This window comes from Dendropsophus ebraccatus, chromosome 12 (assembly GCF_027789765.1).
Source record: "Dendropsophus ebraccatus isolate aDenEbr1 chromosome 12, aDenEbr1.pat, whole genome shotgun sequence".
NCBI classification, from domain to species: Eukaryota; Metazoa; Chordata; class Amphibia; order Anura; family Hylidae; genus Dendropsophus; species Dendropsophus ebraccatus.
Genome location: NC_091465.1, coordinates 9,965,266 through 10,089,767, shown reverse-complemented (window position 1 = coordinate 10,089,767; position 124,502 = coordinate 9,965,266). Strand labels below are relative to the sequence as shown.

At 46.1% G+C, this 124,502-nt stretch overlaps 4 protein-coding genes and 1 long non-coding RNA gene across 14 annotated transcripts; 2 read left to right on the top strand and 3 right to left on the bottom strand.

Moving 5' to 3' along the window:
• Nucleotides 1-11,643: 11,643 nt before the first annotated feature.
• Nucleotides 11,644-60,755, bottom strand: UBE4B (ubiquitination factor E4B). Of its 3 annotated transcripts, XM_069948288.1 has the most exons (29): nucleotides 60,316-60,755; nucleotides 48,612-48,798; nucleotides 35,132-35,267; nucleotides 34,823-34,910; nucleotides 34,046-34,190; nucleotides 33,549-33,774; nucleotides 31,329-31,682; nucleotides 28,478-28,591; nucleotides 25,440-25,566; nucleotides 25,163-25,263; nucleotides 24,542-24,656; nucleotides 24,328-24,411; nucleotides 23,640-23,696; nucleotides 23,405-23,521; nucleotides 23,225-23,323; nucleotides 22,786-22,899; nucleotides 22,502-22,700; nucleotides 22,222-22,360; nucleotides 21,729-21,828; nucleotides 21,436-21,563; nucleotides 20,556-20,654; nucleotides 20,203-20,438; nucleotides 19,461-19,587; nucleotides 18,311-18,455; nucleotides 18,011-18,145; nucleotides 17,728-17,919; nucleotides 16,738-16,912; nucleotides 16,332-16,478; nucleotides 11,644-12,913 (listed from the first exon to the last, which is right to left on the bottom strand). In XM_069948288.1, exons 1-29 carry the CDS (start codon nucleotides 60,337-60,339, stop codon nucleotides 12,852-12,854), a joined length of 3,972 nt encoding a protein of 1,323 aa, XP_069804389.1. In that variant the 5' UTR covers nucleotides 60,340-60,755; the 3' UTR covers nucleotides 11,644-12,851. The 3 variants fall into 3 exon arrangements, with proteins under 3 accessions (XP_069804389.1, XP_069804390.1, XP_069804391.1); XM_069948289.1 differs by lacking the exon at nucleotides 31,329-31,682 and having other exon boundaries at nucleotides 60,316-60,722; XM_069948290.1 differs by lacking the exons at nucleotides 28,478-28,591; nucleotides 31,329-31,682 and having other exon boundaries at nucleotides 60,316-60,716.
• LOC138769683 (uncharacterized) lies at nucleotides 35,149-85,239 on the top strand. The gene is made up of 3 exons (XR_011359282.1): nucleotides 35,149-35,283; nucleotides 66,083-66,257; nucleotides 84,695-85,239. It is a non-coding gene; the product is annotated as an uncharacterized lncRNA (long non-coding RNA).
• RBP7 (retinol binding protein 7) lies at nucleotides 75,854-80,592 on the bottom strand. The gene is made up of 4 exons (XM_069948293.1): nucleotides 80,451-80,592; nucleotides 77,775-77,953; nucleotides 76,795-76,896; nucleotides 75,854-76,080 (listed from the first exon to the last, which is right to left on the bottom strand). Exons 1-4 carry the CDS (start codon nucleotides 80,524-80,526, stop codon nucleotides 76,018-76,020), a joined length of 420 nt encoding a protein of 139 aa, XP_069804394.1. The 5' UTR covers nucleotides 80,527-80,592; the 3' UTR covers nucleotides 75,854-76,017.
• A 1,875-nt stretch (nucleotides 85,240-87,114) lies between the features above and the next one.
• Nucleotides 87,115-110,727, bottom strand: NMNAT1 (nicotinamide nucleotide adenylyltransferase 1). 2 transcript variants are annotated; one of them, XM_069948291.1, is made up of 6 exons: nucleotides 110,661-110,721; nucleotides 94,322-94,487; nucleotides 91,351-91,524; nucleotides 91,079-91,262; nucleotides 89,483-89,619; nucleotides 87,115-88,771 (listed from the first exon to the last, which is right to left on the bottom strand). In XM_069948291.1, exons 1-6 carry the CDS (start codon nucleotides 110,667-110,669, stop codon nucleotides 88,371-88,373), a joined length of 1,071 nt encoding a protein of 356 aa, XP_069804392.1. In that variant the 5' UTR covers nucleotides 110,670-110,721; the 3' UTR covers nucleotides 87,115-88,370. The 2 variants fall into 2 exon arrangements, with proteins under 2 accessions (XP_069804392.1, XP_069804393.1); XM_069948292.1 differs by lacking the exon at nucleotides 94,322-94,487 and having other exon boundaries at nucleotides 110,661-110,727.
• Nucleotides 110,728-110,767: 40 nt separating this feature from the next.
• Nucleotides 110,768-118,855, top strand: LZIC (leucine zipper and CTNNBIP1 domain containing). Of its 7 annotated transcripts, none has more exons than XM_069946553.1 (7): nucleotides 110,768-110,810; nucleotides 113,684-113,791; nucleotides 114,493-114,628; nucleotides 116,320-116,418; nucleotides 116,898-116,993; nucleotides 117,554-117,635; nucleotides 118,502-118,855. In XM_069946553.1, the coding sequence occupies exons 2-7, from the start codon at nucleotides 113,691-113,693 to the stop codon at nucleotides 118,558-118,560; spliced, it is 573 nt and encodes a 190-aa protein (XP_069802654.1). In that variant the 5' UTR covers nucleotides 110,768-110,810; nucleotides 113,684-113,690; the 3' UTR covers nucleotides 118,561-118,855. The 7 variants fall into 7 exon arrangements, with proteins under 7 accessions (XP_069802654.1, XP_069802658.1, XP_069802655.1 ...); XM_069946557.1 differs by lacking the exon at nucleotides 110,768-110,810 and adding an exon at nucleotides 110,817-111,045; XM_069946554.1 differs by lacking the exon at nucleotides 110,768-110,810 and adding an exon at nucleotides 110,817-111,074.
• Nucleotides 118,856-124,502: the final 5,647 nt, after the last annotated feature.

Genomic DNA, 124,502 nt, shown 5'->3' with positions numbered 1-124,502 from the left:
ACAGACACAACAGGAAGTCTCAGCTTAGTTTTAGCCCCAGTGGTGAGAATGAGAACTGCAAGATCTCAGGATTATTATATAATATAGATAGAAAGATGGAAAATTAGAAAAAAAAAGTCACCAAAAATTCTTAAAAAATTATGTTTAACATACAAAAATCTAAACAATAAGTCATTTTCTGATGACACATTCCCTTTAACATCACCCTAAGATCAGGATCCTTTGACTTCAAGGACAATTACAGGACTGATATTGCACCTAAATCATACAGGAATGCCTGGGTTGAAGGTTTCAGGATATTGGAGCAACCCAGGGCCAGACAATAAGCAAATCAGAGACCATTATCTGGTCCGCACAAGATCCCAGGACCACCATAGTCCTGGCAGGTGTCATCCAAGAAAGCATTGGCCACTGCCTCAGGGAATTCTGCAACATGGATGACTACCAGACAGGGAGCAGCTCTAGATGACCCGGCCAAGATGTGTCTTGTTCAGTTCACACTGTGCAAATATGGAGGAATCCCATCTGCTTCAGTGTGACACCGTTTCTTTATGGGAGGACTCGCGCGCCTCTGCATTTGCAGTACAGATATCTGCCTTGTGGTAAAACTGGGGCCGTTCAAGCTGTTGCAAAACTCATCATGCTTGGACAGTTAAAGGGAAACTCCTGCAAAAATCTTTTTCCTTCAAATGAACTGGTTGCAGAAAGTTATACAGATTTGTAACTTACGTCTGTTTACAAATCTCTAGTCTTCCAGTACTTATCAGCTGATGTATGTCCTGCAGGAAGTAGTGTATTCTCTCCAGTCTGGAGTGCTCTCTGCTGCCACCTCTGTCTATGTCAGGAACTGTTTAGAACAGCAACAAATCCCCATAGAAAACCTCTTCTTTTCAAACTGGAAAGAATACACCACTTCCTGCAGGACATACAGCAGCTGATAAGTACAGGAAGACTGGAGATTTTTAAATAGAAGTAAATTACAAATCTATATAACTTTCTGAAACCAGCTTAATAGAATATATTTTAGTTACATCCAGTGGTTGGTCATTGGTTGGGAGTTGTATAGAGTAAGACATGTTGGAGGTTGTAGTTCTCCATGTAAAGAGTATAATACAATTGTATTATGATCATTCTTAGTGGTTAGACATGTTGGGAGTTGTAGTGCTCTATAGAGTATGACTATAATGGTCTCATCCAGTCTGAGCAGCCACCTATAATCTGCAGTGTTGTATCAGCCCACATAGACGATTTGCTGGATATACCGTATGAGACATTAGAATATGAAGCTCCGATCACACATGATCATAGTGAATGATCTGTGGAGATCAGCATAGTGTCTCTGGTGCCGGCTGATGGCAGTGACTCATTTTGTGAATCTATTGGATGTACGCACAGGATAAATGGGAGAAAATTATTTTTAGATATGATATTGTTACATAAAGTAATATTTTTAGATGGCCAATTCAAAATACAGCTCATTGTATTCAATTTATGTGCTTACAAACTGGAGTCAAGCAGAGATGCAGTATAAAGCATGGCGAATGGATAAAGCAGCGGCTATTCCATAGAAAAAGAGTGTGAATCGGGATCTGGTGGCACAATTAATCTCTTTTTTTTTTTTTTTTTTTTTTTTTTTTACTTGGGTCTGAAATACTTGTGTCCTGGGTGATAAAACAGCAAAAATGGCAACACACATGAGTACAATAATCCCTAATGCAGAAATAGCCCCCACTCAACCTGAAAATACTCAAAAATATCTTATTAGACCTTATGTTTGGTTTGATAAGAGCCATGTAAAAAAAAATCAAGATTGTTGGGAAGTATGCAGCACAAAGGGAGAGAAGGCAAGTTAAAACATACTATAATACTGGCCTTTATGTACAACTACTATAATACTGCTCCTATATACAAGAATGTAGCTACTATAATACTGCTCCTATATACAGGAATATAACTACTATAATACTGCTCCTATATACAGGAATATAACTACTATAATACTGCTCCTATATACAAGAATATAACTACTATAACACTGCTCCCTATATACAAGAATATAACTACTATAATACTGCTCCTATATACAATAATATAACTACTATAATACTGCTCCTATATACAGGAATATAACTACTATAATACTGCCCCTATATACAAGAATATAACTACTATAATACTGCCCCTATATACAGGAATATAACTACTATAATACTGCTCCTATATACAAGAATATAACTACTATAATACTGCTCCTATATACAGGAATATAACTACTATAATACTGCCCCTATATACAGGAATATAACTACTATAATAATGCTCCTATATACAAGAATGTAGCTACTATAATACTGCCCCCTATATACAGGAATATAACTACTATAATACTGCTCCTATATACAGGAATATAACTACTATAATACTGCTCCTATATACAGGAATATAACTACTATAATACTGCTCCTATATACAAGAATATAACTACTATAACACTGCTCCCTATATACAAGAATATAACTACTATAATACTGCTCCTATATACAATAATATAACTACTATAATACTGCTCCTATATACAGGAATATAACTACTATAATACTGCCCCTATATACAAGAATATAACTACTATAATACTGCCCCTATATACAGGAATATAACTACTATAATACTGCTCCTATATACAAGAATATAACTACTATAATACTGCTCCTATATACAAGAATATAACTACTATAATACTGCTCCTATATACAAGAATATAACTATTATATTCCTGTATATATGAGCAGTATTACAGTAGTTATATTCCTGTATATAGGAGCAGTATTATAGTAGTTATATTCCTGTATATAGGAGCAGTATTATAGTAGTTATATTATTGTATATAGGAGCAGTATTATAGTAGTTATATTCTTGTATATAGGGAGCAGTGTTATAGTAGTTATATTCTTGTATATAGGAGCAGTATTATAGTAGTTATATTCCTGTATATAGGAGCAGTATTATAGTAGTTATATTCCTGTATATAGGAGCAGTATTATAGTAGTTATATTCTTGTATATAGGAGCAGTATTATAACTACTATAATACTGCTCCTATATACAAGAATATAACTACTATAATACTGCTCCTATATACAGGAATATAACTACTATAATACTGCTCCTATATACAGGAATATAACTACTATAATACTGCTCCTATATACAGGAATATAACTACTACTACGTTTTCTGGGGGTATAAACATAGTGTTACCTGTAAATTATACCAGATAGATCTATTTGTAGATTCGTTCCAGATCTGTAGACTTGGGTGAGTGGATTTTGTCCTGCCGAGTTAATGGGACACTTGCCCAGAAGAATATAATAGTTACATATTAGTAATAAAATCCTTTCAAAGGCAATGTCATAAGTTGCCATAAGTGCTGTATGTGGCGGTGTATTCGGCTGCTATCGGGTTACCAGGGAGACTGGCTACACAATACAGAGCTCTATACTACTCATTCATCCCTTCCGGTTATCTGCTCTTATTATTTCATACCGTTCTTATTGTGATGGATTCCATATAAACCCGACATTTCCTGGGGTGACCAGACGCCAATCTATCAGAAGTGTAACAGTACTATTCATCTCCTATGAGGCTGGCTGTTACAGTGCGGTATTATGATGGCTGAATAAAATAGTTTGTTTCCATTACCCCACAGTCCTATAACATAGCTGCCAGCACAGCCCCTGTAACCCGTCATATAGCGCTGATTTTCTCACTTTCTAGATAATTTGCCGCCCCTGCCACTATCAAATAATGCTGACATTTTGGGCAATTTTTTCCAGAATTTTCCCCCTCTTCCCCCCAAGTCCTGTATTTAACTGTAAGCGCTCATCAGGAGTTAAAAGGGCCAGGAAGCCATCTGCAGCACTGGGGAAGCCCGCTCAGCCACCGAGTTCTTCTGGTTATATTACTCTACTTCCCTACAGTACTGGGCGGTAGTTTCACTGTGCTGACCTTGCGGTGCTGCTAGGCAGCGGCGCTGTTAGCTTTTTTTTATGGAAAATTTTGAATTATACAGCAAGGGCAGCCCATGCAGACTGGCAATCTAGGCGGCCCACCAAGCATTAGTCTGGTCTCCCAGGTTGTCAGTCCAGGCCTGGGCATTACACATTGCAGATACATATCAGTAGGTTGTCTGTGCAACCCAAGACAGGACAGGTCCGGTCCTCCTTACAGAGATGCTCTTTGTAACCAACCTACACTCTGGCAATAGGGATCCATAACAAAATGCCCTCCTTCTAATAACTCAAAGTAGGGACACTTGTACACCAGTCTTAAATTAGGCCCCTTCTCCCCTGATCAAATTCACTGAAAATGGCAGATTTCACTTTTTGTACCATGCAATATACAATCTACTAAACTGATCACTATTGTAAACTATTACTGTTGAGCCAAATCTTATGCGCCATGAAAAGATTGATAGAAAAGTGCCCACTGCGTCAGATATTGGTCACATTATCCTCAAGTGCCAGATATACATGGCAGATCCCATCAGTCACTTGTATGGAACGGCACCAGTTGGCACAGAACATGGCCCTCAGCTGCCGGCTGTCTGATGGGTTGCCCAGCGTCTCCCCTGCACCCATATGTCACCCCTCTATGCAGGCTTGGATGTCAGATGGCTCTGGGTGGTATCCAGTTACTATACGTAAAATATTAACATGAACAAAGAAATTAATCTTCATAATATAAGGAAGTTGGAGAGAACTAATATTCACCCTTTTTCTGATCATAGCCGGGACACAATGCTCACAAACCTGGAAAAAATTATCATACTAAACCCCTGTACCCTGGCATATTGTCCGAACGCCACTCAGCACTTTAAACACACTGGCACCCTCATGCAAGTTTGTAGTAAAATGGAATTTATTTATTTTTTATTTTTTTAAAAGGGGGGGGGGGGATAAAAATTTGTCAACTAAAAAAAAAAAAAAAAAAAAAAAGTTAACTTACCCTCGCTCTACATGCTCATACCTGTATACATTCACTAGATTTGGAGAGGTTAATTTATAGTTATCCTTTATCCAAGGGATTAGGAATAACTATCTGACTGGTGGAGGGTCTGACTCCTGATAATGAGAACAGAGGTCGATTGTCCCCCATATAAACAGAGCGGCAGCTTACAGGCAGGGTCAGCGCACCATTTACTACCTATGGGGCAGATGACAAATCCTCCTCCTCTCCCTGCAGGATACCTGCTCACCCCCACTGCCCCGTCCCCTCTGCTCTTCACAAAGGACAAAGTGGGAGCAGCAGGTGAACGCGTCTCCCACTTCAGGCTCCCCCACCTAAGAGATCATGGATGGAAGTTAGGGTACGTGCACACTGCGGAATAGCGATTGATAACCAGTTGCGCATTCTGCAGCTCGCACCCGCCGGCGGACTTATGCGGGCGCACGCGTCTCCACCCGTGTCATAGACTCCATTCTATGCAAGGGCAGATTCCGCCGTCCGTCCAAAGAACACGTGCATAGAATGGAGTCTATGACACGGGCGGAGACGCGCGGGCCTGCATCAGTCCGCCGGCAGGTGCGAGCTTCAGAATGCGCTACGGGTTATCAATCGCCATTCCGCAGTGTGCATGTAACCTTAAAGTGGTTGCCCAGGGAAAATTTTTTTTATTTCAAATAAACTAGTGTCAGAAAGTTATATAGATTTGTAATTAACTTCAATTTAAAAATCTCCAGTCTTACAGTACTTATCAGCTGCTGAATGTCCTGCAGGAAGTGGTGTATTCTCTCCAGTCTGTCACCGTGCTCTCTGCTGCCACCTCTGTACATGTCAGGAACTGTCCAGAGCAGCAATAAATCCACGGAGCAACGGCAGCAGATCGCTGCTATCATTGTTGTCGTGTTGAAAGACAAATGAGCGCAATGATCAGCCAACATCGTTCATGTCGACTGATCCTTGCCTTCTACTACACGTTCCGTTTAATAGGGCCTTTAGTCTATGGAAAAACAAGTGTCTGTAAAACAAGTGTTATCTTTAAAAAATACAATTGTTCCCACAAAAAACAAGCACTCATGTGGCTCTATATATGGAAAAATACTACATCTACACTTTTTTCATTGGCTTTTTGTTTTAACTTGGGGTGCAATTTTTGGGATGGTTTTCAAAACCACAGCATGCTCTAGGTTTCCTTTTTTGGTTTGTTTTTCACACAATCACATTTTCCTCCATATACTTGGGAGTTTTTTGTTTTGTTGGCGTTTCAAACACTGTTTCAGAGAATCCTTTACCTGAATCACATGACTTGCAATGGGAAACACTCAATGGAAAAATAATTACTAGGCTATGTTCGCATGACTTTTTTTTTCAACATGACAGTACCAAATAATATCAGAATTTTGGCAATGACAGCTGTTGATACATCATTCTAGGTCAGACCCTCTTGGGTTATGTTCTTTTTTTTTTTTTTTGTCCATTAAATTTAGAAGTGAAGACTGTTAAAGGGTTGGTAAAAAAAAAAAAAAAAGTAAAACTAAAATTAACATGTGGGCAAACATCATCTATCATTCAATACATGATGTGCATCAAGCGGACATCATTCCATTGACCTCCATTATAACAGTAATAATGGAAATTATTTAAGGGGGAAAAAAAAGCGGACACCTTCTCTCTTTACATTTTTTTTTTTAAACCGAGGGTTTTAAGGGGGTTATAAAGCGATGACGTATAACAAAGAGCATTGTGTAATGTCTTCTTTCACCTGTGGTGGCGCTGCAGGGGATATGAAAGCATACGGCCAGGTTTTCTTCATGAATCACACTAGATATCTGATGGTCCCTGCTGCATTAGGACATTTTGACAGTTGCCTATTGTATAGAAACCCCTGTAATAAAGGATTGTGCAAAATAAAGAGCCCCTTGAAAAGGCACACTTTCTTTCACAAATAGCACCACTCTTGTCCTCAGTTTGGGTGTAGATTTTGCAGCTCAGTTCCACTGAAGTGAATGGAACTGAATTGTAATACCACACACAACCTGAGGGACAGGGGTGGCGCTGTTTTTGCAAGAAAGTGGCTGCGCTTTTCCTAATCCTGGATAACCCCTTTAAATACAGCCCTAATGGTGTCAGGATTATCTCCTCGGCCCACATCCAGTCACTTCTGTCCCAGAAGACTCATCTTGAACCCTAAATAGAATGAAGGTGCGGACTCTTCCTGGAGTCTCCTGTAGCGAGTTGGACAGCGGAGCGTTATTAGTCTGCTCACCACGTCAGATTCTGCCAGAATCAGCCTCCCTGGTGACCCTTTTACAGTCAGGATGAGATCAGCGCAGACACTGGGCTGCCATTCTGTAGAGGGGACGCTGAATGAGTCGCATGCAAGCCGATAAGCTTTTATATTGCAGCCACAAGCCACTAAACAGGGATTACACTCCCCACGGTGTGGCGGGAACGGTTAATTGCTTCTTATAGAGGGGGATTTGTGTTTGTGCTGCCATGTAATAATATAAGCCTGTATGATCTCCTGCCTTATCGCTCTCTGCTTCCTTGTCCACATACGGACACACTATAAACCAATCATTCTAGAATGGGGACATCACATATTGGTTCTCTCATTAAAGAGGTACACCGGCGAAAACCTTTTTCTTTTAAATCAAATGGTGTCAGAATTATATATAGATTTGTAATTTACTTCTATTTAAAACTCTCCAGTCTTCCAGTACTTATCAGCTACTGTATGTACTGCAGGACGTGGTGTATTTTTTCTAGTGTGACACAGTGCTCTCTGCTGCCACCTCTGTCCATGTCAGGAACTGTCCAGAGCAGCAGCAAATCCCCATAGAAAACCTCTCCTGCTCTGGACAGAGGTGGCAGCAGAGAGCACTGTGTCCAACTGGAAAAGAAAACACCACTTCCTACAGGACATACAGCAGCTGATAAGTACTGGAAGACTGGAGATTATTAAATAGAAGTAAATTACGAATCTATATAACTTTTTTGAAAGCAGTTGATTATGTGAAAGAAAGTACCCTGGAATACCTTTTTAAAACAGAACTAACTGCATATTCACAGTCTCTGGACTATCAAAGTTTCGGCTGAAGCTTTTGGCCACGTCACATTGTGCAGGATTCATCATAGCGCCATAAATCATGTCCATAAATCCTAGAATATGACGGCAGTTTGTGTCACTTTTTTTGGTGTCCTTCCTTGAGTAGTGCCTTGCTCTCCTTACAGCCTTTAGAAAAGCAGCGATTAAGTGAGGGAAAGATCCTGTGGTGAAATGCTCTGCAGGACTATCAGCCCCTGTGGACAGGATCACTTCTCACTGCACATCAGGCCAGGTCAGGACCTCTGGGGACTGTGAGGGCAGAGGACACTAAACTAAAACCAAACCATGACTATACAATGATAGTGGAAGGTGCATTGTCCTGCTGACAGTCTCCTTCTGCCATATGGGAAACAGCATAAACATTCAGCCACAATGCTTAGGTAAACCCTACCGTTCAAATTACTACCCGCAGGTATCGGCTAGTCTCTACTCTATTACACTGCATCATGCTGCCTAATCCGCTCACAACAGATAGGGGGCGCTCATCAATTCTGCTACTGTCAAAGGCGAAAATGGACTCACTGCTGCCAAGTTTCCCTATAGATTAAAGCCAATTGTATAGAGGACACTCTGTGATATACTTATGGTCAAAAAATGCTGTTAAAGAGTAGGAAATAGGAGAAACCATTTAAAGGGAATATGTCACCTAAATTTTCATTTACTGATTAGAGTCAGATACTAAAACGTGTTCTTTTATTCTAATCTGTTTCTATTTTCTGACTGTAATTTTTTTTATTTCACCATTTATACATTGTTATGGGGCGGCTGTATTGCCTGAGGTTTTTTTTTTTCTTTAACAGCATTTAGTGACATGCTTTACAGCAAGACTCATGGATATATAAGACAATAGACAGAGTCTGTCCCTTTGGGATGAATGTGAAACATTACTGAGCGTGCTCTGCGACCTGTAATAAGGTAATTCCACAGGGAGCTGCTACTGTCTTCTTTATCTACACTATGACACTGTACAGATTACTTTACAGCAGCCTCCTCTTATCAGCACAGACACAACAGGAAGTCTCAGCTTAAGCCCCAATTACACGGTGCCTGTCACGCTGTCGCTGTCAGTGCCCGCTTGTTGCCTGCTTGGCAGCAGTGAGCGAGTAAGTGCAGGGGGGCTGCCCAGGTGATCAGTAAATCGCCTGGGCAGCCCATAGCAGATAGCAGCTGTCTGGAGTCACCGCTCCTATTCCACGGTGCGATGACAGCAGATCGCTGCTATCAAAGTCATTTGTCTTTCAACATGTTGAAAGACAAACGACAGCAACAATCAGCCGACATCGTTCATGTCGGCTGATCGTTGCCTTCTATTACACGGGACGATCATCAGCCTTAAGGCTTATATCGACCGATAATCGTTCTGTGTAATAGGGCCTTTAGTTTCAGCCCCAGTGGTGAGAATGAAAATTGCAAGAACTCAGGATTATTTAAAAAAAAAAATAGATAGAAAAATGGAAAATTTTCATTTAAAATATAGGTAGAAAAATGCAAAATTGTCATTTTTTTGATGACACATTCCCTTATTTTAAAAAAACACAACAAAAAAAAACAAAGAAACACCTTTTCCATACAAAACAGATCTGGAAATCTTTCCTATAATGCTGCATATAGAATATTACCCAATAATCCAGATACCAATGCCATTCAAGATAGTGTGACAATCCTTAATTATAATAAGGGGGAGGGGGGATAGGTATAAGATCACTTACCTTACTTCCTCTACTCACTTATCTGTTCCTCTTCCCACAGATATAATAAAAGTTCAGTGATCCCTCTGATACTCGGCGTGCGTCCTCAGCTCCCCAGCCAGACGTACAGGGTTATGAATCAGTGGCCGATGAAACACTAAACACTTAGCTATTAATAGCGGGGCTGATGAAGGCTGCGCGTCTTATAAAAAGGTCTCGCTGATGGATTTACAGCTCACAAAACAATTAAGGGGGTTGTTCAGCAAAAATCTTTTTCTTTCAAATCAACTGGTGTCAGAAAGTTATATAGTTTGTAACTTACTTCTATTAAAAAAAATCTCAAGTCTTCCCATACTTATCAGCTACTATATGTTGTGCAGGAAGTGTTGTTTTATTTTCAGTCTGACAGTGCTCTCTGCTGCCACCTCTGTCCATGTCAGGAACTGTCCAGTGCAGGAGAGGTTTTCTATGGGGATTTGCTGCTGCTCTGGACAGTTCCTGACATGGACATAGGTGGCAGCAGACAGCACTGTGTCAGGCCCCATTCACACGTCCGTGTCAGTTTTTACTGTCAGGAAATCCTGATCAGGAAACCTCAAATGTCATCAGGAAAGTATCAGGATTTCCTGACAGTAATCTGTTTTTACCTTCAGGAAACCATCAGGAAAAACCTTCAGGATTTCCTGATGAGAAGAAAAAAATAGGACATGATGGGAGATGCAAACTGGATGGTCACAGCTTGCAGAACTACAACTCCCATCATGCCCGGCTGACAGGTCATGATGGGAATTGTACTTCTGTAGTCTGTGGCCACCCAGGTTGCAGGGCATGATGGGAGTTGTACTTCTGCAACCTGCATGGCCACAGGCTGCACACGTACAACTCCCATCATGACCTGCTGCCAGGTTATGATGGGAGTCATGATGGCCATCTCACCTGTCCGGGCCTGATGTAGAGATCGTCGTCGGCGGCGCTGCTCCGGTCGGGGGGGAAATCGGCGCTGAAGGTCCGGGGGGCCGGAATTGGTGATCCCTGGCGCTGCTCCAGTCCGGAGGAGGGACGGTGGCGCTGATGGCCGGAGACAGAGGCGGACGATGGCGGAGCCGGTGAGTTGCCGAGATGGTCCGGCGGCGGGGGCGGCTCGCGGGATGATCGGGCGGCTGGCAGCCCTGTCCCGATGTCCGTGCTGGGGGTCGGGGGTTGGGGTCGGGCGGCGGCGGCTGATGTACGGTCGGGGGGGCGGGGGTCATCGCGGCTTGGTGATCGGGCGGTGGTGGGGAGGGGGGGGGGGTGGTCTTACGGCAGGCTCTCAGTCATCCGGAATCACAGGCACTTTCCTGATGTACATCAGGAAAGTGCCCGTGATTCTGGCGCTCCCATAGACTTCTATGGGGGCGTCCGGGCCGGAATTCCGGACAAAAATAGGACATGTCCTATTTTTTCCGGATCTATTTTCTGGAACGGACACCCTTCCGGAAAAATCTGGAAGGGTGTCCGTGACCAATTAGAGTCTATGGGTCCGGAAATCCGTCCGGATTTCCTGATAGGAAATCCGGATGGTTTTTCCGGACGTGTGAAGGGGGCCTCAGACTGGAGAGAATACACCACGACCTGCAGGGCATACAGCAGCTGATAAGTATGGGAAGAATGGAGATTTTTTTAAAAGAAGTAAATTACAAATCTATAAAACTTTCTGAAAACAGTTTATTTGAAAGAAAAAGATATACGCTGGATTATCCTTTTAAGAGTCGGAGCGCACAATTCATGCACTGTGGCCGACCCGGTGTAAAATGCAATGTCACCTATCAGTGCAACAATAAAATAAAATAAACACTCAGCACACCATCTGCAATGTTGTCATCATTTATTATTTTTTTAAATTTTTTTATATTTTTTTTCTTAGACTCCATAACTCAATGGGAAGGAGTGAGTAAATTTTGCAGGAAAACTGAAAAATATAAGGAGGAGGGGAAACACACATCTTTTTTTTTCCATTAAATTTTTTTTGCTTTTTTAACAGGTTTCATTTTAAAAGTTTCCTGCCTTTCCACATGGAGAGAGTACGGGAATTCAAGTATGTCGTGGAGGGCAGTAATACAAAAAGGTTTCTTAAAAAACAAAGCAAAAGAAAAAGAGAACAAAAAAAAAAACATAACAAAAAAAAACAAAAAACCTTTGCACATGCCAGTCCCCCTGGCACCAATCACTTTGGTAAGGCTAAACAATAGGTGCAAACCGAGATTTTACAAACGGGGCATTATCCTCTCACACATGATAAGGAGGAAGGGGGTGCAAAGCAGGGACGGGGTGTAACCTGGCAGACTGTTACCTCCCCGAATATCAAGAAAGCCAGCAATAAAAACTATTCCCAGTGCTGCTCTCACAAAAAAAATGTTTTTTTGCACATGAATGCATAAAGAAATAAGGAGAAAAATAAAGCATCTAAAGCCTGTGATAAAACATTTGCAGTCGCTAAGCTTAAAACAAATATACTCATAATATATAAATATATATTCATGATATATATCATATATTATACAGATACGGATCATAAAAGGGCGCTCCACAAATCAGACTTTGCTTCAGGTCCCAGATTAGCGCATCTCGGAAAGGATGGGGGGGGGGTACAAACATGGGAGGCGAGATAGATCTCGGCCCAATATGGATTTTCCTATATCTTTTTTTTTTTAATATTGGAATCCTGGCAGGAAGGAAAGAATGGGAGGGAAAAAAGAAAAGGAAGAGGAGGTATCATAGCAGCAGAAAAAAAATAAAAAAAAAACAAAAAACTGATACATTGTTGCAGTCAGCTTGTGGCCAGCTTGTAGTGAAACCTTGATGTTTGCTGTCCGCCTGCTCTTAGACACGGATGAGCGGAAGGTCTTTGCCTTCTGGACTGTAATGGTTGGCCTTGGTTAAGAAAATAGAATCCCCTTTATTCCTCATTGAGTGAGCTTGTCAATACGTGTGATATTATTTAAATATATGTACAGGATTTCATCTGCTGTGGTGTGGCGGCCTCCAGAATGACAAACCTCTCCGCAACTCGCTGCCGTGTCATTGGTCGGCACTTTGCTTCTCTCTCATCCACGCGTGGATCCTCTCCTTAAGTTCTGGCACTGAAATAGAACGGGCAAATGATTTTACACTTCTGGAGCCAAACATGGACGGCTTAAAGGGGCACAGTCAATAAAAAAAAATAATAAAAAAATAAAATCACCTGATCTGAGACATGTCAAACCATCAGACAACAAGTGATCAGGAGAATGAGCTGGAACACAGGAGTCAAACTCAGGCCCTCTAGCCTGAGTTTGACACCCCTGAGCTAGAAGAAGTGTCCATTTTCCGTGTTCTCTCCCAGCGCTGTCTCATGTGACAAAGACAGACACAAAATAAAAGTCTATGGGGCCATCTCACTCACAGCGACACAAAGTAGGCAAAGGGGTGTGTTATTCTCTCTACCATGACTGACAAAAACTTTTGATGTGTCAATGTTTTTCTTTGGGACAGGTATACTTTAAGGCAGTAGCGAAATTTGGTGGGGGCAAGGGGGGCGGTCGCTCCCGGGCCAACTCAGACATGGGCCCACTGAGGTCTCAGACAGCATTAACACGTCAGTAGTGGCCGGAACTGTATGCGCTCACACTTCTAATGAGCGCATACAGTTCAGACTGGGCCAGGATGTGATTGACACAGCATCAGGAGCCATTGGCTTCTGGCTGTGTCAATCATTCTTGTGGCCGGAGGCAACGTTAGGCCTCCAGCCACAAGAGGCTGTGCTCCGCATCAGCGCACGCCCCCCGAACTGCAGCGCCCACCCCCTCCTTTATGCCTCTCTTGCGACCGCAAGCATGGTCTTGCTTGCGGCCGCAAGAGGCAATCTTGCCCCCATCTGATGCGTCGCTCCCTGGGGGATTCCCAGGGAGCGCACGTATCAGGAACCTTAGTGCGCGTCGCTGGGATTTCCTGTACCGGAAGTCCCAGCCCAGGCGCACACTCAGCTTCCGGATGTGTGCGCTGCCCGGGAATCCCCCAGGGAGCGACGCATCATCCGGGGGCAGAAGAGAGGACAGCAGCGACGGGGGAGTGCTTGTTAGGTGAGTTGTGTGTTTGTTTTTTTTAATCTGCTGTGCAGGGGGCAATCTATAAGTGGGGAATACAGGGGAGGGGAGCCATCTATAAGGGGGAATACAGGGGAGGGGAGCCATCTATAATGGGGGGGAAACAGGGGGGGGGGGAGCCATCTATAATGGGGGGGAAACAGGGGGGGGGGAGCCATCTATAAGGGGGAGATACAGGGGGGGGGGAGCCATCTATAAGGGGGAATACAGGGGAGGGGAGCCATCTATAAGGGGGAATACAGGGGAGGGAAGCCATCTATAAGGGGGGAATACAGGGGAGGGGAGCCATCTATTAGGGGGGATACAGGGGGGAACCATCTATAAGGGGGGGGGAGCCATCTATAAGGGGGAATACAGGGGAGGGGAGCCATCTATAAGGGGGAATACAGGGGAGGGAAGCCATCTATAAGGGGGGAATACAGGGGAGGGGAGCCATCTATTAGGGGGGATACAGGGGGGAACCATCTATAAGGGGGGGATACAGGGGGGAGCCATCTATAAGGGGGGAATACAGGGGAGGGAAGCCATCTATAAGGGGAGGATACAGGAAGGGAGCCATCTATTGGGGGGGATACAGGGGGGGGGAGCCATCTATAAGGGGGGAATACAGGGGAGGGGAGCCATCTATAAGGAGGGGAAACAGGGGGGGGAGCCATCTACAAGGGGGAATACAGGGGAGGGAAGCCATCTATAAGGGGGGAATACAGGGGAGGGAAGCCATCTATAAGGGGGGGGAATACAGGGGAGGGGAGCCATCTATAAGGGGGGGGAATACAGGGGAGGGGAGCCATCTATAAGGGGGAATACAGGAGAGGGGAGCCATCAATAAGGGGGGAATACAGGGGAGGGAAGCCATCTATAAGGGGGAATACAGGAGAGGGGAGCCATCTATAAGCGGGAATACAGGGGAGGGGAGCCATCTATAAGGGGGAATACAGGGGGGGGGGGGGGACATCTATAAAAGGGGCAATACAGGGGGGAGCCATCTATAAGAGTCAGCCTACCCACTAAACAAGGGTGTAAAGCAGCCAATACAGATGTGCAGTGTGTAGATAGAGGAGGATGGTGACAGAGTGTGGAGCCTAATATGTCTGTCTGGCAGATTCTGTGGATTTGTGGCTCGGAGAAGTCCTCATAATGGCCCAGGACAGATGGAGAAGAAGATGAAAAGGGAAGAACTCCGATCAGAGAAGACGTCCCCTGTGAGTCACTAAATATATCTGCACTGTAATGTATATGGTGTATAGAACCTGTGTAGAGCTGGGGCTACTGCTAAATGACTGATGTGACTTTTAGCCAGAGAGGCTCTTGCTCTGTCCTATCATTTATAGGGGCTTTCCCATTATCGACTGTCTACAGGATATGTGCTGTGTGCCTGATCGGTAGATCCAACTGCTTAGCAGTAAGAATCATATATACATATCACACCTGTCTAGGGAGAACATATAGTTTACCTGTCCGGTAAGATGTTTAATTGCAATATCCACCCCATAGAGTCAGTCTGTAAAGTAACACGATAATAAGGCATCTGAAGCCAAATAAAACTGTAATATATCAGGTGTGCTAGGGAGACATGACATTAATGGTTTTATGTAACACCTTAAAGTGACAATTTATAGAGACATGGAAGTCAGGATAAAGATTAAAGAGCAGAACAATGATTGTGTCACTGACAAGAAGGCTGGGTTCACACTAAGTTTTTGCAATTTTTTTTTTTTTTCCATACATTTTATATTTTATGCAAAAAAAAACAAACATTCATTTATGTGCATCTGTTCTTCCATTGGCTTCCATTATTTAATAAAAAAAAAAACAGATCAAAAACTAATGTGTTTTATAAAAAAAAAAAAAAAAAAAGTATGCATTTGTTCAGTTTTTTTTTTCTTATAATAGAAAGTCAATGGAAAAACAGATGCATCTGTTTTTTTTTTTCATCCGGCGTTTTTTTTTTTTTACACAGACTGGATGAAAAAAAAAAAAAAAAAAAAAAAAGGACTGCAAAAATGCAGATCTCCTAGATCTCTATAGCACACTCTTTAGGCACCAGCCTATATAAAGCAATACTGAACAGTGTAAACTAGGGTGATGTCCGTGCACTGATTGGGTGATGAGGAGCAAGGGGAGCCGGGAGCTACACACAGCCGAGACGCCAAGCAGGTAATGTATGCTCCGGGCCGCTGCTGCGGGTGGCAGAAAGATAAAGGGGCCGAGTCACATGTCCGCAGCGGAATAGAACTTCACTATACCAGGATCTGCAGCGGATTTAGCAGCGATCCGGTACGTGTGAAGGCACCCTTAAGGTGGATTTTTAGCATTTTTTTACATTCATCTAGTTTATGCAGTTTGTTGAAAGTGTAGCATTTATTAAAGAGGCTTATGAATATTTACTACCTGTAGGGGGCAGTGTGTATTTTACCTGGTTCAAGCATGTTTTCTGTGAGCGTTTGTCTATTAAAGGGATCTGTTGATGAATTAAGGAGGTGCCTCAGAATGATCGACCTGTCCATGATGGTTCCAGATGGCAGTCTCACTGGCTCCGACATTAAAGTGTCCATCAGTGGATCTAGATGTGATGAAGACAAAATGTTACTTGACTATATGCATATTCTTGCTATACTGTGTGCCAGTAGAAACCATATCTGTTTATACATTTAACCCTGAAGTATGGATGGAGTCTCATTTGGTTACCACTACTGTAACACGACAACCATTGAAATGAATAGCCATGTAATACTAGTCAGGCAAGCCCACTAAAATAAGAAGGTGGTGGACAGGAGAAAACATGGAGACTGGACAAGTAATAGGATAAAGGAGTACTCTACCTCTGAACTCATCTGGGGCATCACTATAATCGATCTCCGCCCGAGCGTTCCTTGCCACAATCTCCTCCACCTTCTCTGCCAAGAGCTTGAACTTCTCAATGGCAATAGTAGACTTAATTCCAGCTTTTTTCATCTTGGATATGACCTCTTCAAAAAGATCTTTGCCATAGGATCTCTGAGCACAGGGAGCACAAATAAGAATGTTATAGATGGCCGAATGGACGCTGATGGCTGCAGAAGGCCATAACACATTAAATGTTCTTTACTTGTGTATGATGTATGATAATCACTAGAGATGAGCAAACCTGAATGTGACATTTCATTAGCAGTCGCTGAAAAAGTTGGATGCAGCAGGTCTCATTACACGGGCCGATCATTCCAGTGAATGTAGATCTGGTAGATTGGCGCTTTTTTACTGGACCTATTAGACGGCCTAATAATCTGGCTGTAAGGGCTGCATGGACAGCAGAAATGTCCATGCAGCCCTTGCTTACACCTGATATACCCTACCTCCCCCGCTCCCGGTCCTTTCTCCTGTGTTCTGCAGCTTTCTGGTGGCTGAAGCAGTGTCTGAGCGTCCCGTCAGCTGACAGGCTGCTCAGTCAATCACAGGCCGCAGCGGTGCCAGCCTGTGATTGGCAGAGTGGCCTGCCAGCTGACGGGACGCTCAAGACACTGCAGCCACCGGGACCGGAAAGCTGCAGAGCACAGGAGAGAATACCAGGAGCAGGGAGAGGTAAGGTATATCAGGTGTTTGGGCAACTGCCAGCCATGCATCACTGTTACACCTAAACCAACGATAAGCAGATGATGGCTGTCTCTATTACACGGAGCACTAATCAGCCCAATTCGACCAATTATCACTCCGTATAATAGGGCCCTTAGGCTTGCATCCAACATCTTCTGCCACCAGTAATCAATAGCAGATGAGCACGAGCATGCTTGAGTTTCGCTCATCTCTAATAACAATGGCACATTTGCTATACAGACCTGGTCATCTGCTATGGCCTTTGCAAATCGGGCACAGTCTAAATGTAGGTAGATATCAGTTAGTTGATCCAGAAGTTTCTTTGGTTCAAACCCATACTTCTCTGGGTTTTCCACCTTCAGGTCTCGACACTTCGGTCCGCATAACTGCTGCAGGTTAAAATTTAGCATGGCCGCTAACCGGGGTCCTAGCTCCTGCAGAAGAAGGATGCAGATATATAATAGTAAAGATGGTGGATATCAACTATGGGAACAATGAACTAAAATCCAGAGGGTCAGCACTTACAGGTCTGAGGAACGGCTTCTGTACTTGCTTGGTGAGAATGTGGAACATGTCTACAGTCTCGGTGGCTAAAGCAAGATATGAGCGGGAGACGCGTTCATCCTGTGCTAGCTGGGATTGACGGGTTTGCTGCTGATCCTGATAAGAAAATATCAGTGCAATTGTGTTAGAAATGGCTGCAACATAACAAACAGGAAGACTATAAAGTGACAGCTCAGGGCAGACAGGAGCAGGGCTGGGAATTGAAGGGACTTGTTATCACTGAACTGCACCCTCCCCGGCTCTGACAGCTCTGTGACTAACCCGTGGCAGCTGATCCCAGTGTTCCTTGTTCCTCATCTCCTCTTGCATTTCATGGATTCGCTTCAGGGACTCCAAGCTCTCATCCAGCAGGAAGGTGGTGTCATTTATCAGCATGTTTATGTAGCGCACAAACTGCTTCCCCGAGCTGCAGATAGAAGAACACCTCTATATCAATGCTACCACTGGAACACAACGCTGATCAGCAGCAGCACTGCCAAACAGGTCAAAACCGAACAAGAAAAAGGAGATATTATAGCTATGCACATATAAAAAATGTATAAGGGACCCTCTCCATTAATAGTTCATCAAAAAATGTTTTCTAGAAAGTGCCAGAAATCTGTAATTTACTTCTATTAAAAAAAAAAAAAAGTCTTCTAGTACTTATCAGCTGCAGTATGTCCTACAGGAAGTTTTTTTTCTAGTCTGAAGTGCAGGAAAGGTTTTCTATGGAAATTTGCTGCTGCTCTAGACAGTTCCTGACATGGACAGAGGTGGCAGCAGAGAACACCGTGTCAGACTGGAAAGACTACACCACTTCTTGCAGGACATACAGCAGCTGATAAGTACTGGAAGACTGGAGATTTTCTAATAGAAGTAAATTACAAATCTCTAGCACTTGCTGGAACCACTTGATGATTAAAAAGAAAATATTTGGGTAAACAACTAGGTTTCTGCTGTCAATAATTTGGCTTCGTCCAGGCATGATGGGAAGTGTAGTTTTGAGACAGCTGGGAGGGCCACAGGTTTTCACCCTTCCCCATTTATGTTTTAGGGCACGCCATAACTATTGCGGCTGCAGTCGCTTTGCTTCTGACCACCTGCTATGCTGTGGTAGGGCAGATAGTCCCATTCATGTAAATGGGACAGCATGTCAGGTGGCTGGGATGTGCTTTGCAGTGTTGCTCTATTCAAGTGATTGGGACTGGATACAGTTTGCCATCATGGCAGGTTATCAAAAGGGAAAAATATAGAGAGAGCCACAGCATGACATCAGCACTGAGGCCTTTTCACAATTACAGGATCATGGGGGACCCTAGAGGTCCGTCCCCAAGTGATCATAAAAGGCATATACTAGTAATATAAGATGTGAATAAGCCTTTAATAAGTTAAATAAAATATATGCGTATTATATGTGCACTGAGCCACTCACTTGAACTCTTCCATAAAAGTGCCGTGATGAGCCGGATTCTGCCAGAGGCTTTTAAAGATGGTGCTGATGTGGTAGCGTATAGTGAACTTATCATAGAACTCGCTGGTGGCCCCAGTGTGCTCGACATCTGGCGAGAGAAGAAGAAACTTTCACTTAGCTGATGACCAAGCCAAAGAGTGAACAGTTCATGAAACAGAACGTCACTTCACAGAAACACACTGGTCCCCTAGAGCTGCGGATGAGCTAGAGGCCAAGAGAGAACCAGAGAAAATCTGATTCTGCAAGTCGGTATAGCGGAACTAATGGAAGGAATCACTCTTGCAGAAGACATGAAAGAACCGTCCGAACACACACAAGGTCATTGCATGCGAGGCACGAACATTTCCCACATTCCTGCCCATTAGCTACTGAGGGAACGGCTCGGCGGTTCTGTATTCATCATCTTCTCTTTATTAGATTTATAGGGCTTCTTGACTATTAAGTCTCTGTTATATGGTAAACTAATCCTTAACTTCGCAATGCAGATCGACAGAGACCTGTAGAAGTATTTATAATAAATAAATATATATATATATATATATATATATATATATATATATATATATATATATATATATATATATACATACATACATACACACTGGAAGTGTCTGGGTGCAATCCCATTACATCATCTCATAACAGAACAACGGAGGACTACATGTAGGTAGAGACAGCAGCGAACTACTACAATGTCACTTACCTGTGTAAAACTTCATCAGAGAGGGCACGAGAAGTTTGACTGACAAGGGGTGACCTTCGATCATCTCGAAGAACTTCTGAGTCCGATGCTGGATAGCTGGATTAGTCACAAACATAACCTCCACCAGCTTGGCCACTAGGTACGGGTTTCGGATATAATTCTGGTTGCATAGCAGCACCACCAGGAACGTCGCAACATCCTGTGTACAGGACTCAAAAAGAACCTGAGGAGCATATCTGGAGGAAAACCCAAGAAACTCAATGAGCAAAATCAGAAAAGCTAAACAAGAATCACAAGCAAAGAGGACAAGGGTTTACAGGAGCGGGGTACAAAAGGAGACCAGAGATACTTACTGCACAATAAAAAACAAAAATTCAGCTACATCTTCTACATAAAACTCAGGCAGTGCAGCAAATATCTTGGGAATGTCTGGGCTTAAAGGCAGCGTTATACTGGAAATGAAGAAAAAAAAGAAACCATTTACTAAAGTCCCTAACATGTATAACAAATGCAGAATAAATAGCGGACTGGACGGTACTGTGTGGCACTGCGGCTCAAACGGGTGCTCAACCTCTAGTAGTCGGACTACGGAGCACCCTAGTTGTACAACAAATTCCAGAAGAGGCAGCACTCCAATATTCAGTGAATTAAGTGATTTATCCACACATCAATGTGCGACGTTTCAAACTCCCAATGAGATCTTTTCCAACAAATGCAGAGAACTAAAACTTTGGACAAGTTGCAGAGACGCATCAAAAGTTTTAAATGGTTGAGAGTTCAGATTGTGACCGATCAAGAGGACCACCGGGAGACGACAAGACTGCTGCAAGCTCCTCTCACCACTCAGTGTCTAAGTGAGTGAAACGGCTCTATAGACTTGCATTATGCGTTCGTCCACATCACGTGGCGGCCGGGAGTCTCAATTGTTGCTTTGATCGGTAATGGACTGAACACTGAGACCCCGACTGATCAAAACTTTTGACACGTCTGTGACATGTCAAAACCGTTTTTTTCTAGGTACGCTTCAAAACAATATGTAAAGCAAGATGGAAATTGGCCATATACATTGGATCAGCGTTGGTCAAACCCATTTAGCACCACGTACAGTACATGTATGGTGGTTGTGAGCTAGATGTTTAGTAATCTAATCGGATTCAAAATAATGACACACCAGTGAATTCCCACCAGGTACCTTCGTAACGGGCAGTCACCACTTCCTATGGAAAAACAAACCTTGGGTAAGCAGGATCCACCATGCGTAATAAGAGTTGTATAACCATTCCATAGAAATTCAGGCATCTTCTGAGAAAGTTTTCATCCAGTAAGCCAGCATCGGCACAGGCCTTACAACGTACTAGTTTCTGCAGTACAAATAGATGGAAGGATGTTTTAGTTTTCAATGCACTGATTTCACCGGGTGATACAGACAAGAGAAATGTATACAAGAATTCACGTTCTTAGTGAATAGCAATAACCAGTGGACACCACTGATCATGCCTTATTAAATATTTGTCAAGTGGACGAACCTTAAGCTGAGTTTTACATCGTTTCAGCATCTCTCTGTGTCTGGCAGCGAGCGGGGAATCTTTCCATTGACTCTCATTGTTCTTCAGTTCTTCCACTGTCCTAGGGTTGGGTAATAAAAAAAAGGCTGAATAAGAAGAGGTTCGCTCAAATATTAAGAAGACGTTCGCTCAAATACATGAACTGTGACTAAATATATGAATGCATATTACATTTTGTGACTATGGTTCTGGTAGTATGGACGAAGCAGCTCCCACTTCAGGGACACCGAAGAGATCAATTCCATTAAAGTGCTAGATCATCATTAGTTTTCTCAGCATTTAAAGGGGTTAAATAGTCTTACAAAACTGTCAGCCTTTTAATATTGTATCGACTCTCAAGCAGATACCAATCAGCTTTACGATGTTCTTATGTTATAAAATATAGAACAGAAAATAAAAAGACTTTCCAAAAGGGCAAAAGCCAGAGCAAACAACAAACGCGTTCATCACTAACCTGTTCAGTTCCCGGATGGCCCTTAATCGACGGATATAACGTCGGCAGCTAGGCAGGATGGCGAGGTGATGGGCGTGCAAGGTGAGAAAGAAGCACTCTGTAGGAAACTTGGGCTCCGAAAATGAAGAAGCATCTTGATCTATGAAGAATTAAAAAAAAAAAATGCAATACTCTCCAATAGTGTTGTTTATACAGTATTTTCTGTGGCATCTTATTTTATGTGTAACAATACTGTAGACAGGGAAAAAACTCACAGCAACCAAACAGGTAAGACACTTACTCAGCTCTGCCATCCAGCTGGTGACCTCCTCCATTGATGCTTTGATACGGGTCTCATCACTGGGCAGTGTTATGCGGCATTTTGGATGAAAAATATACATGGGATCCACAGTCTCCAGCTTAATCTTGGTGCTGAGCTGCTGCAGCACCCACAGGAAGTTCAGCATAAATCCATCAGTAGACACCAGCCTGTCATCAGTCTATGGTGCACAAAGAATCAGAACTGGTAACACTTGTCCTGTCTTAAAAGGAGGTGGGGGAGGGGGACGGTGGAAATAAACGTACCTGCATCTGTGCCTTTTTCATATTGCCATTCACTATGGCAGCCATATAATTCAGAGCAGATTCCCTGGTTTCACCGTTTAGCAAAATACTGTGCAGAATCTTGAACAACTCTTGCTGGAAACCGAAATAAAGCGCTTTATCATTACTGTGGTCTTTTATACTGTGTTTGAGAATTGTGTTGACAGTGGAACGGCGCCCTCATGTGGTCAAATGATTAAACAAGTCAGTCTGATCACCCACGGTCAATGTCTTACATACATAATAAATGGTCACCATGTGATACTAAATGTCACCTGCACTGGCAGAGAAGGGTATATCACACTGCAACCCTATTCTGTGGTAAGATAGATGACCCTCAGGGGACTTAATATTAGGAAAATCTTTCTGAATCTGGAGACTATAGACATTAGCCACTACAGCAGTCGGAAAAACTACTTACCCGTGCCGACTCCATGTAATGCTGAAGGGACTGGCTGACCACTCGTGTGTTTTCCAGAGTGATCGCAGGACCAGAGAAGTATTTCTCAACCACTTTATTCTGTAGGCAAATAAAAGTTAAGTTTAAAGATCAGGTGTAAACATGAACTAACATTTTACCAGCAAACCAAAAGAAACCTACATCATCCTCAGCAAAGACGGAGAGGCTGAAGAATGAACCAAGGTAAGACAGGCGCTGCAGCTCCCGGCCACTCGCGGGGCTCAGAGACTTGGGTAACCAAAGGGGCAGAGAGGCCATCTGCAATGTAAAGGAGCGGGGCAGGATATCACACACAATTCCAGGGGTCCTGTTATGTATCTGAGAGGCAACAATACAAAAGGCAAAGCATAAAATGAACATTACAATCATCACTTACCAAGCAGCAGACGGGGTGAGTTTTTCCAAACTTAATCTCACACAGTTCACCTAAAGCCTGCAAAGACAAGTGATCAGATAAATTAACAAGTATTAAAATATAGCACTAATATTCACCAGAAACCATTCCCGGTAACAGCATCTTGAACACAGCACAGTCCTGTCTTATCAGGGTTATGTACAGGAGAGATGCTGTATTCTCTTGCTGCAGACCGGATACAGGGGGGAGGCTCCTGCTGTAGCTATGTGTCTTACAGTCAGACAGCAGTGAGGAAGGAAGGCAAAGCTGAGAAGATTCCTTTATATGGCTTTCATTTTAGCAAAAAAAGATTTAACTGTAGAATGAAACAACATTGGACTAAAGGAAGGTAGCAGACTTAAGGTGACCATAAACCTTTATTAAAGGACAGCCAAAAGACCATTCGGCCATCAGTCCTCTCTCCCGTCTGGCCCCTGCCCTCCACAGAGAATGGAGCGCGGGTAGTGTATGCGTGAGCATGCACCATTCATTCTGGGGTCCATTCTGTCTACCAGATCGGTGAAAGTCCCAGTGATCAAACCCACCCAACCAGACGTTACCCAATATTCTAAATAATGTACTGCTCTATAAGAAATGCAATACCCCGCTACTCCTTAATATGGCTGAAAAAGGTTTTATCCACATTCTGCGGCTGGCGCAGGGTACTTACCATCAGGGGGTATTTAAAGTTGTCACTATCCAAAGAACAATCTTTAGCTGCCAGAGCCAATCCTTGTAGAATAGGAATGAAGATCTAGCACAGGAGAAAAGAAATACAGATCTCTGTTACGTTGGCACTACAGGTATTAACCTTAATAAAACTAAGTCCCTGTCCCAAGTGACCAGTCACACTGAGCAGTAAGGGGGTTGGAGACTTATTTTACCTGTTTGAACACCTCCTCATCCTGATATGTTGTCCTTACAAGTTCTTGAATGAAACCAAATGGCAGGTTTCTACAGAGCATATATGGCACCAGGAGAGACTGCTGCTGTACAGACCTGAAAGAGGAATTATATTACAGAAGATGAGTGACACCATGTGACACTGAGACTGCCAAGATGAAGTGAAGCATCTTATACGCTAACCCAGTCATCTCTAATCTGTGCAAAACTACAACTCCCAGCATTCCTTAAAATACAGGTGTCAAACTCAGGTCTTCCAGCTGTAGCAGCTTTAGCTGACCGGGCACGTTATAAGTTGTAGTTTTGCAACAGCTGGATTGCCTAAGTTTGACATCCCTTAATGGGTTAGGGAGCTGCTGCTTTCTTCTTTCTTACCAGACACTGTGCCATACATTTGGTGGTGGCTCTACTTGGTATTGCATCTTGGTCTAGTCAATTCCAATAGCCACCACCACGTGCACGACACTGTACCTGGTAGCTGATCGATGAGGGAGCCAAGAGTCAGATCCGCAAGAATAAAAACCTTGATGCATTTCTAAGCAACAAAAATAACTACATATCCATTATAGTGTAACTACAAGAAATCAAGGAGTGCTACCTACCTTGGCTGGGTGAGAGCTCCCTGTAACACCAGAGCAGCATGGCAGATACACTGTGATCGAATGTTGCTTAGGAGCTGGCTCACATCTGGCTGACTGCACATCTTAATAGAGAAAAATAAAAGGGTGGGCGTGGGGGGGGGGGGGGGGGGGTGGGGGGTATTACGAAATCAGATTTTAATCAACCACAGTATTAGGTAAGACAGTACAGAGAACAACGCTGCCGCCTAGTGTCCAGTTGAAGCAATTACAGCTCACTTCCATATCTCAGGATTTTTACCTTTGGTGCTTTCCTCTCCTCTATTCCCACTCTGTCAAAGCACTCAATGAGGTAGTTGAGCATCTCAGTTTCTTTACAAGCTTCTATAGTGAAGTGATCGCCGCAGGACTCCGTACTACTAGCCGCACTGCAGGAGAGAGCAGAAACACTACGTCAATCTAGTCATCACCAGCGCAAGCAACGTCTCCTAAAATCTGTAACCTCCATAATCCGGGATTATCCAGTGCACAAGGTCTCACACTCAGAGTTAACAGAATCAGCTATTCACAAGGAGGAAAGAAAAAACACAGCGTACGGTTAGTGAGCAAGCGCCAAAAGGCAAGAAGTATAAAACACCAGGATGGTTAGGGTTTAGTATTCAGGTATCTCAAGGATGAGGAGTAAAACAAGGGACATCACACTCAACAGGGTGACGTCATGAACTGCCATGTCCTAGACCTTTACTTTGAATACCAAGGGCTGAGAGATGAGAAGAGTCATGATACAGGAGACTGTGACCATAGGAGAGGCACTATGAACTTTATTATAGCAGAGACTATATAGGTCCATGACGCCTCAAGTGAGCAAAGGGTCCAAGACAGAAAGCGACAGGAATCATCCCTGTAGTTAGTAATCATGGTTACATCTGTCCGGACCTAATATGAAGGGTTATACCTTGGAGACCAGTCATGCTACAGTGCCCAAGAGGCGGGTCCATCATGTCCAGTCTCAGCTCTAAATGACAGTTCTAGCGTCCAATCAGAAGACCAGTATAGCTGTCAGTCACAGCTGAGAGAAGGAGCTGGGGAAGAACTCAATGCAGAAATCAGGACACAATGTGAAAGTCCTTCCTCCTCCAGGGCACTTGCTGTAGTGGCGGCCAGGACATTATAACGAGTGTTTCTTGGTCACATAGGTAGCACGGCAGGGACCTCAGGTATCATCACATTCTCCGTCCTCTAGTGTTTCTATATAACATGCTGAAGCTAGAGATATATAGAGCTCTGCGCTCCCATCGCACAGGGCATAATTAATGTTTGGTTTCCCAGGAAGAGATGGAAAATATTTAAAGGTGAATGTCCAAATCTAACGACCATATGAGAAAGGATAAAACACTGATGTATGACAAGTCCGTTCATACCTAGAAACTATCAAAAAGCAGGTGAGGAGCTAGAACAACCCCAGGTATTAATGCACCAATAACTGATCCCTTATAATATGTGAACATCGATAGGTTCCATAGGGTACAACACTGTTTATTGTTCTACTGCCAGACTGAAAGGAGTTCGGGTGAAGCATAAAGCCTGTGATTAATATGTATAACTCGGGTGTGTATAATGTAACAATACCTATTACTGTATATCTCCTAAAGGCACAGACACAATCCAAATGATACCAGCCGTTCCATGTACAACAAACAATGACAACTACTGATCTTAACACTCGGACTATTTAAGGCCACATTCACACACCCGTAGTGCAGTCCATGGCCGCGGAACGCGCTACCTTATGTGCATCCGTAGTGCTCTGTGAAGCATGGAGAACTACATTCACACATCATTACCCCAGCGATCCGTGCCGCAAAAAAACGGTCCGCATTAGAACGTGTCCATTTTTTTGGCGGCACGGATCAAGGCCCCGTATACATTGGTTTCATGTTCTTTCCGCAATTACGGACAGAACAACGGATGTGTGAATTATGCCTAAGGGGGGCTGTAAGAAAAATAAGAAGTTGCTCATAAATAATTTTTGGGAGTACAACTATTTTAGGTTCCAAAAACGTCTGGGGAAAAAGTCAGTTCACAAGTAGTTTAACTGTAATATAGGGTTGGGTTCACACTGCTTTTCTTGCAAAAAAACGAATGAAAAACTTTGCGTGCATCCGTTTTTCCATTGACTTTAATAATAATAATCTTCTACTGCAATGAAGAGTCAGAGAGGAGTTGTTTGTGCCCTCTCTGACACACTTCACCACTCCTTCCTCTTCTGCATAATTAATCAATGCTGCCCGGCCTCCTGCTCACTCGGCTGTCAGCCAGTGTCTCTGATTGCAGATCAGTCCTCTGTAGGCAGGTTACGTCTGAAAGAAACACTCAGATAGGGTATTCAACTCTAAGGAATTCTCACTGATAACTTGCCACGGATTCCGCCGCTTGCTCCCACTTCACTCTCCGCCCATCCCATAGACTCCACTCTATGGTCAGGCAGATTCCGTTGTCTGCCCAAAGACTGGAAGGCTATGAAATTTAGTGAATGGCAACCATTTAATGGCAAATAATGGCCATTATTTTAAAACAATGGACGTTTTTGAACCAAAGAAAGAACTGCTGGCATGTCTAGACAGGCGAGTTACCCCTAGACCACAGCTGTAACACATTTGGGCTAAGAGATACAACTCTACCTGAATGTTTCTTTCAGGCATAACCTGCCTACAGAGGACTGATCTGCAATCAGAGACTGGCTAACAGCTGAGCGAGCAGGTGGCCGGGCAGCATATATTATTCATGAAGAGGAGGAAGGAGTGGTAAGGCGGCCAGAGTGCAGCAAAAACAACTCCTCTTTGACTCCTCATTACAGTAGGATTTTGCATTATCCACTGCACTGATAAATTACCAAAAGTTATCATGCTTACAAGGAGACTGCCAGCTACAGCACACTGACAGCACCTTAGGTAGCGCCCGGAAGCTGACAGATTCTCTAAGTTTACTATGATTGCCTGTCCTGTGCATAGGGCCTAAGTATTATTTCTCTACCATATTGAAAAAGTTGAACTGCAGTCAAAAATGTCAATGAATTGCATACACCTTAAGTTCAAAACCATTTCTCTTATATACGGACAACTTCCCCCAAATCCACATATAATCCTTTCCAGCACAGCAGGTCTGTACACTTTTCCCTCCCTGCGATAACATGGCACCTGACAGCAGCATGCTTAAGAATTAAATCCAGACAAAGTCCATTCATGTGCGATAACTGCGATGCATTGGAGCAGGCACAGCAACGGTATGGGTGAGAGTTAGTGAGCGCTTGGGCACATCGACATGCCGAGTGGCCGGTACCTGGACCCAAAGGGCACACTAGAGAAATCCTCTTCATCGCTCTCCTCGTCACTGCTGTCCTCAGCCTCATTGATGTGGGCGAGGAAGAGGAGGGAAAGAGGGTTGTCGTAACCACTGGGACAACATGAAAACACAAAGTCAATAAGTGAGGAGGTCCAGACGGGAAAGGGTGATGCACCAAATATATGTGGCGGCAGGGTGCATCTACCTATCTGCATCACTGCTCTATCATCCCCTTTATGGGCTGCAACAGCTGCCATGTTGGTCAGTAAACTTTCCAAGCATACATTGAAGGTAATAGATTTTTATTTTAGGACATAGTCCCATGCTGCAGCCCTCCAGCTATTGCAAAACTACAATTCCCATTATGCCTGGACAGGCAAAGGCTGTCCAGGCATGAGGGGAATTGTGGTTTTGCAAGAGCAGAAGGTCCATTCTCATGACCAATAGGGACCCCAGAGGTCAGACCACCACTAAATATAAAGGAATTTCTTAGCAAGACTCCTATCACTTATATACAGCGTGGTTAGGACCACACAGTCATTGGGGCATCTATACATTAGCTGTACAGAGCAGGACCAGCATTTACACTATAAACCAATCCAGTCACAGGTCATGCAGCATTCACCGAGCTGAACTGCAAACCCCAGCAAGTAGAGAGCTCGCGAACACTGCACAATACATGGCGGCAGCCTGTAAAAGCTACATACTGTACGCTCTGAGTTTTTGTTTAGCTGCTATTGTCCAAGCCGACTGGAACATGACAAACATTCAAAAAAAAACAAACAAAAAAAAACAGCCAACATGGGTGGAAACACAAAGTCAAAAACATCAGGGGCTGTGGCACCGGGTCACTTTATTTGTCCTTGCTCTTTCTACCGTTGTGGTAGAATTACGTCGCCGAGTCTAAGGACTAAATGTAATTTTCCATCTGAAGTCAAAATTGATTTGTATGAATATTGCAGTAATGGTTTTTATGAGACTGCTTTCTGTCCAACTGGAATTTGTTTTTACTGTTTGTTCTAAAAGCATAAAAAAAAAAGTAAACGGACCAAATTTAAGCAGCATAAGCGGCATCTTTGGTGTAAAATGTGCGGAAATTTTATATATATGGTTTCTCTTCACTCACCAAATTTAGAAAAAACAAGAAAAGTGCACATGGTCCCAGGGAAGCCATAGTATTAGTAAATTGTATTTAAAATAAATAAATGGAGATCCTTTTGTCCTCAGTTTGCATGAGATTTTGCAGCTCAGTTGTACTGAAGTGAATAGAGTTGAACTGTAATACCACAATCAACCTGCGGATAGGGGTGGTGCTGTTTTTGCAAGAAAGTAGTCATGCTTTCTCTATTCCTGGATAACCCCTTCAAGTAGGCAACCAGAAACCAAAGTTTTGGCATAATTCTATATCGGCTCATTTGGCGTCTATGAACCCTGGACTCCCTTGTCTTTTTATTTTCATGGACTTCCTACCATTCCTCTTTTTGCTTTTTGAACAGTAATGAAAAAATATATATTTACAGCATAAATCGCTAATCATGTGCTTAATACAACACAGTCACACAATGTATACAGATGTGTACACAGAAGAAAAAGCCAGGCAGCTGTTTCAGTACAGTACTGCAAGGATTCAAACCTTTTCACGGTTGCCGGCATCATAATGATACATGATGCCGGGAACTCTGAACTCCGATCCGTTACACACAGTCTATATATACGGATCATGTAAACCAGTGCTACTCAATTCCAGTACCAGGCCACCAACAGGTAATCTTATAAGGATATCCCATACAAAGGACACCTGTGATAATACCTGGTGCACAAGTATAATTAAATCACCTGTGAAATGCTAATGAAATCCTCAAAAATTCAACTGGAACTAACGGTCCGTTTACACGGAGCGATGATTCGCCCAATCAATCGTTTGAAGCAACGATTTGGTTTTTAGAACGATGAGCATTTAGACGAATAGATAAATTGTTCGAAAAATCATTATTGCGATTGTTTTTAAGATCGCTTAAGCCTATCTCACACATAGGGTGAATCTGTGAAAGTCTGTTTACACTAAGCGATTTGCAAATTTTTAGCGAACGACCAATGACGATTTGAAAACTTGTTGAAAGATCACAATGAATGATTTCTCGCTTGTCGTTCGATCGTTCGCTTTGTTTGCATGAGCTGATTATCGTTCAAATGCGATCGTTATTGCGAAAATTTGAACAATAATCGTTCCGTGTACACTGGCTGCCACTGGAGTCTCTAAAGTGACAAGCTGTCCAGCCAATCACTGGCCGAGACGGTGTGAATGGCGAACGAGCAAAGATAATAGGTCCAGGTCTTATTAAAGATCAACGATTTCTTGTTCGGTCGTTAGTCGTTAACTGCTATTTAAACGAATGATTATCGTTTAGATTCCAACGATTTAACGATAATCTGAACGATAATCGTCCTTTGGAATAGGGCCCTTAGTCAATAATTGCAGTCAGGATGCAGGAAAGCCACAGGTTGGGAAACACTGTATTAGGCACCTGAATAGCTGGCGGACAATCTGAAGGGAAGCAGCAGAGGGGTTAAATATTCCCAAAAAGCAATGCTCAATTCAGCTAATAATCATTAGGAATCTGACACAAGATAACAACCTCTTATAAGGAGGGATTGATCCTGAAGATGACTAGAGTAATACATGACCATCATGGGGGCAAACAACATCTGTAAGATCAGGGCAGGATGAGATTTCACATGCAGAGCTCCAACACATGGTTATCATGCTTCAGAAACCAGTCAGTAATGTACAGAGAACACACAAACATACACAGATCATGCACACACCCAAAACCTGCAGAGAAAATACCTAGGAGGTATCCGGTTTTGCCTGGGGGACATTCGAGGAGATACCAAAGACCTCCGTCTAGGTGAGCTGGAGGGCACGGCTCGAGGGCTGCTGGACAAAGGGTGAGGGCTGGGCGATAGGTGCAAGACAGGGGAGAAGCTAGAAGACCTCGGACTGGAAGGAATGAGCAGGGGTCCTGAATGAGTGACAGTGTAAGGTCGATAACGCGGGGAGGAGGATGCGTGGCCTAGAGATGGGCTGGACTGTACGGCCAAGGACTGCTCAGTGCTGCAGGGCTGGGAACTAGAAACAGGGGTCAAGGGAGAATGGGGCACTGGTACCGTGACAGTATGAACAGGACTAGCATCATAAAGACTGGATAAAGAAGAAAAATATAAGGTTAAGAAATGAAGGCAGAAAAATATAGTAATAAAACATGTATACAGCAAAAGGGACCAAGTTACATAACTAAAGACAGGAAAAATAACATGCACTGTTTTCTAAGTAATGTGCATAGATTATCCCAGCTGGAAATATATGAATAACCTGACAAGTGGGCGTTACCTTCCCCCTGCCCGTAGGATGTCTTCCTACACATGAAGACACTGTTGAAACAAGGGAAATAGTAACACCTAGGGAGTACTAATAGTGGAGCTATACAATGCGAATGATACCAAAAGATGCTCCATCTGTTGTTTTATATACAAGGTAGGTGACAGATCCTCTTAAAAGGGGTTGTCCCAGTAAACAATGTATTTTGTTAAAGGGGTTGTCCGGCGATAAAAAATTATTCACAGAATAACACACATTACAAAGTTATACAACTTTGTAATGTATGTTATGTCTGTGAATGGCCCCCTTCCCCGTGTTTCCCCCCACCCACGCTAGACCCGGAAGTGTGGTGCATTATACCGCATCTCGTGTCGCCCACGGTCTCCGATCGTCAGCAGTGACGTCTTCTTCGGGAGGCCGGCGGATCTTCCCGAGTGCCGGCCACCCTCTGCAGCGTCATCCGAAGCTCAGCCGCGATTGGCTGAGCATAACTGTGCTCAGCCAATCGCGGCTGAGCTGCTGATGACGCAGCCACGTCATCAGCAGCTCAGCCGCGATTGGCTGAGCACAGTTATGCTCAGCCAATCGCGGCTGAGCTTCGGATGACGCTGCAGAGGGCGACTGGCACTCGGGAAGATCCGCCGGCCTCCCGAAGAAGACGTCACTGCTGAGGATCGGAGACCGTGGTCGGCACGTGACAGGTAATGTATAGCGCACCACACTTCCGGGTACACGGGTGGGGGTGGTGGGACACGGGGAAGGGGGCCATTCTCAGACATAACATACATTACAAAGTTGTATAACTTTGTAATGTGTGTTATTCTGTGAATAATTTTTTATCGCCGGAAAACCCCTTTAAGGCTCAGGCTGGCATGAAAATAAAGTAAAAAAAAAAAAAAAATACTTACCTGCCCCAATCTCCTGCCATGGTCTGTCTAAACACTATCCAGTCTGATCAGCACTTCCAGCTCTCACTTCAATATACAGGTAATGCTCACTCATCCAATCACTGGTAAGACAGGTTACCACAACAGCCAGAGATCAGCTGAGGAGGAGATTGCTTTGTGTCACAAAGAAAGCTGGAAGCACTGAGCCAGCACCGGCCACTCTCATGAAGGATCCACCAAGGGGGGGACTGGGACAGGTGAATATTAGAAATGAGGAAATCTTTAGAACACTCAGATCCATTCATTACCAGTGGCTGCAGAAGTTGGATGCAGCCTTAAAGCTACCTGAAAAACATAGATACAGCCATAAGTCACATCAATGTTTTCCAGGATTCCCTAGGGCTGCATCCAACTTCTGTAGCCACCAGTAACCAAATGCTGCACGCTCAGATGCAAACGGGTGTGCTCGGGATTGGCTCATAACTGGCGAGCATCCCTTTTCTTTTATTTTCATGCCAGTCTAAACCCAGGCAACCCCTTTAAGTCAGTGGATGTTTGCAATGTAGGTAGTTTGTAGAGAAACAAAGAAGCTGTTCTATCATAACTAAATTATACTTTGGGTATAATCCCACATTCACTGTTATTGGCTATTATACAGCAGAGAAGCATTGCGATCTTTGTGCAGCCCATGTCACAGCTTACCCCGACTCTCTAGTATAACACGTAGGGAATAGTGATAGTTGGGACTCCGATAATCAATTGTGCCCAATAGCACAATATTCTAATGGACGACTCCACTTGCCTTGATAAGGAGCTGGCGCCGAAGGATCCAGAGTTACAGAACATGGGACTAGTGCCAGGTGTTGACCCAGAGTTGAGCAATAAAGTCTTCTCTGGCATTCGTGTAGTTGCGATTGGCTGCGATGTGGCGGTCAAGCTGGCAAATGGGTTGTCGTCTTTAGACTGAGTGGACATCATCAAGACTTCCATCAGAATCTGTCCGATCAGGTCTTTAAAATTGGAGAACACTGGAGGGAAAGAAAGCAGCAAGAATTATTAAACAGCAAAACACTAAGGCAGCGTTCACACATGTCGATGAACACATAAGGCTGAAGCCACATCCCAAGGCATATACTAATGGCTGTGTGATTATGGCAACTTAGGGCAGCCATTGGTGAACGCATGGGCATGATCAGCATGAATGTGGCTTAAAGGGGTAACATCATGTCAATGTCCAGTCTGCACCGTGGTGAGGAATGAGACACCTGAGAGCTTCACTCTCATGAACATACGAAATACCTTCTTTAGGGTTTTGTCTGAACTGAGTCGATAGAGATCTCAGGAAAACAACGTCTCGGTCTCTGTCTTTCCAAGATACTCTGAAGATCTTGCAGACCAGCTGCAGTGACTGTTCTTCAGACACCTCAGATCCCGAAGAGGATTCCTGCAAAAAGATGGTAACAAATCAATCAGACAAGGGCACCGATCCCAATGACAATGGTCTCATAGCACAGGGATGGGGATCCTATGGCCCTCCAGATGCTGAAAAACTACAATTCCTCCCAAAGTTTTGCCTGTCCAGGCATCATGGGAATTGTAGTTCGCCATCCATGGTTTAGTACAACATGGCTTCTGAATGCATAATGAAAAACACCCTGAACTCAAGGCTAAGGACACCTTTCAACCAAGACTATTTTTTATTTTGCAACCAAAACAAGGGGTGGATTAAAAAGACAGAAAGGCTATGTTCATACACTGCTGAAATTGAATGGATGTCCATCATTTAGTGGCAAATAACGGACGTTATTTCAAAACGGCTGTTTTAAAATAACTGCCAGTATTTGCCGTTAAATGACAGCCATCCATTTGATTTCAGCAGTGTGTGAACATAGCCTTTCTGTGTTTTCAAACCACTCCTGGTTTTGGTTGCAAAATACTGTGTGGGAACATAGCCTTATAATCCAAAGTAACCACTAATAGGTGTCATTTTTCCCCCATGTGATAGGTGCCAAGTTTCCTATCAATTTTTAGGTCAAAGCAAGGCGACGAGATAAAAAACATGGACATAACACGTACCTTATCGGTAAGGCTTCTCTTCTCCCTGCGATCGCTTTCATCCACTTCCATGTTCTCAATCCCTGAGTCCACATCCACCTGGGACATGCTGGGAAACAAAAAATGTGGTGTGAGGTCTTCTCTAATACACCTACAGCACTGTAGTCAGAAGACTTCCTTGCAGAAGGGATGGGGAACCTTTGACCCTCCAGCTGCTGCAAAACTACAATTCCCGTGCCTGGAAAGCCAAAGTTTTAGCATGATGGAAATTGTAGTTTTGCAACAGCTGGAGGGCCAAAGGTTCCCCATCCCTGTCCTATAGTCACTTACCTTTTTTCACAGGCAACGCTGTCTATGTCCATGCTCTGAGAACGAGACAAGGACTGGGACTGTGTTTCGAGGCTATTGGATGGGGAACTGCTGAGCGAACTGACGCCTTCACTGCTCTGGCTTCGATGGGCCACCCCTGGAAGAGAACGCAGGTCAGTGTTAGTTGTACCTCAGAAAATAAATCCTAATACACATGCACATCTACATGTCTAAAGATCAGCGAACAAAACTCTATGATGGAAACTTCTGACAAGTCTGAGTGACATATGATAAGTTGTTTGTTTTTTCTTACTTCAAAGTGACATTAACAGCTCTAAAGATTAACTTAACCCCTTAAGGACAGAGCCTGAAATGGCCTTAATGACAGAGACAAATTTTATGAATATGACCAGTGTCACTTTATTCATTAATAACTTCGGGATGCTTTTACCTATCCGGCTGATTCTGAGATTGTTTTCTCGTGACATATTGTACTTTACATTTCTGGTAAATTGGAGTCGATACTCATAATGAATCTTTATGAAAAAAAACCAAATAATGCGAAAAAATGCATTTTTCCAACTTTGAAACTTTTTTGCTTATACAGAAAGTGGTTATACCACATAAATTATATATTAAATAGCATTAGCAACATGTCTACTTTATGTTGGTAGCTTTTATTAAACGATTTTAGACGATAGGAAGCTTAAAACATTAGCAGCAAATGTCCACATTTTCAGTAAAATTCCTGTTCAGGTTTAAAGTGTATTTGAGGGGCCTGTATGTTAGAAAGCCCCACAAAGCACCCCATTTCAGAAACTGCACCCCCCACACTCTGCAAAAGCACATCCAGAAAGTTTAACCCTTTAGGGGAGTCACAGAAATAAAAGCCAAGTGTGTAAGAAATTTGAAAATTTTAATTTTCTGTGCAGAGATTTTATTGTAATCCAATATTTTTCATAATTATAAACCTATTACCAGAGAAATGCACCCCAATAATTATTGCCCTGTTTCTGCAGTTTATAGAAATACCCCATATGTGGCCCTATTGCGCTATTTGACGCAACCACAAGCCTCAGATATAAAAGGAGCGCCTAGTGAATTTCAACGCCTCCGTTATATTTGGTCATTTTTGACTGTACCACTTCAGGTTGGCAGAGGCTCTGGGGTGCCAAAACCTAAAAAAACACCCCTAAAAGGGACACCATTTAGAAAACTACACCCCTCAAGGAATGTAACAAGGGGTGCGGTGAGCATTTGGACCCCACAGGTGCTTCACAGATTTTACGAAAAATATGGCGTGAAAAAAGAAAAATTTATTTTTTACACTAAAACGTTGTTCTAGCCTTCAATTTTTCTTTTTCTTAAAGGGATAGGAGGAAAAAAAAAAAAAAAAAAAAGACACAAATTGTGTAGCGCAGTTTCTCCCGAGTACGGAAATACCCCACATAAAGTGCCAAGCGGGCGCAGGACGAGCCTCCAAAAGGGAAGGAGCGCCAATTGGCTTTTGGAAGCTGAATTTCACTGGAATGGATTTCAAGGGCCATGTCGTATTTACAGAGCCCTCGTGCTGCCAAGACACTGGAAACCCCCCACAAGTGACCCCATTCTGGAAACTACACCCCTCAAGGAATCTAACAAGGGGTGCAGTGAGCATATGGACCCCACTGGTGACGGGCACAAATGTGGAACAATGTGACGTAAAAGGGAAAATTTTCATTTTTTCACTTTCACGGCACAAATGTGCCCGTCATCAAGGGGTCTATATCCTCACTGCACCCCTTGTTAGATTCCCTGAGGGGTGTAGTTTCCAGAATGGGGTCACCTGTGGGGGGTTTCCAGTGTTTTGGCAGCACGAGGGCTCTGTAAATGCGACATGGCGTTCATCATCCATTCTGGCCAAATCCAACCTCCAAAATCCAAATGGCGCTCCTTACCTTCGGAGGCTTGCCCTGCACCCACATGGCGCTTTATGTCCACATGTGGGGTATTTACGGACTCGGGGGAAATTGCTCTACACATTTTTTTCCTCTTTTAACCCCTTGTGAAAATGATAAATTCAAGGCTAAACCAACATTATAGTGTAAAAAACGTAATATTTCATTTTCACGCCACATTGTTCCACATTTGTGCCCGTCACCAGTGGGGTCCATATGCTCACTACACCCCTTGTTACATTCCCTGAGGGGTGTAGTTTCCATAATGGGGTCACTTGTGGGGGGTTTCAACTGTCTTGGCAACACAGGGGCCTTTTGAATGCAACATGGCCCCTCGAAATCCATTCTATCCAAATCCAGCCTTCAAAAACCAAATGGCGCTCCTTCCCTTCGGAGGCTTACCCTGCACCCGCATGGCGCTTTATGTACACATGTGGGGTATTTCCGTACTCGGGAAATTGCGCTACACATTTAGTGTTTTTTTTTATCTTTTAGCCCCTTGTGAAAATGAAAAAATCATGACAAATTAATGATTTAGAGTAAAAATTTTACAAAAATTACACTAAATGTTGGTCTAGCCTTGATTTTTTTCCATTTCCACAAGGGGTTAAAAAAGAAAATGAACACACACCGTGTAGGGTAGTGTCCCCTGAGTACGAAAATACCCCACATGTGGGCATAATGTGCCATATGGGCACAGGGCAAGCCACCAAAGGGACAGAGCGCCATTTAGAGTCTGGAATGGAGGATGGAGGCCATGTCGCATTTACAAAGCTCCTGTGCTGCCAGGACAGTAGAAACCCCCCACAAGTGACCCCATTCTGGAAACTACACCCCATAAGGAATCTAAAAAGGGGTGCAGTAAGGATATGGACCCCACTGGTGACGGGCACTTACGTAGAACATGTGCCGAGAAAATAAAAAAAAAAATTTTTTTTTTATTTTCACGTCCCAAATGTGGCCGTCACCAGGGGGCCATATCCCCGCTGCCCCCCTTGTTAGATTCCTTATGTGGGGGGGTTTCTACTGTCCTGGCCGCACAGAGGCTTTGTAATTGCATCATGGCAAGTCTCTAATGGGAATGGCGGCCATATCTATTTAGCTGGGGAAAAGGGACAATTCTAATTTATTTGGGGGTATTAGGCCAATTATTGGTTTATAAGGTTGGAAATGACAGGTGTCCATCAAACTCAATCTGTGTTGATCCAGAGGAAGGCAAAAAAAACCCTCATAAGGCAGAGGACAGTAGCCTCATCACAGGGGAAAAATTCCTTCCCGACTCCATAATGGCGATCAGAATAATCCCTGGATCAACGTGACCCCTGAAATAGGAATAAAGGACAGAATTTAGATAATGTAGAACCCCAATGACGTGTAGTGCGCCTTGAAGCGATCCAGTATGCAGAGGCCGGGGGGGGGGGGATCAGGACAGGTGTCACACGGGAAAATGGTGTCCTTCCTGATCCCCGTTACGCCACACTCTGCACTTCTTCTGGGGTCTCCTGTTTTCCAGTGTGGGGGACGTCAACTGGAAAATGTTGCCCTGGTGCGATACGGGGTCCCTCATATCCAGAAGCGCTGGGTCCGCTTCATGGCTGCTAAATATTAGGGCTCTATTACTACTTCTGATATGTTCAGATCGTGCCGCAAGCTACAGGGCAGCGAGGGACCGGAAGAGGGGGTGCTGGTATAAAAGTTATCCCCGTACAGGTGGTAACCTTTATCCAGCAGTGGGAAGATCAGTTCCCGGACGATCTTCCCACTTGTTCCGAGGATGGGGGGGGGGGGGGGGGGGGGGGAGGGGGCTGGATTCGGGTGTCCCTTCCTACATACACTCTTAGGGTACGTGCACACTGCGGAATCGCGACAGATAACCCTTCGTGCATTCCGCAGTTGGCACCCGCCGGCGGAGTGATGCAGGCACACGTCTCCACACGTGTCATAGACTCCATTCTATGCACGGGCGGATTCCGCTCTCCGTCCAACGTATTCATTCTTTGGATGGACGATGGAATCCGCCTGTGCACAGAATGGAGTCTATGACACGGGTGGAGACGCGCGCCCGCATCAGTCCGCCGGCGGGTGCCAGCTGCGGAATGCACAAAGGGTTATCCTTCGCCATTCCGCAGTGTGCACGTACCCTAAATCTGTAAGTGTACCCAGAGGTACTCTCACAGAGTTTGTAGAATTTCACGCCATACCGTCATCTCTTATTGGGACGGTACTGGCGGAAAAGACGTGTCTGGGGGGCAGCGTACGCTACGCTACCCCCAGACACGTCACTGGATGATGAGGATGATGAGGATGAATGGAGGAAAGAAGGATCCCCCCATTCATCCTCACTGGCTGTTTCGGTGTCGGAGGCAATAATAACGTATGCGTCCGACGCCGAAAACACCCTGGGGGCCATCTTTATACGGGGACTAGTATATGGGGTATGTAGTGGTGTAGTGTCAAACTTTATTCAATGTAGTGTGGTGTAATGTAGTGTTTTTTACGTGGTTTTTTTTTTTTTACAGTAAGTATAAAAAAAAAACCTACGCCAACAAAGGAGTTGCTGATAAATGCCGCACTTATGTGCGGCACTTATCAGCAGACCGTGGCAGTAGGATATAGAAAAAAAACACCCTACGCCAAAAAGGAGGAGTTGCTGATTAGCAGCGCACTTTCGTGCGATGCTGATCAACACTCAGCGGCGATAGGGTGCGGAAAATAGAAAAAAAAAAACATTTGGAAAAAAAAAACAACTTTTTCTACATTCTGAACATCCCTGTAGCTGCTGATAAGTGTATTACACATATCAGCTGCTAGGGGGCAGCAGAGCGCAAAATCCGGAAAAAGACGAGGCTGGAGCCAAAAATAGCCGAAAAAAGCCGATGGGGACCGCCGGAAAGAGCCGAAGACCGAATGAGAAGACGGAGGACGCCGCGAACCCGGAAGACGCTGATCAGGACCCCGGGACAGGTGAGTAATGTACAAATACCTGCTCTGGACCCCTCAGCTACCTAGCTGAGGGGTCCAGAGCAGGTATTTACTATTTTGGGGGACTCTGATCGCCGTGCCACCATTACTTTTTACAGTAATGGCGGTCGGTGCCGTCCTCGGACAGCACCGACCGCCATTTTTTTCCGGGTCATTGGGTCACCGATGACCCAGAAAGGTTCCGATCGCCACTATTGGCTGATCTGAATTGATCAGCCAATAGCGGCGATCGTAAGCACGGGGGGGTGTTAACCACCCCCCGTGCCGAGAAGCTAAGATGGCCTGCTATGATTTATAGCAGGCCATCTTCCCCGATCGCTGTGTGCGAACACGCAGCGATCGGAGAAACATCGGGCGTAAATTTACGCCCTGATGCGTTAAGTACCAGGGCGCGAGGGCGTAAATTTACGCCCGATGTCGTTAAGGGGTTAAAGGGGTAGTTCACCATTTTTAACTTTTAAATGAATTAGTGACGGAAAGTGCCAGAGATTTGTAATTTACTTATATAAAAAAAATCTACAGTTTTCCAGTACTTATTATCTGCTGTATGTCCTGCAGGAAGTGGTGTATTCTCTCCAGTCTGACACAGTGCTCTCTGCTGCCGCCTCTGTCCATGTCAGGAACTGTCCAGAGGCGGAGAGGTTTTCTGTTCAATCTTTTTATTGAAAATTTTTGAAAAGTATTTTAACAAATGCCCAATAAAACATGTATTTGTACAAAACGCGGCATAGTAGGATACAATAAAGCTTATGGTTACATGTGAGATATAGTAACATAAAAGTCCGGTTAACTAGGACCATGGTGAAAGAGGAGTAAACAGGAACATTAATATAAACTAAAACAGAACCATCTTCATTGTTCATGGGTCAGTTATTAGAGGGGTTAGCTCTTAAAGGGGTTGTCCGGCGATAAAAAATTATTCACAGAATAACACACATTACAAAGTTATACAACTTTGTAATGTATGTTATGTCTGTGAATGGCCCCCTTCCCCGTGTTTCCCCCCACCCACGCTAGACCCGGAAGTGTGGTGCATTATACTCACCGCATCTCGTGTCTCCACGGTCTCCGATCCTCAGCAGTGACGTCTTCTTCAAGAGACCGGCGGATCTTCCCGAGTGCCGGCCGCCCTCTGCAGCGTCATCCGAAGCTCAGCCGCGATTGGCTGAGCATAACTGTGCTCAGCCAATCGCGGCTGAGCAGCTGATGACGTGGCCGCATCATCAGCCGCTCAGCCGCGATTGGCTGAGCACAGTTATGCTCAGCCAATCGCGGCTGAGCTTCGGATGAAGCTGCAGAGGGCGGCCAGCACTCGGGAAGATCCGCCGGCCTCCCGAAGAAGACGTCACTGCTGAGGATCGGAGACCGTGGTCGGCACGTGACAGGTAATGTATAGCGCACCACACTTCCGGGTACACGGGTGGGGGTGGTGGGACACGGGGAAGGGGGCCATTCACAGACATAACATACATTACAAAGTTGTATAACTTTGTAATGTGTGTTATTCTGTGAATAATTTTTTATTGCCGGACAACCCCTTTAAGTAGTTATCATGGGTACATAGACTGTGGAAAGGTGTTAGTCACGCAAGTGATGTCAACGGTTTTCTACGGGGATTTGCTCATGCTCTAAACAGTTCCTGACATGGACAGAGGCGGCAGCAGAGAGCACTGTGTCAAACTGGAGAGAATACACCACTTCCTGCAGGACATCCAGCAGCTGATAAGTACTGAAAGACTGGATATTCTTAAAATAGAAGTAAATTAGAAATGTCTGGCACTTTCTGGCACCAATTGATTTAAAAGAAAACAAATTGGTGAACTATCCCTTTTAAGTTAATGCTTAGAGCTGTTAAAATCACTCATTGGAACTGACTGAGATGTAAGCTCCATGAGTCATGTGAGGATAGTTCGGCTGTAGGACCAGGAACATCTATTCATGTAGATGCACGTTAATATGAACTGAACCCTGATGGCCTCTGCTGCTGTCTAGTTAGTGGTATGGGTGATGCTTATAGCACCAGTCTGTGACTACAAATACATCAGCTCAGACATACAGACATACAGAGAGCTGACAGCTGTACACAGTGGGGGAGGGGGTATCCGAGCTGCGGTACGCCTTCAGGGGGAGCATTTAAAGACAACCTGTCCGCTCCCCTTACTTGTCTCTTCCAGTTGCTACTTGTATGGAGAGACCCAATGGCAGATGTTAGTGCCCCCTTCAGGACACTTGAACGTTCATCCAAACAGAGCACACGTGTGTACAAGGGAAAGAGCAGGACTGTCCCCTCCGGTGTGGAAGGGAGGGGGGGGGGGGGGGGGGAAGCAGGTCAGTGCCCTCCTGTGTGTGAGGGGCAGGATCGGGACAGTACCCTCCTGTGTGTGAGGGGCGGGATCAGGACAGTACCCTCCTGTGGGCGGGGGGGGGGGTTGTGTTGGCAGGACAGTCCCCTCCTGCACGTGATGGGGAAGCAGGACAGTCCCCCCTCCTGTGCACAAAGGGACGGAGCAGGACAGTCCCCTCCTGTGGGGGGGGGGGGGGAGAGCAGGACAGACCCCTCCTGTGGGGGGGGGGGGGGGGAGAGCAGGACAGTCCCCTCCTGTGGGGGGGGGGGGGGGAGAGCAGGACAGTCCCCTCCTGTGGGGGGGGGGGGGGGGGGGGGGAGAGCAGGACAGTCCCCTCCTGGCAGGACAGTTCCCTCCTGTGGGGGGGGGAGAGAGCAGGACAGTCCCCTCCTGTGCGGGGGGGGGGGGGGGGGGGGGGGGGGGGGGGGGGGGCGGGGGGGGGAGAGCAGGACAGTTCCCTCCTGTGCGTGAGGGGGGGAGCAGGACAGTCCACTCCTGTGCGTGAGGGGGGGGGGGGGGGCGGGAGCAGGACAGTCCCCTCCTGTGCGTGAGGGGGGGGGGGGGGGGGCAGGGAACAGGACAGTCCCCTCCTGTGCGTGAGAGGGGGGGGGGGGGGGCAGGGAGCAGGACAGTCCCCTCCTGTGCGTGAGGGGGGGGGGGGGGAGCAGGACAGTCCCCTCCTGTGCGTGAGGGGGGGGGGGCAGGGAGCAGGACAGTCCCCTCTTTTTATACTGCAGTGTACTGTTTTACTATGGGATGATATAATAATGTATTGCATCTGGCACCTTCTACCAGTATCACCTGGGTGATCCTCATTCATAAGGGGTAGTCAAGACCAGACATAAAACTGGTTATTCAGGCTTACAAAAACATGGCCGCTTTCTTCTGGAAACAGCTCCCCTCCTGTCCTCAGTTTGGGTGTGGAGTTTTGCAGTTCAGTTCCATTTAAGTGAATGAAGCTGAATTGTAATACCACAGACAACCTGAGGACAGGGGTGGTGCTGTTCTTGCACAAAAGTAGCTTTGCTTTTTCTAATCCGGGATAACTACTTTAACATCAAGCTGTACAGACAACAAGCCCTTCAAGTCGCTGGTTCTTGTTTATGTGCGGCTCCATATAATTCATCTTGGCGTGAAGGAATCAAATTAATAAAATGCAGTTGTGTCATTCCTAAGCCGCCGGTAAGCAGCGGCGATCTGCACAACTCATACTGAGTCGGCTCTGGGATATTAGAGCCGCATTCCCTGAATAGCAGGAGGATTTACAGGAGTTGTATAAAACCAGATTGATGGCCTATTTATAAAGCTAATGCGGCAGGGTATGTGTCGGGAATACACAAGGCCCGGGCCCTGAGAGGCTGCATGACCGCCCATCACCCGCCAGACAATATATAATTGAAGCGTGCCCGGGACCTGTCAGCAGAGGTTTTACATGCTGTACCTGGAAGAAGACAACAAGAATTTAAAGGGAATTTGTCATTTAATGGGGTTATGCAGGATCAGACAACATGGCTGCTTTCTTTCAAAAACGGCGACACTCTTGTCTTTGGGTTGTGGTATTAAAACCAGGAGAGAAAAAAAACATTGGAATTTTGGAAAGTTAAACAGATTTGCAATTTACTTCTATTTAAAAATCTCCAGTCTTCCAGTACTTTTCAGCTGCTGGATGTCCTGCAGGAAGTGGTGTATTCTCTCCAGTCTGACACAGTGCTCTCTGCTGCCACCTCTGTCCATGTCAAGAACTGTCCAGAGCAGCAGCAAATCCCCATAGAAAACCTCTCCTGCTCTGGACCGTTCACATGGACAGAGATGGCAGCAGAGAGCACTGTGTCAGACTTAAAAGAATACACCGCTTCATGCAGGGCATACAGTGGCTGATAAGTACTGGAAGACTGGAGATTTTTAAATAGAAGCAAATTACAAATCTGTATAACTTTCTGTCAGCAGATTAAAAAAAAAGTTGCAGGAGTACCCCCTTTAAGGAAAAGTTGATTGTCTCATGTGTATGGGGGCCTTTCCAAAGATGTCAGAGGATATCGGAGGAGAAAAGAATGGGACATTTTGGATTTCAGTTACTGTATTCTGTTCTTGGGGAAATAAGCCATGGCCAGTGGCATGTGGCAGCAGCTTACCCTTCCTCTATTCAGTCAGTACACATAGACAAGGTGGTCTTTTTGAGCTTTGAATGAATGGGGTCCCTCTGCTAGATCACTGCCTCCGTGTCACTTTAGTCTTGTGACTCTTGTTTATAAGTGACGCATAGAGGAATGCAGCACTCCATTACCAGGAAGCCCGGTATCAGCGCTGCAGACGCTACCGTCACCACGTCTATTATAAGGCCTGACACGCGCTGGAAACAAAGTCACTCAAAATATACACACACAGCACTCTGGAATCTCTTCCAGCCTGACGTGCACCATCCAACACGAGGAAAACACGTTTCCTAAGCTGCGAGGAGATGACCTGGGTTCATGTCTCTGAGCGTCTGACCAAACCTGTGTTTCTGCTTTAGCAGCTGTTTATGTGCTGGAGACGTATAACACACAGCAGGCCTCCTGCTGGGGACACCATGTTCTGTTTACACCGAGCATAGGAACAGCCATTGCTATACTTGGTCTAGGAGCAGAACACATGACCACGTAACATCACACAGGTCTGGAAAAAGCAGGGAATGGGGGAGGGGGCCTTCCAGCTGTTACCAAACTACAATTCCCATCATGCCTGGAGAGCAAAGATAAAGCTTGGGCTGTCCAGGAATGATGGTAATTGTAGTTTTGCAGCAGCTGGAGGGGCGGGAGTTTGAGGCTCCTGTTCTAGACCTTTCATGTAATTTTCTCCCAGTAAGGGACTATGACCATCACATAAAGTGACCATAGATTACTGGTATGTGTCACCACTTAATGATCTGTGGCTACGACCTCTAGGACCCCCAATGACCGTGAACCTGAAGGGGCCAGAGAGTCTATTCTCTTCACTGTTTTTCCTCTACACAGTAGAACCCTGGACTAATATTTGTAGTATCACAATTCTCTATACCAAAAAGTAAAAAAGTTAAAGGGTTTGTCCAGGCTTACAAAAACATGGCTGCTCTCTGGCAGAAACAGCACCTCTCCAGTCCTCAGTCTGGGTGCGTTTTTGCAGCTCAGTTCTAGAAGTAAAGGAGCTGAACTGCAATACCACACAAAACCTGAGGAGAGGGGTGGTGCTGTCTTTGTAAGAAAGTAGCTGTTTTTTTCTCATCCTAGATAACCCTCTTTAATTTAGTACGGTGCACAGGCTCCCTGGGTCTGAAACCAACCAGGGGGAATTTACTAACAGTAACTCAGTGATTCATGAAGCATGACTGGCTTACTGTTAAGTGAAGCAGAGCATGGGACTTGTGCTTCACTTAGGGCCCTATTCCACGGGACAATTATCGTTTGCATATTCGTTAACGATAAACGATCCAAACGACAGCTATTGCGAAAGACCTGAAATCGTTCACCCATTTACATGGAAAGATAATCGTCACTTATGATCGTTCTTGCGGTCGTCTTGTCGTTCATCACGACTGCGAACGACCGAACGGCATCTTATTCAATGTGAACAATTTGCGAACAAGCAATGATAAAAATAGGTCCAGGTTTTTTTAAACGACCAATGATGCCTCGTTCGGTAGTTAATGGTTAACTGCTATTCAAACGAACAATCGTTTAGATTCAAACAACTTAACGATAATCTGAATGATAATCGTCCTGTGGAATAGGGCCCTTACTGTCCGGGTACACAGGTAGCATAGGAGGCCACAGAAGCTACTGCCTAAGGACCCCATTACATGGAACCTTAATCTGCCAAATCATCGCTCCGTGTAATAGAGACAACCATCATCAGCTGATCACGTCTTTTGATCCTGACCTAAAACCATCGTCCTCTGACCGCACATCGCCACATGTAATAGCGATCCGCGCCAATGGCTGATGAATCTGTAAAGTAAATTATCAAGTATATATAAATCTGGATTCTGCCTGTTTTCCGCATGGACAATTGTGTGTTGCTGCTCCAGAGTATTAGGTAAAGATCTTTATGTCTATGTACCTGGCAATAACACTGTCAATGTTGTATATAACCAGGCTCTGTATACCACTCCCAATGTTGTATATAACCAGGCTGATTGTAACACATCCAATGTTGTATATAACCAGGCTGTTTGTAACACTGCCAATATTGTATATAACCAGGCTGTATACTGTATAACACTGCTAATGTTGTATATAACCAGGCTCTGTATATAACACTGTCAATATTGTATATAAACAGGCTCAGTATACCACTGCCAATGTTGTATATAACCAGGCTCTGTATACAGTCTGATCACATGACATCTCAGTTTGGCTATTAGGTATTGAGGATGTTTAAAGTTTTTAGTTTATTCCTAATGTGCATAAGCTACAATTTACATAAACAGTGCAGAACTGTCGGGGTATATAGTGTATATAGGGCTCCTGGCGATTTCCGCTTAAACAAAAAAAACAAAAAACAAGGGCATAGCTTTGCCTCCTAGGCGACCTTGAAACAAATCTAATTAACACACTAACACTTTATACCCGGGGAGCGCTGGGTACATTTTCTAGTCAAGTATATAAGTGACCTGTCCTAGCTCCCCGGCGTTTTTCTGTCTCCTCCCTGCAACCACCAATGCAACTTCAGAGACGGTCTCTGAAGTGACAGGCCGCTAAGCCTAACACTGGCCATGGCGGTCCTCTCCCAGCCAGTGATTGGCTGAGCGGCTTGCCACTTCAGAGACCAGCTCAGAAGTTGCAGCAGCAGCTACGAGGGGAAGAAAGGAAGACACCGGGGAGCATGGAGAGTTAATGAATAATTATTATTATTATTGAATTTTTAAAGCAAGGGTTGCACGGAGATCACCAAAAAGATTATAGATGATCGCAGAAGTAGTGTGGAAAAAGTGTTAATTTACTCAAAAAAAATAATTTTTTTTCGACTCTTGTTACAACTCAGCCATTTTCACACACACAGCTGTATTGCACCATATACTAGGATTAGTAAACAGCGCAGGTTTACTCTAGTGATCGGGGTGTGTAATACAGCCCTTAGGGATCGGCTGTTGGCTCAAGTGCAACCTGTTTTTCACCTGCTACATCTTGGTATTGAACTATTTGCTCTGACACAGGAGACATAATATACATTATATATATATACATTATATATATATATAATATATATATATATATATATATATATATATATATATATATATATATATATATATATATATATATATATATATATATACATACATACATACACACACACACATATATATATTAAGAATACCGCAGCACTCATGGGATAAAATTCAACACAACGTGTTTATTTCCCCAAACCGCGACGTTTCGCTCTCCACACAGAGCTTTTTCAAGCAGTGTGGAGAGCGAAACGTTGCGGTTTGGGGAAATAAACGTTGTGTTGAATTCTATCCCATGAGTGCTGCGGTATTCTTCTGATTTATATTACCTATACTGGGTGGTCGCTGGTATATACCGCCTGGCACCACATTCATCGCTACACGAGTGCTGCATTCATTCTGAATTTCTTATAATTATATATATATATATATATATATATATATATATATATATATATATATATATATATATATATATATATATATATATATATATTATATATATACACACATACATACATACATACACGTTTTGCAACGCCAGCCTGGACACCTACTATGCAGGGAACTACAGCCGGTTCAATCCTGAAGAATGGACCACTCCTGCAGTTCCCGGCATAGTGGTGACTGGGCCACTGCAGCAAAAGAATCCCACTACTACATCAGTGCTGTTCCCCTTTTGTTGCGAGGATCGGTGGTTACCCCAGAGGTTGGACCAGAATCAATCATGAAGTTACGGCATCATCACTTTATAGCCTAGGATAAACAAATGTAACAGAAACAGCCAGAATTCATGGGTTTACAATGACGCTATACACTGGTACCATAATGGGTAAGGGTACATCACAGTTTATGGCCATTATAGGGATTATTTATATCCCCGGACAAAATAATAAACAGTAATAAAAGTAAAGTGCGGCCATTCAACGTCAACTAATGGTCACATGACTGTTACTCATACAGAAGGTGTCTAAACAACAGCCATGCACTGTACTATGGCAAACAGTTTTTCATCATCAATAACCAGTGACTGTAAGCACAGTAGCACATACCTGATGCTCCTATGGGTGAGGTAGCTGGGGTTATCCCCTGAACATTGAGGCCAAGCTGGTGAGACGCACTGGGGGCCGGTCCTGCTACTGGTGGTCCAGGTGGGTTTTCTCTCTGAGGAGAAGTGAGTGGAGTCGTGGGCTGTGAAGAAGGCCCACCAGCAAGCCGAGCCAGGCGCCTACGTCTAATCTGTAAAAAGAAATGAGAATCAAATGAGAAAAAAAAATACATTTTATACAGTAGGTACACGTCACCTGTGAGAGACTTAGAAAGAAAATTCCAGAAAATCCAATTGTATGATTTATAAATAATTACAGTGGTACCTTGGTTTAAGAGTAACTTGGATTAACAGCGTTTTGTAAGAAGAGCTCACAGTTTTTCAAAATTTAACTTGGTTTAAGAGCATTACTTTGGTTTAGGAGCTCCCTGTACTGGGTGGGAGGAGGAGTGGGGGAGGGGCATGGTCTGCATAGCGGGGTCTACAGCACTGTACTCTGACCCAGGAAGTCTCCCTCCCTTTCCAAATCATCCTCCCCATTCACGCTATAATGTGCCTGCACTATAATGTGCCTATACACACTGCTGATATAATATGTCTGCACTTACACACAGCTATACACACTGCTGCTGCTGTATAGAGAAGTTTCTGTCACTGTCCTCCTGCATAGCTCTGATTCTCACTTCCTGATTGGTCCATGCTGAACACACCCCTTTCCCCATTGCTGTCATGTGACCACACAGACCTCTGACAGCAGCCCTGCTTCGCTATTCTAGCCTGTTGTACTACACTACTGCATTATGGGGATCTGCATCCTGTATCTACAAACTGCTGCTGTTTTTCAGGTTTATGCAGTCACTATACATTATACACCACATGCTGATTGCTGGAACGAATTATGCTCGTAATCCAAGGCACCACTGTATTTAGATTATTTTTTTTTTTTTGTACATGAAATAAGGATTTGATCACCAACCAACCAGCAGGATTTCTGTCTCGCACAGAGCTTTTTCTCTATTAGAAGCTCTTCCTACTCTGCCCTCATTATCTCTATATACTGCAACTGTTTCATCTTGTTACCTGTATAATAAACACCTGGCCACACACACACACACACACACACACACACACACACACACACAGAGCCAATCACACTACAACCTCTCCCATTGCGGCCAAGACGAAAGAGCTGTCTAGGGCCAAAATTGTAGACCTGCACAAGGCAGGAATGGGCTCCAGTACAATAGGCAGGCAGCTTGTTGAGAAGGCAACAACTGTTTAACAACATTTTGTGCTCTCAGTCTGCTTGCCAAGTACACTTCATCAACAATTTATAATACCCTTTTAATCACTAGTATTCAAAACTTAACTTTTAATTGCCATACATATAATGGGGTAAGAACAATTTTGAAAAAGGAATCGGCCTGGAACTACCCGGCAAGACCTGGTCACTGACCTGACGAGAGCTGTGAGCACAGTCTCATAGATTGCTGTTAGTAACACACTTCACCACTATGGATTATAATCCTGCAGGGCACACAAGGTCTCCCTTACTCACAACAGCACATGTCCAGGCCTGTGTGTCACCAATGACTATCTGGATGATCCATGAGAGGTGGTCATGTGGTTAAAAGAGACCAAAACACAACTTTTTGCTGTCAATTCTATTTACCATTTATGGAGGAGGAGGAGGAGGAGGAGGAAGAAGGATGAGTACAAGCCCAAGAACACAGTCCTAACTATGAGGGATAGGGGGTGGAATTATCATTCATTGGGGCTTTCTGCAAAGGTAACAGGGCAACTGGAGGATGGATGGGGCCATCTATTGCAAGACTTTGGCCAACAACCATCTTCTCTCAGTAAGAGCACTGAAGAAAGGATAGTGGCCAGGTCTTCCAGCATGACATTTACCCAAAACACACAGCCGGGACAACCGAGGAGGAGAGCCACAGCCGGGACAACCGAGGAGGAGAGCCACAGCCCGGACAACCGAGGAGGAGAGCCACAGCCCGGACAACCGAGGAGGGAGAGCCACAGCCGGGACAACCGAGGAGGGAGAGCCACAGCCGGGACAACCGAGGAGGGAGAGCCACAGCCGGGACAACCGAGGAGGGAGAGCCACAGCCGGGACAACCGAGGAGGGAGAGCCACAGCCGGGACAACCGAGGAGGGAGAGCCACAGCCGGGACAACCGAGGAGGGAGAGCCACAGCCGGGACAACCGAGGAGGGAGAGCCACAGCCGGGACAACTAAAGGCCCTATTTCACAGAACGATTATCGTTTGTATTCGGCCGCTACGGACGATAATCGTCCCGTGGAATAGAGTGCAACGATCAGCCGACATCGTTCATGTTGGCTGATCGTTGCAGTCGCTTGTTTTTGAACATGTTGAAAAACAAGCGACTGATATAGCAGCGATCTGCAGCCGTCGCTCCGTTAAATAGGAGCGTCGGCAGCAGATGCTGCTATATCCTATGGGCTGCCCGGACGATCAGCGATCCCCCGGGCAGCCCCCCCGCAGCTCCCCGCCGCCCCTCCCGCACTCACCCGCTCGCTGCAGCCGCGCTGAATAGCGGCGGCAGCGAGCAGGGAACGAGAAGCAAACGAGCACTGAGAGCGCTCGTTTGCTCCTCTGATGACCAGTGGAATAGGGGCATAAGGAGGAAACACACAGCCGGGACACCTAAGGAGGAAACATACAGCCGGGACAACTAAGGAGCGGCTCAGTAAGAAGCATTTTATGGTCCTGGAGCAGCCACCAGTCTCCACACCCTCATTGGAGGCCCCCCAGCGACAGAAGAAAGAAGTGGAAAAGATGTGTATGGAGTAGAGGGACACAATCCCTGCTGCAGGGTCTGCCAACCTAGTCAAAACCCCCAGGAAACATCTGACCTCTAACTGCAAACAAAAGGTTTCTGCACCAAATAGGACCGTCTCTTCTTCTATTGTATCTAATACTTATTTCATGTAATAAACTGCAGAACAATTATTTATAAATCCTACAATGTGATTATCTGGAATGTTCTATCGATTCTGTCTCTTGCAGGTGAAGTCACCGACCAGAAATATTACCCCCTCTCCATTCTCTGTAGGTGGGAAAACTTGCACAACTGGCAGCGTATCACATACTTATTTCCCCTACTGTACCATCATACGATATGAGAGACAGCAGGACCCTCTGGACTACCATAGGTGCCCTATTATATACTATAGGTGCAATATATTATATACTATAGGTGCAGGTACTATAGGTGCGCTATATTATATACTGTACTGTAGGTGCGCTATATTATATACCATAGGTGCGCTATATTATATACTATAGGTGCGATATATACAGAGATGAGCGAACCGGGTTCGGGTCCATCCGAACCCGAACGTTCGGCATTTGATTAGCGGGGGGCTGCTGAAGTTGGATAAAGCTCTAAGGGCCCTATTCCACCGGACGATTATCATTCAGATTATCGATAAATCGTTTGAATCTAAACGATAATCGTTCGGTTGAAATGCAGTTAACGATTAACAACCAAACGAGAAATCGTTGATCGCTTTATAAGACCTGGATCTATTTTTATCGTTGCTCGTTCGCAAAACGTTCGCATTGAATAAGACGACGTTCGGTCGTTCGCAGTGGATACGAACGCAATAGCAAAAAAAAAAAAAAACAATCGCAAATATGATAATAAGTAAGGATTATCATTTCATGGAAATGAGTGAACGTTGTCAGGTCTTTCGCGATAGCGGTCGTTTGAGATTGTTAACGATTATGCAAACGATAATAGTCCGGTGGAATAGGGCCCTAAGGTTGTCTGGAAAACATGGATACAGCCAATGACTATATCCATGTTTTCCACATAACCTTAGGGCTTTATCCAACTTCAGCAGCCCCCGCTAATCAAATGCCGAAAGTTCGGGTTCGGATCGACTCCAGCATGCTCCAGGTTCGCTCATCTCTAATTATATACTATAGGTGTGATATATTATATACTATAGGTGCGATATATTATATACTATAGGTGCGATATATTATATACTATAGGTGCGATATATTATATACTATAGGTGCCATATTATGGCTCAGCACTACTTGTGTGCAGAAAGAACATGGTTTTTGTTCAGAGACCTCTTTATATTCATGGCCGTGAAGTTCCTGCTCCCACCGCCCCGTTCCTCACATTTGGTGCATACTATAGAAGCTGCATTATACACAACACTAGAGGAACATCGAGTTCCCAAACACAGAATCCAAGGTCCACAGAGACGTCATGGCCGCCATTCAGAAGGGCTGAGGCCACTCACTACACAGCCACATGACTGCAATCTCTAATTTCCACAAATAAAATGTATATAGTCAGGGTATACTTGGTGAATCTTTGTGCTATTTCTCGCACGTAATGTGATAGCGGTGTGGCACTTTATTTCATACATCACTGACGCGGCTCTGGCTGTGGACTCTATGGCCGATCATAGGAGACTGTCGAAACTACCATCTGCAAAAAAGGATGCACAGTTTCGCAGCTGCATGCATGGTCTGCAACTCACAGTTGGGCAAATGCATTTTGAGGATCTATTAAAGGGGTATTCTGACGTAAAACTTGTTTTTTTTGTTTGTTTTTTCAAAACAAACATCAGAAAGTTATACAGATTTGTAATATACTACTATTTAACAATCTCTAGTCTCTCAGTAACTATCAGCTGCTGTATGTCCTGCAGGAAGTGGTGTATTCTTTCCAATCTAACACAGTGCTCTCTGCTGCCACCTCTGTCCATGTCAGGAACTGTCCAGAGCAGGAGAGGTTTTCTATGGGGATTTGCTGCTGCTCTGGACAGTTCCTGACATGGACAGAGGTGGCAGCAGAGAGCACAGTGTCAAACTAGAGAGAATACACCACTTCCTGCATGACATACAGCAGCTGATAAGTACTGGAAGACTGGAGATTTTTAAATAGAAGAAAATTTCAAATCTGTATAACTTTCTAAAACCAGCTGATTTAAAAGAAAAAGATTTTGCCAGAGTACCCCTTTAACATCAGATGAAAGGAGAATAGGACAAACTGCATCCAATCCTTTGTCCTCATGGGAAATAAGAGATGTCTGGTAGCAGCTTATTCCGCTCTCTGTACATGTATTCTCAGCTGATCCAATAAGGTGTATATGGGGGGAGCGAGGAGGAACAGCTGGCAGCCAAACAGCCCGCTCCCTAAGGTGTAGGAAGTCCTTTAAGAAAGATATTCTGGATTTATGTAATCAGAGATCCAGCAGGAAGAGATGATTGTTACTATGGCTCTGTTCACAAGTGTCATGGCTACTGTAAGGGGGGAGGTCTGCCTGTTTTCCATCAGCTTTAGGATCCAAGAAAGACCCCAGTGTGAACAGGAGCCAAAATGATCAATGGAGATTAGCTCCACCAAGGATAAGACTTGTGATTCATGCCGGCATGTCATTCAGGTTCCGGTAGTAGAAGCCAAGATGGCAGCATTTCCACAAGAAAAATGGGCAACGTGATGTGATATTTCACACAGTACATGACATACATATAGAACTGGGATGGGGAACCTGCAGCCCTCCAGCTGTTGCAAAACTACAATTCCCATCATGCCTGGACAGCCAAATGACTGTCCAGGCATGATGGGAATTGTAGTTTTGACACAGCTGGAGGTCCACAAATCTGACATCTCTGGGTTAATAGATTCTGGAATAAGCCGGGTCCTATATAAAGATGTGAATTCCGGAGTGCACACAACCTGCTGTATCACCGCTCTCTGCATTGCACAAGACCTGGACGGCAGATATTATATCACCTCAAACAGATGTTCTATAAAAAAAAAAAAACCTATAGTGAGATATAAAACACATGGTACAGATGGGGGGGGGGAGGTATTTACTAAGGGCCATGTTGTATCTTTTGCACGGCCCATTAAATGCATCATTAACCAGGTGAGCTGAGACCATCAACAATGCGTTAAAGGGGTGCTCCGATGAAAATATTTTCTTTCAACTCAACTCGTGTCAGAAAGTTAAATAGATTTATTTACTTCTATTAAAAATCTCCAGTCTTCCAGCACTTATCAGCTGTTGAAAGTCCTGCAGGAAGTGGTGTATTCTTTCCAGTCTGACACAGTGCTCTCTGCTGCCACCTCTGTCCATGTCAGGAACTGTCTAAAGCAGCAGCAAATCCCCATAGGCCTTATTCACACGTTCCGTAATTTACGGATCCGTATTTCCGTATCCGAGTTAGTGCACTTTGAAGTCTATTGGGCTATTCACACGATCAGTATCAGAAATGGATGAAAATCAATCCGTAAAAAAAAAAAAAAAAAAAAAAAGGACATGTCCTAGTGCGGCCCCGGTGCGGACCCATTTTTTTTGCGGATCCTCTCATTGAAATCAATTGGTTACGGATCGTTTACGGATTGTAACATGTTGGCATCCGTATTTAAGCAAAAAAATACGGATGAAGTGCATTGAAAAGCAATGAGTAGTAAAAAAAATGGAATTACGGAAATAGGGATGGAATACTGATAGAATACGGATGTCCAATCCGCAATTTCTTACGGGTTGTTTCAGGACCAGAAAAAAAATACTGAACGTGTGCATAAGGCCATAGAAAACCTCTCCTGCTCTGGACAGTTCCTGACATGGACAAAGGTGGCAGCAGAGAGCACTGTGTCAGACTGGAAAGAATACACCACTTTCTGCAGGACATACAGCAGCTGATAAATACTGGGAAACTGGAGATTTTTTAAGTAGAAGTAAATTACAAATCTCTGTCACTTTCTGACACCAGTTAATTTATTTTATTTTTTTTTAATTGCCGGAGAACACCTTAAAATGGGCCACGGCCACAACAATTATCGCACCTTGTGAACAAATGCCATGAGAAAGGACCTTAAAGGTGTTATCAAGAATTAGAAAGGGCACGGCTACTTTCCTGCAAAAACAGCCTAACCCCTTGTCCTCAGGTTGTGTGTGGTATTACAATTCAGCTCCATTCATTTAAAGGGGTAGTGCTACGCTACACATTTATTCACTAAATAACACACATTACAAAGTTATACAACTTCGTAATGTGTGTTATTTGTGTTATTTAAGTGAATGGCCCCCTTCCCTGTGTTCCCCCCACCCCGGAAGTGTGGTGCATTATGCTTACTTCATTGCTGTCGACCCCAACCGTCTGAAGATTACGTCATTGTCCCAAGATGGCGGCTGGGGTCGACAGCAATGGAGTAAGTATAATGCATAGTTATGCTCAGCCAATTGCAACTGAGCAGCTGATGACGTGCTGGAGGGGGGCCGGCATGAGGGAGGGCTGGAGCGGTCCGGCCGGCCTCCTAAAGATTACATCATTGTGCCAAGATGGCAGCCGGGGTAGACAGTAATTACATGAGTATAATGCACCACACTTCCGGGGGAGGGGGGAACACAGGGAAGGGGGCAATCACTTAACACACATTACAAAGTTATACAACTTTATGTGTGTTATTTAGTGAATAAATGTGTAGCGTCGCACTATACCTTAAATAGAACTGAGCAGCACATCGCACACAAACTGAGGACAAGGGTGGAGCTGTTTTCTAGAGGAAAATCTCCATTCTTCCAGTACTTATCAGCTGCTGTATGTCCTGCAGGAAGTGGTATATTCTCTCCAGTCTGACAGTGCTCTCTGCTGCCACCTCTGTCCATGTCAGGAACTGTCCAGAGCAGCAGCAAATCCCTATAGAAAATCTCTCCTGCTCTGGACAGTTCCTGACATGGACAGAGGAGGCAGCAGAGAGCACTGTGTCAGACTGGAGAGAATATACCACTTCAGAAAGGACGTACTGCAGCTGATAAGTACTGGAAGACCAGAGCTTTTTAAATAGAAGTAAATTATAAACCTATATAACTTTCTGACATCAGTTTATTTGAAAGAATTATTATTTTTTTTTTGCTGAACTCCCCCTTCAACTTGCAATAAAAATTTCTATAATGGATGTGCAGGTGAGGAGACAGTGAAGTAGGTCATGTTGTCGGTCATCGTGTGATCCTGGAATCCTCTCCATCCATTTATTGTGTGACTCAGGGTTTACTATACAGAGAGGCGGCAGCTACCAACACAATAGTCCTCCTGTCTGACACACGTATGGAAAAACACCGACAGGAACGAGCGCACTGCACACATCCAGCAACTACTAAACATCAATGTAAAAGCTTCCTACAGGCAATATAGGTAAATTACAGGACATTAACATTCTTCATCTATGGTGTCATGTGTCTATGGGAGCAGGATCACACAGTCCTGTGCCACCCGATGGCAACGCATTCAGCGGGATGGGGCAGTGCTAGTGGGTGACCAGTAGAGGGAGCAATGCCTATACATGTAGGACTGTGTATATGGGGGGTTGCAGAGGCACCCCCTCATTTTTTAGATGTAAGGGGGTGTCGGCACATGGTCTCCCATTATGAGATGGCAAATACCTATGATAGAGATATCCTACAGCGGTGAATATACAATCTGCACACACATGCACTCACTATTCTGCTGGTGGGGTCACTGTGTACATATATTACTGATCCTGAGTTACATCTTGTATTATACTCCAGAGCTGCACTCACTATTCTGCTGGTGAGGTCACTGTGTACATATATTACTGATCCTGAGTTACATCCTGTATTATACTCCAGAGCTGCACTCACTATTCTGCTGGTGGGGTCACTGTGTACATACATTCCTGATCCTGAGTTACATCCTGTATTATACTCCAGAGCTGCACTCACTATTCTGCTGGTGAGGTCACTGTGTACATACATTACATTACTGATCCTGTACTGATCCTGGGTATAACTATTATGAAGACCCCCATAAGGCTGTGCCTATTGAGCCCCCCTCCCCTGTTACATACTGTTCTAGCACTTATCTAATGTGTGGGCAGCTTTACAGTTTCCTGCTGACACTTTCCAAAGTGCAAACCACAGAAGCCACATTATGTAGTGGGAGATTACAGCTCTGAAGCCAGCAGAATTGTAAAAGCAGCTACATCTTAGGTTGTTTCAGGTTCTCAGCTGTTTGGACGTGTTCACACTTGCAGAATCCCCCGGCATCTTACACCCCAAACCGTCTTAATGTAGCAACTTATACAATGATGGCGACCCTGTTATCAGGGGGGGGGGGGGGGGCAGGGAGACCCCCCATCAAAAACCCACACATCCATGTCTGAGAGGAGGGGTCACACCCGGGGGCCCTCACAGATGGGTATAGCTTATATCCTCTGTACCATGGCACCATTGTGATAAGAGGTCACAGGAAAGGACACGAGCACAACTACAGCGCCCCCTATAGCTACAATAACAGAAGGCGCCATATAAACCGGAGCAAAAGGAACATTGTATAAACCGACAGATATAAGAAAGATGTGTAGTCTCCCCCCCCCCCCCCCCCAGTGATACACTGTGTACCCGATCCTGTGCAATATAACGTATCCTCACTCCACAGTGATTTTCCATCCCGTAATACACTATTACTACTCCCAGTGATACACTGTATTCCCTCTGCCGTTATACACCGTACCTCACCCTGTGATACACTGTATCCCCTCTGCTGTGATACACCGTACCTCACCCTGTGATACACTGTATCCCCTCTGCTGTGATACACCATACCTCACCCCATGAAACACAGTATTCCCTTTGCTATATACCCTTTGATATGCAGCATCACCTCTTCCCTGGGATACTGGACCTCATCCCCTTTGATACTAACCAGTCTGCTATGGGACACACTGTATCTCATCCCCTTTGATACATGATAACCCCTCTGCTATCTAATATGCTGGAGCTAGTCCACTTTGATCCACTTGATCCCCTCCTTGTGATGCACTGAATCTCATCCCCTGTGATACACTGTACCCCCTCTCTCCCCTCACTGTATCCCCGCTTCCTGTGATACACTGTACCCCCTCTCTCCCTCTCTCCCCTCACTGTATCCCCGCTTCCTGTGATACACTGTATCCCAACCCCTTTTACACACTTTATCCCCTACTTCTGTGATAAACTGTATCTCTTCCGCTCTGATACAATGTACCACAGGAGGGGGCTACAGTGTATCTCATACCCCTGTGATACACTGTATCTCACCTCCCTGTGATACACTGCATCCCCTCTCCTCACGACTCCCCGATCCCCTTTCCTGTGGTACACTGTATCTCATCCCCCCCCTGTGGTACACTGTATCTCATCCCCCCCCTGTGGTACACTGTATCTCATCCCCCCCCTGTGGTACACTGTATCTCTTCCCCCCCCCGTGGTACACTGTATCTCATCCCCCCCCTGTGGTACACTGTATCTCATCCCCCCCCCTGTGGTACACTGTATCTCATCCCCCCCTGTGGTACACTGTATCTCATCCCCCCCCCTGTGGTACACTGTATCTCATCCCCCCCCTGTGGTACACTGTATCTCATCCCCCCCCTGTGGTACACTGTATCTCATCCCCCCCCTGTGGTACACTGTATCTCATCCCCCCCCTGTGGTACACTGTATCTCATCCCCCCCCTGTGGTACACTGTATCTCATCCCCCCCCTGTGGTACACTGTATCTCATCCCCCCCCTGTGGTACACTGTATCTCATCCCCCCCCTGTGGTACACTGTATCTCATCCCCCCCCTGTGGTACACTGTATCTCATCCCCCCCCTGTGGTACACTGTATCTCATCCCCCCCCTGTGGTACACTGTATCTCATCCCCCCCCTGTGGTACACTGTATCTCATCCCCCCCCTGTGGTACACTGTATCTCATCCCCCCCCTGTGGTACACTGTATCTCATCCCCCCCCTGTGGTACACTGTATCTCATCCCCCCCCTGTGGTACACTGTATCTCATCCCCCCCCTGTGGTACACTGTATCTCATCCCCCCCGTGTGGTACACTGTATCTCATCCCCCCCCTGTGGTACACTGTATCTCATCCCCCCCCCTGTGGTACACTGTATCTCATCCCCCCCCTGTGGTACACTGTATCTCATCCCCCCCCTGTGGTACACTGTATCTCATCCCCCCCCTGTGGTACACTGTATCTCATCCCCCCCCTGTGGTACACTGTATCTCATCCCCCCCCTGTGGTACACTGTATCTCATCCCCCCCCTGTGGTACACTGTATCTCATCCCCCCCTGTGGTACACTGTATCTCATCCCCCCCTGTGGTACACTGTATCTCATCCCCCCCTGTGGTACACTGTATCTCATCCCCCCCTGTGGTACACTGTATCTCATCCCCCCCTGTGGTACACTGTATCTCATCCCCCCCTGTGGTACACTGTATCTCATCCCCCCCTGTGGTACACTGTATCTCATCCCCCCCTGTGGTACACTGTATCTCATCCCCCCCTGTGGTACACTGTATCTCATCCCCCCCTGTGGTACACTGTATCTCATCCCCCCCTGTGGTACACTGTATCTCATCCCCCCCTGTGGTACACTGTATCTCATCCCCCCCTGTGGTACACTGTATCTCATCCCCCCCTGTGGTACACTGTATCTCATCCCCCCCTGTGGTACACTGTATCTCACCCCCCCCTGTGGTACACTGTATCTCATCCCCCCCTGTGGTACACTGTATCTCATCCCCCCCTGTGGTGCACTGTATCTCATCCCCCCCTGTGGTGCACTGTATCTCATCCCCCTGTGGTACACGGTATCTCATCCCCCTGTGGTACACTGTATCCCCTCTCACCTCGTCAGCGCTCAGCTCCTCCATGTTTTTCCTTTTAATGGTGACAGCAGCCCGGGGTCCGTGCGGGGGGCAGGAGGAGGGGGAGGGAGAGCCGTCGGCCTCCGGCTTCAGGGCTGCATTGTCTGCGGCGGAGTCCGGGGAGAATGATGCTGGATGACGAGGAGTAGACAGCTCTCCGCACACGCCGCGCCCTCCGCTACGACGCCGTAAAGTGACGAGAGGGAAGAGCGGGGGACACCGAGAGGGGAGGCGGAGGAGGCGGCCTGGGCACCGGGGCTGACGCCGCTTCACACAGGATTATTCATCAAAACAACCGGGCGGCCATCTTGCGAGAGTGCTCATGTGACATCAGGAGAGGCCGCCCACAGAACGAGAGAACTGACCAATCAGCTCGGCGGGGAGGCGGGGCATGTGAGGGAGGGGGCGAGGCTAGTGTGAGGCGGCAGAGATAGGGGGGCCGCCTGGCAACAGGGGAAGAGTCTGGTGTCCATGGTAACGGGGCCTAGTCCTTCCTGTGCAGGCCCTAGGCCTAAATACAGGGAGGCGGGCGGCAGCCATTATCTCGCTGTAGAGAAAGTCATTGCTCCAGTGATACAAATATATTTAACATTGGGTCAGGGCTCACACACAGGACTGTATTAGGGCTCCTCTAAGCCTACATTGTAGGGAGTCCCAATATGGCAGCCATATAAGTGTGTTAGGCCTTAACACACAGGCCTTTGATTTCATATACAGTTGTTTCTATAACCTTACAGGCCAACAAGAAAGCTGACTCTGGGGCAGACTATCTGTACAGTGTCTGATGGAGCCTGTACACAGAATACAGAGGTCGCTCGGCTCTGTACTATAGAGCCCCACCATACAAACTGCAGATGCTGGGCTACACTATGTGACGTAAGGCCATGTTCACACATTGTCAAACACCGGCTGTTCTGTGACCCAGCAAATTGCAACAACGGCTGTGATTTATACAAAACATACGTTGTGTGAACATGGCCTAAGGTGATATATCTTTAGGACCACTAAACAAAGGACCCCTGCACCGTCTGGCCTGGTTGTGGTGGCCGGAGGTGGCAGGGTTTTAAAAACAGCAGTGTGGGTTGTTATAGGCAGTTTCCTTGAGGGCACTCAGCCCAGCAAATAGAGGGGGGAAGGCAGTAAAGGTCCCCATACACTTTAGGGTCATCCATTGGTATAAGGTGTATGGTGCGGTCTTAACCAACTACAACAGATGATGTCAATGGAGATAGGGGTTGGTGTAATGGAAAATCACCGCCCGACACCTTTATTCATTGCAGTCTGAGCTTACCCCTCCCTTCTCCATAAAGAACGCACGATTGTCTGGTCGTGCCAAGCGTCCCGTGTATGGGGAGGACATGGACTAGACAGGAGAGAGTACTGAATGATCGTTTGTCCATCAGTTGTTAAAGGTCTATGGACAACCTAAGGAAATAATCTATATAGTTCCGTGGCCTCCCTTCCCTGCATGTGCATGCTTTGCGGAATTGGCGGTCACTGACCGACACGCTGTGGAGTTAGCGTAGGGACCCGTGTGAAGCAGGGGACCTGCACGTGGTACACGGGGCTATTATGGTTTGATCAAATTGTATACAGACACCCTGGTGTTGATTTTTAAAATAGGCCTAGCGGCATTAGTATCAGCCATAGATGGGATGTGCAGCCGTTCCTTTCTCTCCACGTCGTAATCTATATAGTTTGCTGTTTAGTTTTGGCCCCAAAAGAGTTACGTTAGGATGCACATTGCATGCCTCCTGCCCCTTCAGCTAGGAAGGAGTTAGCTGGTGATGCCATTCATCACCACTTACTATTTTGGGGCCAAATGCCAGCGAGGGAGGGGTAAATTGGCCATGCATAGCATTACAAATTAACTTATTCCTGGGTGACTGGGAAGATGGCATTGGCTCAATGCAAGAGCTGCCTTCTCTTTAGCAAGAAACACAATTCAGAGCAGGGACTCCTATCATTGACAGGAGTCTGGTCTACTGAAGGTGAGGAGGTAAGTGCTATTGCTATGCATCCCCACCTAACTTACATTATTTGGGCCAGGTGCTCTGCACTCATCCCACTGTTTTGCTACCTGTTAAAATCAATGAGTAGCAAATGTGCTGCAGATTTTATACAGCTATATCCGCTGTATGCAGTCTGCACTGGACACAGTGTATAAACATACCCTAAGGGTGCGTTCACACCTACAGGATCCGCAGCAGATCTGCAGTAGATCCGCAGCAGATTTGATGGTGCAGCTTTGATGCTGTGTTCAGTTATTTAAATGAAATCTGCTGCGGATCCACAGCGGAAAATACGATGCGGATCCGGTAAGTGTGAACGTACCCTAAAGAGGTTTTTCCTTTTGGTTAACCTAGCTGCTGCTCCTGTGTGGTTCTTTCGATAACACCCACTCCTCTTCTCTAATCTGCAATTGACTGGGGGCATCATTAAAAGAAGGACCAGAAGATATTACAGCTGCAGTGCCAGGGGACCAGGTGAGGTGAGTATGTGGGCATTTGCTGTTTTAGTGTACAGGAAGGTGTGGGATTAGCATTTCGGTTTTCCTGGAAAATCCAATTAATTCCCAAAGACGTTAATGGGTGTTACAGAGACATTGGAATCAGGGCCAGCATCAGGGTAGTACTAACATTACTGCTGCCAGGGGACCATACCAATTTTTCTGCAAAAACGGAAGGGCTCAAGGCGACCACCACCGATCTTGCACTGTATGTATGTTAGCAAATTACAAATTACAATTAATGCAAGGCATCGGGGAACAGGCCGAGTATATGTGGTCAGCAAGCTGGGTCACCAGCGTGAGAGTCAGTGTAGTACCAGGGACAAGACAAGAATCGTAGGCAGACAGGTGAAGGGTCATGGCAGGCTGCTTCAAAACAGGTCAGGCAATTTGAGTCAGCAACGGGAGAGCCAGGCAGTACAGACAAAGGTCAGACAGAAAGCATAATATAGAGAAAAGGAACAGGTCAGGATATATGGGAGTTTAGTTGGAAAAGCAGATGAACACCTTTGTTATGTGTGCTGGAATGCAACAACACTCAGGCAGGGAGGGGTAGGTGGAACTAGTTTAAATAGGTGCAGGAAGCTCTGGATTGGCAGACGGCATTACGAGGAGGCAAGCTGCCTCTATAAATCAAGAGCAGTTGGCCACATGCGCACCCTATTGGCCAGAAGTGTTATTGCAACAGAAGGAGGAAGAAGACGCTGGAAGACAGTAGCAGCCCCAGGATGAGCAGAGGCGCTGACAGGACAGCACCGCCTCTGCTGGTTAGTTTTGTCCAGCAGCATTACACAGGACCTCTGATGTCATCAAAAGTCCTGCATATGGAACTGCCCTACACCAGCTAAACTGCAGTTGCACTTGCACAAGGCGACCTTGCTGATCCCATCAAAGGTTCTGTAAGTGCCATGCAACACAGCAAAGGTTCTGTGGTGCAAGTAATAGGGAAGTTGGTGTAGAGATTGTGTAAAGAAAGTCAGGGTTGGGGGCGACGAGATCTGTTTCCTGTATGTGAGCAGGGAGGAATGGGCATTTCACTACCATTGACATGAGCAAAGATTGCAATACTTAATAGTCAATAACCTTCACCCAGAACCTGCAGTGGATTGTTGTCCACTATAGATTTCTGAGGAAATTCACACTGTCATGTAACATTTATACTGACTGCTATTGAGGAGATATAAATTGTGCAAACAGCTTGAGATGTCACATGGAGCTATAAGTTTGGAAGTAAAAGCAAAAGTTTTATTTCCATAGAGATAACCATAGCAGGATTATAGGAAATCTTTTGCGTAAAATACACAATCCCATCCGCCCATGATAGATGAGGGTTTACCAGTCTCTTGCCAGATTTGCAGTGTACGCCAACATTGCTGTGGTCTTCTAGCATGCTTGAGCCCGATCATTCGGCAATTGACTCCCGGTGGCTGAAGAAGTTTGATGCAGTCCTAGTGAGTCCGGGAAAACATGGATACAGCCTATGGCGTATTATACAAGACTGTAAGGGTCCTATTACACGGAGCGATTTTTAATGATTAACGATAAACGATTGCAAACGAGATTATTTATCATTAACCTGAAATCGTTCTCCAAATTTCACAGAACGATAATCGTGATCATTATTACGATCGTTATTGCGATCGTTACTAAGATTGTTTATTCCTTCTGATCCCAGCAAAACAATGAACAATGTGCAATTACACTGAACGATTAGTGAAAAAATGCGGAACGTGAGCAAACGAATGTGGAATTACAGCGAACGATTAACGATTATTTTAGGTTTAGATCTAAATCAACGATCAATGACATACAAGCGATTTTTCGATCGTTGCCTGCAATTACACAGAACGATTATTGTTTAAATTCGAATGATATAACGATTTTTTACACGACAATCGTCCCTTGTAATAGGGCCCTAACAGTATTAGAAGGCAACCTGTCTTTGATTTAACAGGTAACATACGGTCAGCACCCCAGGGACTTCACTAGCTACCCCACCCCCACCTCTGTAAGCTATCTCCCGAGAGGAGCAAAGTCCAAGCTGTGATTTGCCTTCTGAACACTGGATTTTGTAGCTGCCAATAAGCACCGTCTGATCTCTATCACAGTGGTATATCCTTATGTTATACAGATTATATAGGAAAAGGGAAACTCCAGCAATAACAGGAGGAGAATTACCCTATTACACAGGGTGACTGTGAGGAGCTGTCAGCGCTAATTTGCTCCTTGTTCCCCGCTCGCTCCTGGCGCTATTACACGCTCCGGCAGCGAGTCGGTAAGTGCAGGAGGGGCCACGGGGAGAGGGGGGGGGGGGGGTTGGAGACTGGACCTGGATACAGTAATTATAGCTGTTATATAGCTGCCTTTAGGAGACTGGACCTGGATACAGTAAGTATAGCTGTTATATAGCTGCCTTCAGGAGACTGGACCTGGATACAGTAAGTATAGCTGTTATATAGCTGCCTTCAGGAGACTGGACCTGGATACGGTAACAATAGCTATTATTTAGCTGCCTTCAGGAGACTGGACCTGGATACAGTAAGTAAAGATGTTATATAGCTGCCTTCAGGAGACTGGACCTGGATACAGTAAGTATAGCTGTTATATAGTAGCCTTCAGGAGACTGGACCTGGATACAAGTAAGTGTAGCTGTTTTATAGCTGCCTTCAGGAGACTGGACCTGGATACAGTAAGTATAGCTGTTATATAGTAGCCTTCAGGAGACTGGACCTGGATACAAGTAAGTATAGCTGTTATATAGCTGCCTTGAGGAGACTGGACCTGGATACAGTAAGTATAGTTGTTATATAGCAGCCTTCAGGAGACTGGACCTGGATACAAGTAAGTATAGCTGTTATATAGCAGCCTTTAGGAAACCAGATCTGGATATAAGTGTAGCTGTTATATAGCAGCCTTCAGGAGACCAGGCCTAAATATAAATAAGTAGAGCTGCCACAATATTTTGCCTAATACAGCCATCATTTACATGGTTTACACCTAGTCGATATAATTGCCTAGCTGATTGCATTATATTGAGGCCTTTGTGGCACCAATATTAGTGATCTCACACCTCTTCTGCCTTTTGAGAACGTTCCGGACAGTTTTAATGTATATCTAATAAAATTTCTCAGTGATATTGGAGTAGAAATCCACTGATTCTATGAACAAGAGGTAAATCCCAGCCCCAGGACTGCTGACTCATCACACCTAACCCCATCCTGTTCTTTACTCTGCAAACAGGAAAACATTCAACAAAAATCACAGAAAGTGACAACCTATGAAAGTCAGTAAAGTGGCCAGAAAAAGCTCCGTCACCAGCAGCTCAGTTTGCTGTGCTGCATCCTACATCTGGATAAGATCTTCAGCCGGAGACGTTCCTGGAATCTGAGTTCATAAACATGAGGACACAGGAGAGGTATATGTGTGCTGGGGAGAGGACAGCAGCTGCTGCTTTCACTTATTTACTATGTTTGCCCAGAGTACAGTCTGAGGAAATCTGGTGGGACAAGGCGACCATCAACAAGCAGGAGTCTATTGGGCAATTTTATTTTGTGTGTTCTTTTTTTTAATTATGGCTTTTGTTTCTTAGTGCACCAGATGCCTTTCCCCTTCAGGGTGTGCCCACACATTTCTCATATATGGCAAAAATCCAGCTATACCCATGGCTTTATGATATAGTTTGGAACATTGATTGTGGCAAGATCTGTGGCAATTTTTTTTTAAAGGTTTCTAAGATGCGCAAATCATTAGGTACACATAATATCTAAGCAAATAGATATAGCATACTAATTAGAAAAAAAAAATTACAAACAAGTGAATAATATACTTGGCTACAAGTCAGGAATACTGCTAGTAGAAAATGGGGCTGGGATCCCTCTGCAAGGTTAAAGGGATTGTCCAGCAAAAAGCTTTTTCAACTGGTGTCAGAAAGTTATATAGATTTGTAATTTACTTCTATTAAAAAATCTCAAGTCGGGGGGGCGGGGCCTGGCTATGGAGGAGTGAGGACGCGTGTGTTCAGAGCTCCTGCCCGGTCTCCTCACAAACCCACCTAACACAGCTCCCAGAACGACCACCTGCCTTCTGGAACGATGAGGGGGAAGCAGAACACCAGGAAGCACCCCTCCACTGCTCCGGTGCCGGCTAATCAAGACATCACCAGCTTCTTTCCCTCTCGGGGTTCGCAGCCGCCTCCTGCAGTAATGGCGCCGCCAGCCGCCCTAACCGGATTACCTGCTCCGGCCGCAGCACCTCACCCCGAGGCCGGGGGTTCACAGCCCGTCTCCGATACAGCCGGAACACCCGCTGGCAGACTGGAGGCCGTACGGACACTGCGATCGGCTCCGGTAGGCACTTTAGCCCCCATAGCCTCCTCCCCACGTGGCGCGGCCGCCATCTTGCCCGCACTATCCTCTGGGGACCCGGCTCCCTCCCCGGCACAATCTGACGCCATCACGCCTCTCCCACCTTCCCCGGGCCACCAGATGAACGTTGGGGGTGAGTGCGTGCGGTGGGCCTCGGACGATGAGGATTAACCCCCCCTCCGGCCTGCACAACCAGCATTCACAGGGGCCACCTATGCTAGCGTGGTTAGGGCCCAGGTGCACGCCACAGAAGGTGAGGGTGTATTGATACTCAGCCAGTGCTCTGGGCTGTCTGCGGACGTTGCCGCCGAGGAGAATAACTGGGCCCCTCACAATATCCCTCAGGGAGCAGCAGGGGACTCCACAGCCCCGCAAGGGCAGGTTATCCCCCCTATGCCCCACTCAGTGGATGGATTATTGTTCCCTAGGCCGCAGGCCTCTATCTCCTCCTCTCCGCTGCGCTCTGCATCTTCAGTGGAAAGCGTTCTGACACCCCCTCCGGAGTGTAGCCAGGAACTCTTTGGTGACCAGGAGGACCAGGTCCTGTTGTTAGACGTCCTGGTGGGGGACCGTTGCCCTTCTCTGCCTGTTTCCCCCCTCAACCCCCCTGATATGACTGCTCGGGCAGGGGCACAGGTACCAGGACAGGCCTGTCCGTCTCAGATGGAGACTTCTTTCCTGGATGTCCTCAGGGAATTAAAGGACCTCCGGGCTCACCTACACACCATTCCTACGAAGAATGATATGGAGGCGTTTGTTACTCGCCTTGAGACTTCTTGCAGGGCTGATATTACTACCTTACGGACTGACGTCCAGCTTCTTGAGCAACAGGTGACCGCTAATGTCAACGTGACGGATGCATTATCCACTAGAGCCACTGACCACGACCACCTCCTTTCTGAACACTCTTACCAATTACAACTCCTCTACGATGCCCTGGACGATCTGGAGAACAGGGGGCGTCGGAATAATTTGAGAGTGCGGGGTTTACCTGAGTCGGTTGCGCCACGAGACCTGGACTCTACCTTGCAATCTCTCTTCAACTTTGTTCTAGGCGCTTCACCGGACGCACGGTTGGAATTGGACAGAGCCCACAGATCCTTAGGGCCCCGGTCCTCCGACCCGGCTAACCCTAGGGATGTCATATGTAGAGTGCACCGTTATCAGCAGAAGGAGGCTATCCTATTCAAATTGAGAGATGCGGGTCCTATTCGGTATGATGGCCGGGACATACAAATACTCCCTGATCTCTCCCGCCTCACCTTACAAAAACGCAGAGCGTTCCGCCCCCTGTTGGAGGTTCTTCGCAGCCGCAATATTGCCTACTCTTGGGGATTCCCGTTTCGTCTACAGGTGCGGAGAGATGGTCGGGGTCTCTCTCTAAGCCATCCCCGAGACTTAGTACGCTTTCGGGAAGCCCTTGATCTTCCAGAGATCACGATCCAGGATTGGCCGGAACTCCCCACTGGCCCTCCGATCGCCCTTCCGCCGCGGCCGCAGCGGTCCTCGAGGAGAAGAAGAGGTGGCACCAGGAGGAACACCCACCCTCCGCAACAGAGGGGTCCTACCTCTTCTCCGAGACAAAGTCCTCCCTCGGCTTAGTTGTCTTATATTTGTGCCTTAAGTCTTTTCACTAACTGTCTACGCCCCCCCCATACGTTATGCCCTTGGCTAGACTCACGGTTAGGTTCTGGTTATGTATCTATTCTGTGGTATCTATTTTATGCTGACGCTCCCTCTTCCACGTGCCGACCCCCTACATATATAGCTTGTAGAGTATGCCTTCAGGGCCTCCCGCATTTGGGATAGTCTGGGTGTGGGGTCTGGCGCCTGGACGAGGGTATCGTCACCACCATGTTTTTGTTTTATTACAATTTGTCATCTGCCAAGGGGACTATTTGTCATACTATGCAGTTTAGAGGGGGGGGGGGGACTGGAGTACTGTTATAGGGTTTTAGGTTGGTCGTTCTTTCACGTTATGACATTGGGTTATGGGGGACCGGGGGGAGCACTCCCACCTGGTCAGTCCCGTTCTTACAGGGATCCGTACCTCTAGGGTACACGAGTAGTTTGGTTCCACTCTACCTTCCCCCTCTGTGGAGCTTACCCTCCTCCTGTTTGGGTTTTTCCACTTGCTTTTATTTCTTCCCCCTTTCCCCCCTCCCTTCCCTCACTTTTTCTCCCTGCTTTTCCTCGTCTCTGTTCCCCCCTTCCTTTCCTAGCTACCCCCCATCCTTTCCTCTCACTTTACCCTTCCTCCGCCCTCCCCTTGCCCTGACCAGGGATGTCGACCTTAAATATTTGTTCACTAAATGTACGGGGATTCAATACACCCCAGAAGAGGTCACAAATACTGTATCATATGCATAAAAAGAAAATGCAGGTAATACTGTTACAGGAAACTCACTTTAAAAGTCAGCACGTTCCAGCCATTAGGGATAAATACTACACCCAATGGTACCATAGCCCGAATCCGGATGCCCGGGCTCGGGGGGTCTCCATCGCCCTACATAGATCTTTGCCAGGTACCATCCTTGACTCCCGCATAGATGAACAAGGGAGATATTTGATCCTAAAACTGAAGATAGGCTCTGTCACATACACGATTGCCAACTGGTATTCTCCCAACCTGAACCAGACTATTGCCTGTCGTGCCTTTCTAACCGTTCTTTCTCAATTCACAGAGGGGATTCTGCTCATTGGAGGAGACTTCAATCTCCCCTTGGATCCGATTATGGACACGTCTGCTGGTAGGTGCGCTGTCCCCCCACGACGGCTACGCGCTCTTAAACGCGATCTGCATGGACTTCAGTTGGTGGACGTATGGCGCGCTCTGCATCCCCAAGGTAGAGATTATACATACTACTCCCCTTCGCACATGTCCTATAGTCGCATAGACTATTTCCTGATTAGCCAGCATGCCCTGACCTGGCAACCATCCGCTTCTGTGGGCGACATTCTATTTTCCGACCATGCCCCCATCTATCTTTCTCTTTCACTCCCTAATCATATCAACCCTTCTTGGTCCTGGAAGCTTAATGAACACCTCCTGAAAGATCTGGCCTGTGTGGCTGACATTGAAAAGACCATTGCATCTTTTCTCCACACACACGCCTCTGACTCCACTCCACTTCCCACACAGTGGGAGGCTATGAAATGCGTTTTGCGCGGCACATTCATAAAGCATGGCACAAGACTGAAGCGCGATAAGGCCTCTAAAATTGCCTCCCTTCTCCAACGTATACATACGTTGGAAACTTCACATAAACGCACACTTTCCTCCACCACTTATGCGGAACTGGTCAAACTGAAAGACGATTTGAAGGCACTTCTAGATCAGAAATATACCTACCAACGTCTGCAGTATCGCCGCTTTCTTTATGACCACTCCGATAAGTGTGGACGTCCATTAGCTCGCCTCATACATCCGCGGCAGGGACATGCCTACATACCGCGTATCCAACGACCCGATGGTACGGACTCCCAAAACCCGGCAGATATTCTTAGTGCTTTCCACGCCTACTATTCTCAGCTCTATAACATTTCCCCCACCCATGTAGCTACGGATGTGGTCTCCCCTGATATTCAGGACTATATCTCTGACACGGCCCTACCTGTGCTGAACTCAGAGGAGGTGGAGACACTAGAGGAGGACATATCGGAGCAGGAAATACGGTTTGCCATTAAGAACACCCCAGCCGGTAAATGCCCTGGCCCTGACGGATTCACCCCCTCCTTTTACAAAACCTTTAGTAGTCTTCTCACTCCCTTTATGATGAAAGTATTCAATTCTGTCTCGGATGGCTCTTGCTGGGTGCCTCAATCCCTGGAGGCTCATATTAGTGTCTTGCCTAAACCGGGTAAGGACCACACACAGGTTACCAATTACAGACCCATATCGCTTATTAATGTCGATATTAAATTGTTCTCCAAAACCTTAGCCAACCGCCTGACACCGCTCTTGCCTGGGATTACGCACACGGACCAAGTTGGATTTGTACAGGGGCGGGAGGCGAGGGACAACACCAACAAGATTCTGGCTCTCATAGCAAAGGCCAAATCCCGGGCCTTACCATTCTGCCTCCTCTCGGTAGACGCAGAGAAGGCCTTTGATCGGGTTCATTGGGGTTTTCTCCAGGCCGCTTTGCGGCAGGTTGGTGTTGGCCCTCGCTTCCTCAGCAGAATCCTGTCGTTGTACGCGGGTCCCACGGCAAGAGTGCGGGTCAATGGGGCATTATCTGCTCCTATTTCTGTATCCAACGGCACAAGACAGGGGTGCCCTTTATCCCCCCTCCTGTATGTTTTGGTTATGGAGCACCTAGCGACAGCCATACGAGACAACCCTAGCATCCACGGGCTCTCGCTGCAGGGGACCCAGTATAAGGCCGCCCTATATGCAGATGACCTCCTCCTGTGTGTTACCCAACCTCATGTCTCCTTCCCGTCTATTATTTCTGAGTTCCAACGTTTTAGTAAGGTGTCTAACTTTAAGGTAAACTACACAAAATCTGAAGTGCTGAACATTTCCCTCCCTACCAATACTGCCTCCTCCATCGCGCAAAATTTCCCCTTTAAATGGCGCAGGGACCATCTCACTTACCTTGGAGTAAATGTGTCTGCTGACCTTTCCCGCCTGTATTCTCTTAACTACCAACCCCTCTTAGTCCGCACACTAAAGGACCTCCTGACTTATAATAAGAGACCCCTATCCTGGTTTGGTAGAATCAATGTCATAAAAATGGACATCCTTCCCAGGTTCCTATACATATTCCAGACTATCCCTATCATGCCTCCCGCCATTTTTTTTCGCCAACTGCGTACAGCATTCCTCAAGTTTATCTGGAACAGTTCACGCCCAAGGATCAAATATGCCACACTGTCTAGGCATAAGTCGGACGGGGGGGTGGGATTACCCGACCTTCGCATGTATCACAGGGCTGCGGTCCTTCAGCGCCTGCTGGATTGGAGGTACAATGCTGCTTCAAAGCAATGGGTCAGGCTTGATCAACAAGAGGTCCCTTACCCCCTGTCTAATGTCTCTTGGCTCCCCCTTTCCGTCCCCTCCCCGTTCTCTGCGGACTCCCTCTTACCGAGGGTGGCGGTTACCCTATGGCGTCGTCTGGTACGTAGTAACATTTTGTCCAGACCCTTCAGCCCGCTCACTCCTTTATTCCATAATCCTGACTTCCCCCCGGCGTACAGGAAGGACACGTTTTTGCTCTGGAAGGCCAGGGACAACCCTAGCCTTGGAGTAGTGCTTGAGGGCAACCCCCTACCCCCCCTTGGGGATTTGCAGACGCGTGCCGGTTCCACCAACCTATCTTGGCTCGAATATTCTCAGCTTAGCTCGTACCTTGGCCCTCGTGGGGGCCACAGCTCTGTATCTTCTACCCCTACTTCCTTTGAATCCCTGTTCCTTTTGGACTCTCCTCCTGAGCACTCCATCTCTGTGATATACCGCCTCCTTCAGCAGGACGGGGAGGATGACCCCCCTGCGTTCTGGGCCGCATGGGAAAAGGACTTGTCGGCCATAATCACCCCAGAGGACAGGCTGAAAGCATGCATCTTTACACATAAATTGTCCACGGCTTGTTCCGCTCAGGAACGGAACTACAAAGTTCTTTCCCGATGGTACCGGGTCCCAACCAGAGTTCATTCCATGATACCGTCTGTGTCAGACCTTTGTTGGCGGTGCAGCAATGAGAAGGGCACTATGCTACACGTATGGTGGGGGTGTGACAGGCTAACCTCGTTCTGGTCAGGTGTCTTTGATGCTTACCGGGCGATCTCGGGGCAATCGGCACCTAGGACGCCTCAAGTGGCGCTTCTCTCTATACTCCCCGGTGCTATAGGCCGACAGAAAAAGAGTATCCTGCGTTTCTGTCTGTCTGCAGCACGGACAGTTATTCCTCGCCATTGGCGCTCCACGCAGGTCCCTACCCTGGCGGAGTGGCAGGCCGAAATGTCACACCTTCATCGTATGGAGGAATTGTCTGCTGAAGCCTCGGGATGCAACAAACGATATAAGACGGTATGGTTGTCCTGGCTGTTGTTTCGGGATTCTCCCGCCTTTCAGGCACTGTTTTCTGATGGGGTACCTCCTGAGATGCCTATTTAGTTATCCACCGCTCTCTCCCCCGTGGGGAGGTGGCCCCCTTGGTCAGGGCAAATACCCCTCCCCCCCCCCCCTCCCCGTCTTCCCTTCCTTGCCTTCCCTGTTCACCCCTCTAATGGTACATTTCTCTTTGTACCTCTAATGTTCTCCGTTTCTGATAAGTTTTTTCGCTGGAAGCTGGAATGTTTTTGTTATATGGGATGCTCCTCTTGTGTGTCGCAGTTCTCAGCGTTCAGTTGTTATGGGGGCTATGGGACTCATTGGATGTGTGCCTACCCCTTGGGCATATCACTACATATGGACGCTATGCAGTTTTGAGTGAGCCCCTATCACTCCGTCTATTACCTTCCGCGAATTTGGGTTTATTGTGCTATGTAAACTTTGAGTCCTATGTCTGTTGAGTAAGACTCTTCTTTGTACCTATATTTTATTTTATGTTTTATTGAAAAATGTTGAATAAAAACTGATTATACATAAAAAATCTCAAGTCTTCCCGTACTTATCAGCTGCTGTATAGCCTGCAGGAAGTGTTGTTTTATTTTCACAGTGCTCTCTGCTGACATCTCTGTCCGAGACAGGAAATGTCCAGAGCAGGAGAGGTTTTCTATGGGGATCTATATAAAACCGAGAGAGTTCCTGTCTCAGCCAGAGATGTCAGCAGAGAGCAGTGTGTCAGACTGATAATAAAACACTTCCTGCAGGACATGCAGCAGCTAATAGGTATGGGAAGACTTGAGATTTTTTAATAGAAGTTAATTACAAATCTATATAACTATCTGATATCAGTTGATCTGAAAGAAAAAGCTTTTCACTGGCCACCCCCTTTAATATCCAACGCACCCAGTTGGAGAGTAGTTTCTTCTGAACATGGCAGCACTTCAGCCACGATGTTATATACAGCCCCCGCTGTACACCAGACTGTATCAGTAAGTAATGTACAAGACACTCTACTAGTGGAGGAGCAAACTGACCAAGCATCCGAGCTTATCCTAACCTATAGCAGTGTCCATGTTTTCCAGAACTTTCTAGAGCAGCATCCAACTTCTCCAGTCACTGAGAGTCCAATGCCGAGGGTTTAGGTAGTTGGAGCGCCAGATGCTGCTTATGTGTGCTGTAAAGAATCTCTCTAAATGCTGTTAAAATAATTCAAGTAAGGTAGCCACCCAAAATAACATACAAAAAAAGTTAACTTCTTCTGTAAATTAGATGATTGTACTGATTCTTGCACCAAGGAGTTCTGGTGCATGATCAGATTCTCCCCAGTATTTTCTCTTTTTACAGTTACTAAGAACCATAGGTCAGTCAGTGCATTCAAATGTACACACAAGATCCATCAACAGCAGCTTGTTTGATGTTTCCATGGGCAAAAAAAAAACCCTATACAGCAAAACAACCTGTACGGGGAACAGATGCTACAGCGCTGAAGTGAAAGTGACCCATTCCTCTATCATACAAGGAAGTTCACAGAAATTAATGTTTAACAGGTTGCTCCTTTTGGGATATCAAAGGGGGTATTCCGTTCAAACATAACTTTTGATATGTTGCTGCCCACGGTGAGAGTAACAACTCCTTACCTATTCAGTCTTCTTCCCCCAGTTCTGAGCTGCTGCTTTCTGCTGAAGGAAAAAAAAAAAAAAAAAACCAAACGCATGTGGGCTTTTCTCATCCTCCTCTCCATCATGGCTCATGTAAACAAAAATTCCATTACCTTCTAAGGAAGCCTTTACATAGATTTATCTGTAAAGCCAGGAATGGACTATAATCAGAGAACATGTCATAAAGGAAAGACTGAGATTTCTCTTCTTTCCAAATCCATTTCTAGTTTTGGCTTAAAAAAAAATCTGTCAGATAAATCTGTGTAAAAGGTACCCTAATAGAAGGTTTCATTTTCAGATGCCCAGATGGGTATAACCCCAAGAGCCCCTGGACTACCATGGCAAAAGTGCTTAAAAGAATAAGCCTCCCAGCATTACAAGGAAGCTACAGAGTTGCAGATGAAGCCTGCTGGGGACTTATCTACATTAGCAGCCTCAGAATCAGGGGGAGACGACAGATAAGCTCACACACATTTTTGTGTCTTCAGCAGAAAGCAGTAGCTGAGAACTGGGGCAAGGAGACTGAATAGATAACCAGTATGGGAGGAATTATTAGTCTCGCCATCGTCTGAAAAGGTATGTTTGAGCAGAATACCCTTTTAAAATTAGTTATCTAAGGAAACAAGGTAAGAAAGTTCTGTTCACAGCAAATCATATAGTGATCCATCACAAATTGCAAGAACAGGGGAGATCTCAAACCTGAGACCCTTAAGATGTTTAATCTACAATTCCCATCATGCCTGAACAGCCAAAGCTGAAGCATGATGGGAATTGTAGTTTTGCAGCAGCTGAAGGGCCCCAGGTTTGACACCTTTGCCATAGAGATAACTATAATGATCCATAGGCAGAGACCCTACCAGATGTTATGGCACTGAGAAGTTGGGGTTGACAGATAAGAACACTTCTTAAGTCACTGGTGGGCAAGAACTAGAGACCGTTTGTTCACAGTATTTTAATAAGCAAATGTAACAGAAAATTCCATGATTCATAGTGATGGCACATATTACACGAGGCAAGGGAAGGTTCTAGAAATATAAATATACAGGACTATAAAAACCCCACTTATTGCATAGATACTCCTATAATCCATCCAGTGGCTCCTTAACTGGCCCCTAGCACCCGTCTGTACACTTGCTTACACACCTGGTCTTCACAACGAAGCTCCTGTGGGAGAAAAAAAAATTTAGAGATTGCACCCCAAAATAATTACCAACCCCAAAAGAGAGTCCCAGCCCCATTGTCTCTATCCGGCGTTCAGCTATACTTCCTTTGCTGCAGGTTGTACATGTCTGTTTAAGTGTTTCCTTGTTAGCTCAAGTATTCATTGCATGTATAGTCAGGGCCACATTGAGCTTCTGAAGGGCCACACCTCATCCACAGGGCGCCAGCTGCACAATCCTGCAGGACGTGGCGGCATACGAGGGGCTAATACACAGAGCAGCAGATGTAGCAGCTGCAGCCGCCCCCTCCCTGTGTTACCATCAGGGCGCCATACCAGAGCCAGCCTACTCACTCGTCTGTACGCACCCACATAGTGGAGCCGGGATCAGACTAGAAATACTGTGAGAATAGAAGGAATTATAGGCCGAATGCCTACAGATCTGAATATAACTACTGGTTTATAGAAGTCACCCTCCCTGAAGAGTATATGAAGAATCTAGTTTCCAGAGTCACCCTCTAAATATTGGGGTTATCTGTAGTGGTTGTTCAATAACTTCAGCCATGAAACAGGCAGATTAGGATGAGCATCTTTACCGTTCTGTTATACTGAATTAGCTGACCCAGTAGGGATTTGTGGTAAGGGGATCATGTACATCAGGCAGAGCTGTTACAGGGAGGCACCCAGGAACCCCAACAATAGTGCTATAGGTTACATACCAAGTGGAGGTCATCACCATCGATCCAGTGTGTCCACCCTCGGTTTTTCTTCTCTCCTTTCTGAACACAGATGAGACGTCCATTGTCCAAGCTAACCAGACTCTGTGGGAAGAAGAAGAAAAAAATAAAATTAATTCAACATCTTAAGGTCCATTTACACAGAAAGATTGTCTGACAGATTTCCTGCCAAAGATTTGAAGCCAAAGCCAGGAATGGATTTGAAAAGAGGAGAAATCTCAGGCTTTCCTTTATGACCTGATCTCTGTTCATAGTTAGTTTCTGGCTTTGGCTTCAAATTTTGGCAGACAATCTTTGTGTAAACGGACCCCAGGAAAGTGCTGCAGAAACACAGCATTGATAACCTGTGCATCCTAATTATAAAACCACCAAAATCCATTTGTTATAAATCCCCGTAATCCTCTCCCCTACTATGTCTCTTTACTACATGCTGGTTGAGTAGTTGCTCATAAAAATTCCCAGAATGCATTTCTTTCCCCTTCACCACATTCCTCCCACCCTCCATACTTCCTCCCACAGCACATCTGCTGCAGAACATCACACTCGCTGTATTCATTGCCTATCCACCCCTCTGCCTGTGGCATTGTTGTGCACAAAGCAGCATGCTGTAAACACCCTATTCTTCCCTGATAAAGATATATATCTATGTATAACCGAGAGATGGCGATATAGGAGCTGGGAAGAGTACATCACTTAGGGGAGAGTTGAATCTCAGACCAGATCCAGTAGAAAATAAACAAGGAAAGAATTCTTATCAGGAAGTTAAAAGAGTAAAAGCATCAGATTATATGTCAGCAGAGGTCACTGGAAACTTTCCCCATATACAAGCTATGAAGTCATTAGAAGGGATGGCTTCTCAGGGTTATGCTGCCACCTGCAGGTCTATAGTGCAACTGATCATCTGAGTGTATTAACTGTAGCTTTCCACCCTCCCATTTACCTATAGGGGTGATCAGCCGTACCTTGAATTTTCGGTTATCCAGGCCCTTTGTGTCCTCCTCAAACTCCTGTCCCAATGTGAACTGGACCCGATAATTGCGCAGGCTGCTCAGGGTCCGGATTGTGAACGAGTCGCCATCTTGCTCTATGACCTTTTGAGGCTTGATAAATTTCGCCAAGTTCCTGGTAACTATGTCAATACCTGTAACCAACAGAGAGGAAGGAGTCTGGTTAGACAAGGAGCAGGTTTCATTTTCAAGACCCCTTTCCAGATGGGAAGAACCCCAAAGAGCTCCTGGACAACCACTGCAAAATATTTGAAAGGGAAACAATCTGCTGATATGTCTATAGCAAACAGGGCGTTTACTAACCTTCATCCTCAGCACTATTGTAGTTTAATATGTAAATGAGGCAGTTTAGTGCACTGGGGGCGGGGCTATCACTCCGTGCACCGATCCACCCAGCCCACTCTCCTAATGAATATTGTGGGTGATGCTCCGCAGTGACATCACTCATCACTGCAGAGTGCTGTATGCATATTCATTAGAAGCCGACAGCAGAGAGCACAGTGTCAGCATACACCACTTCCTGCAGGACATACAGCAGCTGATAAGTACTGGGAGACTGGAGATTTTTTAGTAGAAGTAAGTTACAAGTCTGTTTAACTTCCTGGCACCAGTTTATTCAAAAGAAATATGTTTTTTGGTGAACAACCCCTTTAAGAACTTACACATTCTGCAGACAGACGTCATTAGATCTACAAATCTTTGTAACTGTACCACTTTAACCTGCACAATGACATTCTTAAAGGGATATACAGCAGTACAAAAACACTGCCACTTTCTTTCAGAGACAGCACAATTCTGGTTTCCAGTTCAGGTGTGCTTTGCAATTAAGCTCCGTTCACTTCGATGGAACAGAGTTACAGAACCTGCACCCAAACTGGAGACAAGAGCGGTGCTGTCTCTGGAAGAAAGTGGCCATAGTTCTGTAGTGCTGGATAACCCATTTAATGTATGTGCAGCTGGTAACGCAGTGCTCTCCTCTAAGTCTATAGGTGCCTGCACATGCACAGACCCCCATGGCAGTGCCAGCCGCCCCTTTACAGCAGTAATGTACACCCTGGAGGCCTCGCTCTTCTCTTGGTTGATGCTATAATAATAGGAACAGATTATAAGGGGCTGCAGTGACTCAGTTGTTTATCTTGCAGACAGTCTGTGAGTAACAGGAGAGACTATGGCTGTAGTACCACCACACACACTGCCCCGGTCACTGCTCATCTAGTCACATTATAGACATCTCATATTCTCTATACACAACATACTGGATCTGTCCAAGAACATGACTATACAGAGCGGTTACCAGACAGCCGAGCACCATCATTAGTTGCTTAGCAGCAGCCGGAAGGCTACATAGGAATATACAGAACATATGTGACCGATAGCTGAGGTCCCACAGCACCCCCTGCTTGATCACAGTCTGCTCTGGTCATTTACATTATGGGAAGAGTCTTTATAGCAAGTACCACACAGTCACCTGATGCAGGAAAAGTAAAGCAGACGCTGCCATTATAGGGGGTTCAACTAAACTAAGGTGTCTGATCCCAAGATGGTTGATTTGGAGTATAACACAGGATGTAACTCAGGATCAATAATGTTTGTACACAGTGACCCCACCAGCAGAAGAGAGTGCAGCTCTGGAGTATAATACAGGATGTAACTCAGGATCAGTAGTGTATGTACACAGTGACCCCACCAGCAGAATATTGAGTGCAGCTCTGAAGTATAAGGGTGGGTTCAGACTGAGGAATTCTCGCAGAAAATGTCTGCAGAATTCCATCAGCTGTCCGCCCGCACGGGCATGCACTTTTCCGCCAGCCCCATAGACACTATTCTATGGGCCGGCGTATTCCGCTGAAAGTAGTGACAGGACACTTCTTTCAACGTATAGCGGAATACACCGGCCCATAGAATGGTGTCTATGGGGCCGGCGGAAAGGCGCCCAGATGTGCAGGCGGACAGCTGACGGAATTCCGCTGACATTTTCCACGAGAATTCCTCAGTCAGAACCCACCCTAATACAGAATGTAACTCAGGATCAGTAATGTAATGTGTGTACACAGTGACCCCACCAGCAGAATAGGGAGTGCAGCTCTGGAGTATAATACAGGATGTAACTGGAGCACAGCCAGAAACACAACGATAAAAATAGGTCCAGGTCTTATAAAGCGATCAACAATTTCTCGTTCGGTCGTTAATCATTAACTGCATTTCAACCGAACAATTATTAGATTTGAACTATTTAACGATAATCCATCAGGTGGAACAGGGCCCTTACACTTCAATGACCCACAAGCTAAACACACATTCATGAAGCACAGTCCCCAACAGGCTACATTAGTCAATGATAAGTATATGGCTCCACCACCAAGTTTTCCCAGGTGACCCCCATAGTGTTATTTGGGGTCTATGGTCATTGACTCTACAGAGTCATAATGGAGGGGTCATTACACTGGAGTCTGCAGCCAGGCAGGTGAATGTCCCAACAACCTGGAGTAACCTGCAATACACTCAGGTCATAAAGACAGCCACCTGCCAACAGCGCCCCCTGGAGGAGACAACTATATGAGGCATAAAACAACCAATATGCCCCTAACTGCCAGCAGATATAGGACAAGGTCATGTTCTTCATCCACTTACCCAGGGTCTGCATGTAGCGGTCAAAGTTGTCATTGCTGACCATGTTCCAGGTGCCGCTGAAGTCTGGAGGAGCCATGAGAGCAGTGCTATAGATGACCCTCAATAGGGGGAGAGCTGCTGGACCTGAGGAGATATAGCCTCCCAGCACAGCCAGCACTTATATACTCACTGTGGAGGAGTGTCTCAGCTCAGCTGGGAGGGCCAGGCTCAAACCTGATGACTTTAACCCCTTCACTCCAGCTTGTTCATGGACCCTGGGCTAGGTCAGAGTTAAACAAATATAGTCTCCTTAATTTTCTCCTTGCAACACATTATCAAACAATGTATCGATTGCATAGAACATGAGGAGACATTAACATCTGCTAGTAGCAATATTGTTACCCAAAGCCTTGTATACATCAGTGTAACCAGTCACCGTGGGATATATACTGGGTACATGGACACAGAACCCCAGAACGAGGGTTCATGAGACCACTGAGCGTGTGTTCACATTAAAGGGTTCTCCAGAACTAGAAAACATAGATTTTTTTTCCAAAAACATTGCCTCAGCTCCATTCACTTCAGTGGAACTGAACTGCAATACCACACACAACCTGAGGACTGGGGTGGAGCTGTTATTAGAAGAACGCAGCTGTTATTTTAATTCTACACAACCCCTTTAAGGTTCATTGATGCTGATTTTGAATCCAAAGCTACAAATAAATCATAAATGGATAGTTGGCTGGTAGAGATTGGGGGTTCTGTCAACCGTGCCCTTATTTGTATGGTGTCAGTGTGTCACTATCCTGTACCCCAAGTGTCACTATGTCTTTATCCTGTAGCCCAAGTGGCAGTGTGTCATTATCCTGTACCCCAAGTCTCAGCGTGTTCTGTACCCCAAGTGTAAGAGTGACATTATTCTATACCCCAAGTGTCAGTGTGTAAATATCCTGTACCCCAAGTGTCAGCGTGTCATTATCCTGTACCCCAAGTCTCAGTTTGTCATTATCCTGTACCCCAAGTGTCATTATCCTGTACCCCAAGTGTCCTTATCCTGTACCCCAAGTGTCAGCATGTCACTATCCTGTACCCCAAATGTCAGTGTGTCACTATCCTGTACCCCAAGTGTCAGCATGTAACTATCCTGTACCCCAAGTGGCAGTGTGTCCTTATCCTGTACCCCAAGTGTCCTTATCCTGTACCCCAAGTTTCCTTATCCTGTACCCCAAGTGTCAGCGTGTCATTATCCTGTGCCCCAAGTGTCAGCATGTACCTATCCTGTACCCCAAGTGTCCTTATCCTGTGCCCCAAGTGTCAGCATGTACCTATCCTGTGCCCCAAGTGTCCTTATCCTGTGCCCCAAGTGTCAGCATGTACCTATCCTGTGCCCCAAGTGTCCTTATCCTGTGCCCCAAGTGTCAGCATGTACCTATCCTGTACCCCAAGTGTCCTTATCCTGTGCCCCAAGTGTCAGCATGTAACTATCCTGTACCCCAAGTGTCAGTCTGTCATTATCCTGTACCCCAAGTGTCAGCATGTAAATATCCTGTACCCCAAGTGTCAGCGTGTCATTATCCTGTACCCCAAAGGTCTGCATGTAACTATCCTATACCCCAAGTTTCAGTCTGTCATATCCTGTACCCCAAGTGTCAGCATGTAACTATCCTGTACCCCAAGTGTCTTTATCCTGTACCCCAAGTGTCAGCAAGTAAATATCCTGTACCCCAAGTGTCAGCATGTAACTATTCTGTACCCCAAGTGTCAGGGTGTTATCACCCTGTACCTCAAGTGGCATTATCCTGTACCCCAAGTGTCAGCATGTAACTATCCTGTACCCAAAGTGACATTATCCTGTACCCCAAGTGTCAGTGTGTCATTATCCTGTACCCCAAGTGTCAGCATGTAACTATCCTGTACCCCAAGGGTCAGCGTGTCACTATCCTGTACCCCAAGTGTCAGCATGTAACTATCCTGTACCCCAAGTGTCAGCGTGTCACTATCCTGTACCCCAAGTGTCAGCATGTAACTATCCTGTACCCCAAGTGTCAGCGTGTCACTATCCTGTACCCCAAGTGTCAGCATGTAACTATCCTGTACCCCAAATGTCAGCGTGTCACTATCCTGTACCCCAAGTGTCAGCATGTAACTATCCTGTACCCCAAGTGTCAGCGTGTCACTATCCTGTACCCCAAGTGTCAGGATGTTATCACCCCGTACCTCAAGTGTCATTATCCTGTTCCCCAAGTGTCAGCATGTAAATATCCTGTACCCCAAGTGTCAGTGTGTCATTATCATGTACCCCAAGTGTTAGCATGTAACTATCCTGTACCCCAAGTGTCACTATCCTGTACCCCAAGTGTCAGCATGTAAATATCCTGTACCCCAAGTGTCAGTGTGTCATTATCCTGTACCCCAAGTGTCAGCATGTAACTATCCTGTACCCCAAGTGTCATTATCCTGTACCCCAAGTGTCAGCAAGTAAATATCCTGTACCCCAAGTGTCAGCATGTAACTATGCTGTACCCCAAGTGTCAGTGTGTCATTATCCTGTACCCCAAGTGTCAGCATGTAACTATCCTGTACCCCAAGTGTCAGGGTGTTATCACCCCGTACCTCAAGTGTGTCATTGGCCCTCTAGCCCTGACCGGCCCTCGTCAGAGCAGCATGTTTTGGGGCCACATGAATCCTGTACAGCCTAGGTATTGGGTAAAACTGAGTTTAGTATATTAGTCTGAACCACTAAAAAAAATTTAATTTCTTATGTGGCCCTGCTGTAGACAGTCCTGGTAGTCAGTAGTGAATATACCCTAAAAATCCCATCTGCACAGTCATCCTGAGTATAGACAGGGCCGGCCTTTGGGGTGTGCAACCTGTGCGGTTACACGGGGGCATCACTCCGGGACAGCTGGCAGACAGACAGCACATCTAACATTTTTGTGTGCTTTCTGTTCCCCTCTCCCATCATGACGGCACCCACCAACAGTCGGTCACCTGTCTGTAAGGCCTGGGGAGCGGCGGGTGTTGGTACCTTTCTGGTAGCTGGGGGTGGGGGGCACGGTTTGACAATTCGGGTAGCTGTCTGTATATCTGGGGGGCTCAAGTAGCTGTCTATATAGCTGGGGGGGGCAGGTAGCTATCTGTGTAGCTGGGGGGTAGGAAGCTGTCTGTACGGCTAGGGGGGAAGGTTGGGTAGCTGTCTGTATATCTGGAGGGGGGTGGGTCGGGTAGCTGTCTGTATATCTGAGGGGGGTTGCTGTCTTTATTGCTGGGGGGGTTGGATAGATGTCTGTACGGCTGTGGGGTGCTCTGGTAAGAGCTCAGTGAGGATGGTCGGGTAGGTTGGCTATGTGTATGGCTGGGGGGGGGGGGGGTCGCGTGTTTGTATAACTGGGGGTTTGGGCAAAGGTTTGGGGGGCCGGGAGGGTCAGGTGGTGGATGTCATCTGGAGGGGTGGGAGGCTGTAGGATTTAGTCTATCTCCCCTTATGGGGTCTTAGCAGAGGCTGGGGGGGATCTACTGGTCAGGTTAATCTGAACCCGAACTCTTGGCATTTGATTACCGGTGGTTGAAGTTGGATGCAGATATAGGGAGTCCTGTAAGACACGGATACAGCATGGATACAGCAATTTAATGCTAACCCAAACCTACTAGATCGCTCTTCTCTAATACAGAGGATGGAGGTGGACGGTATTTAGCAGTGACAGAACCGGTTAATATGTCCCGCACAGCAGTGTCGGAGCGGTGTCCGGCCCAGGGTTATGCAGCAGGTTCTTATTTGTTTGACCCCCTCATATACAGACAGGGCGATGGAGTTTTCGCTACTTGGCATTGCTCAGCGGCTGCATGGTGTGAGAGGGCAGTGGGATCATTACAATAGTCGAGGTTACATACTGGCTGATGCAGGGATGATGTAATAACCTCGGGACATAATACCACAAGAAAAACATTAATATAAGGATCTAGTGTTATTCTATAGAACATAGAACCTCTAGAACAGGGGTAGGGAACATTGGCTCTCCAGCTGTGGCAAAACTACAACTCCCATCATGCCAAGGTTCCCTACCCCTGCTCTAGAAGCTGTCAGACCCTAATAATCTAGAGCCATCATGTATCCATTATAATATCACTGTCCTTAATATTTCTATATCCACCTTCCGCCAGTGTCCTCACTTGTTCTTTGGCAGTCTTATATCGGTACACGCCTGCGCTCCATCTTTATACAGCATTTGTTTTTTGTTTTTAATTGTGTCCTTTTCTATTTATAGGAACAAGACTACAAAGGGTTAAGCGTCCAGACTGTATTATAACAATCCATCTTTCACATGTTTGTGTATCTAAAATGTTCTGTGATCTGATCTTAAGACGGACCCCGCTGACTATTTTCTATGGGTTACACCTGCCAGTATTGTATCCTGAGACACCGGCCAGCCGATCTTCCCCGCCAGGACAGGAAGGAAATGTCTCACACACACGGATAAAGCTGCGGCTTATGGGCAGTGGTCCAGGGAGCTGGTGAGGTGGGGAGACACCTGACCTCATGGGAAATAGAGAGGTGCAATGGATTGCACAGTGATATCGTCTTAATATTCACTGATCATTGCCGAATGTGATCAGAGGCGGGTGACAGGGAATATTTTGATGAGCTGATGGGGCCAAGACTGGTGTCCGACTAACATGTCTAATCCTACAATTCCAATCCCACCGCTCCTGAGCACAGATTGGCTATAACACCAGACCACCAGATCCAGATCTCTGGGGAGAAACATGGCCGGTCAGATGGATTTAGATCTCTGTGGAGAAACATGGCCGGTCAGATGGATCCAGATGTCTGTGGAGAAACATGGCCGGTCAGATGGATCCAGATCTCTGTGAAGAAACATGGCCGGTCAGATGGATCCAGATTTCTGTGGAGAAACATGGCTATTCAGATGGATCCAGATCTCTGTGGAGAAACATGGCCGGTCAGATGGATCCAGATTTCTGTGGAGAAACATGGTGGTCAGATGGATCCAGATCTCTGTGGAGAAACATGCCGGTCAGGTGGATCCAGATCTCTGTGGAGAAACATGGCCGGTCATGTGGATCCAGATCTCTGTGGAGAAACATGGCCGGTCAGATGGATCCAGATTTCTGTGGAGAAACATGGCGGTCAGATGGATCCAGATCTCTGTGGCACTATAGTAATATGGGGGGTGTCAGGATTTGGCACAAGCAGAAGTAGACTGTCAGCAGGACAATGCAACAACCACAAAGTTCTATAATCATGGATTGGCTTCAGGAACATGATGGTTTTCCTTTTCTTCCCGGCCTTCACAGTTCCAAAAGAGACATCTTTGGGATAAGGTAGATGAGCAAATTCATGTCAATTCTTTGGACGGACAGCAGAAATCGCCGGCGAATATCAATGAGTCTATGGGACGGACAGAACTTCAAGTGGAGGCAGTGCGGAGGAATCCGTATGAAGTCATACCCTAATGAGTGGAGATGACGGTGAGGAGCCATCCTGTCCACATGGGCCGATATTACAACATTACAATTTCATCCCCTAGTGGACCTAGCAGCACATTACTAGGTGGGGGCTCCAATAAAGGGGCCATTTATTATACGTAGTCATGTAAAGTGTCATCTCTGTGACCACCATGGAGTATAGCCTGGTCAGACATTGGCCCCTGTGGAAGGACTGGGCCGTATGCATCATGTTAGGGTTAAATTACAGATCACGAATGGACGCCTGCAATAGGTAACCTCTAGATCAGACGGTGACCTATCCTGCACTCGGCTGTCTGGTCACATCTACAGATAAGAGCCAGGTCAGCAGATCAATAGTCACATATTAACTAACAGTCTGGAGATGGTCCATAGTGTATCGGATGTTCTGACCCTCTGGTGTAACTCTATGTATTTACCAATATGCAAAATCCAGTGACCTGCACCATAAGCATCACCATACCGATGCCTCACCACCTCTCCTGCGTCGTCATCTTAAAGGGGTACTTCAGTTCCAGCAAATAAATCTTATTATAGGTATGAATATTACTATAAGGGTTAGAGGGAGAGCTACAGCTACAGATAAATGTCAGTATAAGGGAAAATCAATGAAGACGCAACTCATGTGATTGACTTAAACTTCGCTAAAATTTATTTCTGTAAATATAAAGCAAAAACCCTGTTCTCAATAGCAGCAGGAATCCAGCATAATGATACGGTAACAATAGTGCATAACAGACAGGGCCCTGAATCGTGTCTGCCTCCTGTCACATTAACAGAATTCAATGACAATCAACTAAACTGAAATAAGTAACAACTAACATATTATATAATCTGCATAAAAAGTGCCGTACTCCAGAGCTGCACTCATTATTCTGCTGGGGCAGTAAGGGTGGATTCAGACTGAGGAATTCTCACGGAAAATGTCTGTGGAATTCCGTCAGCTGTCCGCCCGCAAGGGCACGCGCTTTTTCGCCGGCTCCATAGACACCATTCTATGGGCCGGTGTATTCCGCCATCCGCTGAAAGAAGTGACATGACAGTTCTTTCAGCGTATAGCGGAATACGCCAGCCCATAGAATGGTGACTATGGGGCCGGCGGAAAGGCGCCCAGATGTGCGGAGGGAATTCCGCAGACATTTTCCGCGATAATTCCTCAGTCTGAACCCACCCTAACTCTTTACATACATTACTGATCCTGAGTGACATCCTGTATTATACTCCAGAGCTGCACTCACTGTTCTGCTGGTGGGGTCACTGTGTACATACATTACTGATCCTGTACTGATCCTGAGTTACATCCTGCATTACACTCCAGAGCTGCACTCACTATTCTACAACTATTACTGGAGACAGTCAGCAAGACAGGGAGTGTAATTGTAAAATTTTTAGCATTTAGTATCTACTGAATAAATGAATGAATGAAAACCTTTGAAAGGCTGCAGAATAGTGAGTGCAGCTCTGCAGTATAATACAGGATGCAACTCAGGATCAGTAATATATATACACAGTGACCCCACCAGCTGAATAGTGAGTGCAGCTCTGCAGTATAATACAGGATGCAACTCAGGATCAGTAATATATATACACAGTGACCCCACCAGCTGAATAGTGAGTGCAGCTCTGCAGTATAATACAGGATGCAACTCAGGATCAGTAATATATATACACAGTGACCCCACCAGCTGAATAGTGAGTGCAGCTCTGCAGTATAATACAGGATGCAACTCAGGATCAGTAATATATATACACAGTGACCCCACCAGCAGAATAGTGAGTGCAGCTCTGCAGTATAATACAGGATGCAACTCAGGATCAGTAATATATATACACAGTGACCCCACCAGCAGAATAGTGAGTGCAGCTCTGCAGTATAATACAGGATGCAACGCAGGATCAGTAATGTAATGTATATACACGGTGACCCCACCAGCAGAATAGTGATTGCAGCTCTGGAGTATAATACAGGATATAACAATGACTACTTTTTATGTAGTTATTCTATATGTAACCAATACAACATCCTCATACACTTGAATAAAATACATTATTCTTAGGAGTGGGTTCTTCTTCTTCTTGGTCTGCAGGGTCCTACTTGATTCTTTTGTGCTTAGCAGGATCCATTGTGCAAAACACAGCTGTGGGCACACATGCCATGCTACAATATAATGCTCTATACTCATGACCATGTGAGCTTCCCTCCTGCCCTTTGACCTATAGGTGCCATGTATCTCCGATAAGGACACATTGCAACAGCAATGTCTGTACATTCTTAGTAGCACCACAGAGGATAGAGGTCGACCCTTTCGCTTATTCCCCCTGAAGAAACAATCCCCCCCTTCTATTATTTCTATGGGGCCACCAGTAGTAGTTAGGAAGCAGGTATGGGGTAAGTCTATGCAGCATTCATGAGCATTAGAGGCACCGTCTACCCTTTGGCCGATGAGTCCACCATTACTGGAGGTTCTTGGTGTTCCTCACAAGAGGTTCTAGGATGACTTGTGAGTTCTTCTCCTCGCTCTCCTCACTGTACAGGTTGTGGTTCTTGATGTAGTTGAGCACAGGATCGGGCACCAGGTACCGGACGCTCATGCCCCTGCGCAGGGCTCTCCGCACCTTGGTGGAGGAGATGTCATTGGTGATCCACTCCTCCACCAGGTGGATATTATCCTGATGCTTCCACAGGACCTCAGATTCGTAGATGAACTTGCGGGCGTCGCTGCCCATCCTGGTGATGCAGACCAGACCGAAGGAGGACACGATTTCTAGAATGTCTTCGGGTTTCCACAGGTTGGGGACCCCGAGAGACTCAAGCAAGTCAGCTCCACAAAGAAGCTTAACCTGAGGAGGAGGGTCTGAAAGTGAGAGAAGACAATGTCACCCATCTAGAGGTCTATACATCAGGGACGAGGAACCTGCGGCTTTAAGGAGAACAAATCTAACCTGCTGATATGCCCCTATTGCACAGGAGACGCCGAGGAGGATGTTATGTCTCTTACCTTCCTCCTCGGTGCTCTTCCAGTGCAGTTAGTAGTTTGCTCCACGGTCCAGTGAGGGTATGTTCACACTACGGAATAGGCAAGGAATTTTGAGTGGAAACCGCTCGCCTATTCCATAGTGTGAACGGACCCTATAGCATAATTCTAGTAGGATCATGTCTAGGATTGGGTCTTATTGGGGGTTGTAGTGCTCTATGTACAGGATATAACATAACTATAGTATGGGCATGTCCAGTGGTGCCGCCATGTTGGGGGATGTCCTGCTCTGTGTATAGGGTAGAATAGAATTGTATATGTACAGTGGTCAGGTTGTGCTGGGAGTTGTAGTGTTCTATGTATGGAGTATAATAGAGCTGCATTATGTCATGTCCAATGGTCTCGCCATGTTGGAGGATGTCCTGCTCTACGATATGTATAGGGGTTAGGGTATAATTGGATTTTATTGGTATCATATTTAGTTGTGCTGGGAGTTATAGTCTCCTACGTATGGAGTATAACAGAGCTGCATTATGTCATGTCCAGTGGCTGGTCATACTGGGGGTTGTAGTACACAGTATAACCTCGTACCTTTACTCTCTGGGCAGTTCAGGTCTGGGATATCTTGGCAGATGTTATTTCTCTTCCTCTTCTGCCCCTTTCTGTGCCCGGACTTCTTCTCATGTGTCTCCCCATTATCAGTGCCGGTCAGCTGCTGGCGGTGATGTCTGGTGACAAAAAGGAATAGAGATGTCACTTCCTGTGTGGGGCTGCTGATCAGTAACCGCTCCCGTGTGTGTGGCTGTTGATCACTGACCGCTCCTGTGTGTGGCTGCTGATCAGTGACCGCTCCCATGTGTGTGGCTGCTGATCAGTAACCGCTCCCATGTGTGTGGCTGCTGATCAGTGACTGCTCCCATGTGTGGCTGCTGATCAGTGACCGCTCCCATGTGTGGCTGCTGATCGGTGACCGCTCCCGTGTGTGGCTGCTGATCGGTGACCGCTCCCGTGTGTGGCTGCTGATCAGTGACTGCTCCTGTGTGTGGCTGCTGATCAGTGACCGCTCCTGTGTGTGGCTGCTGATCGGTGACCGCTCCAGTGTGTGGCTGCTGATCGGTGACCGCTCCCATGTGTGGCTGCTGATCGGTGACCGCTCCCGTGTGTGGCTGCTGATCAGTGACCGCTCCCGTGTGTGGCTGCTGATCAGTGACCGCTCCTGTGTGTGGCTGCTGATCAGTGACCGCTCCTGTGTGTGTGGCTGCTGATCAGTGACCGCTCCCGTGTGTGGCTGCTGATCAGTGACCGCTCCCGTGTGTGGCTGCTGATCAGTGACCGCTCCCGTGTGTGGCTGCTGATCAGTGACCGCTCCTGTGTGTGGCTGCTGATCAGTGACCGCTCCCGTGTGTGGCTGCTGATCAGTAACCGCTCCCATGTGTGTGGCTGCTGATCAGTAACCGCTCCCATGTGTGTGGCTGCTGATCAGTGACCGCTCCCGTGTGTGGCTGCTGATCAGTGACCGCTCCTGTGTGTGGCTGCTGATCAGTAACCGCTCCCATGTGTGTGGCTGCTGATCAGTAACCGCTCCTGTGTGTGGCTGCTGATCAGTGACCGCTCATGTGTGTGGCTGCTGATCAGTGACCGCTCCCATGTGTGTGGCTGCTGATCAGTAACCGCTCCCGTGTGTGGCTGCTGATCAGTGACCGCTCCCATGTGTGTGGCTGCTGATCAGTGACCGCTCCCATGTGTGTGGCTGTTGATCAGTGACCGCTCCTGTGTGTGGCTGCTGATCAGTGACCGCTCCCGTGTGTGGCTGCTGATCAGTAACCGCTCCTGTGTGTGGCTGCTGATCAGTAACCGCTCCTGTGTGTGGCTGCTGATCAGTAACCGCTCCCATGTGTGTGGCTGCTGATCAGTAACCGCTCCTGTGTGTGGCTGCTGATCAGTGACCGCTCCTGTGTGTGGCTGCTGATCAGTGACCGCTCCTGTGTGTGGCTGCTGATCAGTGACCGCTCCTGTGTGTGGCTGCTGATCAGTGACCGCTCCTGTGTGTGGCTGCTGATCAGTGACCGCTCCCATGTGTGGCTGCTGATCAGTGACCGCTCCCATGTGTGGCTGCTGATCAGTGACCGCTCCCATGTGTGGCTGCTGATCAGTGACCGCTCGGTGCCCCCCTTCTCTCCCTGTTACCTTAATGCTACTACAGTCTCTGTCCACTCCTTCTTGGAGCACTCCCAGGGGTCCACCTCTATCCAGTCAGAAGTCTCAGCAGCCAGTCGTGCCATAGCCAAGCGGTGAGTCCCCTCCACCAGCCCTTTCTTCTTATATCCATCACTCACTGGAGATATGATGCCCTTCACAACCTTATATTTACCTGCAGGAAGACAAAAAAGTGCAAGATCAAGGCGTACGGCCCCAATCTAATAGTGTATATACAGAACTAGTATCATGTATGGCCTCACCCGTCCCATGCAGGTAGTCCCGCGCCAATTCAAACATTCTGAGGTGCATCATAGTGATAGGGTTGAAGGACCCTGTAGCCAGGAGTACGACCTCCACCCGCTTGTCTGACTTCTCCATCTCTTTTGTTGAAAACCAGGAACTCAGGTGGAAGGTGTTCGGGTTCCTGATGCAATCTATACGGGAGGAAATTCAAATGGGAAGGAAACTAATGCTGATTAAAACCAACGTCATATATATATATATGTGTGTGTGTGTTTATCAAAAAAATCAATATGGCCGCCTCTAGAACTGTTACAGCAAATGGCACCTAGGTTACTTACACACTAAAGGGGTACTCCACTATCATACATAACTTTTGATATGTTGATGCCCATGTTATACTAACAATTCCTTCCATACTTGTTATTATTTATTCAGTCTCCTTCCCCCAGTTCTCAGCTGCTGCTTTCTGTTGAAAACACAAAAATCTGTGTGTGAGGTCCCTGGCGGGCTGTATCTGCAACATTGTAGCCTCTTTGTAATGCTGGGAGGATTAATCACAGTGACTTCATTAGCAACTTGACCTCAGAATACCCCTTTCAGCATTAGGGTATGTGCACACTGAGCAATTCTCAAGAAATTAAAGCAGAATTTGAGCAGAATTTAAGCGGAATTCAAGCGGAATTCAAGCAGAATTTAAGCCCCCATTGACTTCTATTGGATTCCTCTAGCAGATTCAATTCCTCACCTAATTCCTCACTTTTTCCTCAGTGTGCACATACCCTTACAAAGAAGCTACAATGTTGCAGATAAAGCCTGTCAGGGACCTGTTTACATCAACCATCTCAGAAGGGGGGGGGGGGGGGGGGAACAGAGAGAAAAGCTTTTGTGTCTTCAGCAGAAAGCAGCAGCTGAGAACTGGGGGAAGGAGACTGAATAGATAATAACAAGTATGGAAGGAATGGTTAGTCTCACCATGGGCAGCAACATATCTAAAGTTATGAAACACCCCTTTAAAGATCCATTTTATGACCATAAACATAGCCACTTTCTTTCAAAAACAGCACCACCCCAGTCCTCAGGCTGCATGTAGTATTGCAGTTTGGCCCAATTTACTTTAATTGAGCGGAGCTGCAGTACCAGACATAACCTGTGAGGGGGGTTGGCGCTGTTTTTAAAAGAATGCAGCCATATTTTTCTAATTCTGGACAAGCTAGCAGTAAGATCGTCAATATGACACCATCTACTATAAGGGGAATAACCCTTCAAAAGCAAATGTACCAACTGATACTGCTTTACAGCTTCTCTGATCTGCACATTCAGCTGCCTAGGAAAGCTGGGTGATACATGTTCTTCCTATTGGACTCGCACAGGCTGCCTATTCTGTGGTTTTAGGACATAGAAGCAGGGAAAGGGTTAGCGGGCCCCCATGGCATGATGCGGGTGGTGTAATCTGGTCTGCTGTAACCACACTGACCCCTGTACACATCGCAGCAGGTTGGGAAACACCAATGAGGTTAGAGGTAAGAAGTGAGCAGACCGCGGCCAATACTGCGCAAATGTTTCCTCACCGCCCCGGGGTGGGCGAGCGACACAACACACACGGCCGTGTACACACAGGCAATGGGGATGCTAAATCCTAAAACTGGGCGGCTGGTTTTATATTAGAAGGGTCCCTGACCATAAGCTGTCTACAGCCTGGGACCCCCCAGTGATCAGCAGCGATCTGCGGAGGATGCCGGCAGTAAGTGGTCAATGCAGCGCCACCTCAGGACAAATAAAGTATTACGGATAGAAGGGAAAAGCGTGTGATTGCAGGTCCATTCCCTATGTGAGCGCAGCTTTGTATACAACAAGGAGTGTTAGTGGTGTTTTGGGAGCCTCTTTTCTTTAAAGGGGTACTAAATTTAAAAAAATAAAAAATCATATAAGCAGGTGTCAGAAAGTTATACAGATTTGTAAATTATGTCTATTAAAAAATCTCCAGTCTTCCGGTACTTATCAGCTGCTGTGTGTCCTGCAGGAAGTGGTGTATTCTCTCCAGTTTGACCCAGTGCTCTCTGCTGCCACCTCTGTCCATGTCAGGAACTGTCCAGAGCAGGAGAGGTTTTCTATGGGGATTTGCTGCTGCTCTGGACAGTTCCTGACATGGACAGAGGTGGCAGAAGAGAGCACAGTGTCAAACTCCACTTCCTGCAGGGCATACAGCAGCTGATAAGTACTGGAAGACTGGAGATTTTTCAATGGAAGTTATTTACAAATCTGTATAGCTTTCAGCTAATTTAAAAACTATTTTATTTCTCTGAAGTAAGAGACTACAGGAATATCCATCAATCAGATGTGATCATACATATATCATACATATATCCCCTATCCCTGTGTGGTGATCTGTGTCAAAACCACTGACAGATCAATATTGAGCAGTGGCACAAGTACCACAACCAGCAAGCCCTGGGAGTTGTCGCTTTACAACAGCTCGAGAGCCACAGGGCTGAGGAAAGCGCTAGAGGATGGGGGAGGTGCTTAATGGGCCCCTCCTCTCAGCTTTGCATAGTGACTCTGGTGATCATCTGATTGGACACTGGCGGTGTCATTCAGAGCTGAAAGGAGGAGCTAGGGCACTTATCATGTAGGCTCCTCCTTCTGGGCACTTGGATGTAACCAAACATTCTATGACAGAACGCTAGATGTGGTTTTTACTCCTAAAGCTATTGACTGTTCCCCTTTAAGACCAGTACAATATAACCATTTATACAAGCTAAAGCTTTGGCTGTCCAGGCATGATGGGAATTGTAAATTTGCAGCAGCTGGAGGGCGGAAGGTTCCCCATCCCTGTTGTAGTGTGGATATGTGGCTATAGGTTGCATTATGGGATTAGACCATGGACAAATAAAAAAAAAAAAAAAAGAAAGAAAAAATACAAATAATAAATTTACAAACAACCAAAAAAAAAAAACAAAAAACAACATAAAAGTAAAACTATAGACTCACCCTGTGCCCCCTGTGAGCTCCTTGTGCTGGTGGAACCCTGAGGCGGTATTACCAAGTCTCTGATCGGATACCACCACGGGCAGACATTACTGGGGGCTCTATGTCTGTACCAGGAGGGTCTGGGGCACAGGGCTAGCGCTACTCTGGATAATCCCAACATAAGAAACTGGAAGGAACGAGCAACATGTCATCACAGAAAGAAAAAAACGGCAAACAATAAAAAACACACAATAAACGGAATAAAAGAAAGAAAAATAATAGAAAATAACAGATTAATGGGAGAGCTGTAATATGTATCCCCACCAGCAGAATACAGAGTGCAGCTCTGGAGTATAACTCAGGATTAGTAATGTAATGTATGTATACATTGACTCCACCAGCAGAAAACTGAGTGCAGCTCTGGAGTATAACCCAGGATTAGTAATGTAATGTATGTACACAGGGACTCCACCAGCAGAATAGTGAGTGCAGCTCTGGGGTATAATACAGGATGAAACTCAGGATCAGAAATGTATGTACACAGTGACCCCACCAGCAGAATAGTGAGTGCAGCTCTGGGGTATAATACAGGATGTAACTCAGGATCAGAAATATATGTACACAGTGACCCCACCAGCAGAATAGTGACTGCAGCTCTGGGGTAAATATTTAATGACATTAGTTGCATTACAAGTGAGTGTACATCAGGGGGCGCTGTTCACAAAGTCATCACAATCAGCAGAATGGGCCCCAGTGTGCGCCTGGCAGATACCCACACATCACATAGCTGAGTTGAATACTTTTGTTTGCATCCAACCAGCTGTATCCAGCCGCCCCCTCACATGGATGCCACGCTGCCCCGGTGCCGCTCTCATCGCCCTGCCGCATCCACCATGCTCCTGTGCTTGGCTCAGTCTCTGGCTATCACCCTGATGGTCTGTGTAATAGTCACTAACTGGTTAGTGGTGAAGAGCGCTGAACTCCTGCAGGGTGTGATCCGTAAACTCTACCGCTAACCTGGACCCTAAGACGCCCCGGGACTCCTGGAAAAGAAGCAATAGTGAAGAATTAACCCTTACAACACCAGATGCAATATCTACCAAGCAAGGGAATCAAAGAGGCTGTGGAGGCCGCCACCTGCTCAGCACTGACCCATGACCTGGATACAATGGTAACAAACCCTCAGCTGTGAGAAGTATTAGGCCCTGTACACACCTGTAGGATTTGACACTTGTATCTCTAATAGTTACCATTACCCAGCTTTCCCAGACTCCTGAACACAGGCATTGTTAAATCCCCTATTTTTATAGTGCTTCATGAAGACTGTGTTAGGTACCAAAAAGTTATGCAGATTTGTAAATTACGGCTGTTTGAGAATCTCCAGTCTTCCAGTACTGGAAGTATCAGCTGCTGTATGTCCTGCAGGAAGTCGTGTATTCCCTCCAGTCTGACACAGTGCTCTCTGCTGCCACCTCTGTCCATGTCAGGAACTGTCCAGAGCAGCAGCAAATCCCCATAGAAAACCTCTCCTGCTCCGGACAGTTCCTGACATGGACAGAGGTGGCAGCAGAGAGCAATGTGTCAGACTGGAAATAATACAACACTCCCTGCAGGACATACAGCAGCTGATAAGTACTGGAAGACTGGACAATTTCTAATAGTTGCAAATCTGTAATCTGCATTTTCTTTTCTCCAGAGTACCCCTTTAACATTCAGGAAAGCTGGGTGGCAACCAATATGGCGACTACCATACCTAACATTGGGGTGGTCACCCAGCTTTCCAATAGTCCTGAACAGTAAAGTTATGAATACATCTTTGTCAAGCGCTGCAAGAGTAGAGCATGCAGCAACACAGGAATATATAGGTTTACCATTCAGGGGTTTGGGAAAGCTGGGTGACCACCACTAGCGGTATGGTGGTAACACTGGACATCAGGGGGGGCCACATATGAGCACACAGGAGGAGCGAGCAGTGAGCTGCTGTACATTATTCATGGCGGGGGATCAGGTGACGGGCAGGATGTTCTACTACTTCATGGCTCACGTCGCCTATCATGTCAGCCGCTGGTTACCCCGGACCCACAAACCCAGGCTGTGAGTGCGCCCCCTACCTGCCGCACCATCATCAGCATCTACTACATGGAGTATTACTAATGTGACTTGTCTTCTCTCCTACAGGTTGGTGACGGCAGCGATTCTAGGGGTGTCCCTGACCGCCCCCCAGGTCTATGTGCTCCTCAGGTCTGTAATAATCAGGGAACATGACAATGTGATATAGATATATGCTGTATATTACAATATGACCTCTTCACCTGGGTCAGGGATGGGACCCTCCAGCCAATGGCTGTCCAGGCATGATGGGAATTGTAGTTTTGCCATCCCTGACCTAGTGGGACCTGACGGCCATAAGGGATGCAATGTACTAGATGGGGGCTATAATAATGGGGGCATCCAATGTATATAATAAGGTAACGTCACCCAGACCCTTCCATTATCTTACACCCCATACATCTAATATGGGAGAGGTCTTACCTGTCCTCCCAGCATGACTCGGGGTCCTACACAATCTTGAGGTAATTGACCCTACGGCCTGTCCCATAGCTCTACCTCCTGCTCCCAGCGTCCTCCATGATAAACCTGAGTACTATACGCTACAAGGTATAAAGCTTCATAAAGATGATGCAGTTATAGGAAGGCAGCGCTATAACATCAGCTATAACAGTACAATGCATAGGAGAGAAAGGGGGCGCCAAAACTTTTCCCTGTAGGCAGCAACCAGGATGCAACTTTCCAGTACAGTCCCATCCCAGTACTGATCTAGCAGTGGGGAGAGTGGTGGAGTGGATGGATCTATCCTATTCCTTACACAGGATATCCCCATCTACAGTGTTTCCCCGAAAATAAGACAGCATCTTATATTAATTTTGATCCAATAGATGTTCTAGGTCTTATTTTCAGGGGATATTGGTATTTTTGTCAGCAGAGCACAGTAGAGACAGAGTGTACTGTACGGTGGCCTCCAGCCACCAGGGGGAGCTCACCACAGCACACTCGTACAGCATAGCAGGGACAGCACACGGTATGGCGGCTTCTGGCCACCAGGGGCCACTCACCACAGCACACTCGTACAGCACAGCAGGGACAGCATATGGTACGGCGGCTTTTGGCCACTAGGGGCCACTCACCACAGCACAGTAGGGACAGCATAAGGTATGGCAGGTAACGGGATAGCGGCAGACTGTATGCAGCTCTACATCTGGCGGTAGGGGACAACGGGGATGGCAGCAGGCAGCCTCTTGGTTTACAAGTGGCGGCCGCAGAAGGGAACATCAGGGGTTGACGGCAGGTGACGGTCTTCTTGACCTGCATGCAGCTGCTCAGCAATGGATGGCACAAAGGCAGCGAGCTAAAAAGGATTTAATTTGCATGTCCTGGTGTTCTGTTCGGCCGGCATGCTTCCAAACAAAAATCTTCACTAGGTCTTATTTTCAGAGTAACAGGGTACAGTATACAGCTGGGTATAAGGAGGAGGAGAACCAGTATAGGATATATATGACAAAGCTTCACCAGGAGCTGTCCAGCATAGAGTATAAGGGGTCTGCAGGGAGGGGGTCCAGACATCACCCCAGGATGCTGACCTGACCCTAATATCTAGGATTTACCCCGCAGGCCGAGCTCCTCCCGATTCTGCAGCCAGCCTCTTCTCAACAACCTGATCTGCAACATCGGCTTCACCTTATTCGCAACAGGTGAGATTCGTCTGCAATTCAGAAAAACTCCAACCACCAGTGTGAACAGCTGTCAAAGCATGCTGGTAGTTATAGTTCTGTGTGATGTGTTGCAGACTACTGCCAGAGCATGCTGGGAGTTGTAGTTCTGTGTGATGTGTTGCAGACCACTGCCAGAGCATGCTGGAAGTTGTAGTTCTGTGTGATGTGTTGCAGACCACTGCCAGAGCATGCTGGGAGTTGTAGTTCTGTGTGATGTGTTGCAGACCACTGTCAGAGCATGCTGGGAGTTGTAGTTCTGTGTGATGTGTTGCAGACCACTGTCAGAGCATGCTGGGAGTTGAAGTTCTGTGTGATGTGTTGCAGACCACTGCCAGAGCATGCTGGGAGTTGTAGTTTTTCAGCAGCTCTAGACCCATAGGTTGGAGACCACTGCCCTTAACAAGGGGGCATGCTGGGCTTTATAGTTCTGCAACAGCTGGAAACCAATGACATCCAACATTATCATGGGTGACACAGGAATATGTTGGAAACACAACCTGGTATAAGGACAATGTTACTTTGGCTTCGTCATGGGGTTGTATCAAAAAAAGATCTATCATCAGCATCATCAATCCTTACAGCTTCTTTGGTCATTGGCCCCTGACATTTCAGTCTAGGAGACCCCAGTTTGGTCAGGTAACTCAGGTAACATAGTCCTAGTCAGCTGTGTGGGTGCAGATAGCCTCCATTACATAATTGTGTCTGTCCTCCTAAATGGAGGCGGCTGACTCCACCAGTAAGATGCGGAGGGGGTAATAATATACTACTACTACTACTACTACCACCCTGACAGATCTTCCTTGTATTGCAGTGTTTGCTCTGATCCTTATACTGGTGGAGCCCCCGCCATGCTGGCTGAAGACCCTTTTCCACACGTTTGGGGTGGCCTCCTTCATGGAGGGGATCTGCACCGTCCTGATGACGTCTCTGGCTGCAGAATGTGTAAGTTCTTAAAGGGATTGTTTACCAAAAAATGTTTTCTTTCAAATCAACTGGTGTCAGAAATTTATACAGATTTGTAATTTTACAAGTCTTCCAGTACTTATCAGCTGCTTTATGTCCTGCGGGAGGTGATGTATTTTTTTCTAGTCTGACACAGTGCTCTCTGCTGCCACCTCTGTCCAGAGCAGGAGAGGTTTTCTATGGGGATTTGCTGCTGCTCTGGACGGTTCCTGACATGGACAGAGGTGGCAGCAGAGAGTACTGTGTCAGACTGGAGAGAATACACCACTTTCTGCGGGTCTTTTTAATAGTAAATTACAATAAATTTAATAGTAAATTACAAATCTATATAACTTTCTGAAACCAGTTGGTTTAAAAGGAAAAAAAAATCATATATATCATTACATATACAGTACCACATACATACAATATACAGTACCACATACATAACATATACAGTACCACATACATAACATATACAGTACCACATACATAACATATACAGTACCACATACATAACATATACAGTACCACATACATAACATATACAGTACTACACACATAACATATACAGTACCACATACATAACATATACAGTACTACACACATAACATATACAGTACTATACACATAACATATACAGTACCACATACATAACATATACAGTACTATACACATAACATATACAGTACCACATACATACAATATACAGTACCACATACATAACATATACAGTACTATACACATAACATATACAGTACCACATACATACAATATACAGTACCACATACATAACATATACAGTACTATACACATAACATATACAGTACCACATACATACAATATACAGTACCACATACATAACATATACAGTACTACACACATAACATATACAGTACTATACACATAACATATACAGTACTACACACATAACATATACAGTACCACATACATAACATATACAGTACTACACACATAACATATACAGTACTACACACATAACATATACAGTACCACATACATAACATATACAGTACTACACACATAACATATACAGTACCACATACATAACATATACAGTACTACACACATAACATATACAGTACTACACACATAACATATACAGTACTACACACAACATATACAGTACTACACACACAACATATACAGTACTACACACATAACATATACAGTACTACACACAACATATACAGTACTATACACATAACATATACAGTACTACACACAACATATACAGTACCACATACATACAATATACAGTACTACACACACAACATATACAGTACTATACACATAACATATACAGTACCACATACATACAATATACAGTACCACATACATAACATATACAGTACTATACACATAACATATACAGTACCACATACATAACATATACAGTACCACATACATACAATATACAGTACCACATACATAACATATAGCCCACTTCTAGATGGATGAATAACCAGGCCTTATGCCATTCTGGAGTCTAGAATAGGTGAGTGACGCCCCAGTTGGATCTTCCTTTCTAGAACCATATACATGTGCAGTGTATGTATATACACCTGGGCTCTTCCCTCTATTGCAGGCTGTAAGCACGCCGGCTCTGTACTACATGTCTGTGGTGCTGTCCGCCATCAGCGTCCTATCCACAGGTGAGTACACGCCTATAGTTATATACACCCAGACACTGACACCATGTGATACTCCTATACCACGGGCTGCACCCCACAATGATGGCATCACAGCCCCAAACTGTGTGCAACCTGTCATGTCCACATTATACCATACATATCCAGTAAGAAGTTCCTTTAGGTTTCACATGAATGTAAGGCTGGGTTCACACTGCGTTTTTGCAATCCGTTTTTTTTTTTTTTAAAACGGATGCATTTGTGTGCATCCGTTTTCATCCGTTTTTCCTTTGATTTCCATTGTAAAAAAAACAGATCAAAACGGATTAGTTTTTTTTGACGGACACAAAAGTAGTGTCAGCTGCGTTTTTGTGTCCGTAAAAAAAAACGGATCAAAACAGATGCACACAAATGCATCCGTTTTTTTGCAAAAAAACGGATTGCAAAACGGATTGCAAAAACGCAGTGTGAACCCAGCCTAATATGGAGACATCTGTGCATCTGCTCTATAGCTGCAAGCTCCGGCCCATCACAGGTCTACAACCCAAACTGACAGGATCATAAATCCTTATATCATTGATCCCTATTAATAAAGATCCCTATTATCATGGATCCCTCTATCATTGATCTCTATATTCATAGATCCCTATAATCACAGATCCTTATAATCACAGATCTTTATATTAATAGATCCATATAATCACAGAGCCTATACAGATCCCTATTATCATAGATGCCTAGAATCATTGATCTGTATATTCACAGATCCCTATAATCACAGATCCCTATAATCATAGAATCCTAGAATCATTGATCTCTATAATCACAGATCTGTATATTTACAGATCCCTAGAATCATTGATCCCAATATCATAGATCCCTACGACGTTGTCATCCATAATGTGCAGGCAGTATTACATTCATGTGAAACCAGTGACTGCTATATCATATTCTTATTATAACTGATCCCTATACCATATATGCCTATATTCATTGATCCCAATATCACTAATGCCTATTATAGATCCCTATTATCATAGATCTCTATATCACTGATCCCTATATGATTCATATAGATATCATCTGCTTCTCGTATAACTATGGCCTCTCTTGATCTCGCAGTCTTCTTCCTCATCGTCGGCCCTTTCTGGCTTTCAAACTTCGTCTTTCCCGGGATGGTGTTCAGTAAGGAATCAAGAACAGGGATCTGCTACGAAGTAGTGACCTGCTGCCCGTGTACATGGCATGTCTGAGGAGTGGTGACCCCCAGGAGTCACTGGTATATAAAGGACTACTGTACCAAGCCCGGCCGAGTACAGTCAGGACAAAGGCACCATATACCTATTGGCCCTGCAAATCAGGCCACAAAGCCGGCAGAACAGAGGAGCATTCAGCTTCTCCGGGAGACAAAGGGACCTTCCCAGGAAGGGGGAGCTGGCGGTGGGGGGCTCCTGGCCGCCTCGCTCTCCCACTGATTGGCAGCTTCTGTGCTGAGAATTGTTGGCCGGGATCCGAGATGGACAAATTATCGTGTCATTCAGAGATTAGCGGGGAAATAAAGGAGCAGGGAGGGGGCGAGTATATCACTGCAGCAAAGCACAGACAAAGCCAATGGCTGCTAACCTGCACTGACACAGGGACGTCTCCCCATATACATGGACAGGGAATGGATCAATGCCATCAGTACTAAGGATGACAACAGTGCGGGCCTGGTCAATACTGGGCGGATGGATGTATTTCCTATGATGCAGGGGTAGGGAACCTTGGCCCTTCAGCTGTTGCAAAACTACAACTCCCATCATGCCTGGACAATCAAAGCTTTAGCTGTCCAGGCATGATGGGAGTTGTTGTTTAACAGCTAAAGAGCCAAGGTTCCCTATCCCTGCTATGATGTGTTATTGGGCTATATTCACACAGTTTTTTCAAAAAGTTTCTTCCTTTCAATAAATTTTTACAGCTAAAAAAATCACGCGTGACAAAGGCGGCCGGGTGGTGTCAGACGTGCACGATACAGACACTACTGTGCATTTGTATCATGGCTGCAGGTCCCGGCCTGACTGCCGATCCAGTGACCTGAACTCAAAGGGTCAAATGATCTATAATGCTGTAAATCTTGGTTATTAGACCCTTTTGCATTCAGCTTCACAGGACCTCCTGAGCCAAATGTAACAATTAAAGAGTTTAAGGGGTACTCCGGTGAAAATCCTTCTCTTTCAAATCAACTGGTTTCAGAAAGTTATATAGATTTATAATTCACTTCTAGTTGAAAATCTCCAGTCTTCCAGTACTTATCAGCTGCTGTATGTCCTGCAGGAAGTGGTGTATTCTCTCCAGTCTGACACAGTGCTCTCTGCTGCCACCTCTGTCCATGTCAGGAACTGTCCAGAGCAGCAGCAAATCCCCATAGAAAACCTCTCCTGCTCTGGACAGTTCCTGACATGGACAGAGGTGGCAGCAGAGAGCACTGTGTCAGACTGGAGAAAATACACCACTTCCTGCAGGACATACAGCACCTGATAAGTACTGGAAGACTGATAGTTTTTAAATAGAAGTAAATTACAAGACTGTATAACTTTCTGACCACAGTTGATTTGAGAGAATATGGAATAAATGGTGCCAGAACACCATTTGCAGTGGATCAGTAGATTGAGAAAAGCTACAGCAAGCAATAGTTATAGAATGAATAACAGTAACTGCAGCCTGAAAACTGTGCAACAGTAAAGATGTGTATTCAAGCTATGGAAAAACTGCATCGGAAAAAAGTTTAAAAAAAAAGCAGAATATGAACAACAACCTCCAGCTGCTGCAAAACTATAACTTAACAGCCTTTGGCTGTCCAGGCATCATGGGAATTGTAGTTTTGCAACAGCTGGAGGGCGGAAGGTTCCCATTCCCAGCCCTAAAAATTCTTCTATATCCACTAGCCCAGTGATTCTCAAACTGTGAGGCGCCCCCTAGTTGCTGGTGAGACGCAGCTTGGGAGGAAGTGACCACAAACTGCACTGTCCTTTTTCTGACTCCAACAATCTCTGCTTTAGAAACATTACTGACACATTTTGTACTTATTAAATGTTATACAGATATTAGGAGATAAATGGAGAGTAGACTGAGCAATGGGTATACTCTTATTTGCATGGACTTCCACCATAGATAGTGAGGCCCCAGCATCCTCTTGGTCAGTCTGGTGAGGCCCAGGCATCATTTCTGTCTGTTGGGTGAGGCTCCAGTACAAAAAGTTTGAGAAGCACTGCACTAGACCAGCGTTTCCCAACCGGGGTGCCGCGGCACACTGGTGCGCCGGGAGAACCCGCCAGGGGTGCCGCGGGATCCCGGTGGGAAATGTGCGCTGTTTAAGCATCCCGAGAAGCTGCGGCCACGCAGCTTCTTGGGATGCACAGATCACTTTGATGTTCCGCCCGCACAGTGAGCAGGCGGAACATTAAAGTGAGCATAATGTAGGAGCAGGAAGTGTCAGCATCCCGCTCCTACATTCCCTACCATAGGCTGCCGACACTTCATACCAGCAGCCTATGGGAGGCCGGGACGTGACCTCTCCGGCAGGCGTGATCATGTGACGTCATTACGCCTGCCGGACGTCCCGTCCCCACGGCTCGCAAGATGGAGCCAGAAGAGGAGCAGGAGAGCTGCTGCCTGCAGCCATACAACGTGATTAGGTGAGTAGGATGTTTGGGTTTTTTTAGGGGCAGACTAGGGGGCATTATTAGTTCATGGGGGAACCTCTAAGGGCATTATTAGTATATGGGGCATTATTAGTTCATGGGGGCACCTCTGGGGGCATTATTAGTATATGGGGGCATTATTAGTTCATGGGGGCCACCTCTGGGGGCATTATTAGTTCATGGGGGCACCTCTGGGGGCATTATTAGTATATGGGGGCACCTCTGGGGGCATTATTAGTATATAGGGGCATTATTAGTTCATGGGGGCCACCTCTGGGGGCATTATTAGTTCATGGGGGCACCTCTGGGGGCATTATTAGTATATGGGGGCACCTCTGGGGGCATTATTAGTATATAGGGGCATTATTAGTTCATGGGGGCCACCTCTGGGGGCATTATTAGTTCATGGGGGCACCTCTGGGGGCATTATTAGTATATGGGGGCACCTCTGGGGGCATTATTAGTATATGGGGGCACCTCTGGGGGCATTATTAGTTCATGGGGGCACCTCTGGGGGCATTATTAGTATATGGGGGCACCTCTGGGGGCATTATTAGTATATGGGGGCACCTCTGGGGGCATTATTAGTTCATGGGGGCACCTCTGGGGGCATTATTAGTATATGGGAAATGTGCGGAGCCTGAATTGTTTGTCTCTGAAAAGATGAAACGTATCTGGAAGAAATCATCATGGAGGACTGGGCCGGATGGAAAGGAAAAGGGAAAGGGACGCCTCAGATGAAAGAAGACGTCACCTGTGAGTCACTGTATGACCGTTTTCTTATTTTGTAGAACATTATTTAGTAGGGGTGCCCCGAGGGAAATTTTTTTCCCAAGGGGTGCCCCGAGGTGGAAAAGGTTGGGAAGCACTGCACTAGACAATTGTCCTGCCATAATATCCTTGACCAGCAGATGGCGCTGTTGTAATGTCAGAAGCACAATTGAAAACTACATTACAGAAAGTTTGGAAAAGTACTGGCCACTTGGGGCCTCACATTATACAGGGGGGGATATCCCTTATACTAGCAGGAATATTAAGGTGTCTGTCCTTTTGTCTTTTCAAGGAGACCAGCAAACATCTCCTCAAATACTCTGTGCTGCTGGAGAGCACAGTCCTTTGGGACACCAGGATGCATCGGGAGCCGGTATGTATGGGGGGGAGAGCGGAGAGCGGCGGCCAGGCAGGGACTCAGCATTGGTATAGGCGGAAGTTATCCCGGAAGGAGGAGGAGGAGGGGGGAGCGCTCCTGTGTACTGAGCGGCTCCCCCCTGCGCCCGGCGGCATGTCATATCCATTACCCAGCTACAGCTCCCATCACCTGTTCATACTAGAAGCAGATGATGGGAGCTGTAGTTCAATGTATATGGTCCGGATCGGCGGGAATGCGGCGGATCAGCGTGTGGCGGATCGGCGGGAATGCGGCGGAAATGCGGCGGATCGGCGGGCTTACTGTGTATTGAATGTATTGAATGAATACATTTATGCAATACTTTGGGGAGCAAGGACACTTGCTCCCCAAAGTATTCCATAGATGTATTCATTCAATAAAGCACTGTACACTACATTACATTACATTACATTACATAGAAACCCATAGAAACAATAAAGTCCCATAGACTTCTATATAGAGAGCGCCCCCTGCTGGACACTCCATAGGAATTACACCCTGGGTCGTGACGTCACTTCTTCAGAGATATTTCTAACACTTCCTGATCTACTAAATTAAGGGAAATAGCTCTATATGTGCATTTCCCATAATTAATGTACATTAGAAATTTGTATAACTTTTCATAAGTAACAACATATCAAAAATTAATTTTGGCCGGACTTCTCCTTTAAATAGTGACCTCCCTGCCATCTCCATTCTGCTCCTCACATCCAGTCACACGCAGTCCTGTGACTATGGGCCAGGAAGCCATTGCCCCTATTCAGGGAGAGCAATATCTTCAAGACATATTGCTGACTCCAAGGCACATGAAGTTTAGGATGGATCAGAATTCGTTTTTTTTTTTTTTTTTTTTTTAAACCTTTATGTAACTAACAATATATTAAACTAATTATATGTAATAGGGTCCAGGAAGTACAAGATGGTCTCTTCTAAAAGTAGTGCCACCCCTGCCTACAGATTGTGGGTAGTATTGCAGCTTTGAAGTGAATGGTACTGTGCTGCAATACCATCCACAACCTGCAGACAGGGGTGGTGCTGTTTTGGGAAGAGACCAGACATGTTTTCTAATCCTGGGTAACCTCAGGATTAAGTTTTGTACATGACTATTCAGATTTCCATTCTGTGTTCCCTCCAATATTAACCCGAAGAATCGCAAAGAACATAAACCTACTATATATGTCCTTATATATTATTTTTAGCTGACTTGTTATAAACCACCATGGCTGGCACTGCTAAACAGGATCTCACCTATAGTAAATACAAAGATATATGTAGCCAACAGCAGATATGATAACCTAAAGAACTAGCTCAGGGACATTAAATCCAGCTTAAAGGGATTCTCCACTTTTCACAATCCCTACTTGTTAAAAGGGTCTCTTGAAAATAAGCAGCTTACAAAGTTTTCCCCTCCTGAGATCCACACTGATCAACTGTAATCTGTGGGGAAACCTGGCAGTAACTCAATAAGACATGTCAATTCTTTGAACGGAGAGGGGAGAGGAGAGGAGGTGCGTGCTTTCATAGAGACACAACAGGACACTGAGCACAGCGGGATTCCATGGCAGGGAGCTCCGCCACGAAATTCCGTCGTTTTTGCTCAGTGTGAATGGGGCCTAATGCAGGAAGGGACCTCCACGACGCTCCATATAACCTCTCTCCAGTCTGACCAAGGCATAAGGATCCTGAACTTCCCATTATTAAAGGGATATTCAAAGATAAAATAAAATAGAGATTGCGGGGAACCGACCTCTGTACCTACCAGCAATCTCAATTAAACTCTGTTATAGGTTTAATTAAACCTGCACGGAACACGGACATGGAATGCTGTAACGGACTTTCCCCCCGCCCGAGCAGCATCTGTGATAAGGTGCTGTGGGCAGTGGAACTGTACAGATATGTGCAGCGCTGTCATTACAGCACATATGCATACAGTTCCCCCGCTCCCAGCATCTTATCGCAGATGCTGCTCGCGCAGGGGGAAAGTCCGTTACATGCATTCCACGTCCGTGTTTCATGCCAGAACACGGAACGTATGAATGCAGCCTTATCTGTGCTTTATCAGGCAAAGTTGTCTTCATTACAGAGGACCAAAGTGAAGACGTGTTTGCTGTTAGAACCTATGAAGAGGGGGGGATGAGTAGGCAGGAAGAAAAGAGAAACAGCTCTGCAGTTTGGAGACAGTCTGGGCACATAAAACTGGATTCACATGTTAGAAAGGTCAGTGCTTATCAGGGAGCTTGGTGAGATAAGATTGCAGGATGTTGTGTGCAGGACTGCCTTTTCTCCTCTCTGTCCTTACTCATTCCCCTCGGCCCCTCCCCCCTCCAAAGACCATAATGGAAACAGAAAAGCTGCTTCTTCTAAAGTGAGGTGGGGGGGGGGGGGGGGAGGCCACAAAACGTCTTTTTTTTTGTTTTACATTTTACAGAGGATGTACCACCAAAGCATTAATATAGAGGTATACCTATCATCTTGTCAGCGCTGCTGTGTAGAATCCAGTGATGTGGAGCTTTTGGCCCTCTGTCGCTCGGTTCCCGTAATTTTTGCCAAAATGTAGATACGCTAATTACACTCAGTGAAGCACTAGAGGCCGGCCCGGCGTCTGGGATACAAATTCCTCTCCTCCCTCCTTCTCCGTGACGCGCTCATGCCGACACGCCTCCTATGCTAAACCTGAAACCCCTCCTCTTCTATACAGAGTCCGGCCTGCTGCACAGCCCTGCCTCCTGTCTTCTTTACAGCCACCCGTCATCAGAGCGGGGTACGAGTCCTTCTATGTAGGCTCATACCCCTCTCTATGATCTCTATGCTTCTCCACTGTACTGGCAGTTCTCCAATGCAGCATAGAGCGGGGTATGAGCCTGCACAGTAGGACTCGTACCCCACTCTAATGACGGCACTCGTGATTACGGCGTGGTGACGGGAGGCCGTGAAGAAAACAGGAGGCGGGGCTGTGCAGCAGGCCGGACTCGGTATAGAAGAGGAGGGGTTTCAGGTTTAGCATAGGAGGCGTGCCGGCATGAGCGCGTCACGGAGAAGGAGGGAGGAGAGGAATTTGAATCCCATTGAATAAATCGTGTTTTATGTGAACATCGGTTTCTACTTCGTTGTTCGGTGGTGAGCGCAATCTCCAGGTCATTTTTCGTCCACGGGTCCTTGCACAAGGAGCCCGGTTTGGACCTGTTGTGAAGACTGCTGCCACCCCGAAAAGGTTTCCACAACCCCAAAAGGTGAGCAGTGATTTTCAACAGGTATTAGATCATTATTTCGATCCTGAGGTACTACTCTATGAGGCGCTCTGCCGTTCTTTTTGTTCTTTGTTTCTACTGAATTTGAATCCCAGGCACTGGGCCGGCCTCCAGTGCTTCACTGAGGGTAATTAGCATATCTACACCTCGGCGAAAATAATACATTAATGCTTTGCTATTAATGTTTGGTGGTACATCCTCTTTAAGGCTGGAAACACACACAGCAGTTTTTTTTAAAACTGCCCGTCCTATCAGCTCCATTCTATGCTTAGGGAGATTCTGCCGTCCACCCAAAGAACTGACATGTCAATTCTTTGGGGTGGACAGCGGAATCTGCCAGAGCGTAGAATGGAGCCTATGGGACGGGCGGAACTTCAAACTGGAGTGCGCATGGAATCCGGTGGAAGTTATCTGTGCGGATTTCGTAGTGTGCACATACTCGTAGTGTCAGGAACCAAGGACTTAGAAAGGACACACAAATGGGTGGTCTTAGGATGGCAACAGAAAATGGATTAGTCCTCAGAGGGCAACACACACAAGGGGATGGTCCTAGGAGAGACACGGAGAAGGAGGCGGACCTAGGAGAGCCACTGACAAGGAGAGCGTCCTAGGAGTGCTACAGACAAGGAGGCGGTTCCAGGAGAGGAACAGAAAAGAGGAGGTCCTAAATGAGCCACAGACAAGGAGGTGGTCCTAGGAGAGCCACGGACAGATGGCGGTCCTAGGAGAGCCAACGACAAGGAGGCAGTCCTAGGAGAGCCAAAGACAAGGAGGCGGTCATAGGAGAGCCACGGACAAGGAGGCGGTCCTAGGAGAGCCACGGACAAGGAGGCGGTCCTAGAAGAGCCAAAGACAAGGAGGCAGTCCTAGGAGAGCCACAGACAAGGAGGCGGTCCTAGGAGAGCCACAGACAAGGAGGCGGTCCTAGGAGAGCCTCTCCCAGGAACGAGTGGTTCTAAAATTAGCCATAAATAAGGGCAGTGGTCCAAGAAAGTCCACAAATGACCCATGTAGGTGGCTCTAGGAGCCAAAACTATACAGGAGGTGGTCATAGATATATACCCCGGATATACCCCAGACAAGGAGGTGGTCCTAGGAGAGCCACGGACAAGATGGCGGTCCTAGGAGAGACACAGACAAGGAGGCGGTCCTAGGAGAGCCAAAGACAAGAAGGCGGTCCTAGGAGAGCCAAAGACAAGGAGGCGGTCCTAGGAGAGCCAAAGACAAGGAGGCGGTCCTAGGAGAGCCACGGACAAGGAGGCGGTCCTAGGAGAGCCTCTCCCAGGAACGCGTTCCTAGGAGAGCCACAGACAAGGAGGCGGTCCTAGGAGAGCCACGGACAAGGAGGCGGTCCTAGGAGAGCCACGGACAAGGAGGCGGTCCTAGGAGAGCCACGGACAAGGAGGCGGTCCTAGGAGAGCCACAGACAAGGAGGCGGTCCTAGGAGAGCCACAGACAAGGAGGCGGTCCTAGGAGAGCCCCAGACAAGGAGGCGGTCCTAGGAGAGCCACAGACAATGGAGTGGTTCTAAAATTAGCCATAAATAAGGGCAGTAGTCCAAGAAAGTCCACAAATGACCCATGCAGGTGGCTCTAGGAGCCAAAACTATACAGGAGGTGGTCATAGATATATACCCCGGATATACAAGGACCTCCTCCAAAGGTCCTAGATACACATGTGAGGCATAGACGCTGAGGCGGTCCTGAGATGGTCCCAGGGTGACTGCTATCTGATATGATGGGAGTCAGGGGGGCAATGACTGGGGTGTGACACATCTGACCCCGGGGTTCACGTTCTTTATGGTATCTGGGCCCCTCACATACAGAGCAGACCCCCAGCCTCACTACTGGCTGCTCTACCAGCACACACATCCCCCCAGGAACATAACCCCTGTACTCACCAGCCACATGGGGGACGGTATTATGTGATGCACCAGAAAGAAAAACTTCTTCCTGATTGGACGAAACCTCCGCCCCGTTCGCTTATTGGTTATCCCGCCGTGACGTCATCAGGGTGCGCGCCCCTCTAGTGAAGCCAGCCCCGGAGTCAGGTAGGGAGGAGCAACGTGGCGGCGCTGTGTGTTACCTGCAGCGGGTGTGAGGGGCGCCGGCCGTGTCCTGTGACTGCTCTGCGGGATATTACTGTACAGAGAAGGGAGGGGCGGCGGTGTCCTGTGACTGCTCCCACCGGGGACGGCGGAGCTCTGCGGGATATTACTGTACAGAGGAGGGAGGCGGCGGCTCATTGTCTTCTAGCAGCAGCAGCACACACCCCATACTGACAATGTGTGTGAGGGAGCAGTGTGCTGTGTGAGGTACAGGCAGGCATATATAGGGGGACTGGTCTCCTCACATGTGTCACACATGGATCTTACCTAGCTTACATGCCTGACCCGTGGGTATCACCTGTGGTAGCTGCCAGACACATGGCTGTCACCTATAGTATATACCTGACCCTTATGTATCACCTGTGGTATATACCTGACCCTTATGTATCACCTATAGTATATACCTGACCCTTATGTATCACCTATAGTATATACCTGACCCTTATGTATCACCTGTGGTATATACCGGGCCCTTATGTATCACCTGTGGTATATACCTGACCCTTATGTATCACCTATAGTATATACCTGACCCTTATGTATCACCTATAGTATATACCTGACCCTTATGTATCACCTATAGTATATACCTGACCCTTATGTATCACCTGTGGTATATACCGGGCCCTTATGTATCACCTGTGGTATATACCTGACCCTTATGTATCACCTGTGGTATATACCAGGCCCTCGTGTATCACCTATAGTATATACCAGGCCCTCGTGTATCACCTATAGTATATACCAGGCCCTCGTGTATCACCTATAGTATATACCAGGCCCTCGTGTATCACCTATAGTCTATACCAGGCCCTCGTGTATCACCTATAGTATATACCAGGCCCTCGTGTATCACCTATAGTATATACCTGACCCTTATGTATCACCTATAGTATATACCTGACCCTCATGTATCACCTGTGGTATATACCTGTCATGTAGCAGTCATGTTCTCGCACACCAGTCTCCCCCTATATGGATCTCATTGGGGTGCAGTTATGTTCAGGTACACCAGTCTCCCCCTATATGGATCTCATTGGGGAGCAGTCATGTTCAGGTACACCAGTCTCCCCCTATATGGATCTCATTGGGGAGCAGTCATGTTCAGGTACACCAGTCTCCCCCTATATGGATCTCATTGGGGTGCAGTTATGTTCCCACACACCAGTCTCCCCCTATATGGATCTCATTGGGGAGCAGTCATGTTCAGGTACACCAGTCTCCCCCTATATGGATCTCATTGGGGTGCAGTTATGTTCCTACACACCAGTCTCCCCCTATATGGATCTCATTGGGGTGCAGTTATGTTCCCACACACCAGTCTCCCCCTATATGGATCTCATTGGGGAGCAGTCATGTTCAGGTACACCAGGCTCCCCCTATATGGATCTCATTGGGGAGAAGTCATGTTCAGGTACACCAGTCTCCCCCTATATGGATCTCATTGGGGAGCAGTCATGTTCAGGTACACCAGTCTCCCCCTATATGGATCTCATTGGGGTGCAGTTATGTTCCCACACACCAGTCTCCCCCTATATGGATCTCATTGGGGAGCAGTCATGTTCAGGTACACCAGTCTCCCCCTATATGGATCTCATTGGGGTGCAGTTATGTTCCTACACACCAGTCTCCCCCTATATGGATCTCATTGGGGTGCAGTTATGTTCCCACACACCAGTCTCCCCCTATATGGATCTCATTGGGGAGCAGTCATGTTCAGGTACACCAGGCTCCCCCTATATGGATCTCATTGGGGAGAAGTCATGTTCAGGTACACCAGTCTCCCCCTACATGGATCTCATTGGGGAGCAGTCATGTTCCAGCACACCAGGTTCCCCCAGTATGGAGCACACTGTGTGCACTGGGGAGCAGTCATAAAGAGCTGAACCCAAACTCTTCCTACAAATATGGAAGTGACAAATGTCTCCACTGATGTGGTAGCTTATCCAAAAGAGGCTAGGCCGAATCCTGTGAACACCCCCATAGCATTATCCCTCCTCCCCTGAATGTTACAGCTGGTACATTGTAGTCAGGCAGGTAACGTTCTCCTGGTATCACCAAACCCAGACTCCTCCATCAGATACCAGATAGAGAAGTGTGATCCGACACAAGATGCTCCTCTGCTGCATAGTCCAGTGGTGGCAGCAGCTTAACACACCTCCATCTGACACTTGGCATTGTGCTTGGTGATGTAAGGCTTGCATGCAGCTGCTTAGCTATGAAGCTCCCTGCCAGCACAGTGTTTGTGCTGATCACGGATAAGGTTTGCACTCTGCAGCAGTGTTGGTGACATTTATACACCATGCTCCTCAGCACTTGGTGACCGCGCTCTGCAACTTTTTGTGGTCTCCACATTCTGGCTGAGCTGCTGTGGATCCTAAACGCTTCCACTTCTCTGTAATATATCACAGCTGATGGGGAAGATCCTCCTTCCACCATATGGCTGATGTAGTTCCAGCCTCAGGCAGAGTTCCTCAGGCGTCACATGCTGCTTATTACCATCCAGGAACCCTCTCTCCCTCCTCACATGCTGATCATCACATAGCTGCCAGCTTCTCCCCCCACCACCAGTCAGGATCAGCAGGCTAGCACTAGTCTTATGGTTACACAGTACTTACCCAGTATCTGAGGGCATGGTACCAACTTCCAGATCTCCAGGTAGAATTGCCATACGTTTCACCAGCATTTCTGTAGGTGTCCATATTGATCCATGTTATTAGGCAGTCTGTAACTTCTTGGGGTTACTTCAGCATGTAACCTGGGTTATATTGTGAGTCTTGCTGAGAATTATAACACTTATCATTCTCTCTCCTTAGTGACAACATGGCGTCAAGAGGGAAGAGCGAGACCAGTAAACTCCGACAGAACTTGGAGGAGCAGCTCGACCGTCTGATGCAGCAGCTTCAAGACTTGGAGGAATGCAGGTAGCGTACTGCAGGCAGCCATCTTAAAGAAGCATTGGTTTTACTAGTTTTCTTGTCACTGAATTGGGTATAGGATTTGTATTCACGGGAATGAATCGGGTTGCTCTACATCGGGGGAGTCAAACTTGCGGCTCTCCAGCTGTTGCTAAACTGCAATTCCCATTATGCCTGGACAGCCAAAGCTTTAGCATAATGGGAATTGTAGTTTAGCAACAGCTGGAGGGTTGCAAGTTTGACACCTGGCTTTACATGGTTGTTGGTCATTGCATGGTTGTTGGTCATTCCGTTTTTGTCCAGGGGGAATTTGATTACAAGTGAACTTACCTCCCCCCGTGCCTGTAATGAGTGGCAGCATCAGCCTTTGGGACCCCAGCCAGGCTCTGGAAACTCCAGCACTGACACATCACAACCCAGCTGATGGACTGCCCCAGTGTCCTGCCCCAGTCACTGATTGGCTTAGCGGCCAGTACCTCTGCCGAGATAGGCCTTTTTCCCTGAGTCGTGACGTCATCACAACTCGGGGACAAATGCCTTCTGGCAGGGGTGCCGAGGCCAGTCCCATCGCTCACAACGGGCACGGGAAGAAGTAAGTAGCTACTTGTAATGAAATTCCCCCCTGCCAGCTGATGAATTTTTAAAAACAGAAGGACTTCTCCTAACATTGAACTAGCTGTGGAGTAATAGGGCCTTTTTTCTTTTAGAGAGGAGCTGGATGCAGATGAATATGAGGAAACCAAGAAAGAGACGCTGGAGCAGCTGAGTGAATTCAACGACTCTCTGCAGAAGATTATCGCGGGGAACATGACGCTGGTGGATGAGCTCGGCGGGATGCAGCTGGTGAGGAAATCTATTAGGTAAATCAGTGATCGGCAACATGTGACTCTATAGCTGTTTCAGAACCACAGCCATAGGCTGTCAGGGCCTGCTGGGAGCTGTAGTTTTTTAACAGCTAGAGGGACACAAGTTAGAGTCCCCTACCAGCCCCCTTCAAAAACTTATTCTCTACATGTCAGGAGGTGGGACCTGATTTAAAGGGATTATTCAGCATTAGAAAAACATGGCCACTTTCTTCCAGAGACAGCACCGCTCTTGTCTTCAGTTTGGGTGTAGGTTTTGAAACTCAGTTCCATTGAAGTAAAAGGAGCTTAATTGCAAACTGCACCTGAACTGGAGACTAGAGCAGTGCTGTCTCAGGCCAAAAGTGGCCATGTTTCTGTAAAGCTGGATAAGCCCTTTAAGCTGTGTGCCAGTAATACACACACACACACACACACACACACACACACACACACACACACACACACACAGCTTTCTTTCCCTTACTTCTATGGCAATTACAACATAGCACGTACTCATCTGTGCTATGCCAATCAGAAATGAAAGAATCAACAGAACAGCAAGGGTTACACTAAGCACTAAATACTGCTGCTGGACCTGCAAAGAAGCTGAAGGGAGGGGGAGATTACACTGCAGCACTGTAGACATAGGGCAGTGCGTACGCTGAAACTTAAAGGGAAACTATCAGCAGGTTAGATAAATTAAAGGGGTTATCCAGCGCTACAAAAACATGGCCACTTTCCCCCTACTGTTGTCTCCAGTTCAGGTGCGGTTTGCAATTAAGCTACATTTACTTCAATGGAACTGAGTTTCAAAATTCCTCCCAAACTGGAAACAACAGTAGGGGGAAAGTGGCCATGTTTCTGTAGCGCTGGATAACCCCTTTAAACCTGCTGATAGCCCCTAATGCACACAGGGCGCCAAGGAGGAATGTATGTCTTTTACTTCCTTGGCGCCATTCTCATGCCATTAGTAATTAAATCCACGGCCAGGAGCACCGTTAGGAGCACTGCCATGCTCCATTGCGCCAGTCCGGCTCGCCATGGGTCATTAGAAAGAGAGGACCGCCTCAGCTTGATGGGGGCATAGCATTGCAACTAACGGTGCTCTGGACCGTGGATTCAACTACTAACTGCATGGGAACAGTTCCAAGGAAGAAGGTAAGAGACATACCTTCCTCCTCAGCACCCTGTGCGCATTAGGGGGCTATCAGAATTTTAGATTTGTCTAACCTGCTGATAGTTCCCCTTTAAACCTCAGACAGCTGCCCTTTTATTTATGGGTGGTAAGAGATGAGAGGAAGTCCTTGATTTACCCTTCAGGTACAGTGTCTTTCTCAGACTATGCACAAAGCAAGTGCTAAGCCCCACATTATGTGTTCTGTCTCTATCTATCATTTACTAGACTGATTTCCCCTAGAAACAAGTTTTTTTTGCTTTCTATGGCAAACCAAGAACCTGTCATCTTCATTCATGTTGGATTAAATAACTCTCTGTGCTTACTAAGCTCCACATTGCACTGGAAGCAGTAACATAACCATATTGCTCTTTCTTTGTGTACTATAATTTCAGGCCAAGTCATTATTCATTAGGGGAAATCCCCCCCCGCCCCCCCAATGTTCAGATTCCCCACTTTATATTTTGCGCAGACATCACTATTTAGGAATCTAATATGTTGTATGTTATGTTCAGGCCATCCAGGCAGCCATCAGCCAAGCCTTCAAGACCCCGGAAGTCATCAGAATGTTTGCTAAGAAGCAGCCTGGGCAGCTGAGGACTCGGTTAGCCGAGGTAAGTCGGCAGGTGGGGGTCTTCATGTGAGGTCTTACCACTGTAACCACATAATTTTTTATATGTTGCTCCTCATGGTGAGACTGACAATTGCTTCCATACTTATCTATTCAGTCTCCTTCCCCCTTCTGAGCTGCTGCTTTCTGCTGAAAACACAAAAATTTGTGTGTGAGCCTTTCTCTCTGTCTCCCCCTCCTCCCCCCTCCCTTCTGAGACGGCTGGTATAAACAAGTCCCTGGCAGGTTTTATCTGCAATATTGTAGATTCTTTGTAATACTGGGAGGGTTAATCTGAGGTCATGTTGCTTATGAACTCACTGTGATTAATTCACCCAGCATTACAAAGAAGCTACAAGTATGGAAGGAATTGTTAGTCTCACCATGGGCAGCAACATATCAAAAGTTATGTTTGAGTGAAATACACCTTTAAAGCCAATGCTTTGTGGACTCGGCCTAATAGCCCTCTTTCTTATTTTATAGATGGATCGAGACTTAATGGTGGGTAAATTGGCCCGAGACGTTTACACGCAGCAGAAAGGAGAAATCCTGACCGCTCTCCGGAAACTGGGAGAGAAGGTAAAATGTCTACGGTATCCCTTTTTGTTCATTCTGTTTCCCCTCCCGATATGAGAAGTTTAAAACAGCCTTGTAATGTGGCCTGCAGTGACTAGAAGGGGGGAGCTCACTGCATGGATTTATGCAGAGAACTTACTCTAGAGCAATGTTTCCCAACCTGTGGCTCTCCAGCTGTTGCAAAACTATAACCCACATCATGCCTTGAAACCCTGTGGCTGCCAGTGCATGATGGGCTTTGTAGTTTTGCAACAGCTGGCAATCCAATAGGGATCGTTGCTGTAGTGCAGGGATGGGGTACCTGCAGCCCTCCACCTGTTACTAAACTACAATTCCCATCATGCCTAGACAGCCAAAGGGAGTTGTAGTTTTGCATCAGCTTGAAATCCATCAGTTGGGAAACATTGCTCTAGTGGTTAGTGCAGACAGTCAGAATTGTATCATCTGATGTCTATGTAGGGGATTTTTTACCTCTGTATCAGGAAATTGCATTACAAATAGGTTTAGAATTTTGGACATATTGAGATGGCATAATATTCGCTCACTTATGTGTTTCTGTTTAGCTGACTGCGGAGGATGAGGCTTTCTTATCAGAGAACGCGGGTGCGGCTCTCAGCCAGTTTCAGAAGGTGTCAGAAGGCCTAGGTAAGGGTACTATAGATGAGCCGCTAGATCAGCGCTCGTTTACTGGGCCTGTTACACAGCTCGATGACTGTTTAGCAAGGGGTGTGTGTGTGTGTATACATATATATATATATATATATATATATATATATATATATATATATATATATATATATATATATATATATATATACACACACATAATCGTTAGCAATGTTCTTGTCCTAAACTGTAATACATTATTTCTCTATGCTCCTCTGCTCACTTTCCAGAGCCATGGCTGCAGCTTCAGAGCGGTCTCTGGGCGGACAGGCGCTAAGCCATTCGCTGGCTAGGACTGCCATGACCAGTAATTGGCTGAGAGGCCTGTCAGATTATTCAATCGTTTGCCGTCGGCCACATGTCACTATTACACGTAGCAATGCACGGTCGGCGGCCAATGATTTTGTGACACAATCAGCCAATGATCATCGTCTTGATTGGCTTGATTCAGCCAATTATTGCTCTGTGTAGTAGGGCACAGCCATACCTACAAGGAATATTAGGGAAAGACTTGTGTTTCTTCTTTCTTCTGGATCCAATTCATTAAAAGATTAATAAAAAATTTGCCATATAAGCTTTGTGGAAACATATATAGCGGTCCTAGAAGCCTTTGTGAATCATTGGCGCCCCTTGATTGAGAGAGGAAGGGGGCTATCAATGCAGTTGCCTTGTTCAATATAGACTATGGCATCTAAGGGGTAAATGGTAGTTACATAAGAGACACGGTTGTCAATCACCTTCTCTGCCAATAAGTTATACAAACTGCAATGTCATCTTATATCATGAAAGAAATACTTGTATGGTGATTATTATTCACGTTAACATAGTTTTGTCATGTGTTTCAGGATCTGGAGACAAAGTTTTGGCTCTGGCAAGTATCGAGGTGGAGAACACTAAGAAGTGAGAGGCAGGAGGGAGCGCAGGCGATGTCTGGCTGTGTTTTTACTTTGCACCAAGCGGATTGTGATGATCGGGGGGGATGTACGTGTGCAGTTTTGTATCGGCAGTTTTCATACTCTGGGGTTTTTCTAGGATCCATCCTGTGGATTATGACGTCACCGTCCGTGTAGCATTTTTTATTTTTAATCTTTTTTATGATGCGCAGGAGTGTTCAGTATCATTTCCATGCACTTTTTTCCTTAGGCTTCTTTTTTGTAATGTGACTAAGTGTACGATAATAAATTATGATAGTGATTGTTCCTCTTTGTGGGAATTGCCTGATGCCTAGGTCGATGTGTGTGTATATATCTATCTGCCTGTCTATCTTGGTCCCATAGCCACCGCTGGAATTTCAGGGCCATCTCTGGAGTAACAGGCTGCTCAGCCAATAACTGGTCGTGTTGCTGTCCTGTCTCGGCCAGTGATTGGTTCCAGTGGCGGCTGCGGGCAGAAGCTTGGAAAAGCACTAAGGAGGTATGTCTAACCGTAACGTTTATTTTGTGTACACTGTCATCAGCCGTTGGCCAGACACCACTACACGTAGTGACGAGTGTTCGGCGGCCAATGATCAGCCGATTGTTTCTTTGGCTGATCATTGTCTTTATTGCACAGAGAAAGAAATAATAAATCAATACTTTCAACGCTCCCCGGTGTCCTTCCCGCCTCTCCTGTGTTTCCTACCACCGCAGCTGTCATTGCAGAGACAGCTACAGAAGCTTTAACAGTGGCTGTGGTGAGCCGGAAGGACACCGGGGAGTGTGGAGAGGTAAAGTAAGTATAGCTTTATTATTCTCTTTGCACTTTTATCGGCCGCCGACCGCACATCTCCTATTACACGTAGTGCTGCGCGATCAGTGGCCGATGATTTTTTTAACCTATGGAAAGACAATGATCAGCCAGTGATTGGGTCCTCGGCTGATCATTGTCTTTATTACATGGGGCAATATCTGCCCAAATCAGACTGATTGGGCAGATAATCGCCATGTTTTCCTATTGGGCAATTTCATAGTCCCTATGTAGACCGTGCTGTTCTAATGTGCAGAGAGTGAATCCAAAAGGCTTTATGCTTACGTAATAGTTGGTTGATGTTATATCCTCTCCTAGGGAGACTCTTTGTTTATTGCTTCTATTTAAAAATCTTCCAGTACTTATCAGCTGCTGTATGTCCCGAAGGAAGTGGTGTATTCTTTCCAGTCTGACACAGTGCTCTCTGCTGCCACCTCTGTCCATGTCAGGAACTGTTCAGAGCAGCAGCAAATCTCCATAAAAAAACTCTCCTGCTCTGGACAGTTCCTGACATGGACAGAGATGGCAGCAGAGAGCACTGTGTCAGACTGGAAAGAATACACTACTTTCTACACGACATACTGCAGCTGATAAGTACTGGAAGTCTGGAGATTTTTAAATAGAAGTAATTCCCATACTTGTATATTTTTTTGACACCAGTTGATTAAAAAAACAAATTTCACCTGAGCACTTCTTTAAATTCATCCATAAATCACCCCCATCGATGTGAAATAAAGGAGCTCCAAATCTGAAAAAGTTAGTGGGGTCAGACGTAGGGGCTATTAGTGAAACCAAACAGCAGGAATAATGGTACTTTACCTTGACGCCCAATGACAGCACCCCTGGAGAGGACCTCCCACCGCAGGACAGGAAACCTGTGAAGATAAAATCTTGACACGCCTCTCCACACCTCAGTTCAGGTTTCCTGTCCTGCGGATGGGAAGCCTGTGATACATGTCCCGATCCGGGATGAAGATCTTCGATACTTCTTCCACGCCGGCTGCAGGTCCTCCGGTGGCTGTTGCCTTGTGGGGCTCCCTGGTGGAATAAGTTTGTCTCCGGACAGCATCCTTGAGTCTGGTGGGGGTCGGGACTGCTGCTGCTTCTCACCGCCGCTCCCGGCTTGTCGAGGGCTTGCGCTGGGGGTGGTGTGGGGGCATGGTGGAGCTAGTGCGCTGTGCGTAGCGCGCTGACGTCGGCGTGCGTACGCCGTGACATCACTTCCGGGTTTCGCCGTTGTCTCAAAAGGTCGGGGGGAAGCGGCAGACAGCGTCCCACATGCCTTCAGCGTCTGAGGCAATGAGATTCCCCACCAGCCAGCCTGTTAGCCATCTGGATTAAAGCTAACACTCCCTCTTCCCAGCATGTCTGAGCACTCGGAGAGAGGAGATAATGGACGCCATGGCCGCAAGTCCTCCAGATCATCCAGCTCGGTACCTGGGGGACAGGGGTCTGCAACTGGGTGAGACAAACCCTTTTTTTTTTTTTCCTTTATTAATGGGAATGTATATTTACTTTGTAGGGATCCCGTACAAGCTCTAGATCCGGGGAAAAGGCAGAATCAAAGAAACATCATAAGGAATGCTCTGAGTGCAAGATCCCTTATGCCAGATCCATATGCCCTTCATGTGTTAATAGTCTGGTAGCACAAGAATCTTCTGCCTTAGCGGAGAGCATTAAGAGAATAGTTAGAGATGAAGTGCAGCTATCTCTTAAAAGTCTCTCTCAGCCAGCTCCTGTATCCTTAGCCTCTACTTCAGCTGCCGTTAAAGAGAATACAGTTTGTGACCTCTCTTCCTTTAGAGAACATAATACAGAAGAAGGTGAAATACAACTAGTGTCCTCTCCAGATGAGGATTCAGACAGCGGCCCTAAAAATAAGGCCCTGTTCCCAATAGAGGACACAGACCAGTTAATTAAAGCCATTAGAGTGTCCATAAATATGGAAGAAACTAAATGGGCCCAAACAGCAGAAGACGCACTTTATGAGGGGTTAGCTCCTAAAAAATCTCGCACCTTTTCCCTACATGAAAGTATTAAAGCAATTATTAAAAAAGAGTGGCAAAATCCAGACCGTAAATACTTCAAGCGCAAATACCCCTTTGAGGAAGGTGAATGTAGTACTTGGGACAAACCACCAGCAGTGGGTACTCCTGTGGCTAAAGTGGCAAAAATCAACAGTCTTCCCTTTGAAGACCTGGGGTCTTTACCTGACCCAATGGACAGAAAGGTGGACTTTTATAACAAAAAAACATGGGAAGCAGCTACAGGGGCCCTAAGAACCAGTGTCGCAAGATCTCTCAGAGTTTGGTTAAATGATCTAAAATCCACTCTGTCTAATGATCCATCTAGTGACAAAATCATAGAAGATTTCCCTATTCTTTCCAAAGCAGTTGATTTTCTTGCAGATGCTTCAGTAGACGCCATCAAGATGTCTGCTAGAGCAGCGTCCCTATCTAACTCTGCTAGACGGGCCCTGTGGATCAAATCATGGAAGGGGGACATTGCCTGTAAAGGGAAGTTATGTTCCATTCCTTGTAATGGGGAATTTCTATTTGGACCCGTATTGGATTCTTTACTAGAGAAAGCATCTGATAGAAAAAAGGGGTTCCCCTATCAGAGGTCTCAAGACTCTTCAGGTGGCAAAAAACAATACAAAAAGTCCTTTCGTCCCCGACAGGATAACAGGAAATTTTAAAGTTTCAGGGAAAGGATTCCTGTTTAATAAGTCCAAGGATGACAAACCTAAACCTCCCCAACAATGACGGGGTCCAGGTGGGAGGCCATCTGACTCTCTTTGTCCAGGACTGGAGGAACATTTCCTCCAGCCCTTGGGTACTAAGCACTATATCTTGGGGGTTACTCTTGGAATTCAATAGCGCCCCGAGAGTCAGATATCTTCCCACCCGGGTCTTGTCAGATCAAGTAAAACAGCAAGCTATAGAAGCAGAAGTCCACTCTCTGATAGGGAAAAATGTCTTAGTGCCAGTTCCTCCAGCAGAAATAGGTCAGGGATTTTATTCTCTATTTCTGGTGAAAAAAAACAAATGGAACATACAGGACCATAATAAACTTGAGGGACTTAAACCAACATTTAATGTACAAGAGATTCCGGATGGAAACCCTAAAGTCAGCAAATAAACCTACTCTACCAGAGATGCTTTATGGCGTCCATAGATTTGGAAGACTCATACTACCATGTGCCTATACACCCTTCCAACCAGAAATTTCTAAGAGTTGCAGTATGCCTGAGTGGTCAGTGGGTACATCTCCAATACAAGGCCCTACCATTCGGCATTTCCCAGGCCCCAAGGGTTTTTACCAAAATTGTAGCGGAAATGACAGCTCACATCAGAAGGAAAGACATACTTTTGATTCCCTACTTAGACGATTTCTTAATAGTTGCAAATTCAGCATCTCTTCTCCAGCAACAGCTCTCAGAAGTGTCTTCAGTGATCAAATCTCTGGGGTGGAATATAAACATCAAGAAGTCCAACTTCATCCCATCCCAGCAGTGCATTTTTCTGGGAGTCCTCCTGGACTCACAACAACAAACATCCTTTCTCCCTTCAGCAAAACAGGACGCTTTCAGATGCCGCACTCAGGACTTATTTCTAAACCCCTACCCCACTTTCAGGGGTGCGATGTCAATACTAGGTCTCCTAACATCCTGCATCCCGGCGCTGCTGTGGGCCCAATTTCACACAAGGACACTTCAAAACGACATACTCCAAAATTGGGATGGGAATCAGAGTTCCCTGAACCATACGTTCAGATTATCAGCAAAAGCCAGACTAAGTCTCCTTTGGTGGCTGGAGCCAGCCAATCTCTCCAGAGGGGTGAGGTGGTCTCCAAATCACCAGGTCAGAATTACCACAGACGCAAGCCCATGGGGATGGGGGGCACACTCAAGCCAGCATCATCTACTCCAGGGTCCATGGCCTCCTCACGTCACCCACCACTCCTCCAACTTCAAAGAACTATATGCAGTACTCCTAGCCCTAAAAGAGCTATGCCATCAGATATTATCACAGGATGTATTAATTTACTCGGACAATACTACTACAGTGGCATATCTCAACAAACGGGGGAACCAGATCAGAGACTCTGTTAAACCTTTATTCACAAATCTCTCTAGCAGAACAGAATCTCTCATCTCTTGTGGCGGTCTATCTCAAAGGTTCCCTCAATCAGACAGCAGATTATCTCAGCAGAACTCATCTCCTACAGTCAGAGTGGTCTCTGAACAGCGAAGTCTACGAACTAGTCATAAAAAGGTTTGGTTCTCCGACGATAGATCTGTTCGCAACCAAAACCAACAGGAGACTACCCAGATTCTGTTCTCTCAACCCTCGGGATCATCCGACAGCAGTCGATGCTTTTTCCCTACACTGGGGTATGGAGAAGGGCTATGCATTTCTACCACTCAGACTAATCCCCAGAGTGATAAAGAAAGTAATCGGGGACAAAGCAACAATAATTCTAATCGCCCCCTTCTGGCCGAGGAGGCCATGGTTCACGGTTCTCAGACAGCTCTCACTGACTACACCATGGGTACTGCCAGACAGAGAGGATCTCCTCTTCCAGGGACCAGTCAAGCATCCGGGGGCACCCCACTTGCACTTGATAGCCTGGATGCTGAAAGGGTAATTCTAAGAGGTAGGGGTCTGTCGGATGATGTTATTAATACCTTATTGGCTAGCAGGAAAGATGTAACCTCCTCCATTTATTTAAGAGTCTGGAAAGCCTTTCTGAGGTACGCAGATGGTAGACAGGATCCATTAGGCAAACCCAACATACCCCTAATTTTAAGTTTTCTTCAAGCAGGACTGGATAAGAACCTAAGACCCAGTACTCTTAAGGTTCAAATCTCAGCACTTAGCTCCTTTTTAGGCTATAAATTGGCAGAAAACTTGTTAATCAGAAGATTCATCACAGCGGCAGTCAGATTAAATCCCCCTAAAAGAGTGACAGTGCCCCCCTTCTAGATTCTCTCACAAGTCCGCCATTTGAGCCGCTAGATGACCTTTCCTTAAAAATATTGTCTATTAAGCTAGCCTTCTTATTGGCCATCACTACTGCCCGTAGAGTAGGAGAACTGCAGGCCCTCTCAGCATATCC

What these genes read in the sequence shown, in the direction of transcription:
- UBE4B (XM_069948288.1), bottom strand. Translation starts at nt 60,339, where the DNA reads ATGGAGGAGCTGAGCGCTGACGAG. An exon ending in CTCACCCATAGGAGCATCAG is followed by an intron (nt 35,268 to 48,611) that starts GTATGTGCTACT and finishes GTTCTCTTCCAG; the next exon opens with GGGTGGCCCATCGAAGCCAG. An exon ending in GATGTAAAACTCAGCTTAAG is followed by an intron (nt 21,564 to 21,728) that starts GTTCGTCCACTT and finishes TTTGTACTGCAG; the next exon opens with AAACTAGTACGTTGTAAGGC.
- RBP7 (XM_069948293.1), bottom strand. Translation starts at nt 80,526, where the DNA reads ATGGCTCCTCCAGACTTCAGCGGCACCTGGAACATGGTCAGCAATGAC. An exon ending in CCGCTACATGCAGACCCTGG is followed by an intron (nt 77,954 to 80,450) that starts GTAAGTGGATGA and finishes TGTTGGTTACAG; the next exon opens with GTATTGACATAGTTACCAGG. An exon ending in ATGGTGATGACCTCCACTTG is followed by an intron (nt 76,081 to 76,794) that starts GTATGTAACCTA and finishes TTTCTCCCACAG; the next exon opens with GAGCTTCGTTGTGAAGACCA.
- NMNAT1 (XM_069948291.1), bottom strand. An exon ending in GGACTACCTGCATGGGACGG is followed by an intron (nt 91,263 to 91,350) that starts GTGAGGCCATAC and finishes GTCTTCCTGCAG; the next exon opens with GTAAATATAAGGTTGTGAAG. An exon ending in GAGACTGTAGTAGCATTAAG is followed by an intron (nt 89,620 to 91,078) that starts GTAACAGGGAGA and finishes TTTTGTCACCAG; the next exon opens with ACATCACCGCCAGCAGCTGA.
- LZIC (XM_069946551.1), top strand. Translation starts at nt 111,815, where the DNA reads ATGTTCTCGCACACCAGTCTCCCCCTATATGGATCTCATTGGGGTGCA. An exon ending in TGGGGAGCAGTCATGTTCAG is followed by an intron (nt 112,588 to 113,683) that starts GTACACCAGGCT and finishes CTCTCTCCTTAG; the next exon opens with TGACAACATGGCGTCAAGAG. An exon ending in TCCGGAAACTGGGAGAGAAG is followed by an intron (nt 116,994 to 117,553) that starts GTAAAATGTCTA and finishes GTTTCTGTTTAG; the next exon opens with CTGACTGCGGAGGATGAGGC.